Raw genomic sequence first — 137,886 nt, 5'->3', positions numbered from 1 at the left:
AGAAGACAGCAGCAACCTCTAGGCCTGGGGGAAACCTGCATTAGGGAGGAAATAGGCATTTCCTCCTCCCCTTAAGCTTTGAGTGTTGTTCTGTAGAAGGAAGAGAGTTGCCTTATTGCCCCAGGATGGGGTAGGGGAGCCCGGAGGCAGCGGTGCCTGAGCCTGGGACAGGGTTCTCCAGCCTGGAGGCCAAAGCTGTTGGTGGGACTCTTCCCTCCAGCCTCCCGCCTGGTCCCTGCAGGGGGCAGGGGACCCGTGCTGGGGCAGCAAACACTGCTGTAAAGCCTAAAGGTGTCCCCAGGGGCTGCTCCCAGCTCTGCCTGGGAGCTGCTGCTGTCAGATTCACCCACTAGCAAGCAATTCCTGGTCCAGGAGTGACAACTGCAGGGAGGAGAACAAGTCTGGGTGCCTAATATCAAGGTCTCCAACATCAGCTGAGCAGCGTTTATTTTAATGGGTTTTTTTGTTCTCCCCAGCAGTTTCCATTGTGCCCCAAAGCCATTTTCTGTCAGAGAAGGTGCAGGCATGTGCATGAGACACAGGTGTTTCTCTGTGTTGTAACTGGGAGCAAAGGCAGCTTTTCTTTTCATTCCAGCTGGAAAGGGAGCACAGAGCGTCAGCCCCAGGGAGGCAGCCCTGCTCCCTCGTCCTGGCTGTGGGTGTGAGCCCGTGCACGCTCCATCTCTGGAGGAAAGGCACTGAAGAAGAGCAGCCTGGGAGGGACCTCCCAGAGCCGGCTGGGGAGAGGGCTGGTCACCCCGCGGCCCATGGCGACTGCCAGGAGCAGCTCGGCGTGGCCAGTGGCCTCTGGGCACGGGCCTGCGGGCCTCCCCTGCGTTCTGTAGGCGGGCACCGGAGCGTCCCCAGGCCTGGGCGCCCTGTGTGGGAGCCATGCCTGGGGACAAGGCCCCGGGCGGTGGCACCCAGAGCTGCTGCACGCACACAGGACTGAGCTCTGCAGAGGCTGCTGGCACCGGGGGGATGTGGGAGGTGCGGGCTCGGGCCTGCTGGGGCCTCTGTGAGGGGCAAGCAGGGGCTGCCCCATGCCGGGCACAGCCGGGCACAGCCAGTCCCCGCCAGGCTCCACAGCATCGCCAGGGCTTTGTGATGCAGGCGGCGCACCGTGCCCAGAGGTCATTGTGATGCGGGTCCCCACGGTGACCCCGCGGGTATTTAAGGAGCCAGAGCCCTGGGGTGCCCACTCCCAGGAGAGCCACTCCCTCAGGAGGCAGCATCTCCCCTGGGTGACCATGGCCGGTCGTCGGCAGGCGCCGCCGAAGATGCCCACGCATGAGGAGGCAAACGCCCCCCCCCAGCCCAACAGCAGGCTGCCGGGCCTGCAGAACCGGCGCCAGGTGAGGAACGGGGCAGGAGGGGAGGCCGGTGGTGGGACGGGGCCACGCGGAGCTGCCTTGGTGCCAGGGCCGGGCTTGCCGCCACTGTGGGGGCCGCTGTGCCAAGGCAGCCGCCTCCAGTCCTTGACTTCTCCTCCTCCTGCCCGCAGATGGGCCACAGGCGGCCGCTGGCAGCGCCGCAGGACAGCCAGGGACAGGCTTTGTCCCCCCATAGGAACAAGCTGCCACCGCTCCCCTGCCCACAGAGCTCGCAGGCCGCTGGGAGCCGACGCGCACAGGTAGGGAGCCCGAGGGAGCCCGGGACAAACGTCTTCCCGAGTCCAGGCGCTGCCGACGGGCAGGCGGGAGCTGCAGGAGGGGATGGGAGGGCCCGGTCACATAGCAAGCTGAGCCCACCTAACCGTGCCTGCAGGCTGCCCGGGCATGCTGGGGATGCTCCCAGGAGTCACTGTGGGCCATGGCCGGAGCAGTGCGCTCCCCAGCCAGCTCTGGGAGCCGAGCGGCAACTCCCTGTGTGGCCGCGTGCTGCCCTGGGGGCTGGCAGGGGAGCCGGCACAGGGGCTTTTCCAGCTGGGACACGGGGGCACGGGCGAAGGGCCACAGTCACGCAGCCTCTCTCCTCGCCTTCTCTTGCAGACGGACAGCCCAGCGTGCAGGGTGGCAATGCCCTCCATCAGGGTGAGGCGGGAGGAGACAGCCCGTCTGCCAGCAAGGCAGGCAGCAGCACCACAGAAGGTGCACGCAGCTCGGGCACCAGGAGCTGCCAGCACTTGCTGCAAGCTCCCGCCTCTGCCAGCAGCAGCCTCTGCAGCTTCTGCCCAGGGCAGGGGAAAGGCCAGCAGCACTGCAACCAGCAGACACCGACAGCTTGTCCCATCTACTCGGGGCATCCCTGGTGAGCAGGGGAAAGCCACCAGTGTGCAGAGCAGGAGGCATGCCCCACTCAGCCCTGCAGCCAATGCCACAGCTGGGAAGGAGACAAAGAGGTACCTTTTGAGTACGGACCCGGACAAGGTTTTCACTGGGAGCCACCGACCCAGCCAGCAGACAGCGGCACAGTGGCACCGGGAACACAGGCTGGGTGCGGCGAAGACGGCAAGATCAGAGGAGGTCTGGGTGGCCCACAGTGGCAAGGCCCCTGCAGGTCAGCACGTGCCTGATCCTCATGCACGTAAAAGCACTGGTGCTGCTGGCAGGGTTTCTGTGCCAGCTTCCCTGGGCAGGAGGGATGTGGCTTCAGGGCAGCAGGGACAAGTGGAAGAGCGCGATCTCAAAACACAGGTGACGCTCACCAAAAACAAGTGCAAAGGCAAATCGCTGCCGGAGCACCACAAGGCTCTTCAGGAGCATGTGGCCATGCCGTCAGTGAAGACGGAGGATCAGAAAGCCCAGCACAGCAGGACAGGCAGTCATGCAAGCGCAGCGGCTCGTGTCCCCAAGAAGAACTGGGCAAGGGCAGCAAGGCCACAGAACAACCCAGGGTCCCTGCCAAAGGAAAAAGACTGGGGAGAAGACAGAGACAATGAGCTGCCCCAAGAAGAGGCTGGTCCCCAGGATGGGCCCTGCTGGCTGAGCAGTGTAGGCAGAGGGGCAGCAGCAGACGCAGCTGGCAACCTACAGAGCATTTCAGCTATGCAAGGGGAACCCGTGGAAGTTGAGCCAGCAGCTGCTGCCCTGGCCACACCTTCTGAGGAAGAGGGGCACTGCGCGCATCTAACTCGCATAGGAAAAGAGGTGGCAAAGGCACAGGAATCTCCTCTCCTCAGTGAGCAGCCCACAGCAGCCCAGGCAGAGAGCCAGGCGGCTGCCCCACACAGCCCCGCAGCCTACAACATGGCTCTGCAGGACACAGACCAGTGTAAAATGAGTGGGGTCCTGAACGAGGCTGTGGCAGCGATCCAGGGACTCGGTCAGCAACTGGCAGAACACTGGGACCCAGCACAAAACGTGCATGTGGTGATGGCACCAAGACCACCTTCAGCAACTCAGGACAGCGAGTCTTCCTTGCCTGGAAAGCCTCCAGGAGAGCCCAGCACAGCCTCTCTCGTGCAAGAGGAATGTGAGGATGGGGAACACATGGCTTCTGCCATGTCTGGAGAGCATCAAGGAGAGGCCAGCACAGCCTCTCTCGTGCAAGAGGAATGTGAGGATGGGGAACACATGGCTTCTGCCATGTCTGGAGACCATCAAGGAGAGGCCAGCACAGCCATTTTCTCCCCGGCAGCGCACGAGGAAGATCTGGCTTCATTGCTGCCTCAGATCTCTCTGGATGATGCTGCCGCACCCCACCTTGACCGAGCAGTAGAAGATGAAACAGATGCCACGGGGTCTCCCTTGTCCTGGGACTCTTGGCACCAGGTGAGCCGGGGGCACGTGACCAGCACTGAGCACCACGAGCTACTGCCGGCAGGTGCAGTGTCCAGGCCATGTGCAGCAGGGAGATGGCTGGTGCTGTCCGTGTCAGCCCGCTGACATCCCCTCCATCCCCTGCCTGTGCTCTTGCTCTCCCCATGCAAGTGGCCTCCCAGCACAGAGGTGACGCACAGACCTCCTCTGGCTGCAGGGACCATAAACCTAACCAACCTGACACACGGCATGTATAGTCTACCACTAAAGCATGTCCCTAAGCCCCTGTCTTTCCCCGGTACCCAATAACAGATACTTAGATCTCCTTTGGCTGTTAATGTTTTTATAGGATGCGCCAGGGTTCATGTCTGAGGAGGACAATTGGGAAGATGACGATGATAAAGAGCTGTCCCAAGATAAGAACATCATCTACCACACCATCTGGGTCAACCCCTCATTCCTGGAGTTCTTCCAGGACCCCCACGCTGTTCCCCAGGATGGACCCTGCTGGCTGAGCAGTGTAGGCAGAGGGGCAGCAGGAGACACAGCTAGAGACCTGCAGAGCATGTCCCCTGTCCCAGAGGAACCCATGGATGCTGAGCCAGCAGCTGTTTCCCTGGCAACCGCTCCTGAGGAAGAGGAGCACTGTGCACCTCTAACTCTCATAGGAAAAGAGGTGGCAAAGGCACAGGAATCTCCTCTCCTCAGTGAGCAGCCCGCAGCAGCCCAGGCAGAGAGCCAGGTGGCTGCTCCACACAGCCCCGCAGCCTGCGCCGCACCTCTGCAGGACACAGACCAGTGGGACGTGAGTGAGATCCTGCACAAGGCTGTGACTGCGATTCAGGGACCCAACAGGCAGCTGGTAGAACAGCGGGACCCAGCACAAACCATGCATGTGGTGACTGCAGCAACAACACCTGCAGCATCTCAGGACAGTGAGTCTTCCTTGCCTGGAGAGCATCAGAGAGAGCCCAACTCAGCCACTCTAGTGCAAGAGGAATGTGAGGATGGGGAACACATGGCTTCTGCCATGTCTGGAGAGCATCAAGGAGAGGCCAGCACAGCCTCTCTCGTGCAAGAGGAATGTAAGGATGGGGAACACATGGCTTCTGCCATGTCTGGAGACCATCAAGGAGAGGCCAGCACAGCCATTTTCTCCCCGGCAGCGCACGAGGAAGATCTGGCTTCATTGCTGTTTCTGATCTCTCTGGATGATGCTGCTGCACCCCACCTTGACCGAGCAGGGGAAGATACAAGAGGTTACATGGATTCTACCTTGTCTGCAGAGTCTTGGCACCAGGTGAGCCTGGAGTGCGTGTCCGGCACGGACCATCACAAGGTCCTGTAGGCACGTATAGTGTCCAGGGTGTGTGCGGCAGGGAGATGGCTGGTGCTGTCCGTGTCAGCCCGCTGACATCCCCTCCATCTCCTGCCTGTGCTCTTCTTCTCCCCATGCAAGTGGCCTCCCAGCACAGAGGTGACGCACAGCCCTCCTCTGGCTGCAGGGACCATAAACCTAACCAACCTGACACACAGCACTGCGTAGTCTACCACTAAAGCATGTCCCTAAGCCCCTGTGTTTCCCCCGGTAGCCAATAACGGATGCTTGGATCTCCTTTGGCTGTCAATGTTTTCATAGGAGCAGCCAGGGCACTCAGCCATAGAGGAGGACAAGCGGGAAGACGACGACGGTGGCAAAGAGCTGTGCCAAGGGGAAGGCATCGCCATCCACAGCCTTATGGCCCACCCCTCATGCCTGGAGCTGTTCCAGGACCCTCGTGGTGGTTTCCAGGAGGGGCAGCCAGCCCCTGAGCAGAGCGATAACACGTGGCCCTGCTCCAAGCCCAGGGATGAGCCCGAGGATGAGCCAGGTACATCCCCGAGTGTAGTGCTGGCCCGGCAAGGGAAGGCTTAGCCCAGCCGTCCCGGCAATGTGCACCCAGGCCAAAGCAGAAGGACTGCGTGCATGGGGGCTGGCCGTTCCCTGGCCACCACTCCCTGGGGAAAGCTCTCGGTGGCGGGGAGCAGGCAGGATCTTGCCCGGTACCTGCCCAGCCCCCTGCCTACACTTGTCTTCCTTCCACAGGCATGGCTGCCCTCCCGCATGCCCCAGCTCGACGGCGACGGCCCTCCCTCCTCCGCAGGGCACTCAGGGCTCTGCGCAAGGCTTTCTGCCCTACTTGCATCAGGCCACAGCAAGAGCAGCAGCGCCGTGCTGGCAAAGGGGTCCCCAGAGATGGCAGCTGGCCCTGATCCTGTGCGGTACCCAGAGGGTGTGGCACAGGGAGGCACGCGAGGCATGGGTGCATGGACGGCGCCCAGCACGTTCAGCTGCCATGAGGACATTGTGGTGCCAGACTCTGCTCCACCCTGGGCACATTCTGAGAGCAATAAAAGCTGAGCACGTTCCCCCAGTGGTTGCCTGTGCCTGGTCCATCCTGGGAGAAAGACATGTGCGGGCAAGGCCCATGCCGGCAGGCAGAGCTGGAGAGCCCCTGTGCTCCTTCTTCTCCATGCCAAGCAGAGCCCACGCCTTGGGCCTCTGCCCGTGCCTCTGGCGCTCCAGCTGCTGACCAGCTGGGGCCTCTGCTGCCCTTGCTCCCAGGGCCGGTTATTTGAGTCAGCCTCTGTCCTCAGGGTGTCCTGGCACTTGCTCGGGAGAGCCCTGGGCTGGTGCTGGCAGCAAGCCGGCACTCTGGCCGGAACTTGCCTCTAGCTGACTTCCAGGTGCCTCTCTGCCATTCAAACCGAGGACTTTGACCATTTCCTTTGCATCGTAAACTTGGTCTGGTTTAACTAATGCTTGCACCGCACCACCGCGCAGCACCTTGGTCTCACGAGGAACCTGCCCATGGCAGGGGGGCGTAGGAGCACCTACATGAGCCACTTGTTTTTAAAGCCCTCCGTTTTTAAGACCTGGTCCTGAGAGTAGCTGTTTTGGTGAGAAAAGCCAGACCTTCGGTGGTTTAGCTGTTGGCCAGACGTTTGGGGGCTCCGTCTGAGTTGGTTCTTGACATTTTGCCATATTAGCAGGGCAGCAGGACCATGCTACGAACGAAATGAGGTGCACAACAAACCTCTCAGAATAAACTGAAATAGGTTTTTACAGACGATTGAAACAGAAATAGGGAAGATTGGATAAAGATGGGGAGGAAGACTGATGAGGATACTTGAACATTGCTGCCTGAGGAAGCAAACCTCATAGTAAACTGTTACGTGTATGTGCATTTATGTCTCTGTCTCAGGCGTCTTTCCACTTGTGCATTTCCCTGACCTTTGGTTGTTCTTAGAAGAGAATCAGTTCTGGAGGAGAGTGCTTCAAACTTCTTTCTGTAACACTGGGACCCAGGAAGCGCCTCGGTGGCACCCCTAGCTGTGACGAGAAAAGGATTTTCCTTCCGTGGAGCCTTTCCTTCACTGTGGCTGTTTGGAACAGGAGGAGGCATGGGAGACCTTCCAGGGTGCCTGCTAGCTGAAATGATTCTAGCGTTCTGTGGGCAATATAGCCACACCTTTCTCTGTCCTCCTTTATGGAGAACATCTGGCATGAACCTTGGGTGGTAATGGGTGTCATTTTGATTCTCTTTTGAAACGTAATTTTTCACAGTTTAAACTCCAAAACGCTCTAGTGATTACACGCATGCATGCAGTTGGGCATCCTTTTCCTTCCCGGAGAGAAGCCTAGAAAAACCTCAAGCATGTGGTGTAGCTGAGAGTTGCAACGGGTAAGAAACTAGGCAAGGAAGCTCTTTCTGACATCAAGGACCAAGCGGGTTGACAGTTTCCCCCCTTCTGGCTTGGCACTGGAGTTTCAAACCGTGGCACCGCATGCCCGGCGGCACCATTTTCTGTGTTGGCTGCCTGAGGCAATGGAACAGCCGAATTCAGAGGGATCCTGTGCGCAGGGCTATGAGGCCTCCTGCCGGGCCTCGCCCCCCTCTCACAGTGCAGCCAGGAGCTGCTCTCAGGTGAGCGTCCCCTGTGCCTGACGGTCGGCATGAGGAACAGAGTTGGCTGCTTTGGGAAGAGCCCTGTCAGAGCGGCCATGGCCCAGAGGAGGTGACTTTTCGACGGAGGGGACCTGCAGGCTGTGCTGGGCCGTGGCGGGAGGCCCACCCGATGCCACACAAGCTGGGGCTCCCAGCAGCTGAGCCCTGGTGGCACTGGCTGTCCTGTCCTCCTCTCCCTCTGAGGGTGACCTCCAACAGCAGCAGCTGCAGAGATGCTTGGCAGAACCTGAGCGCCTTTCCCACCGCGATGGTAAAGAGCCAGCCCTCCTGGGGCCGGGGGGGCTGTTGGGGACAGACCGTGGGGCCGGGGGAGAGATTTCAGGGACGGACCGGGGGGTGGGGGGAAGGAGTCTCTAGCAGGCCTGGGGGGGCGGGGGGGGGGGGGGATGGATTTAGTGACGGACCGAGGGGTCGGGGGAGGCCTGTAGGTAGTGAGAGGGGGGTTCCAGGGAGGGTTTTAGGGGCTGCCGGGGGGCAGGGGAACGATTTTAGGGACAGAGTGGAGGGGGGGGCTGTGGGAAGGAGTGTAGGGCATGACCGGCAGGGGCTGGGGAGAAAGAGTGACGGGAGAAAGTGTGGGGTCGGGGGAAAGGAGTCTAGGAATGGCCGTGAGGGTCTGGGGGGAAGGGCTTTAGGGACAGGACGGGAGTGAGGGGAAGGATGTTAGGGCCAGGCTGGGGGCAAGTGGAATCACTGCAGGGCCCGACGGAGGGGGGTGGTTGGGGTGTTGAGGAAGGTTCTCAGGGTGGGATGGGGGTACAGGGGGAAGGTTGTGGGGGCAAAGGAGGGGGGTGGGGGAAGGATTGTAGAGATGGACTGCTGGGGTTGGGGGCACAGGGGAAATAGTTGGGGGACAGTCCGAGAGGCACGGGGGAGGATTTTAGAAATGAGCTGGGGTGCGGGGTGGGGGGTGGCTTGAGGGAAGAAATTGGGAATGGGATGGGGGCAATGGGGAGGCCCTTAGGCATGACTGGGGTGCTCGATGGAAGGATTTTAGGGACAGCCATGGTATGCAGGGGAAGGTTTTGATGGCACTGTATAGATAGCACTGTATATACCTTTCTGTCCAAGGAATCTGTTCAGGGAAGGTTGCTGGCTCAGCAACGGGACCAGATGTCTAAACTCCCCAGTTTCCAAGCTCTAATATCGTGTTTGGCTCTATGTGAGAGAAATCTAGGCACAAAGTTTAGCTAAGCTACCTCTCTAAAGTTGCTGGAAGTGATGAACAAAGGGATGACTGATCTGGGGAGTCAGCCTTGGGAAGGGCACGGAACAAAGAGCGGATGGGGAAAAGAACTTCATTCTCTGGAGTGATGCACAAAAAAGCCTCTGAGCGGGGAAGTTCTGGCCACAAGAGGAGACAAGTCGGTAGAGTGTGCGTGTGTGATGCCCTATGAGCGTGCAAGTACTCTGCTGTATGTAATGTGTACCCTCGAGTAACTTGGTGAGCGTGCTCAGAGGTGACACTCCCCCGTGCTCCCAGCGCTGTCATAAAGAATGCCTGCCTTCTGAAACTTCACATCAGGTCTGAGAGGGTTTTTCACCGTGACCGCCTTTACGGGATCATTTTCTGGTGACCCAGGTGAGACTCTGCTATTGAGCGTCGGTGGAGCTGTGAATCGCAGCAATTCCAGCCGGCACTGAGGGACTCTTGGGGAAGACCTCTGATTCCCGGACCAACGACTCCAAAGCAACGTTCCCCCGGTAAGATGTCAGGCATTCCTGGTGGTCTGGGATACCTGCCCCTAAGCAGAGGCAAAAGCCCTGCTGGGTTGGGTTATTGAGGGCTCTCCTGGAAACAATGTGTCTGGTAAAATTTCTGCCTGACGTACTCAAGTATATTAATGGGGTGTGTGTGTGTGTGTGTGTCTAGTAGAGTGTGCTCGGAACATCTGAAAATACTTCTATACATGTATATGATAAAGTGTTCAGGATGCTAAAAGAAAGTGGGCCCTGGTCAGTGTACACGGCCGTGGTATTTTACAGCAGTCTCCACTGGGATGTGTTTTGGGACACTGGGAAGAATTAAGGGGTAGTTCTGAGGGAAATGTAACTAAAAGCACCCTAGTGCAATACTGTACTCAGGGGTGGTCTCTGTAGAAACTGGGCGATGGGGGAAAATGGCAGTTTGCATTATTGTACGACGTTACCGCTGACGTTGTTTTGAAGGCAAGAAAGGAAAAGGGACAGAGTTTGATATGCTGATCTTTTTCCACTGTAAAGACCCATTCTGAATGGCAAAACCAGCGTGGTATAAATTTACCTCCCTGAGATCCTTTTCTCTTGGCTTTGGAAAAGGATAAGAAGAGGTTGTTGAAAAGGGTCTGCTCTGCTTGTAGTATCAGACAGAGGCGTTTAAAATTGTAATGACTACAAGAAAGAAGGAGGTTTAGAGGCGATGGTTTAGAGTTAATGGTTGGAGCCCAGCAGAGACGGGGAGAGAGTTCTGACGCTGATACTAGTGATATGAGCAGGGTAAGAGAAAGTGGTGGCAGGCGAGCTGACGAGGCTGGTGGCAGGGAAAGTGGCTGTGAAGAGGGAGAGCCCTTTAGTGGGGCAGAAGGTTTTAGCCCAGCCGCAGGGTGGGAGCGGGCCAAACCAGGGGAAGTGATACAGGCTCCCCTGCGCCAGGCTGTGGCAAATGAAGGACCCATTACGGTGACGGTCCTGTTTTCAATAACAGAGTTGAAGCATTGCAAAGCAACCGCAGGAAATTACCGAGACGACCCTGAGAAGGCGGCTGGTGTTTTTGAAATAATGATGGTTAAAACACAGGATGATCCAGAGTGTAAGGATATAGAGGCAATACTGCAGGTTTTGTTTGATAGTAGTGAGAAGGAGATGATTTGTCAAGCCGCTAGAATACATGTGGAAGCTGAGGTTAAAACAGGAACTGTGGAGCATCATTTCCCCTCTGTTGGTCCAAACTGGGACCTGCATGTTAACGGACCCAGGCAGCTTTGGACTCGGTATCAGAAAGGGATTCTATTTGGCATTCAAAATGCTGTGGCTAAGGCAATAACCATGTCCGAATGGTACGAGGCTAGGCACGATAGCCAAGAGCCCCCCCCAGATCTGCAGAACAGAATGAAGGAGGTAGCCCGCAACTCTACAAGTGCTGACCCTGAATCTTAAGAGGGATGAGATCAATCGGCCCCTCTATTGGTGAGCCAATCCTGGGATGGTATTAGAAGAAAGTTACAGAAGTTACAAGGAAGTGATTGCTCAAGGTAGGGGAAAGCTGTTGGATGTTGCTTGGATTGCAGCTCGTCATAGAGAGAGTCGAAAGGGAAGAGTAAATTGTTGCTTGTTGGCGGTATCAGAGTAAAATGGTAGGGTGAGGGCAAGGGCCTGAGGATGGGGCAGAGCCCCGAGGGGGGACTCCGGCCCAGCCCTCGGTTGGCTGATAATCAGTGTGCACAGTGCAGAAGGGATGGGCGTTCAGAAGAAGACCGTCTGCTTAAGGATTGGAGCCCCTCTGCCCCCTTGCTCCCAGTAAGCGAGGAATGAGGGGGAGCGGAGGAGTCTCTCCCCAGAGGAGCCTCTGGTGAAAGCGGAGCTGGGAAGTGAAGAAGTTGAGCTTTGGGTAGATCCTGGGGCTACTTCCTCTGTTCAGAAGACTTTAGAGGGGAACTAAGCAGTAAGGATATAAGCATTGCTGGTATGGCAGGGACCCATGAAACTTGGCCATTTTTGAAACCCTTAGCAATGAAGCTGGGAAAACAGTGGGTTCCTCATCAGTTTTTATATTAGCCAAGTCTTCCAAAAGCATTGTTTGGGGAGAGATCTACTCCAAAAAATTGGAAGCAGAAATCTGATTTTAAAAGGAGGAAATAGAAATCTTAATTCCAGAAACTGTTTGTGTCGAGAGGCAGCAGCTTTGTTATTACAGGCTATGCTGCCTTGAAAGGAGAAAGATACGCCCGGAGGTCAGAGATGCTGTGATTCCTATTGTACGAGCCGGAGAGGTTCCTGGAAAATCCCACAGGTCAAAACCTGTAAGGATTGACTTAAAGCCTGGATCATCCCCGCTGAGAATGAAACAGTGTCGCCTGAAGCTGGAAGCTAGGAATGGGTCGGTAGCGATAATTCAGAAATTCTTGAAGTACAACCTGTTGGTGGGGTGTGCGTTGAAATCCAACACCCCTGTTTTGCCAGTGAAAAAGGCCAAGGGTCAAGATTGCCGATCGGTGCAGGATTTAAGAGCAACAAATCACATACCTCAAGGTATTTATCCTGCAGTAGCACATCCATACAGACATGAAACCACCCTTACAGGGGAACAGGGATGGTGTACAGGTTTTGATGTGAAGGATGCCTTTTTCTGTGTTCCCCGGGGCACTGACAGTCAGAAGCCTTTTGTTTTTGAATGCGCAAACCCAGAAACGGGAAGGAAACTGCAATACACTTAGGCGGTTGTACCACAAGGCTTTCAAAATATCCCGACAATCTTTGGGAATCAGTTGGCAAAGCAGTTTGACATTTGGAGAACAGAAAATGATCAGGGAAGAGTTCTGCGATCATAGGATGATATTCTGGTTGCGGCAGGGACTTGGGAGCTGTGTCTTTCCCTGACGATAAGCCTTCTAAATGTCTTGGGAATTAGTGGATATGGAATTATCGAGGAGTCACTTCCACGTTTGGGGTTTGAAGTGCTGGAAGGCCAGAGACAGTTGCGATCCCAACAGAAGGAGGCTATTTGCTGCCTCGCGGAGCCTCAGACTCTCAAGGAACTACGAGGATTTCTCGGGGTGGTCGGATGGTGTCGGCTTTGGGGAGGCAATTGTGTTTTATTTGTGAAAGCTCAGTACGAGCTACTGAAAACCTCCTGCCATGGGTCTATCGGCGGGACAGAGGAGGGTAAAGCCACTTTCAAGCATCTGAAAAAAAGTGAGCTCTGGTGGAGGCCCCCACGTGGGGATTACCTGATGTGACAAAGACCTGTGCACTTCTTAAGCGTGAGGGAAAAGGTATTGCCTTTGGAGTTCTGGCACATTGTTTAGGGCCTCAGGGGCGGGCTGTAGCTTACTCCTGCAAAGAGCTGGATGAGGTGAGCTCAGGATGGCCTGGATGCCTTAAAGCAGGAGCAGCACCTGTGCTACTGATGCAGGAGGCCCCTAAGTTCACCATGGGGCAGAAGTCCATGTACCACCCGTGGTCGTCACGGCACTAGAAGAAAAAGGAGGACATTGGTTGGCCCCTAGCATAATGTTAAACTATCAAGTGTCATGTGGGGAGGGGGTCCTCCCATTTTGGGGTGGGGGTTCTGTTTCTGGGGCTCCGTTTCCTTGACAGTGCAGATCTGAGGGCTGCCCTGCTGCTAAGGACTTCCATCGAGGGGGAGCTTCTGCGTGATAACTGAGAATGACCTGCTGGAGGGTCCCCTTGGGGGGATCCTGATGTCCCAGGAGTGCTCTGTGGAGGGTCCTTCTGCTTCCAAGATGTCCCTAATGTCACTAGGGTGTCCCTGGGAGGGTCCTAATGTCCCCGGGAGTGTCCCTGGTGTCCCAGGGATGTCTCCAGGGATGTCCTAGTGTTCTCAGGTGGCCCTACAGGCATTCGGGTGTCCCAGTGTGTCCTGTGGGGGTCCTGGTGTCCCAGGGGGAGTTCCTAATGCCCCTGCAGTTTCCCTGGATGCAGGTCGTGTGTTTCCAGGGGGGTCCTGAATGTCCCAGTGTTGTCGCTGGGGTGGTCCTGGTATCCCCAGGCCATTCTAGATGTCCCAGTGGTGTGTCAGTGGGTCCTTGTGTATCACAATGTGTCCCTGGTGGGGGTCATTAATGTCACAGCGGTGTCCCTGGAGGCGTCCTGATGTCCCCAGTCCATTCTAGATGTCCCAGTGGTGTCTGTCAGGGGGTGCAATATGTCGTTCTGGGGGTCCTTGACATTCTAGTGGTTAAGGTTCTAGGGGAGTCCCTGATGTCCTAATGGTGTCCCGGGGGGTGTGTGTGTGGTGTCCTGGTGTCCCAGTGTGTCCCTGGGGCGTTGTGGGGTGTCCCTGGGGGTGGTCCTGGTGTCCCCAGGGAGGTGAGTGGGTAGGCTGTTATGTCCCGGGGCGGGGTTCCTGGGGAATTCCTAATGTCACGGGGGTGTCCCTGGAGGGGTCCTGATGTCCTAAAGGCTATTCTAATGATGTCCCAGTGGTGTCTCCCAGTATGTCCTTGTGTTGCAAGGTGTCCCTGTGGGGGTCCTTAATGTCCTTGTGGTGTCACTGGGGCAGTCGTGGTGTCCCTGATGTCCCAGGGATGTCTCCAGGTTTGTCCTTGTGTTCCCAGTATGTCCCTTGTGCGTTTCTGGTCCTGTGGGGGTCCTGGTGTCCTGGGAGGAGTCCTTAATGCCCCTACATTGTCCCTGGGGTAGGGCTGTGTTAAAGGGGGGTCCTTAATGTCCCAGTGCTGTCCCTGGAGGGGTCCTGGTGTCCCCGGGGAAGGTGAGGGGGTGGTCCCTGATGTCCCATCCTAATGTCACAGTGGTGTCCCTGGAGGGGTCCAGATATTACCAGGCCATTCTATATATCGCCGTGGTGTCTCCCCGTGTGTTCTTGTGTCCCAGTGTGTCCCGGTGGGTGTCTTTAATGTCCCAGTGACATCCCTTTGGGAGTCCTGGTGTCCCCCCGGAAGTCCCTAACATCATAATATTGTCCCTGCCTGTGTCCTGGTGTCCCCAGTGTGTCCCTGGAGAGTTCCTGTTTCCCTGGGGATGTCCTCGGTGACCACAACCTCTCCTGCCTGATCTCTGCCTGCCCTCACCCTCGCTGCACTCTGCGACCGAGACCTGCAGCCGCTGAAAAGCTCACCCTCACCCAGCCCGATGGCCAAGGCCGAGAAAGGTGAAGCGCTGCTGCTCCTCCCGCGGAGGATTCACAGCGGGCCTCTCTCACGGAGTCCCTCAGCAGCTCTCCTGCTCTTGCTTCGTGGTCAACCAGGAGCGAAAGCGTGCCCAGATCTAGTCTGAGAAAGCATTTGGCACGTGATAGAGTTTCGCTCTTCCCTGTGGTCAGCTATTGTGCCGTTTTCCTGGGCAGGGGTCCTGGTCACAGGACTCGGGACCTTTGCTACGGTCCAAGAGCGATTCCAAGGTGAGGAAGAGGTGTACGCGGTTTGAAGACCTGTCTCCCAGCTGGACGTTGGTGAGTTATCTCTGTGGAAGCTCGCGTTCCTCACAGAGGTTGTTCCTGGTGAGAAGGCAACGGCCGCCCTCCACTTTCCCGCGCCCTGTTTGGGACTGGGGTGCATGCTCTCTGCCCTTCAGAAAGGGCGCAGAGAAATGAGGATTTCAGAATTTCTCTGGAGAGAATTCCCTCCAAAGTTAGGCGGACAGCTTGAGCTCCTCCCAAACTAACCACTCCCCAAGAGCCGTTTCCGTAAACGACCTTTTCTCTGGCATTTTGTTTCTAATTTTACATAGAAATTCAGCCCGCTCTGCCAGTGACGATGTTCCTCCTCCTTGCAGAGGATGTCAAGATCGAGCCGCTGAACTACAGGTGGCTGTCACGAGCCACTTCCTTCCCATGGCACGTAGTGCAGAGCTGTGTGCAAGAGGCCATACGCTTGCACTCCTTCCAACTGAGGAACAGGCAGCGCCTCGCCTTTGCCTTCAAGGACATTGGCGTTCTGTCCTTCACCGACAACGTCCTGTGCATGCGATTCTATTGCGACTGCGTCACAGGGCTGGAGAGCAAGGCCAGCTGGATTGCGCTGCTCAGCACTGCGAGTTGCTCAGGCTTTGAGGGTGATGCAGTGACTTTGGGAAGCCTCTTGAAGGGTGAGCAACCCGATGGTCGTTGGGCAGCCTGCACGTGGCAGGCCAGTCCGACACCTTTCCACGTGCTCGCCCACGCTGAGTTCTCCATTGGAAAAGAAGTTTTATTCTGAGCTTCTGAGTTCTTGCCCTACAGAAAGGCTGGCAGCGTTACTGCGCAGTCTCAGTGTTTGCTGTGCAGCTTCTCCAGAGCAGAGCAAGGGCTCATGTTCACGGCGGAAGATTTGGAGGAGGGGTTTGGAAAAGTGGCTTCCTTTTGGAGCAGGAGACAGGTCTGCTTCCTTTGGGAGCCAAGAGCAAAGTGCCTTGGAAACCTTCTAGCAGCTCTGTGTCACTTTACAGAGGCTGAGGATGCCCGGTGCAGCCGTCTCCGCTGGAGCAACCAGCACTCGGGGGATGCAGGCTGCTCCTGCCCACGCCTTCCCCAGGTGAGTGCGTTTCCTCTGCAGCCCTCGACTGACCGAGCGGGCGGATTCCCAGCTCCTGATCAGGAGTGCGCCTTGCCGGGGCTCGGCGTTGCACGTTGAGTCTGGGAGGGGGCCTGACCTGAAGGGGCTGGTTTCTGGTTAACTTACGATGAGTTGGGGTTACACGTGTGTTCTCCTGGAGTGGCCGGGCAGCGTCACTGCGTTTCTCATGCCCAGCCTGCCCGTCACTCCCGTCAGAGAGAGCCATCTGCACACAGGGAGGGCTTTAAGCTACGCCGCCCGGTGTTGGGGGGAGATTGCTAATAAAACCCATGCATGGCTGCATGGCCACAAGGAAGAGAGGTGCCGTGCCTCACACGAGAGTCGTGAGGATTAGTGCTGGGAAGCTGCAAGAGGGTAGGGGTCACCCTTCTTCAAGCCTGTGTCATCATTTACTGCCCAGGTTTCGCTGTACGGTGGTCAGCAGAGCAGTGGCCAAGGCTTTGTCCGCCTGGGCCAAGAAGGCTGCAGCAAAGTCCAGGCTCAGACAAGGTATGGGAACAGGTCTCTGCTGCCCAGCTGAGGCCCTGCCCCGCGCTGGGTGACCACAGCTCCATCAAAAGGCACTCCCCAGGGGGCTGCTCTGCTGAGTTTCCTCCTTTGCCAGGTGCAGAGGCGCATCCTGGCAAGCTGCTGCAGAGACGGAGGAAGCTTTCCCTTGCTGCACTGCCAAGTCAGGGGCCAGGCACAAGACAGAAAGACTTGGGCAAGAAGACTTCTGAGAGGTGAGACCCTGGTGGGAAGGGATGAAAGGGATCCTGCACCCGTGGAGGAGAGACATCCCCTCCGGACACTCCGGCTGCAGGGACGCGGCAAGGTCCCTGACATGTGCCGCATGGCTCTTATGTGCTTGTTTCCCCTGTTGTGGGCCCCTCCCTGGGGAAGGTGGTGGATGCTGAGTGCACCCCACGTCCCTGTGGTTCCCTCACGCAAGAGCTGAGGTGCAGACCTCCCCCGTCCATCTGAGGGGGCTCAGGAAAGGCTCCCCGCTGCCAGCAGAGATGGCCCCACCTCGCGTGCTGCTTCTGCCAGCCTGGGGAGCTTTGGTGCCAGGCGAAAGTGGGAGAGCAAACTGCCCCGTGCTCATGCCGACTGCTCCCGGTGCCTCTTTGCAGTGCGCTCCCCCCACGTCCAGGCAGCTCCCCCAGGATGAAGGAGGCAGGCAGGCAGGAGCCGGCTTCTCCAGCCAAACCCACCTCTACACTCCCATCCTCAGACGACTGCCAGAAAGCGCTGCAGGTGCGTGCCTTGCTGTAGCTACCGTGCTGCTGGGGACTCGGCAGAAGCCTCTTTGTGCAGAGAGCCAGCCTGAAAGGACCCCTGGACGTGCGCTCCTTGTCAGCTGTCTGTCACCTCCTTCAGATCTTCCTTGCCCCCTGCATTGTCACAAAACACTTTCTCCTGGCCCAGGGGCTATGGGAGATGCCCAAGTCCTTTCTCGGCTGTTCACAGTGGAGGGCTTTGGTCGCAGCTGTGTTTGCCAGGAGCCTAGAATGACCCCAGAGCCCCCGATGTGTTAGGGGCAAAGCCCTGCCAACCGACCAGCTGAGGCAAGGGGCGGCAACACGGGTCAGACCCGAAGGACACCCGTTCCAGGCGCTGAGACTAATCCTGCCTTCTGCTGCCTTGCCATCCCCTCCAGGAGGTCTGGCAGCTGCCTGCAGAGTGGGAGCAAGTGAGGCCCAAGTGGCAAGAGCAGCTCGAGCAAGCAAAGGCAGAGTGGGCGGCGTGGGGAGCCTGGTCTGCGGGGAAGGACCGACAGCAACCCCAGGTACGGGCAGCGATTGACACCGCTGAGAGCAGCAGCGACCCTCTCCTTCGGGGCACCCAGGGCGGCAGGTCTCCAGAGCGGGGGAGCAGGACAGACATCCGGCTGCAGGGCAGGGGTTTGCCTGCTCAGGCTCGTGAGGGAGAGAGTGGCAGCAGGATGCAAGCGACAAAATCGGCCGTGATAAGAGGCACGCAGTGCTGGGTCTCCCGGCTGCCAGGTCCTGCTGCAGGCTCCTTTCAAGAGGTCCTCTGGGAAACAGCACCTGTGGTTGCCGTCTGCTTTGCTGAGAGCGTCTGCTCCTTGGCAGGCACTCGGCACTGGAGGCACTTGGACTCCCCACCCTCCAGCCCAGCCCAGGAGAAAGGCAGCCAAGGAGAGGTGGAGAAAGGCTCCAACCCCTCTCCCAGCCGAGCAGAAGACAGCAGCAACCTCTAGGCCTGGGGGAAACCTGCATTAGGGAGGAAATAGGCATTTCCTCCTCCCCTTAAGCTTTGAGTGTTGTTCTGTAGAAGGAAGAGAGTTGCCTTATTGCCCCAGGATGGGGTAGGGGAGCCCGGAGGCAGCGGTGCCTGAGCCTGGGACAGGGTTCTCCAGCCTGGAGGCCAAAGCTGTTGGTGGGACTCTTCCCTCCAGCCTCCCGCCTGGTCCCTGCAGGGGGCAGGGGACCCGTGCTGGGGCAGCAAACACTGCTGTAAAGCCTAAAGGTGTCCCCAGGGGCTGCTCCCAGCTCTGCCTGGGAGCTGCTGCTGTCAGATTCACCCACTAGCAAGCAATTCCTGGTCCAGGAGTGACAACTGCAGGGAGGAGAACAAGTCTGGGTGCCTAATATCAAGGTCTCCAACATCAGCTGAGCAGCGTTTATTTTAATGGGTTTTTTGTTCTCCCCAGCAGTTTCCATTGTGCCCCAAAGCCATTTTCTGTCAGAGAAGGTGCAGGCATGTGCATGAGACACAGGTGTTTCTCTGTGTTGTAACTGGGAGCAAAGGCAGCTTTTCTTTTCATTCCAGCTGGAAAGGGAGCACAGAGCGTCAGCCCCAGGGAGGCAGCCCTGCTCCCTCGTCCTGGCTGTGGGTGTGAGCCCGTGCACGCTCCATCTCTGGAGGAAAGGCACTGAAGAAGAGCAGCCTGGGAGGGACCTCCCAGAGCCGGCTGGGGAGAGGGCTGGTCACCCCGCGGCCCATGGCGACTGCCGGGAGCAGCTCGGCGTGGCCAGTGGCCTCTGGGCACGGGCCTGCGGGCCTCCCCTGCGTTCTGTAGGCGGGCACCGGAGCGTCCCCAGGCCTGGGCGCCCTGTGTGGGAGCCATGCCTGGGGACAAGGCCCCGGGCGGTGGCACCCAGAGCTGCTGCACGCACACAGGACTGAGCTCTGCAGAGGCTGCTGGCACCGGGGGGATGTGGGAGGTGCGGGCTCGGGCCTGCTGGGGCCTCTGTGAGGGGCAAGCAGGGGCTGCCCCACGCCGGGCACAGCCGGGCACAGCCAGTCCCCGCCAGGCTCCACAGCATCGCCAGGGCTTTGTGATGCAGGCGGCGCACCGTGCCCAGAGGTCATTGTGATGCGGGTCCCCACGGTGACCCCGCGGGTATTTAAGGAGCCAGAGCCCTGGGGTGCCCACTCCCAGGAGAGCCACTCCCTCAGGAGGCAGCATCTCCCCTGGGTGACCATGGCCGGTCGTCGGCAGGCGCCGCCGAAGATGCCCACGCATGAGGAGGCAAACGCCCCCCCCCAGCCCAACAGCAGGCTGCCGGGCCTGCAGACCCGGCACCAGCTGAGGGACGGGGCAGGACGAGGAGGCCGGTGGTGGGACGGGGCCACGCGGAGCTGCCTTGGTGCCAGGGCCGGGCTTGCCGCCACTGTGGGGGCCGCTGTGCCAAGGCAGCCGCCTCCAGTCCTTGACTTCTCCTCCTCCTGCCCGCAGATGGGCCACAGGCGGCCGCTGGCAGCGCCGCAGGACAGCCAGGGACAGGCTTTGTCCCCCCATAGGAACAAGCTGCCACCGCTCCCCTGCCCACAGAGCTCGCAGGCCGCTGGGAGCCGACGCGCACAGGTAGGGAGCCCGAGGGAGCCCGGGACAAAAGTCTTCCCGAGTCCAGGCGCTGCCGACGGGCAGGCGGGAGCTGCAGGAGGGGACGGGAGGGCCCGGTCACATAGCAAGCTGAGCCCACCTAACCGTGCCTGCAGGCTGCCCGGGCATGCTGGGGATGCTCCCAGGAGTCACTGTGGGCCATGGCCGGAGCAGTGCGCTCCCCAGCCAGCTCTGGGAGCCGAGCGGCAACTCCCTGTGTGGCCGCGTGCTGCCCTGGGGGCTGGCAGGGGAGCCGGCACAGGGGCTTTTCCAGCTGGGACACGGGGGCACGGGCGAAGGGCCACAGTCACGCAGCCTCTCTCCTCGCCTTCTCTTGCAGACGGACAGCCCGGCGTGCAGGGTGGCAATGCCCTCCATCAGGGTGAGGCGGGAGGAGACAGCCCGTCTGCCAGCAAGGCAGGCAGCAGCACCACAGAAGGTGCACGCAGCTCGGGCACCAGGAGCTGCCAGCACTTGCTGCAAGCTCCCGCCTCTGCCAGCAGCAGCCTCTGCAGCTTCTGCCCAGGGCAGGGGAAAGGCCAGCAGCACTGCAACCAGCAGACACCGACAGCTTGTCCCATCTACTCGGGGCATCCCTGGTGAGCAGGGGAAAGCCACCAGTGTGCAGAGCAGGAGGCATGCCCCACTCAGCCCTGCAGCCAATGCCACAGCTGGGAAGGAGACAAAGAGGTACCTTTTGAGTACGGACCCGGACAAGGTTTTCACTGGGAGCCACCGACCCAGCCAGCAGACAGCGGCACAGTGGCACCGGGAACACAGGCTGGGTGCGGCGAAGACGGCAAGATCAGAGGAGGTCTGGGTGGCCCACAGTGGCAAGGCCCCTGCAGGTCAGCACGTGCCTGATCCTCATGCACGTAAAAGCACTGGTGCTGCTGGCAGGGTTTCTGTGCCAGCTTCCCTGGGCAGGAGGGATGTGGCTTCAGGGCAGCAGGGACAAGTGGAAGAGCGCGATCTCAAAACACAGGTGACGCTCACCAAAAACAAGTGCAAAGGCAAATCGCTGCCGGAGCACCACAAGGCTCTTCAGGAGCATGTGGCCATGCCGTCAGTGAAGACGGAGGATCAGAAAGCCCAGCACAGCAGGACAGGCAGTCATGCAAGCGCAGCGGCTCGTGTCCCCAAGAAGAACTGGGCAAGGGCAGCAAGGCCACAGAACAACCCAGGGTCCCTGCCAAAGGAAAAAGACTGGGGAGAAGACAGAGACAATGAGCTGCCCCAAGAAGAGGCTGGTCCCCAGGATGGGCCCTGCTGGCTGAGCAGTGTAGGCAGAGGGGCAGCAGCAGATGCAGCTGGCAACCTACAGAGCATTTCAGCTATGCAAGGGGAACCCGTGGAAGTTGAGCCAGCAGCTGCTGCCCTGGCCACACCTTCTGAGGAAGAGGGGCACTGCGCGCATCTAACTCGCATAGGAAAAGAGGTGGCAAAGGCACAGGAATCTCCTCTCCTCAGTGAGCAGCCCACAGCAGCCCAGGCAGAGAGCCAGGCGGCTGCCCCACACAGCCCCGCAGCCTACAACATGGCTCTGCAGGACACAGACCAGTGTAAAATGAGTGGGGTCCTGAACGAGGCTGTGGCTGCGATCCAGGGACTCGGTCAGCAACTGGCAGAACACTGGGACCCAGCACAAAACGTGCATGTGGTGATGGCACCAAGACCACCTTCAGCAACTCAGGACAGCGAGTCTTCCTTGCCTGGAAAGCCTCCAGGAGAGCCCAGCACAGCCTCTCTCGTGCAAGAGGAATGTGAGGATGGGGAACACATGGCTTCTGCCATGTCTGGAGAGCATCAAGGAGAGGCCAGCACAGCCTCTCTCGTGCAAGAGGAATGTGAGGATGGGGAACACATGGCTTCTGCCATGTCTGGAGAGCATCAAGGAGAGGCCAGCACAGCCATTTTCTCCCCGGCAGCGCACGAGGAAGATCTGGCTTCATTGCTGTTTCTGATCTCTCTGGATGATGCTGCTGCACCCCACCTTGACCGAGCAGGGGAAGATACAAGAGGTTACATGGATTCTACCTTGTCTGCAGAGTCTTGGCACCAGGTGAGCCTGGAGTGCGTGTCCGGCACGGACCATCACAAGGTCCTGTAGGCACGTATAGTGTCCAGGGTGTGTGCGGCAGGGAGATGGCTGGTGCTGCCTGCTGCGGGCATTTCGGGCGAGCGGGAGTCAGATTCAAATACTCACAGAGTTCAAGATCTGATCCGTTTATTGTACAAACCAGGTAGACTTTTATAAGGCATTCTATAAGCGTGCAATAATGTGGTTGGCTATTTTACAAGCGTATAATAATATGATTGGTTAACAATTGTTTACTGGGAAGATTTCTGTTTTCTGCTTGTTCTGGCATGTAGGCTCCTTTCTGCGGTTTCCCAGCTCCTCTTATCACGTCCCGTTGGCCTTGCTTTTGAGCAAACATCTGCAATTTGCTCCTTTTTCTTCATCCCACTGTTCTGGCCGTAACCTCGTCTTATTTCTTCAGTATTTTTCCACTTGCTTCAGAGTTCAGTATAATCATTCAATACAGCAAGAGCCCCAACACCTCCCCCTTTCTTTTTAAATACAGCATTAATACTGCGTTCCACACAGCTCTGAAAACATTGTAAAAGGCAAGGCACTAAAAGTAACAAAAGAATAACAAACAACAATATAGACAGACCTTGTTTCAATAAATCCCTCAACCACCCTCAATTCTTGTTGAGGTAAATAAATTGATACATTTAAACGGTAAATCAACTGTTGCAAAAAATACATATTTTTAACAAGTGTAGTATTCCACCAGGTACAGTTATCACTAAAGCCAAAATTCGTGTCATTATACTTCTTATCTAACCAACCCCAATATGATTGATTTATAGCCATATAGTTTACTCCCAAAGGCTCAAAAGCTAGTTCAAAGCAGAAACGCATTTCTTGTAGGTGACATCTGAAGCACTTTTTTTCCTTTTTTTTTTTTTTTTTTCTTTTTTTTTCTTTTTTTTTCTCTTTTTTTTTTCTTTCTTTTTTTTTCTTTTTTCTTTCTTTTTTTTCTTTTTTCTTTCTTTTTTTTCTCTTTTTTTTCTTTCTTTTTTTTTTTCTTTTTTCTTTTTTTTTCTTTTTTTTTCCTTTCTTTTTTTTCTTTTTTCTTTCTTTTTTTTTCTTTTTTCTTTTTTTTTTTCTCTTTTTTTCTTTTTTTTTTTTCTTTTTTCTTTTTTTTTTTTTTCCTTTTTTTTTTCCTTTCTTTTTTTTTTTTTTTTTTTTGGGGGGGGGGGGAGGGGTTTGTAATCAAGTCCGTATTTTTCCTTGAGAAGCTTAAGCTGTTCCTCTTGTTTCAGGAGAATTTCCAACTCTGATTTGTCGAATAGGTCCGTATTTCCCAAATAAATCATACATTTCCTCCGCTGTGATTTTATACGGCAGGTTCCGAATATAAAGGATCCGATTGACCTCTGGGGGCAGCCAGATGTTAGCTCGCTTGGCCGCTTGCATCGCCATGGCGCCGATCGGAGCGGGGGGGGGGGTGGAGGGGGGGTGCCGCCTCGGAGAGAAACCGCGGCCGGGACGGGGCCTGCCGGGCCGCACGCCGCCGCTCGCCGCTTGTTCCTTTTCAGGACACCAGGGTGGTAATTGCGCGACCATACCCCGTACAGCTCGATACGTGCGAGCCAAAGTCTTTACCCCCTTAGTCCCAACTTGCACAGATTCCCATAAGTCCTCTCCTACTTTCTTCCATGTTTCATTATTATATATATCTTGCATAGAAGCAAGGTAACCACGGCGGCGACTCCAACATAGCAGATCAACTACTGCCTGCCGTGAGACTGGCGTTTCAGTTTTTTCTGCCAGTTTCATCAAACTGTCTACAGTTGCTTTTTCCACCACTGATGCAGTGATTCCCATCCTGCTTAAATTTCCTGACTCACCGGTCAGCCGTGCACGTTCCGCCTTTCTTCGGGCGCCCAGCTCTCTCTCCGCTGGCAGCAGGATCCTCGCCGGCTCCGCAGCTTGTAACACGATCCTTAATGAATCTTCCTGACTTTTAACCGATCCTGTCGACCCTCATCGGATCACGTCGGGGGTCACCAGATGCTGCGGGCATTTCGGGCGAGCGGGAGTCAGATTCAAATACTCACAGAGTTCAAGATCTGATCCGTTTATTGTACAAACCAGGTAGACTTTTATAAGGCATTCTATAAGCGTGCAATAATGTGGTTGGCTATTTTACAAGCGTATAATAATATGATTGGTTAACAATTGTTTACTGGGAAGATTTCTGTTTTCTGCTTGTTCTGGCATGTAGGCTCCTTTCTGCGGTTTCCCAGCTCCTCTTATCACGTCCCGTTGGCCTTGCTTTTGAGCAAACATCTGCAATTTGCTCCTTTTTCTTCATCCCACTGTTCTGGCCGTAACCTCGTCTTATTTCTTCAGTATTTTTCCACTTGCTTCAGAGTTCAGTATAATCATTCAATACAGCAAGAGCCCCAACAGCTGTCCGTGTCAGCCCGCTGACATCCCCTCCATCCCCTGCCTGTGCTCTTGCTCTCCACGTGCATGTGGCTTCCCAGCACAGAGGTGACGCACAGCCCTCCTCTGGCTGCAGGGACCATAAACCTAACCAACCTGACACACGGCACTGCGTAGTCTACCACTAAAGCATGTCCCTAAGCCCCTGTGTTTCCCCCGGTAGCCAATAACGGATGCTTGGATCTCCTTTGGCTGTTAATGTTTTCATAGGAGCAGCCAGGGCACTCAGCCATAGAGGAGGACAAGCGGGAAGACGACGACGGTGGCAAAGAGCTGTGCCAAGGGGAAGGCATCGCCATCCACAGCCTTATGGCCCACCCCTCATTCCTGGAGCTGTTCCAGGACCCCCGTGGTGGTTTCCAGGAGGGGCAGCCAGCCCCTGAGCAGAGCGATAACACGTGGCCCTGCTCCAAGCCCAGGGATGAGCCCGAGGATGAGCCAGGTACATCCCCGAGTGTAGCGCTGGCCCGGCAAGGGAAGGCTTAGCCCAGCCGTCCCGGCAATGTGCACCCAGGCCAAAGCAGAAGGACTGCGTGCATGGGGGCTGGCCGTTCCCTGGCCACCACTCCCTGGGGAAAGCTCTCGGTGGCGGGGAGCAGGCAGGATCTTGCCCGGTACCTGCCCAGCCCCCTGCCTACACTTGTCTTCCTTCCACAGGCATGGCTGCCCTCCCGCATGCCCCAGCTCGACGGCGACGGCCCTCCCTCCTCCGCAGGGCGCTCAGGGCTCTGCGCAAGGCTTTCTGCCCTTCTTGCATCAGGCCACAGCAAGAGCAGCAGCGCCGTGCTGGCAAAGGGGTCCCCAGAGATGGCAGCTGGCCCTGATCCTGTGCGGTACCCAGAGGGTGTGGCACAGGGAGGCACGCGAGGCATGGGTGCATGGACGGCGCCCAGCACGTTCAGCTGCCATGAGGACATTGTGGTGCCAGACTCTGCTCCACCCTGGGCACATTCTGAGAGCAATAAAAGCTGAGCACGTTCCCCCAGTGGTTGCCTGTGCCTGGTCCATCCTGGGAGAAAGACGTGTGCGGGCAAGGCCCATGCCGGCAGGCAGAGCTGGAGAGCCCCTGTGCTCCTTCTTCTCCATGCCAAGCAGAGCCCACGCCTTGGGCCTCTGCCCGTGCCTCTGGCGCTCCAGCTGCTGACCAGCTGGGGCCTCTGCTGCCCTTGCTCCCAGGGCCGGTTATTTGAGTCAGCCTCTGTCCTCAGGGTGTCCTGGCACTTGCTCGGGAGAGCCCTGGGCTGGTGCTGGCAGCAAGCCGGCACTCTGGCCGGAACTTGCCTCTAGCTGACTTCCAGGTGCCTCTCTGCCATTCAAACCGAGGACTTTGACCATTTTCTTTGCATCGTAAACTTGGTCTGGTTTAACTAATGCTTGCACCGCACCACCGCGCAGCACCTTGGTCTCACGAGGAACCTGCCCATGGCAGGGGGGCGTAGGAGCACCTACATGAGCCACTTGTTTTTAAAGCCCTCCGTTTTTAAGACCTGGTCCTGAGAGTAGCTGTTTTGGTGAGAAAAGCCAGACCTTCGGTGGTTTAGCTGTTGGCCAGACGTTTGGGGGCTCCGTCTGAGTTGGTTCTTGACATTTTGCCATATTAGCAGGGCAGCAGGACCATGCTACGAACGAAATGAGGTGCACAACAAACCTCTCAGAATAAACTGAAATAGGTTTTTACAGACGATTGAAACAGAAATAGGGAAGATTGGATAAAGATGGGGAGGAAGACTGATGAGGATACTTGAACATTGCTGCCTGAGGAAGCAAACCTCATAGTAAACTGTTACGTGTATGTGCATTTATGTCTCTGTCTCAGGCGTCTTTCCACTTGTGCATTTCCCTGACCTTTGGTTGTTCTTAGAAGAGAATCAGTTCTGGAGGAGAGTGCTTCAAACTTCTTTCTGTAACACTGGGACCCAGGAAGCGCCTCGGTGGCACCCCTAGCTGTGACGAGAAAAGGATTTTCCTTCCGTGGAGCCTTTCCTTCACTGTGGCTGTTTGGAACAGGAGGAGGCATGGGAGACCTTCCAGGGTGCCTGCTAGCTGAAATGATTCTAGCGTTCTGTGGGCAATATAGCCACACCTTTCTCTGTCCTCCTTTATGGAGAACATCTGGCATGAACCTTGGGTGGTAATGGGTGTCATTTTGATTCTCTTTTGAAATGTAATTTTTCACAGTTTAAACTCCAAAACGCTCTAGTGATTACACGCATGCATGCAGTTGGGCATCCTTTTCCTTCCCGGAGAGAAGCCTAGAAAAACCTCAAGCATGTGGTGTAGCTGAGAGTTGCAACGGGTAAGAAACTAGGCAAGGAAGCTCTTTCTGACATCAAGGACCAAGCGGGTTGACAGTTTCCCCCCTTCTGGCTTGGCACTGGAGTTTCAAACCGTGGCACCGCATGCCTTGCGGCACCATTTTCTGTGTTGGCTGCCTGAGGCAATGGAACAGCCGAATTCAGAGGGATCCTGTGCGCAGGGCTATGAGGCCTCCTGCCGGGCCTCGCCCCCCTCTCACAGTGCAGCCAGGAGCTGCTCTCAGGTGAGTGTCCCCTGTGCCTGACGGTCGGCATGAGGAACAGAGTTGGCTGCTTTGGGAAGAGCCCTGTCAGAGCGGCCATGGCCCAGAGGAGGTGACTTTTCGACGGAGGGGACCTGCAGGCTGTGCTGGGCCGTGGCGGGAGGCCCACCCGATGCCACACAAGCTGGGGCTCCCAGCAGCTGAGCCCTGGTGGCACTGGCTGTCCTGTCCTCCTCTCCCTCTGAGGGTGACCTCCAACAGCAGCAGCTGCAGAGATGCTTGGCAGAACCTGAGCGCCTTTCCCACCGCGATGGTAAAGAGCCAGCCCTCCTGGGGCCGGGGGGGCTGTTGGGGACAGACCGTGGGGCCGGGGGAGAGATTTCAGGGACGGACCGGGGGGTGGGGGGAAGGAGTCTCTAGCAGGCCTGGGGGGGCGGGGGGGGGGGGGGATGGATTTAGTGACGGACCGAGGGGTCGGGGGAGGCCTGTAGGTAGTGAGAGGGGGGTTCCAGGGAGGGTTTTAGGGGCTGCCGGGGGGCAGGGGAACGATTTTAGGGACAGAGTGGAGGGGGGGGCTGTGGGAAGGAGTGTAGGGCATGACCGGCAGGGGCTGGGGAGAAAGAGTGATGGGAGAAAGTGTGGGGTCGGGGGAAAGGAGTCTAGGAATGGCCGTGAGGGTCTGGGGGGAAGGGCTTTAGGGACAGGACGGGAGTGAGGGGAAGGATGTTAGGGCCAGGCTGGGGGCAAGTGGAATCACTGCAGGGCCCGACGGAGGGGGGTGGTTGGGGTGTTGAGGAAGGTTCTCAGGGTGGGATGGGGGTACAGGGGGAAGGTTGTGGGGGCAAAGGAGGGGGGTGGGGGAAGGATTGTAGAGATGGACTGCTGGGGTTGGGGGCACAGGGGAAATAGTTGGGGGACAGTCCGAGAGGCACGGGGGAGGATTTTAGAAATGAGCTGGGGTGCGGGGTGGGGGGTGGCTTGAGGGAAGAAATTGGGAATGGGATGGGGGCAATGGGGAGGCCCTTAGGCATGACTGGGGTGCTCGATGGAAGGATTTTAGGGACAGCCATGGTATGCAGGGGAAGGTTTTGATGGCACTGTATAGATAGCACTGTATATACCTTTCTGTCCAAGGAATCTGTTCAGGGAAGGTTGCTGGCTCAGCAACGGGACCAGATGTCTAAACTCCCCAGTTTCCAAGCTCTAATATCGTGTTTGGCTCTATGTGAGAGAAATCTAGGCACAAAGTTTAGCTAAGCTACCTCTCTAAAGTTGCTGGAAGTGATGAACAAAGGGATGACTGATCTGGGGAGTCAGCCTTGGGAAGGGCACGGAACAAAGAGCGGATGGGGAAAAGAACTTCATTCTCTGGAGTGATGCACAAAAAAGCCTCTGAGCGGGGAAGTTCTGGCCACAAGAGGAGACAAGTCGGTAGAGTGTGCGTGTGTGATGCCCTATGAGCGTGCAAGTACTCTGCTGTATGTAATGTGTACCCTCGAGTAACTTGGTGAGCGTGCTCAGAGGTGACACTCCCCCGTGCTCCCAGCGCTGTCATAAAGAATGCCTGCCTTCTGAAACTTCACATCAGGTCTGAGAGGGTTTTTCACCGTGACCGCCTTTACGGGATCATTTTCTGGTGACCCAGGTGAGACTCTGCTATTGAGCGTCGGTGGAGCTGTGAATCGCAGCAATTCCAGCCGGCACTGAGGGACTCTTGGGGAAGACCTCTGATTCCCGGACCAACGACTCCAAAGCAACGTTCCCCCGGTAAGATGTCAGGCATTCCTGGTGGTCTGGGATACCTGCCCCTAAGCAGAGGCAAAAGCCCTGCTGGGTTGGGTTATTGAGGGCTCTCCTGGAAACAATGTGTCTGGTAAAATTTCTGCCTGACGTACTCAAGTATATTAATGGGGGGTGTGTGTGTGTGTGTGTCTAGTAGAGTGCGCTCGGAACATCTGAAAATACTTCTATACATGTATATGATAAAGTGTTCAGGATGCTAAAAGAAAGTGGGCCCTGGTCAGTGTACACGGCCGTGGTATTTTACAGCAGTCTCCACTGGGATGTGTTTTGGGACACTGGGAAGAATTAAGGGGTAGTTCTGAGGGAAATGTAACTAAAAGCACCCTAGTGCAATACTGTACTCAGGGGTGGTCTCTGTAGAAACTGGGCGATGGGGGAAAATGGCAGTTTGCATTATTGTACGACGTTACCGCTGACGTTGTTTTGAAGGCAAGAAAGGAAAAGGGACAGAGTTTGATATGCTGATCTTTTTCCACTGTAAAGACCCATTCTGAATGGCAAAACCAGCGTGGTATAAATTTACCTCCCTGAGATCCTTTTCTCTTGGCTTTGGAAAAGGATAAGAAGAGGTTGTTGAAAAGGGTCTGCTCTGCTTGTAGTATCAGACAGAGGCGTTTAAAATTGTAATGACTACAAGAAAGAAGGAGGTTTAGAGGCGATGGTTTAGAGTTAATGGTTGGAGCCCAGCAGAGACGGGGAGAGAGTTCTGACGCTGATACTAGTGATATGAGCAGGGTAAGAGAAAGTGGTGGCAGGCGAGCTGACGAGGCTGGTGGCAGGGAAAGTGGCTGTGAAGAGGGAGAGCCCTTTAGTGGGGCAGAAGGTTTTAGCCCAGCCGCAGGGTGGGAGCGGGCCAAACCAGGGGAAGTGATACAGGCTCCCCTGCGCCAGGCTGTGGCAAATGAAGGACCCATTACGGTGACGGTCCTGTTTTCAATAACAGAGTTGAAGCATTGCAAAGCAACCGCAGGAAATTACCGAGACGACCCTGAGAAGGCGGCTGGTGTTTTTGAAATAATGATGGTTAAAACACAGGATGATCCAGAGTGTAAGGATATAGAGGCAATACTGCAGGTTTTGTTTGATAGTAGTGAGAAGGAGATGATTTGTCAAGCCGCTAGAATACATGTGGAAGCTGAGGTTAAAACAGGAACTGTGGAGCATCATTTCCCCTCTGTTGGTCCAAACTGGGACCTGCATGTTAACGGACCCAGGCAGCTTTGGACTCGGTATCAGAAAGGGATTCTATTTGGCATTCAAAATGCTGTGGCTAAGGCAATAACCATGTCCAAATGGTACGAGGCTAGGCACGATAGCCAAGAGCCCCCCCCAGATCTGCAGAACAGAATGAAGGAGGTAGCCCGCAACTCTACAAGTGCTGACCCTGAATCTTAAGAGGGATGAGATCAATCGGCCCCTCTATTGGTGAGCCAATCCTGGGATGGTATTAGAAGAAAGTTACAGAAGTTACAAGGAAGTGATTGCTCAAGGTAGGGGAAAGCTGTTGGATGTTGCTTGGATTGCAGCTCGTCATAGAGAGAGTCGAAAGGGAAGAGTAAATTGTTGCTTGTTGGCGGTATCAGAGTAAAATGGTAGGGTGAGGGCAAGGGCCTGAGGATGGGGCAGAGCCCCGAGGGGGGACTCCGGCCCAGCCCTCGGTTGGCTGATAATCAGTGTGCACAGTGCAGAAGGGATGGGCGTTCAGAAGAAGACCGTCTGCTTAAGGATTGGAGCCCCTCTGCCCCCTTGCTCCCAGTAAGCGAGGAATGAGGGGGAGCGGAGGAGTCTCTCCCCAGAGGAGCCTCTGGTGAAAGCGGAGCTGGGAAGTGAAGAAGTTGAGCTTTGGGTAGATCCTGGGGCTACTTCCTCTGTTCAGAAGACTTTAGAGGGGAACTAAGCAGTAAGGATATAAGCATTGCTGGTATGGCAGGGACCCATGAAACTTGGCCATTTTTGAAACCCTTAGCAATGAAGCTGGGAAAACAGTGGGTTCCTCATCAGTTTTTATATTAGCCAAGTCTTCCAAAAGCATTGTTTGGGGAGAGATCTACTCCAAAAAATTGGAAGCAGAAATCTGATTTTAAAAGGAGGAAATAGAAATCTTAATTCCAGAAACTGTTTGTGTCGAGAGGCAGCAGCTTTGTTATTACAGGCTATGCTGCCTTGAAAGGAGAAAGATACGCCCGGAGGTCAGAGATGCTGTGATTCCTATTGTACGAGCCGGAGAGGTTCCTGGAAAATCCCACAGGTCAAAACCTGTAAGGATTGACTTAAAGCCTGGATCATCCCCGCTGAGAATGAAACAGTGTCGCCTGAAGCTGGAAGCTAGGAATGGGTCGGTAGCGATAATTCAGAAATTCTTGAAGTACAACCTGTTGGTGGGGTGTGCGTTGAAATCCAACACCCCTGTTTTGCCAGTGAAAAAGGCCAAGGGTCAAGATTGCCGATCGGTGCAGGATTTAAGAGCAACAAATCACATACCTCAAGGTATTTATCCTGCAGTAGCACATCCATACAGACATGAAACCACCCTTACAGGGGAACAGGGATGGTGTACAGGTTTTGATGTGAAGGATGCCTTTTTCTGTGTTCCCCGGGGCACTGACAGTCAGAAGCCTTTTGTTTTTGAATGCGCAAACCCAGAAACGGGAAGGAAACTGCAATACACTTAGGCGGTTGTACCACAAGGCTTTCAAAATATCCCGACAATCTTTGGGAATCAGTTGGCAAAGCAGTTTGACATTTGGAGAACAGAAAATGATCAGGGAAGAGTTCTGCGATCATAGGATGATATTCTGGTTGCGGCAGGGACTTGGGAGCTGTGTCTTTCCCTGACGATAAGCCTTCTAAATGTCTTGGGAATTAGTGGATATGGAATTATCGAGGAGTCACTTCCACGTTTGGGGTTTGAAGTGCTGGAAGGCCAGAGACAGTTGCGATCCCAACAGAAGGAGGCTATTTGCTGCCTCACGGAGCCTCAGACTCTCAAGGAACTACGAGGATTTCTCGGGGTGGTCGGATGGTGTCGGCTTTGGGGAGGCAATTGTGTTTTATTTGTGAAAGCTCAGTACGAGCTACTGAAAACCTCCTGCCATGGGTCTATTGGCGGGACAGAGGAGGGTAAAGCCACTTTCAAGCATCTGAAAAAAAGTGAGCTCTGGTGGAGGCCCCCACGTGGGGATTACCTGATGTGACAAAGACCTGTGCACTTCTTAAGCGTGAGGGAAAAGGTATTGCCTTTGGAGTTCTGGCACATTGTTTAGGGCCTCAGGGGCGGGCTGTAGCTTACTCCTGCAAAGAGCTGGATGAGGTGAGCTCAGGATGGCCTGGATGCCTTAAAGCAGGAGCAGCACCTGTGCTACTGATGCAGGAGGCCCCTAAGTTCACCATGGGGCAGAAGTCCATGTACCACCCGTGGTCGTCACGGCACTAGAAGAAAAAGGAGGACATTGGTTGGCCCCTAGCATAATGTTAAACTATCAAGTGTCATGTGGGGAGGGGGTCCTCCCATTTTGGGGTGGGGGTTCTGTTTCTGGGGCTCCGTTTCCTTGACAGTGCAGATCTGAGGGCTGCCCTGCTGCTAAGGACTTCCATCGAGGGGGAGCTTCTGCGTGATAACTGAGAATGACCTGCTGGAGGGTCCCCTTGGGGGGATCCTGATGTCCCAGGAGTGCTCTGTGGAGGGTCCTTCTGCTTCCAAGATGTCCCTAATGTCACTAGGGTGTCCCTGGGAGGGTCCTAATGTCCCCGGGAGTGTCCCTGGTGTCCCAGGGATGTCTCCAGGGATGTCCTAGTGTTCTCAGGTGGCCCTACAGGCATTCGGGTGTCCCAGTGTGTCCTGTGGGGGTCCTGGTGTCCCAGGGGGAGTTCCTAATGCCCCTGCAGTTTCCCTGGATGCAGGTCGTGTGTTTCCAGGGGGGTCCTGAATGTCCCAGTGTTGTCGCTGGGGTGGTCCTGGTATCCCCAGGCCATTCTAGATGTCCCAGTGGTGTGTCAGTGGGTCCTTGTGTATCACAATGTGTCCCTGGTGGGGGTCATTAATGTCACAGCGGTGTCCCTGGAGGCGTCCTGATGTCCCCAGTCCATTCTAGATGTCCCAGTGGTGTCTGTCAGGGGGTGCAATATGTCGTTCTGGGGGTCCTTGACATTCTAGTGGTTAAGGTTCTAGGGGAGTCCCTGATGTCCTAATGGTGTCCCGGGGGGTGTGTGTGTGGTGTCCTGGTGTCCCAGTGTGTCCCTGGGGCGTTGTGGGGTGTCCCTGGGGGTGGTCCTGGTGTCCCCAGGGAGGTGAGTGGGTAGGCTGTTATGTCCCGGGGCGGGGTTCCTGGGGAATTCCTAATGTCACGGGGGTGTCCCTGGAGGGGTCCTGATGTCCTAAAGGCTATTCTAATGATGTCCCAGTGGTGTCTCCCAGTATGTCCTTGTGTTGCAAGGTGTCCCTGTGGGGGTCCTTAATGTCCTTGTGGTGTCACTGGGGCAGTCGTGGTGTCCCTGATGTCCCAGGGATGTCTCCAGGTTTGTCCTTGTGTTCCCAGTATGTCCCTTGTGCGTTTCTGGTCCTGTGGGGGTCCTGGTGTCCTGGGAGGAGTCCTTAATGCCCCTACATTGTCCCTGGGGTAGGGCTGTGTTAAAGGGGGGTCCTTAATGTCCCAGTGCTGTCCCTGGAGGGGTCCTGGTGTCCCCGGGGAAGGTGAGGGGGTGGTCCCTGATGTCCCATCCTAATGTCACAGTGGTGTCCCTGGAGGGGTCCAGATATTACCAGGCCATTCTATATATCGCCGTGGTGTCTCCCCGTGTGTTCTTGTGTCCCAGTGTGTCCCGGTGGGTGTCTTTAATGTCCCAGTGACATCCCTTTGGGAGTCCTGGTGTCCCCCCGGAAGTCCCTAACATCATAATATTGTCCCTGCCTGTGTCCTGGTGTCCCCAGTGTGTCCCTGGAGAGTTCCTGTTTCCCTGGGGATGTCCTCGGTGACCACAACCTCTCCTGCCTGATCTCTGCCTGCCCTCACCCTCGCTGCACTCTGCGACCGAGACCTGCAGCCGCTGAAAAGCTCACCCTCACCCAGCCCGATGGCCAAGGCCGAGAAAGGTGAAGCGCTGCTGCTCCTCCCGCGGAGGATTCACAGCGGGCCTCTCTCACGGAGTCCCTCAGCAGCTCTCCTGCTCTTGCTTCGTGGTCAACCAGGAGCGAAAGCGTGCCCAGATCTAGTCTGAGAAAGCATTTGGCACGTGATAGAGTTTCGCTCTTCCCTGTGGTCAGCTATTGTGCCGTTTTCCTGGGCAGGGGTCCTGGTCACAGGACTCGGGACCTTTGCTACGGTCCAAGAGCGATTCCAAGGTGAGGAAGAGGTGTACGCGGTTTGAAGACCTGTCTCCCAGCTGGACGTTGGTGAGTTATCTCTGTGGAAGCTCGCGTTCCTCACAGAGGTTGTTCCTGGTGAGAAGGCAACGGCCGCCCTCCACTTTCCCGCGCCCTGTTTGGGACTGGGGTGCATGCTCTCTGCCCTTCAGAAAGGGCGCAGAGAAATGAGGATTTCAGAATTTCTCTGGAGAGAATTCCCTCCAAAGTTAGGCGGACAGCTTGAGCTCCTCCCAAACTAACCACTCCCCAAGAGCCGTTTCCGTAAACGACCTTTTCTCTGGCATTTTGTTTCTAATTTTACATAGAAATTCAGCCCGCTCTGCCAGTGACGATGTTCCTCCTCCTTGCAGAGGATGTCAAGATCGAGCCGCTGAACTACAGGTGGCTGTCACGAGCCACTTCCTTCCCATGGCACGTGGTGCAGAGCTGTGTGCAAGAGGCCATACTCTTGCACTCCTTCCAACTGAGGAACAGGCAGCGCCTCGCCTTTGCCTTCAAGGACATTGGCGTTCTGTCCTTCACCGACAACGTCCTGTGCATGCGATTCTATTGCGACTGCGTCACAGGGCTGGAGAGCAAGGCCAGCTGGATTGCGCTGCTCAGCACTGCGAGTTGCTCAGGCTTTGAGGGTGATGCAGTGACTTTGGGAAGCCTCTTGAAGGGTGAGCAACCCGATGGTCGTTGGGCAGCCTGCACGTGGCAGGCCAGTCCGACACCTTTCCACGTGCTCGCCCACGCTGAGTTCTCCATTGGAAAAGAAGTTTTATTCTGAGCTTCTGAGTTCTTGCCCTACAGAAAGGCTGGCAGCGTTACTGCGCAGTCTCAGTGTTTGCTGTGCAGCTTCTCCAGAGCAGAGCAAGGGCTCATGTTCACGGCGGAAGATTTGGAGGAGGGGTTTGGAAAAGTGGCTTCCTTTTGGAGCAGGAGACAGGTCTGCTTCCTTTGGGAGCCAAGAGCAAAGTGCCTTGGAAACCTTCTAGCAGCTCTGTGTCACTTTACAGAGGCTGAGGATGCCCGGTGCAGCCGTCTCCGCTGGAGCAACCAGCACTCGGGGGATGCAGGCTGCTCCTGCCCACGCCTTCCCCAGGTGAGTGCGTTTCCTCTGCAGCCCTCGACTGACCGAGCGGGCGGATTCCCAGCTCCTGATCAGGAGTGCGCCTTGCCGGGGCTCGGCGTTGCACGTTGAGTCTGGGAGGGGGCCTGACCTGAAGGGGCTGGTTTCTGGTTAACTTACGATGAGTTGGGGTTACACGTGTGTTCTCCTGGAGTGGCCGGGCAGCGTCACTGCGTTTCTCATGCCCAGCCTGCCCGTCACTCCCGTCAGAGAGAGCCATCTGCACACAGGGAGGGCTTTAAGCTACGCCGCCCGGTGTTGGGGGGAGATTGCTAATAAAACCCATGCATGGCTGCATGGCCACAAGGAAGAGAGGTGCCGTGCCTCACACGAGAGTCGTGAGGATTAGTGCTGGGAAGCTGCAAGAGGGTAGGGGTCACCCTTCTTCAAGCCTGTGTCATCATTTACTGCCCAGGTTTCGCTGTACGGTGGTCAGCAGAGCAGTGGCCAAGGCTTTGTCCGCCTGGGCCAAGAAGGCTGCAGCAAAGTCCAGGCTCAGACAAGGTATGGGAACAGGTCTCTGCTGCCCAGCTGAGGCCCTGCCCCGCGCTGGGTGACCACAGCTCCATCAAAAGGCACTCCCCAGGGGGCTGCTCTGCTGAGTTTCCTCCTTTGCCAGGTGCAGAGGCGCATCCTGGCAAGCTGCTGCAGAGACGGAGGAAGCTTTCCCTTGCTGCACTGCCAAGTCAGGGGCCAGGCACAAGACAGAAAGACTTGGGCAAGAAGACTTCTGAGAGGTGAGACCCTGGTGGGAAGGGATGAAAGGGATCCTGCACCCGTGGAGGAGAGACATCCCCTCCGGACACTCCGGCTGCAGGGACGCGGCAAGGTCCCTGACATGTGCCGCATGGCTCTTATGTGCTTGTTTCCCCTGTTGTGGGCCCCTCCCTGGGGAAGGTGGCGGATGCTGAGTGCACCCCACGTCCCTGTGGTTCCCTCACGCAAGAGCTGAGGTGCAGTCCTCCCCCGTCCATCTGAGGGGGCTCAGGAAAGGCTCCCCGCTGCCAGCAGAGATGGCCCCACCTCGCGTGCTGCTTCTGCCAGCCTGGGGAGCTTTGGTGCCAGGCGAAAGTGGGAGAGCAAACTGCCCCGTGCTCATGCCGACTGCTCCCGGTGCCTCTTTGCAGTGCGCTCCCCCCACGTCCAGGCAGCTCCCCCAGGATGAAGGAGGCAGGCAGGCAGGAGCCGGCTTCTCCAGCCAAACCCACCTCTACACTCCCATCCTCAGACGACTGCCAGAAAGCGCTGCAGGTGCGTGCCTTGCTGTAGCTACCGTGCTGCTGGGGACTCGGCAGAAGCCTCTTTGTGCAGAGAGCCAGCCTGAAAGGACCCCTGGACGTGCGCTCCTTGTCAGCTGTCTGTCACCTCCTTCAGATCTTCCTTGCCCCCTGCATTGTCACAAAACACTTTCTCCTGGCCCAGGGGCTATGGGAGATGCCCAAGTCCTTTCTCGGCTGTTCACAGTGGAGGGCTTTGGTCGCAGCTGTGTTTGCCAGGAGCCTAGAATGACCCCAGAGCCCCCGATGTGTTAGGGGCAAAGCCCTGCCAACCGACCAGCTGAGGCAAGGGGCGGCAACACGGGTCAGACCCGAAGGACACCCGTTCCAGGCGCTGAGACTAATCCTGCCTTCTGCTGCCTTGCCATCCCCTCCAGGAGGTCTGGCAGCTGCCTGCAGAGTGGGAGCAAGTGAGGCCCAAGTGGCAAGAGCAGCTCGAGCAAGCAAAGGCAGAGTGGGCGGCGTGGGGAGCCTGGTCTGCGGGGAAGGACCGACAGCAACCCCAGGTACGGGCAGCGATTGACACCGCTGAGAGCAGCAGCGACCCTCTCCTTCGGGGCACCCAGGGCGGCAGGTCTCCAGAGCGGGGGAGCAGGACAGACATCCGGCTGCAGGGCAGGGGTTTGCCTGCTCAGGCTCGTGAGGGAGAGAGTGGCAGCAGGATGCAAGCGACAAAATCGGCCGTGATAAGAGGCACGCAGTGCTGGGTCTCCCGGCTGCCAGGTCCTGCTGCAGGCTCCTTTCAAGAGGTCCTCTGGGAAACAGCACCTGTGGTTGCCGTCTGCTTTGCTGAGAGCGTCTGCTCCTTGGCAGGCACTCGGCACTGGAGGCACTTGGACTCCCCACCCTCCAGCCCAGCCCAGGAGAAAGGCAGCCAAGGAGAGGTGGAGAAAGGCTCCAACCCCTCTCCCAGCCGAGCAGAAGACAGCAGCAACCTCTAGGCCTGGGGGAAACCTGCATTAGGGAGGAAATAGGCATTTCCTCCTCCCCTTAAGCTTTGAGTGTTGTTCTGTAGAAGGAAGAGAGTTGCCTTATTGCCCCAGGATGGGGTAGGGGAGCCCGGAGGCAGCGGTGCCTGAGCCTGGGACAGGGTTCTCCAGCCTGGAGGCCAAAGCTGTTGGTGGGACTCTTCCCTCCAGCCTCCCGCCTGGTCTCTGCAGGGGGCAGGGGACCCGTGCTGGGGCAGCAAACACTGCTGTAAAGCCTAAAGGTGTCCCCAGGGGCTGCTCCCAGCTCTGCCTGGGAGCTGCTGCTGTCAGATTCACCCACTAGCAAGCAATTCCTGGTCCAGGAGTGACAACTGCAGGGAGGAGAACAAGTCTGGGTGCCTAATATCAAGGTCTCCAACATCAGCTGAGCAGCGTTTATTTTAATGGGTTTTTTTGTTCTCCCCAGCAGTTTCCATTGTGCCCCAAAGCCATTTTCTGTCAGAGAAGGTGCAGGCATGTGCATGAGACACAGGTGTTTCTCTGTGTTGTAACTGGGAGCAAAGGCAGCTTTTCTTTTCATTCCAGCTGGAAAGGGAGCACAGAGCGTCAGCCCCAGGGAGGCAGCCCTGCTCCCTCGTCCTGGCTGTGGGTGTGAGCCCGTGCACGCTCCATCTCTGGAGGAAAGGCACTGAAGAAGAGCAGCCTGGGAGGGACCTCCCAGAGCCGGCTGGGGAGAGGGCTGGTCACCCCGCGGCCCATGGCGACTGCCGGGAGCAGCTCGGCGTGGCCAGTGGCCTCTGGGCACGGGCCTGCGGGCCTCCCCTGCGTTCTGTAGGCGGGCACCGGAGCGTCCCCAGGCCTGGGCGCCCTGTGTGGGAGCCATGCCTGGGGACAAGGCCCCGGGCGGTGGCACCCAGAGCTGCTGCACGCACACAGGACTGAGCTCTGCAGAGGCTGCTGGCACCGGGGGGATGTGGGAGGTGCGGGCTCGGGCCTGCTGGGGCCTCTGTGAGGGGCAAGCAGGGGCTGCCCCACGCCGGGCACAGCCGGGCACAGCCAGTCCCCGCCAGGCTCCACAGCATCGCCAGGGCTTTGTGATGCAGGCGGCGCACCGTGCCCAGAGGTCATTGTGATGCGGGTCCCCACGGTGACCCCGCGGGTATTTAAGGAGCCAGAGCCCTGGGGTGCCCACTCCCAGGAGAGCCACTCCCTCAGGAGGCAGCATCTCCCCTGGGTGACCATGGCCGGTCGTCGGCAGGCGCCGCCGAAGATGCCCACGCATGAGGAGGCAAACGCCCACCCCCGGCCCATCAGCAGGCTGCAAGGCCTGCAGACCCGGCACCAGCTGAGGGACGGGGCAGGACGAGGAGGCCGGTGGTGGGACGGGGCCACGCGGAGCTGCCTTGGTGCCAGGGCCGGGCTTGCCGCCACTGTGGGGGCCGCTGTGCCAAGGCAGCCGCCTCCCTTCCTTGACTTCTCCTCCTCCTGCCCGCAGATGGGCCACAGGCGGCCGCTGGCAGCGCCGCAGGACAGCCAGGGACAGGCTTTGTCCCCCCATAGGAACAAGCTGCCACCGCTCCCCTGCCCACAGAGCTCGCAGGCCGCTGGGAGCCGACGCGCACAGGTAGGGAGCCCGAGGGAGCCCGGGACAAAAGTCTTCCCGAGTCCAGGCGCTGCCGACGGGCAGGCGGGAGCTGCAGGAGGGGACGGGAGGGCCCGGTCACATAGCAAGCTGAGCCCACCTAACCGTGCCTGCAGGCTGCCCGGGCATGCTGGGGATGCTCCCAGGAGTCACTGTGGGCCATGGCCGGAGCAGTGCGCTCCCCAGCCAGCTCTGGGAGCCGAGCGGCAACTCCCTGTGTGGCCGCGTGCTGCCCTGGGGGCTGGCAGGGGAGCCGGCACAGGGGCTTTTCCAGCTGGGACACGGGGGCACGGGCGAAGGGCCACAGTCACGCAGCCTCTCTCCTCGCCTTCTCTTGCAGACGGACAGCCCGGCGTGCAGGGTGGCAATGCCCTCCATCAGGGTGAGGCGGGAGGAGACAGCCCGTCTGCCAGCAAGGCAGGCAGCAGCACCACAGAAGGTGCACGCAGCTCGGGCACCAGGAGCTGCCAGCACTTGCTGCAAGCTCCCGCCTCTGCCAGCAGCAGCCTCTGCAGCTTCTGCCCAGGGCAGGGGAAAGGCCAGCAGCACTGCAACCAGCAGACAGCGACAGCTTGTCCCATCTACTCGGGGCATCCCTGGTGAGCAGGGGAAAGCCACCAGTGTGCAGAGCAGGAGGCATGCCCCACACAGCCCTGCAGCCAATGCCACAGCTGGGAAGGAGACAAAGAGGTACCTTTTGAGTACGGACCCGGACAAGGTTTTCACTGGGAGCCACCGACCCAGCCAGCAGACAGCGGCACAGTGGCACCGGGAACACAGGCTGGGTGCGGCGAAGACGGCAAGATCAGAGGAGGTCTGGGTGGCCCACAGTGGCAAGGCCCCTGCAGGTCAGCACGTGCCTGATCCTCATGCACGTAAAAGCACTGGTGCTGCTGGCAGGGTTTCTGTGCCAGCTTCCCTGGGCAGGAGGGATGTGGCTTCAGGGCAGCAGGGGCAAGTGGAAGAGCGCGATCTCAAAACACAGGTGACGCTCACCAAAAACAAGTGCAAAGGCAAATCGCTGCCGGAGCACCACAAGGCTCTTCAGGAGCATGTGGCCATGCCGTCAGTGAAGACGGAGGATCAGAAAGCCCAGCACAGCAGGACAGGCAGTCATGCAAGCGCAGCGGCTCGTGTCCCCAAGAAGAACTGGGCAAGGGCAGCAAGGCCACGGAACAGCCCAGGGTCCCTGCCAAAGGAAAAAGACTGGGGAGAAGACAGAGACAATGAGCTGCCCCAAGAAGAGGCTGGTCCCCAGGATGGGCCCTGCTGGCTGAGCAGTGTAGGCAGAGGGGCAGCAGCAGACGCAGCTGGCAACCTACAGAGCATTTCAGCTATGCAAGGGGAACCCGTGGAAGTTGAGCCAGCAGCTGCTGCCCTGGCCACACCTTCTGAGGAAGAGGGGCACTGCGCGCATCTAACTCGCATAGGAAAAGAGGTGGCAAAGGCACAGGAATCTCCTCTCCTCAGTGAGCAGCCCACAGCAGCCCAGGCAGAGAGCCAGGCGGCTGCCCCACACAGCCCCGCAGCCTACAACATGGCTCTGCAGGACACAGACCAGTGTAAAATGAGTGGGGTCCTGAACGAGGCTGTGGCTGCGATCCAGGGACTCGGTCAGCAACTGGCAGAACACTGGGACCCAGCACAAAACGTGCATGTGGTGATGGCACCAAGACCACCTTCAGCAACTCAGGACAGCGAGTCTTCCTTGCCTGGAAAGCCTCCAGGAGAGCCCAGCACAGCCTCTCTCGTGCAAGAGGAATGTGAGGATGGGGAACACATGGCTTCTGCCATGTCTGGAGACCATCAAGGAGAGGCCAGCACAGCCATTTTCTCCCCAGCAGCGCACGAGGAAGATCTGGCTTCATTGCTGCCTCAGATCTCTCTGGATGATGCTGCCGCACCCCACCTTGACCGCGCAGTAGAAGATGAAACAGATGCCACGGGGTCTCCCTTGTCCTGGGACTCTTGGCACCAGGTGAGCCAGGGGCGCGTGGCCAGCACTGAGCACCACGAGCTACTGCCGGCAGGTGCAGTGTCCAGGCCATGTGCAGCAGGGAGATGGCTGGTGCTGTCCGTGTCAGCCCGCTGACATCCCCTCCATCCCCTGCCTGTGCTCTTGCTCTCCCCATGCAAGTGGCCTCCCAGCACAGAGGTGACGCACAGCCCTCCTCTGGCTGCAGGGACCATAAACCTAACCAACCTGACACACGGCATGTATAGTCTACCACTAAAGCATGTCCCTAAGCCCCTGTCTTTCCCCGGTACCCAATAACAGATACTTAGATCTCCTTTGGCTGTTAATGTTTTTATAGGATGCGCCAGGGTTCATGTCTGAGGAGGACAATTGGGAAGATGACGATGATAAAGAGCTGTCCCAAGATAAGAACATCATCTACCACACCATCTGGGTCAACCCCTCATTCCTGGAGTTCTTCCAGGACCCCCACGCTGTTCCCCAGGATGGACCCTGCTGGCTGAGCAGTGTAGGCAGAGGGGCAGCAGGAGACACAGCTAGAGACCTGCAGAGCATGTCCCCTGTCCCAGAGGAACCCATGGATGCTGAGCCAGCAGCTGTTTCCCTGGCAACCGCTCCTGAGGAAGAGGAGCACTGTGCACCTCTAACTCTCATAGGAAAAGAGGTGGCAAAGGCACAGGAATCTCCTCTCCTCAGTGAGCAGCCCACAGCAGCCCAGGCAGAGAGCCAGGCGGCTGCTCCACACAGCCCCGCAGCCTGCGCCGCACCTCTGCAGGACACAGACCAGTGGGACGTGAGTGAGATCCTGCACAAGGCTGTGACTGCGATTCAGGGACCCAACAGGCAGCTGGTAGAACAGCGGGACCCAGCACAAACCATGCATGTGGTGACTGCAGCAACAACACCTGCAGCATCTCAGGACAGTGAGTCTTCCTTGCCTGGAGAGCATCAGAGAGAGCCCAACTCAGCCACTCTAGTGCAAGAGGAATGTGAGGATGGGGAACACGTGGCTTCTGTCATGTCTGGAGAGCATCAAGGAGAGGCCAGCACAGCCTCTCTCGTGCAAGGGGAATGTGAGGATGGGGAACACATGGCTTCTGCCATGTCTGGAGAGCATCAAGGAGAGGCCAGCACAGCCATTTTCTCCCCGGCAGCGCACGAGGAAGATCTGGCTTCATTGCTGTTCCTGATCTCTCTGGATGCTGCTGCCATACCCCACCTTGACCGAGCAGGGGAAGATACAAGAGGTTACATGGATTCTACCTTGTCTGCAGAGTCTTGGCACCAGGTGAGCCTGGAGTGCGTGTCCGGCACGGACCATCACAAGGTCCTGTAGGCACGTATAGTGTCCAGGGTGTGTGCGGCAGGGAGATGGCTGGTGCTGTCCGTGTCAGCCCGCTGACATCCCCTCCATCTCCTGCCTGTGCTCTTCTTCTCCCCATGCAAGTGGCCTCCCAGCACAGAGGTGACGCACAGCCCTCCTCTGGCTGCAGGGACCATAAACCTAACCAACCTGACACACGGCACTGCGTAGTCTACCACTAAAGCATGTCCCTAAGCCCCTGTGTTTCCCCCGGTAGCCAATAACGGATGCTTGGATCTCCTTTGGCTGTTAATGTTTTTATAGGGGCAGCCAGGGCACTCAGCCATAGAGGAGGACAAGCGGGAAGATGACGAGAGTGGCAAAGAGCTGTGCCAAGGGGAAGGCATCGCCATCCACAGCCTTATGGCCCACCCCTCATGCCTGGAGCTGTTCCAGGACCCCCGTGGTGGTTTCCAGGAGGGGCAGCCAGCCCCTGAGCAGAGCGATAACACGTGGCCCTGCTCCAAGCCCAGGAATGAGCCCGAGGATGAGCCAGGTACATCCCCGAGTGTAGCGCTGGCCCGGCAAGGGAAGGCTTAGCCCAGCCGTCCCGGCAATGTGCACCCAGGCCAAAGCAGAAGGACTGCGTGCATGGGGGCTGGCCGTTCCCTGGCCACCACTCCCTGGGGAAAGCTCTCGGTGGCGGGGAGCAGGCAGGATCTTGCCCGGTACCTGCCCAGCCCCCTGCCTACACTTGTCTTCCTTCCACAGGCATGGCTGCCCTCCCGCATGCCCCAGCTCGATGGCGACGGCCCTCCCTCCTCCGCAGGGCGCTCAGGGCTCTGCGCAAGGCTTTCTGCCCTTCTTGCATCAGGCCACAGCAAGAGCAGCAGCGCCGTGCTGGCAAAGGGGTCCCCAGAGATGGCAGCTGGCCCTGATCCTGTGCGGTACCCAGAGGGTGTGGCACAGGGAGGCACGCGAGGCATGGGTGCATGGACGGCGCCCAACACGTTCAGCTGCCATGAGGACATTGTGGTGCCAGACTCTGCTCCACCCTGGGCACATTCTGAGAGCAATAAAAGCTGAGCACGTTCCCCCAGTGGTTGCCTGTGCCTGGTCCATCCTGGGAGAAAGACATGTGTGGGCAAGGCCCATGCCGGCAGGCAGAGCTGGAGAGCCCCTGTGCTCCTTCTTCTCCATGCCAAGCAGAGCCCACGCCTTGGGCCTCTGCCCGTGCCTCTGGCGCTCCAGCTGCTGACCAGCTGGGGCCTCTGCTGCCCTTGCTCCCAGGGCCGGTTATTTGAGTCAGCCTCTGTCCTCAGGGTGTCCTGGCACTTGCTCGGGAGAGCCCTGGGCTGGTGCTGGCAGCAAGCCGGCACTCTGGCCGGAACTTGCCTCTAGCTGACTTCCAGGTGCCTCTCTGCCATTCAAACCGAGGACTTTGACCATTTCCTTTGCATCGTAAACTTGGTCTGGTTTAACTAATGCTTGCACCGCACCACCGCGCAGCACCTTGGTCTCACGAGGAACCTGCCCATGGCAGGGGGGCGTAGGAGCACCTACATGAGCCACTTGTTTTTAAAGCCCTCCGTTTTTAAGACCTGGTCCTGAGAGTAGCTGTTTTGGTGAGAAAAGCCAGACCTTCGGTGGTTTAGCTGTTGGCCAGACGTTTGGGGGCTCCGTCTGAGTTGGTTCTTGACATTTTGCCATATTAGCAGGGCAGCAGGACCATGCTACGAACGAAATGAGGTGCACAACAAACCTCTCAGAATAAACTGAAATAGGTTTTTACAGACGATTGAAACAGAAATAGGGAAGATTGGATAAAGATGGGGAGGAAGACTGATGAGGATACTTGAACATTGCTGCCTGAGGAAGCAAACCTCATAGTAAACTGTTACGTGTATGTGCATTTATGTCTCTGTCTCAGGCGTCTTTCCACTTGTGCATTTCCCTGACCTTTGGTTGTTCTTAGAAGAGAATCAGTTCTGGAGGAGAGTGCTTCAAACTTCTTTCTGTAACACTGGGACCCAGGAAGCGCCTCGGTGGCACCCCTAGCTGTGACGAGAAAAGGATTTTCCTTCCGTGGAGCCTTTCCTTCACTGTGGCTGTTTGGAACAGGAGGAGGCATGGGAGACCTTCCAGGGTGCCTGCTAGCTGAAATGATTCTAGCGTTCTGTGGGCAATATAGCCACACCTTTCTCTGTCCTCCTTTATGGAGAACATCTGGCATGAACCTTGGGTGGTAATGGGTGTCATTTTGATTCTCTTTTGAAACGTAATTTTTCACAGTTTAAACTCCAAAACGCTCTAGTGATTACACGCATGCATGCAGTTGGGCATCCTTTTCCTTCCCGGAGAGAAGCCTAGAAAAACCTCAAGCATGTGGTGTAGCTGAGAGTTGCAACGGGTAAGAAACTAGGCAAGGAAGCTCTTTCTGACATCAAGGACCAAGCGGGTTGACAGTTTCCCCCCTTCTGGCTTGGCACTGGAGTTTCAAACCGTGGCACCGCATGCCCGGCAGCACCATTTTCTGTGTTGGCTGCCTGAGGCAATGGAACAGCCGAATTCAGAGGGATCCTGTGCGCAGGGCTATGAGGCCTCCTGCCGGGCCTCGCCCCCCTCTCACAGTGCAGCCAGGAGCTGCTCTCAGGTGAGCGTCCCCTGTGCCTGACGGTCGGCATGAGGAACAGAGTTGGCTGCTTTGGGAAGAGCCCTGTCAGAGCGGCCATGGCCCAGAGGAGGTGACTTTTCGACGGAGGGGACCTGCAGGCTGTGCTGGGCCGTGGCGGGAGGCCCACCCGATGCCACACAAGCTGGGGCTCCCAGCAGCTGAGCCCTGGTGGCACTGGCTGTCCTGTCCTCCTCTCCCTCTGAGGGTGACCTCCAACAGCAGCAGCTGCAGAGATGCTTGGCAGAACCTGAGCGCCTTTCCCACCGCGATGGTAAAGAGCCAGCCCTGCTGGGGCCGGGGGGGCTGTTGGGGACAGACCGTGGGGCCGGGGGAGAGATTTCAGGGACGGACCGGGGGGTGGGGGGAAGGAGTCTCTAGCAGGCCTGGGGGGGCGGGGGGGGGGGGGGGGATGGATTTAGTGACGGACCGAGGGGTCGGGGGAGGCCTGTAGGTAGTGAGAGGGGGGTTCCAGGGAGGGTTTTAGGGGCTGCCGGGGGGCAGGGGAACGATTTTAGGGACAGAGTGGAGGGGGGGGCTGTGGGAAGGAGTGTAGGGCATGACCGGCAGGGGCTGGGGAGAAAGAGTGACGGGAGAAAGTGTGGGGTCGGGGGAAAGGAGTCTAGGAATGGCCGTGAGGGTCTGGGGGGAAGGGCTTTAGGGACAGGACGGGAGTGAGGGGAAGGATGTTAGGGCCAGGCTGGGGGCAAGTGGAATCACTGCAGGGCCCGACGGAGGGGGGTGGTTGGGGTGTTGAGGAAGGTTCTCAGGGTGGGATGGGGGTACAGGGGGAAGGTTGTGGGGGCAAAGGAGGGGGGTGGGGGAAGGATTGTAGAGATGGACTGCTGGGGTTGGGGGCACAGGGGAAATAGTTGGGGGACAGTCCGAGAGGCACGGGGGAGGATTTTAGAAATGAGCTGGGGTGCAGGGTGGGGGGTGGCTTGAGGGAAGAAATTGGGAATGGGATGGGGGCAATGGGGAGGCCCTTAGGCATGACTGGGGTGCTCGATGGAAGGATTTTAGGGACAGCCATGGTATGCAGGGGAAGGTTTTGATGGCACTGTATAGATAGCACTGTATATACCTTTCTGTCCAAGGAATCTGTTCAGGGAAGGTTGCTGGCTCAGCAACGGGACCAGATGTCTAAACTCCCCAGTTTCCAAGCTCTAATATCGTGTTTGGCTCTATGTGAGAGAAATCTAGGCACAAAGTTTAGCTAAGCTACCTCTCTAAAGTTGCTGGAAGTGATGAACAAAGGGATGACTGATCTGGGGAGTCAGCCTTGGGAAGGGCACGGAACAAAGAGCGGATGGGGAAAAGAACTTCATTCTCTGGAGTGATGCACAAAAAAGCCTCTGAGCGGGGAAGTTCTGGCCACAAGAGGAGACAAGTCGGTAGAGTGTGCGTGTGTGATGCCCTATGAGCGTGCAAGTACTCTGCTGTATGTAATGTGTACCCTCGAGTAACTTGGTGAGCGTGCTCAGAGGTGACACTCCCCCGTGCTCCCAGCGCTGTCATAAAGAATGCCTGCCTTCTGAAACTTCACATCAGGTCTGAGAGGGTTTTTCACCGTGACCGCCTTTACGGGATCATTTTCTGGTGACCCAGGTGAGACTCTGCTATTGAGCGTCGGTGGAGCTGTGAATCGCAGCAATTCCAGCCGGCACTGAGGGACTCTTGGGGAAGACCTCTGATTCCCGGACCAACGACTCCAAAGCAACGTTCCCCCGGTAAGATGTCAGGCATTCCTGGTGGTCTGGGATACCTGCCCCTAAGCAGAGGCAAAAGCCCTGCTGGGTTGGGTTATTGAGGGCTCTCCTGGAAACAATGTGTCTGGTAAAATTTCTGCCTGACGTACTCAAGTATATTAATGGGGTGTGTGTGTGTGTGTGTGTCTAGTAGAGTGCGCTCGGAACATCTGAAAATACTTCTATACATGTATATGATAAAGTGTTCAGGATGCTAAAAGAAAGTGGGCCCTGGTCAGTGTACACGGCCGTGGTATTTTACAGCAGTCTCCACTGGGATGTGTTTTGGGACACTGGGAAGAATTAAGGGGTAGTTCTGAGGGAAATGTAACTAAAAGCACCCTAGTGCAATACTGTACTCAGGGGTGGTCTCTGTAGAAACTGGGCGATGGGGGAAAATGGCAGTTTGCATTATTGTACGACGTTACCGCTGATGTTGTTTTGAAGGCAAGAAAGGAAAAGGGACAGAGTTTGATATGCTGATCTTTTTCCACTGTAAAGACCCATTCTGAATGGCAAAACCAGCGTGGTATAAATTTACCTCCCTGAGATCCTTTTCTCTTGGCTTTGGAAAAGGATAAGAAGAGGTTGTTGAAAAGGGTCTGCTCTGCTTGTAGTATCAGACAGAGGCGTTTAAAATTGTAATGACTACAAGAAAGAAGGAGGTTTAGAGGCGATGGTTTAGAGTTAATGGTTGGAGCCCAGCAGAGACGGGGAGAGAGTTCTGACGCTGATACTAGTGATATGAGCAGGGTAAGAGAAAGTGGTGGCAGGCGAGCTGACGAGGCTGGTGGCAGGGAAAGTGGCTGTGAAGAGGGAGAGCCCTTTAGTGGGGCAGAAGGTTTTAGCCCAGCCGCAGGGTGGGAGCGGGCCAAACCAGGGGAAGTGATACAGGCTCCCCTGCGCCAGGCTGTGGCAAATGAAGGACCCATTACGGTGACGGTCCTGTTTTCAATAACAGAGTTGAAGCATTGCAAAGCAACCGCAGGAAATTACCGAGACGACCCTGAGAAGGCGGCTGGTGTTTTTGAAATAATGATGGTTAAAACACAGGATGATCCAGAGTGTAAGGATATAGAGGCAATACTGCAGGTTTTGTTTGATAGTAGTGAGAAGGAGATGATTTGTCAAGCCGCTAGAATACATGTGGAAGCTGAGGTTAAAACAGGAACTGTGGAGCATCATTTCCCCTCTGTTGGTCCAAACTGGGACCTGCATGTTAACGGACCCAGGCAGCTTTGGACTCGGTATCAGAAAGGGATTCTATTTGGCATTCAAAATGCTGTGGCTAAGGCAATAACCATGTCCGAATGGTACGAGGCTAGGCACGATAGCTAAGAGCCCCCCCCAGATCTGCAGAACAGAATGAAGGAGGTAGCCCGCAACTCTACAAGTGCTGACCCTGAATCTTAAGAGGGATGAGATCAATCGGCCCCTCTATTGGTGAGCCAATCCTGGGATGGTATTAGAAGAAAGTTACAGAAGTTACAAGGAAGTGATTGCTCAAGGTAGGGGAAAGCTGTTGGATGTTGCTTGGATTGCAGCTCGTCATAGAGAGAGTCGAAAGGGAAGAGTAAATTGTTGCTTGTTGGCGGTATCAGAGTAAAATGGTAGGGTGAGGGCAAGGGCCTGAGGATGGGGCAGAGCCCCGAGGGGGGACTCCGGCCCAGCCCTCGGTTGGCTGATAATCAGTGTGCACAGTGCAGAAGGGATGGGCGTTCAGAAGAAGACCGTCTGCTTAAGGATTGGAGCCCCTCTGCCCCCTTGCTCCCAGTAAGCGAGGAATGAGGGGGAGCGGAGGAGTCTCTCCCCAGAGGAGCCTCTGGTGAAAGCGGAGCTGGGAAGTGAAGAAGTTGAGCTTTGGGTAGATCCTGGGGCTACTTCCTCTGTTCAGAAGACTTTAGAGGGGAACTAAGCAGTAAGGATATAAGCATTGCTGGTATGGCAGGGACCCATGAAACTTGGCCATTTTTGAAACCCTTAGCAATGAAGCTGGGAAAACAGTGGGTTCCTCATCAGTTTTTATATTAGCCAAGTCTTCCAAAAGCATTGTTTGGGGAGAGATCTACTCCAAAAAATTGGAAGCAGAAATCTGATTTTAAAAGGAGGAAATAGAAATCTTAATTCCAGAAACTGTTTGTGTCGAGAGGCAGCAGCTTTGTTATTACAGGCTATGCTGCCTTGAAAGGAGAAAGATACGCCCGGAGGTCAGAGATGCTGTGATTCCTATTGTACGAGCCGGAGAGGTTCCTGGAAAATCCCACAGGTCAAAACCTGTAAGGATTGACTTAAAGCCTGGATCATCCCCGCTGAGAATGAAACAGTGTCGCCTGAAGCTGGAAGCTAGGAATGGGTCGGTAGCGATAATTCAGAAATTCTTGAAGTACAACCTGTTGGTGGGGTGTGCGTTGAAATCCAACACCCCTGTTTTGCCAGTGAAAAAGGCCAAGGGTCAAGATTGCCGATCGGTGCAGGATTTAAGAGCAACAAATCACATACCTCAAGGTATTTATCCTGCAGTAGCACATCCATACAGACATGAAACCACCCTTACAGGGGAACAGGGATGGTGTACAGGTTTTGATGTGAAGGATGCCTTTTTCTGTGTTCCCCGGGGCACTGACAGTCAGAAGCCTTTTGTTTTTGAATGCGCAAACCCAGAAACGGGAAGGAAACTGCAATACACTTAGGCGGTTGTACCACAAGGCTTTCAAAATATCCCGACAATCTTTGGGAATCAGTTGGCAAAGCAGTTTGACATTTGGAGAACAGAAAATGATCAGGGAAGAGTTCTGCGATCATAGGATGATATTCTGGTTGCGGCAGGGACTTGGGAGCTGTGTCTTTCCCTGACGATAAGCCTTCTAAATGTCTTGGGAATTAGTGGATATGGAATTATCGAGGAGTCACTTCCACGTTTGGGGTTTGAAGTGCTGGAAGGCCAGAGACAGTTGCGATCCCAACAGAAGGAGGCTATTTGCTGCCTCGCGGAGCCTCAGACTCTCAAGGAACTACGAGGATTTCTCGGGGTGGTCGGATGGTGTCGGCTTTGGGGAGGCAATTGTGTTTTATTTGTGAAAGCTCAGTACGAGCTACTGAAAACCTCCTGCCATGGGTCTATTGGCGGGACAGAGGAGGGTAAAGCCACTTTCAAGCATCTGAAAAAAAGTGAGCTCTGGTGGAGGCCCCCACGTGGGGATTACCTGATGTGACAAAGACCTGTGCACTTCTTAAGCGTGAGGGAAAAGGTATTGCCTTTGGAGTTCTGGCACATTGTTTAGGGCCTCAGGGGCGGGCTGTAGCTTACTCCTGCAAAGAGCTGGATGAGGTGAGCTCAGGATGGCCTGGATGCCTTAAAGCAGGAGCAGCACCTGTGCTGCTGATGCAGGAGGCCCCTAAGTTCACCATGGGGCAGAAGTCCATGTACCACCCGTGGTCGTCACGGCACTAGAAGAAAAAGGAGGACATTGGTTGGCCCCTAGCATAATGTTAAACTATCAAGTGTCATGTGGGGAGGGGGTCCTCCCATTTTGGGGTGGGGGTTCTGTTTCTGGGGCTCCGTTTCCTTGACAGTGCAGATCTGAGGGCTGCCCTGCTGCTAAGGACTTCCATCGAGGGGGAGCTTCTGCGTGATAACTGAGAATGACCTGCTGGAGGGTCCCCTTGGGGGGATCCTGATGTCCCAGGAGTGCTCTGTGGAGGGTCCTTCTGCTTCCAAGATGTCCCTAATGTCACTAGGGTGTCCCTGGGAGGGTCCTAATGTCCCCGGGAGTGTCCCTGGTGTCCCAGGGATGTCTCCAGGGATGTCCTAGTGTTCTCAGGTGGCCCTACAGGCATTCGGGTGTCCCAGTGTGTCCTGTGGGGGTCCTGGTGTCCCAGGGGGAGTTCCTAATGCCCCTGCAGTTTCCCTGGATGCAGGTCGTGTGTTTCCAGGGGGGTCCTGAATGTCCCAGTGTTGTCGCTGGGGTGGTCCTGGTATCCCCAGGCCATTCTAGATGTCCCAGTGGTGTGTCAGTGGGTCCTTGTGTATCACAATGTGTCCCTGGTGGGGGTCATTAATGTCACAGCGGTGTCCCTGGAGGCGTCCTGATGTCCCCAGTCCATTCTAGATGTCCCAGTGGTGTCTGTCAGGGGGTGCAATATGTCGTTCTGGGGGTCCTTGACATTCTAGTGGTTAAGGTTCTAGGGGAGTCCCTGATGTCCTAATGGTGTCCCGGGGGGTGTGTGTGTGGTGTCCTGGTGTCCCAGTGTGTCCCTGGGGCGTTGTGGGGTGTCCCTGGGGGTGGTCCTGGTGTCCCCAGGGAGGTGAGTGGGTAGGCTGTTATGTCCCGGGGCGGGGTTCCTGGGGAATTCCTAATGTCACGGGGGTGTCCCTGGAGGGGTCCTGATGTCCTAAAGGCTATTCTAATGATGTCCCAGTGGTGTCTCCCAGTATGTCCTTGTGTTGCAAGGTGTCCCTGTGGGGGTCCTTAATGTCCTTGTGGTGTCACTGGGGCAGTCGTGGTGTCCCTGATGTCCCAGGGATGTCTCCAGGTTTGTCCTTGTGTTCCCAGTATGTCCCTTGTGCGTTTCTGGTCCTGTGGGGGTCCTGGTGTCCTGGGAGGAGTCCTTAATGCCCCTACATTGTCCCTGGGGTAGGGCTGTGTTAAAGGGGGGTCCTTAATGTCCCAGTGCTGTCCCTGGAGGGGTCCTGGTGTCCCCGGGGAAGGTGAGGGGGTGGTCCCTGATGTCCCATCCTAATGTCACAGTGGTGTCCCTGGAGGGGTCCAGATATTACCAGGCCATTCTATATATCGCCGTGGTGTCTCCCCGTGTGTTCTTGTGTCCCAGTGTGTCCCGGTGGGTGTCTTTAATGTCCCAGTGACATCCCTTTGGGAGTCCTGGTGTCCCCCCGGAAGTCCCTAACATCATAATATTGTCCCTGCCTGTGTCCTGGTGTCCCCAGTGTGTCCCTGGAGAGTTCCTGTTTCCCTGGGGATGTCCTCGGTGACCACAACCTCTCCTGCCTGATCTCTGCCTGCCCTCACCCTCGCTGCACTCTGCGACCGAGACCTGCAGCCGCTGAAAAGCTCACCCTCACCCAGCCCGATGGCCAAGGCCGAGAAAGGTGAAGCGCTGCTGCTCCTCCCGCGGAGGATTCACAGCGGGCCTCTCTCACGGAGTCCCTCAGCAGCTCTCCTGCTCTTGCTTCGTGGTCAACCAGGAGCGAAAGCGTGCCCAGATCTAGTCTGAGAAAGCATTTGGCACGTGATAGAGTTTCGCTCTTCCCTGTGGTCAGCTATTGTGCCGTTTTCCTGGGCAGGGGTCCTGGTCACAGGACTCGGGACCTTTGCTACGGTCCAAGAGCGATTCCAAGGTGAGGAAGAGGTGTACGCGGTTTGAAGACCTGTCTCCCAGCTGGACGTTGGTGAGTTATCTCTGTGGAAGCTCGCGTTCCTCACAGAGGTTGTTCCTGGTGAGAAGGCAACGGCCGCCCTCCACTTTCCCGCGCCCTGTTTGGGACTGGGGTGCATGCTCTCTGCCCTTCAGAAAGGGCACAGAGAAATGAGGATTTCAGAATTTCTCTGGAGAGAATTCCCTCCAAAGTTAGGCGGACAGCTTGAGCTCCTCCCAAACTAACCACTCCCCAAGAGCCGTTTCCGTAAACGACCTTTTCTCTGGCATTTTGTTTCTAATTTTACATAGAAATTCAGCCCGCTCTGCCAGTGACGATGTTCCTCCTCCTTGCAGAGGATGTCAAGATCGAGCCGCTGAACTACAGGTGGCTGTCACGAGCCACTTCCTTCCCATGGCACGTGGTGCAGAGCTGTGTGCAAGAGGCCATACTCTTGCACTCCTTCCAACTGAGGAACAGGCAGCGCCTCGCCTTTGCCTTCAAGGACATTGGCGTTCTGTCCTTCACCGACAACGTCCTGTGCATGCGATTCTATTGCGACTGCGTCACAGGGCTGGAGAGCAAGGCCAGCTGGATTGCGCTGCTCAGCACTGCGAGTTGCTCAGGCTTTGAGGGTGATGCAGTGACTTTGGGAAGCCTCTTGAAGGGTGAGCAACCCGATGGTCGTTGGGCAGCCTGCACGTGGCAGGCCAGTCCGACACCTTTCCACGTGCTCGCCCACGCTGAGTTCTCCATTGGAAAAGAAGTTTTATTCTGAGCTTCTGAGTTCTTGCCCTACAGAAAGGCTGGCAGCGTTACTGCGCAGTCTCAGTGTTTGCTGTGCAGCTTCTCCAGAGCAGAGCAAGGGCTCATGTTCACGGCGGAAGATTTGGAGGAGGGGTTTGGAAAAGTGGCTTCCTTTTGGAGCAGGAGACAGGTCTGCTTCCTTTGGGAGCCAAGAGCAAAGTGCCTTGGAAACCTTCTAGCAGCTCTGTGTCACTTTACAGAGGCTGAGGATGCCCGGTGCAGCCGTCTCCGCTGGAGCAACCAGCACTCGGGGGATGCAGGCTGCTCCTGCCCACGCCTTCCCCAGGTGAGTGCGTTTCCTCTGCAGCCCTCGACTGACCGAGCGGGCGGATTCCCAGCTCCTGATCAGGAGTGCGCCTTGCCGGGGCTCGGCGTTGCACGTTGAGTCTGGGAGGGGGCCTGACCTGAAGGGGCTGGTTTCTGGTTAACTTACGATGAGTTGGGGTTACACGTGTGTTCTCCTGGAGTGGCCGGGCAGCGTCACTGCGTTTCTCATGCCCAGCCTGCCCGTCACTCCCGTCAGAGAGAGCCATCTGCACACAGGGAGGGCTTTAAGCTACGCCGCCCGGTGTTGGGGGGAGATTGCTAATAAAACCCATGCATGGCTGCATGGCCACAAGGAAGAGAGGTGCCGTGCCTCACACGAGAGTCGTGAGGATTAGTGCTGGGAAGCTGCAAGAGGGTAGGGGTCACCCTTCTTCAAGCCTGTGTCATCATTTACTGCCCAGGTTTCGCTGTACGGTGGTCAGCAGAGCAGTGGCCAAGGCTTTGTCCGCCTGGGCCAAGAAGGCTGCAGCAAAGTCCAGGCTCAGACAAGGTATGGGAACAGGTCTCTGCTGCCCAGCTGAGGCCCTGCCCCGCGCTGGGTGACCACAGCTCCATCAAAAGGCACTCCCCAGGGGGCTGCTCTGCTGAGTTTCCTCCTTTGCCAGGTGCAGAGGCGCATCCTGGCAAGCTGCTGCAGAGACGGAGGAAGCTTTCCCTTGCTGCACTGCCAAGTCAGGGGCCAGGCACAAGACAGAAAGACTTGGGCAAGAAGACTTCTGAGAGGTGAGACCCTGGTGGGAAGGGATGAAAGGGATCCTGCACCCGTGGAGGAGAGACATCCCCTCCGGACACTCCGGCTGCAGGGACGCGGCAAGGTCCCTGACATGTGCCGCATGGCTCTTATGTGCTTGTTTCCCCTGTTGTGGGCCCCTCCCTGGGGAAGGTGGCGGATGCTGAGTGCACCCCACGTCCCTGTGGTTCCCTCACGCAAGAGCTGAGGTGCAGTCCTCCCCCGTCCATCTGAGGGGGCTCAGGAAAGGCTCCCCGCTGCCAGCAGAGATGGCCCCACCTCGCGTGCTGCTTCTGCCAGCCTGGGGAGCTTTGGTGCCAGGCGAAAGTGGGAGAGCAAACTGCCCCGTGCTCATGCCGACTGCTCCCGGTGCCTCTTTGCAGTGCGCTCCCCCCACGTCCAGGCAGCTCCCCCAGGATGAAGGAGGCAGGCAGGCAGGAGCCGGCTTCTCCAGCCAAACCCACCTCTACACTCCCATCCTCAGACGACTGCCAGAAAGCGCTGCAGGTGCGTGCCTTGCTGTAGCTACCGTGCTGCTGGGGACTCGGCAGAAGCCTCTTTGTGCAGAGAGCCAGCCTGAAAGGACCCCTGGACGTGCGCTCCTTGTCAGCTGTCTGTCACCTCCTTCAGATCTTCCTTGCCCCCTGCATTGTCACAAAACACTTTCTCCTGGCCCAGGGGCTATGGGAGATGCCCAAGTCCTTTCTCGGCTGTTCACAGTGGAGGGCTTTGGTCGCAGCTGTGTTTGCCAGGAGCCTAGAATGACCCCAGAGCCCCCGATGTGTTAGGGGCAAAGCCCTGCCAACCGACCAGCTGAGGCAAGGGGCGGCAACACGGGTCAGACCCGAAGGACACCCGTTCCAGGCGCTGAGACTAATCCTGCCTTCTGCTGCCTTGCCATCCCCTCCAGGAGGTCTGGCAGCTGCCTGCAGAGTGGGAGCAAGTGAGGCCCAAGTGGCAAGAGCAGCTCGAGCAAGCAAAGGCAGAGTGGGCGGCGTGGGGAGCCTGGTCTGCGGGGAAGGACCGACAGCAACCCCAGGTACGGGCAGCGATTGACACCGCTGAGAGCAGCAGCGACCCTCTCCTTCGGGGCACCCAGGGCGGCAGGTCTCCAGAGTGGGGGAGCAGGACAGACATCCGGCTGCAGGGCAGGGGTTTGCCTGCTCAGGCTCGTGAGGGAGAGAGTGGCAGCAGGATGCAAGCGACAAAATCGGCCGTGATAAGAGGCACGCAGTGCTGGGTCTCCCGGCTGCCAGGTCCTGCTGCAGGCTCCTTTCAAGAGGTCCTCTGGGAAACAGCACCTGTGGTTGCCGTCTGCTTTGCTGAGAGCGTCTGCTCCTTGGCAGGCACTCGGCACTGGAGGCACTTGGACTCCCCACCCTCCAGCCCAGCCCAGGAGAAAGGCAGCCAAGGAGAGGTGGAGAAAGGCTCCAACCCCTCTCCCAGCCGAGCAGAAGACAGCAGCAACCTCTAGGCCTGGGGGAAACCTGCATTAGGGAGGAAATAGGCATTTCCTCCTCCCCTTAAGCTTTGAGTGTTGTTCTGTAGAAGGAAGAGAGTTGCCTTATTGCCCCAGGATGGGGTAGGGGAGCCCGGAGGCAGCGGTGCCTGAGCCTGGGACAGGGTTCTCCAGCCTGGAGGCCAAAGCTGTTGGTGGGACTCTTCCCTCCAGCCTCCCGCCTGGTCCCTGCAGGGGGCAGGGGACCCGTGCTGGGGCAGCAAACACTGCTGTAAAGCCTAAAGGTGTCCCCAGGGGCTGCTCCCAGCTCTGCCTGGGAGCTGCTGCTGTCAGATTCACCCACTAGCAAGCAATTCCTGGTCCAGGAGTGACAACTGCAGGGAGGAGAACAAGTCTGGGTGCCTAATATCAAGGTCTCCAACATCAGCTGAGCAGCGTTTATTTTAATGGGTTTTTTTGTTCTCCCCAGCAGTTTCCATTGTGCCCCAAAGCCATTTTCTGTCAGAGAAGGTGCAGGCATGTGCATGAGACACAGGTGTTTCTCTGTGTTGTAACTGGGAGCAAAGGCAGCTTTTCTTTTCATTCCAGCTGGAAAGGGAGCACAGAGCGTCAGCCCCAGGGAGGCAGCCCTGCTCCCTCGTCCTGGCTGTGGGTGTGAGCCCGTGCACGCTCCATCTCTGGAGGAAAGGCACTGAAGAAGAGCAGCCTGGGAGGGACCTCCCAGAGCCGGCTGGGGAGAGGGCTGGTCACCCCGCGGCCCATGGCGACTGCCGGGAGCAGCTCGGCGTGGCCAGTGGCCTCTGGGCACGGGCCTGCGGGCCTCCCCTGCGTTCTGTAGGCGGGCACCGGAGCGTCCCCAGGCCTGGGCGCCCTGTGTGGGAGCCATGCCTGGGGACAAGGCCCCGGGCGGTGGCACCCAGAGCTGCTGCACGCACACAGGACTGAGCTCTGCAGAGGCTGCTGGCACCGGGGGGATGTGGGAGGTGCGGGCTCGGGCCTGCTGGGGCCTCTGTGAGGGGCAAGCAGGGGCTGCCCCACGCCGGGCACAGCCGGGCACAGCCAGTCCCCGCCAGGCTCCACAGCATCGCCAGGGCTTTGTGATGCAGGCGGCGCACCGTGCCCAGAGGTCATTGTGATGCGGGTCCCCACGGTGACCCCGCGGGTATTTAAGGAGCCAGAGCCCTGGGGTGCCCACTCCCAGGAGAGCCACTCCCTCAGGAGGCAGCATCTCCCCTGGGTGACCATGGCCGGTCGTCGGCAGGCGCCGCCGAAGATGCCCACGCATGAGGAGGCAAACGCCCACCCCCGGCCCATCAGCAGGCTGCAAGGCCTGCAGACCCGGCACCAGCTGAGGGACGGGGCAGGACGAGGAGGCCGGTGGTGGGACGGGGCCACGCGGAGCTGCCTTGGTGCCAGGGCCGGGCTTGCCGCCACTGTGGGGGCCGCTGTGCCAAGGCAGCCGCCTCCCTTCCTTGACTTCTCCTCCTCCTGCCCGCAGATGGGCCACAGGCGGCCGCTGGCAGCGCCGCAGGACAGCCAGGGACAGGCTTTGTCCCCCCATAGGAACAAGCTGCCACCGCTCCCCTGCCCACAGAGCTCGCAGGCCGCTGGGAGCCGACGCGCACAGGTAGGGAGCCCGAGGGAGCCCGGGACAAACGTCTTCCCGAGTCCAGGCGCTGCCGACGGGCAGGCGGGAGCTGCAGGAGGGGACGGGAGGGCCCGGTCACATAGCAAGCTGAGCCCACCTAACCGTGCCTGCAGGCTGCCCGGGCATGCTGGGGATGCTCCCAGGAGTCACTGTGGGCCATGGCCGGAGCAGTGCGCTCCCCAGCCAGCTCTGGGAGCCGAGCGGCAACTCCCTGTGTGGCCGCGTGCTGCCCTGGGGGCTGGCAGGGGAGCCGGCACAGGGGCTTTTCCAGCTGGGACACGGGGGCACGGGCGAAGGGCCACAGTCACGCAGCCTCTCTCCTCGCCTTCTCTTGCAGACGGACAGCCCGGCGTGCAGGGTGGCAATGCCCTCCATCAGGGTGAGGCGGGAGGAGACAGCCCGTCTGCCAGCAAGGCAGGCAGCAGCACCACAGAAGGTGCACGCAGCTCGGGCACCAGGAGCTGCCAGCACTTGCTGCAAGCTCCCGCCTCTGCCAGCAGCAGCCTCTGCAGCTTCTGCCCAGGGCAGGGGAAAGGCCAGCAGCACTGCAACCAGCAGACACCGACAGCTTGTCCCATCTACTCGGGGCATCCCTGGTGAGCAGGGGAAAGCCACCAGTGTGCAGAGCAGGAGGCATGCCCCACTCAGCCCTGCAGCCAATGCCACAGCTGGGAAGGAGACAAAGAGGTACCTTTTGAGTACGGACCCGGACAAGGTTTTCACTGGGAGCCACCGACCCAGCCAGCAGACAGCGGCACAGTGGCACCGGGAACACAGGCTGGGTGCGGCGAAGACGGCAAGATCAGAGGAGGTCTGGGTGGCCCACAGTGGCAAGGCCCCTGCAGGTCAGCACGTGCCTGATCCTCATGCACGTAAAAGCACTGGTGCTGCTGGCAGGGTTTCTGTGCCAGCTTCCCTGGGCAGGAGGGATGTGGCTTCAGGGCAGCAGGGACAAGTGGAAGAGCGCGATCTCAAAACACAGGTGACGCTCACCAAAAACAAGTGCAAAGGCAAATCGCTGCCGGAGCACCACAAGGCTCTTCAGGAGCATGTGGCCATGCCGTCAGTGAAGACGGAGGATCAGAAAGCCCAGCACAGCAGGACAGGCAGTCATGCAAGCGCAGCGGCTCGTGTCCCCAAGAAGAACTGGGCAAGGGCAGCAAGGCCACAGAACAACCCAGGGTCCCTGCCAAAGGAAAAAGACTGGGGAGAAGACAGAGACAATGAGCTGCCCCAAGAAGAGGCTGGTCCCCAGGATGGGCCCTGCTGGCTGAGCAGTGTAGGCAGAGGGGCAGCAGCAGACGCAGCTGGCAACCTACAGAGCATTTCAGCTATGCAAGGGGAACCCGTGGAAGTTGAGCCAGCAGCTGCTGCCCTGGCCACACCTTCTGAGGAAGAGGGGCACTGCGCGCATCTAACTCGCATAGGAAAAGAGGTGGCAAAGGCACAGGAATCTCCTCTCCTCAGTGAGCAGCCCACAGCAGCCCAGGCAGAGAGCCAGGCGGCTGCCCCACACAGCCCCGCAGCCTACAACATGGCTCTGCAGGACACAGACCAGTGTAAAATGAGTGGGGTCCGGAACGAGGCTGTGGCTGCGATCCAGGGACTCGGTCAGCAACTGGCAGAACACTGGGACCCAGCACAAAACGTGCATGTGGTGATGGCACCAAGACCACCTTCAGCAACTCAGGACAGCGAGTCTTCCTTGCCTGGAAAGCCTCCAGGAGAGCCCAGCACAGCCTCTCTCGTGCAAGGGGAATGTGAGGATGGGGAACACATGGCTTCTGCCATGTCTGGAGAGCATCAAGGAGAGGCCAGCACAGCCTCTCTCGTGCAAGAGGAATGTGAGGATGGGGAACACATGGCTTCTGCCATGTCTGGAGAGCATCAAGGAGAGGCCAGCACAGCCATTTTCTCCCCGGCAGCGCACGAGGAAGATCTGGCTTCATTGCTGTTTCTGATCTCTCTGGATGATGCTGCCATACCCCACCTTGACCGAGCAGGGGAAGATACAAGAGGTTACATGGATTCTACCTTGTCTGCAGAGTCTTGGCACCAGGTGAGCCTGGAGTGCGTGTCCGGCACGGACCATCACAAGGTCCTGTAGGCACGTATAGTGTCCAGGGTGTGTGCGGCAGGGAGATGGCTGGTGCTGTCCGTGTCAGCCCCCTGACATCCCCTCCATCCCCTGCCTGTGCTCTTGCTCTCCACGTGCATGTGGCTTCCCAGCACAGAGGTGACGCACAGCCCTCCTCTGGCTGCAGGGACCATAAACCTAACCAACCTGACACACGGCACTGCGTAGTCTACCACTAAAGCATGTCCCTAAGCCCCTGTGTTTCCCCCGGTAGCCAATAACGGATGCTTGGATCTCCTTTGGCTGTTAATGTTTTCATAGGAGCAGCCAGGGCACTCAGCCATAGAGGAGGACAAGCGGGAAGATGATGACAGTGGCAAAGAGCTGTGCCAAGGGGAAGGCATCGCCATCCACAGCCTTATGGCCCACCCCTCATGCCTGGAGCTGTTCCAGGACCCTCGTGGTGGTTTCCAGGAGGGGCAGCCAGCCCCTGAGCAGAGCGATAACACGTGGCCCTGCTCCAAGCCCAGGGATGAGCCCGAGGATGAGCCAGGTACATCCCCGAGTGTAGCGCTGGCCCGGCAAGGGAAGGCTTAGCCCAGCCGTCCCGGCAATGTGCACCCCGGCCAAAGCAGAAGGACTGCGTGCATGGGGGCTGGCCGTTCCCTGGCCACCACTCCCTGGGGAAAGCTCTCGGTGGCGGGGAGCAGGCAGGATCTTGCCCGGTACCTGCCCAGCCCCCTGCCTACACTTGTCTTCCTTCCACAGGCATGGCTGCCCTCCCGCATGCCCCAGCTCGACGGCGACGGCCCTCCCTCCTCCGCAGGGCGCTCAGGGCTCTGCGCAAGGCTTTCTGCCCTTCTTGCATCAGGCCACAGCAAGAGCAGCAGCGCCGTGCTGGCAAAGGGGTCCCCAGAGATGGCAGCTGGCCCTGATCCTGTGCGGTACCCAGAGGGTGTGGCACAGGGAGGCACGCGAGGCATGGGTGCATGGACGGCGCCCAGCACGTTCAGCTGCCATGAGGACATTGTGGTGCCAGACTCTGCTCCACCCTGGGCACATTCTGAGAGCAATAAAAGCTGAGCACGTTCCCCCAGTGGTTGCCTGTGCCTGGTCCATCCTGGGAGAAAGACGTGTGCGGGCAAGGCCCATGCCGGCAGGCAGAGCTGGAGAGCCCCTGTGCTCCTTCTTCTCCATGCCAAGCAGAGCCCACGCCTTGGGCCTCTGCCCGTGCCTCTGGCGCTCCAGCTGCTGACCAGCTGGGGCCTCTGCTGCCCTTGCTCCCAGGGCCGGTTATTTGAGTCAGCCTCTGTCCTCAGGGTGTCCTGGCACTTGCTCGGGAGAGCCCTGGGCTGGTGCTGGCAGCAAGCCGGCACTCTGGCCGGAACTTGCCTCTAGCTGACTTCCAGGTGCCTCTCTGCCATTCAAACCGAGGACTTTGACCATTTTCTTTGCATCGTAAACTTGGTCTGGTTTAACTAATGCTTGCACCGCACCACCCTGCAGCACCTTGGTCTCACGAGGAACCTGCCCATGGCAGGGGGGCGTAGGAGCACCTACATGAGCCACTTGTTTTTAAAGCCCTCCGTTTTTAAGACCTGGTCCTGAGAGTAGCTGTTTTGGTGAGAAAAGCCAGACCTTCGGTGGTTTAGCTGTTGGCCAGACGTTTGGGGGCTCCGTCTGAGTTGGTTCTTGACATTTTGCCATATTAGCAGGGCAGCAGGACCATGCTACGAACGAAATGAGGTGCACAACAAACCTCTCAGAATAAACTGAAATAGGTTTTTACAGACGATTGAAACAGAAATAGGGAAGATTGGATAAAGATGGGGAGGAAGACTGATGAGGATACTTGAACATTGCTGCCTGAGGAAGCAAACCTCATAGTAAACTGTTACGTGTATGTGCATTTATGTCTCTGTCTCAGGCGTCTTTCCACTTGTGCATTTCCCTGACCTTTGGTTGTTCTTAGAAGAGAATCAGTTCTGGAGGAGAGTGCTTCAAACTTCTTTCTGTAACACTGGGACCCAGGAAGCGCCTCGGTGGCACCCCTAGCTGTGACGAGAAAAGGATTTTCCTTCCGTGGAGCCTTTCCTTCACTGTGGCTGTTTGGAACAGGAGGAGGCATGGGAGACCTTCCAGGGTGCCTGCTAGCTGAAATGATTCTAGCGTTCTGTGGGTAATATAGCCACACCTTTCTCTGTCCTCCTTTATGGAGAACATCTGGCATGAACCTTGGGTGGTAATGGGTGTCATTTTGATTCTCTTTTGAAACGTAATTTTTCACAGTTTAAACTCCAAAACGCTCTAGTGATTACACGCATGCATGCAGTTGGGCATCCTTTTCCTTCCCGGAGAGAAGCCTAGAAAAACCTCAAGCATGTGGTGTAGCTGAGAGTTGCAACGGGTAAGAAACTAGGCAAGGAAGCTCTTTCTGACATCAAGGACCAAGCGGGTTGACAGTTTCCCCCCTTCTGGCTTGGCACTGGAGTTTCAAACCGTGGCACCGCATGCCCGGCAGCACCATTTTCTGTGTTGGCTGCCTGAGGCAATGGAACAGCCGAATTCAGAGGGATCCTGTGCGCAGGGCTATGAGGCCTCCTGCCGGGCCTCGCCCCCCTCTCACAGTGCAGCCAGGAGCTGCTCTCAGGTGAGCGTCCCCTGTGCCTGACGGTCGGCATGAGGAACAGAGTTGGCTGCTTTGGGAAGAGCCCTGTCAGAGCGGCCATGGCCCAGAGGAGGTGACTTTTCGACGGAGGGGACCTGCAGGCTGTGCTGGGCCGTGGCGGGAGGCCCACCCGATGCCACACAAGCTGGGGCTCCCAGCAGCTGAGCCCTGGTGGCACTGGCTGTCCTGTCCTCCTCTCCCTCTGAGGGTGACCTCCAACAGCAGCAGCTGCAGAGATGCTTGGCAGAACCTGAGCGCCTTTCCCACCGCGATGGTAAAGAGCCAGCCCTGCTGGGGCCGGGGGGGCTGTTGGGGACAGACCGTGGGGCCGGGGGAGAGATTTCAGGGACGGACCGGGGGGTGGGGGGAAGGAGTCTCTAGCAGGCCTGGGGGGGCGGGGGGGGGGGGGGGGATGGATTTAGTGACGGACCGAGGGGTCGGGGGAGGCCTGTAGGTAGTGAGAGGGGGGTTCCAGGGAGGGTTTTAGGGGCTGCCGGGGGGCAGGGGAACGATTTTAGGGACAGAGTGGAGGGGGGGGCTGTGGGAAGGAGTGTAGGGCATGACCGGCAGGGGCTGGGGAGAAAGAGTGACGGGAGAAAGTGTGGGGTCGGGGGAAAGGAGTCTAGGAATGGCCGTGAGGGTCTGGGGGGAAGGGCTTTAGGGACAGGCCGGGAGTGAGGGGAAGGATGTTAGGGCCAGGCTGGGGGCAAGTGGAATCACTGCAGGGCCCGACGGAGGGGGGTGGTTGGGGTGTTGAGGAAGGTTCTCAGGGTGGGATGGGGGTACAGGGGGAAGGTTGTGGGGGCAAAGGAGGGGGGTGGGGGAAGGATTGTAGAGATGGACTGCTGGGGTTGGGGGCACAGGGGAAATAGTTGGGGGACAGTCCGAGAGGCACGGGGGAGGATTTTAGAAATGAGCTGGGGTGCGGGGTGGGGGGTGGCTTGAGGGAAGAAATTGGGAATGGGATGGGGGCAATGGGGAGGCCCTTAGGCATGACTGGGGTGCTCGATGGAAGGATTTTAGGGACAGCCATGGTATGCAGGGGAAGGTTTTGATGGCACTGTATAGATAGCACTGTATATACCTTTCTGTCCAAGGAATCTGTTCAGGGAAGGTTGCTGGCTCAGCAACGGGACCAGATGTCTAAACTCCCCAGTTTCCAAGCTCTAATATCGTGTTTGGCTCTATGTGAGAGAAATCTAGGCACAAAGTTTAGCTAAGCTACCTCTCTAAAGTTGCTGGAAGTGATGAACAAAGGGATGACTGATCTGGGGAGTCAGCCTTGGGAAGGGCACGGAACAAAGAGCGGATGGGGAAAAGAACTTCATTCTCTGGAGTGATGCACAAAAAAGCCTCTGAGCGGGGAAGTTCTGGCCACAAGAGGAGACAAGTCGGTAGAGTGTGCGTGTGTGATGCCCTATGAGCGTGCAAGTACTCTGCTGTATGTAATGTGTACCCTCGAGTAACTTGGTGAGCGTGCTCAGAGGTGACACTCCCCCGTGCTCCCAGCGCTGTCATAAAGAATGCCTGCCTTCTGAAACGTCACATCAGGTCTGAGAGGGTTTTTCACCGTGACCGCCTTTACGGGATCATTTTCTGGTGACCCAGGTGAGACTCTGCTATTGAGCGTCGGTGGAGCTGTGAATCGCAGCAATTCCAGCCGGCACTGAGGGACTCTTGGGGAAGACCTCTGATTCCCGGACCAACGACTCCAAAGCAACGTTCCCCCGGTAAGATGTCAGGCATTCCTGGTGGTCTGGGATACCTGCCCCTAAGCAGAGGCAAAAGCCCTGCTGGGTTGGGTTATTGAGGGCTCTCCTGGAAACAATGTGTCTGGTAAAATTTCTGCCTGACGTACTCAAGTATATTAATGGGGTGTGTGTGTGTGTGTGTGTCTAGTAGAGTGCGCTCGGAACATCTGAAAATACTTCTATACATGTATATGATAAAGTGTTCAGGATGCTAAAAGAAAGTGGGCCCTGGTCAGTGTACACGGCCATGGTATTTTACAGCAGTCTCCACTGGGATGTGTTTTGGGACACTGGGAAGAATTAAGGGGTAGTTCTGAGGGAAATGTAACTAAAAGCACCCTAGTGCAATACTGTACTCAGGGGTGGTCTCTGTAGAAACTGGGCGATGGGGGAAAATGGCAGTTTGCATTATTGTACGACGTTACCGCTGATGTTGTTTTGAAGGCAAGAAAGGAAAAGGGACAGAGTTTGATATGCTGATCTTTTTCCACTGTAAAGACCCATTCTGAATGGCAAAACCAGCGTGGTATAAATTTACCTCCCTGAGATCCTTTTCTCTTGGCTTTGGAAAAGGATAAGAAGAGGTTGTTGAAAAGGGTCTGCTCTGCTTGTAGTATCAGACAGAGGCGTTTAAAATTGTAATGACTACAAGAAAGAAGGAGGTTTAGAGGCGATGGTTTAGAGTTAATGGTTGGAGCCCAGCAGAGACGGGGAGAGAGTTCTGACGCTGATACTAGTGATATGAGCAGGGTAAGAGAAAGTGGTGGCAGGCGAGCTGACGAGGCTGGTGGCAGGGAAAGTGGCTGTGAAGAGGGAGAGCCCTTTAGTGGGGCAGAAGGTTTTAGCCCAGCCGCAGGGTGGGAGCGGGCCAAACCAGGGGAAGTGATACAGGCTCCCCTGCGCCAGGCTGTGGCAAATGAAGGACCCATTACGGTGACGGTCCTGTTTTCAATAACAGAGTTGAAGCATTGCAAAGCAACCGCAGGAAATTACCGAGACGACCCTGAGAAGGCGGCTGGTGTTTTTGAAATAATGATGGTTAAAACACAGGATGATCCAGAGTGTAAGGATATAGAGGCAATACTGCAGGTTTTGTTTGATAGTAGTGAGAAGGAGATGATTTGTCAAGCCGCTAGAATACATGTGGAAGCTGAGGTTAAAACAGGAACTGTGGAGCATCATTTCCCCTCTGTTGGTCCAAACTGGGACCTGCATGTTAACGGACCCAGGCAGCTTTGGACTCGGTATCAGAAAGGGATTCTATTTGGCATTCAAAATGCTGTGGCTAAGGCAATAACCATGTCCGAATGGTACGAGGCTAGGCACGATAGCCAAGAGCCCCCCCCAGATCTGCAGAACAGAATGAAGGAGGTAGCCCGCAACTCTACAAGTGCTGACCCTGAATCTTAAGAGGGATGAGATCAATCGGCCCCTCTATTGGTGAGCCAATCCTGGGATGGTATTAGAAGAAAGTTACAGAAGTTACAAGGAAGTGATTGCTCAAGGTAGGGGAAAGCTGTTGGATGTTGCTTGGATTGCAGCTCGTCATAGAGAGAGTCGAAAGGGAAGAGTAAATTGTTGCTTGTTGGCGGTATCAGAGTAAAATGGTAGGGTGAGGGCAAGGGCCTGAGGATGGGGCAGAGCCCCGAGGGGGGACTCCGGCCCAGCCCTCGGTTGGCTGATAATCAGTGTGCACAGTGCAGAAGGGATGGGCGTTCAGAAGAAGACCGTCTGCTTAAGGATTGGAGCCCCTCTGCCCCCTTGCTCCCAGTAAGCGAGGAATGAGGGGGAGCGGAGGAGTCTCTCCCCAGAGGAGCCTCTGGTGAAAGCGGAGCTGGGAAGTGAAGAAGTTGAGCTTTGGGTAGATCCTGGGGCTACTTCCTCTGTTCAGAAGACTTTAGAGGGGAACTAAGCAGTAAGGATATAAGCATTGCTGGTATGGCAGGGACCCATGAAACTTGGCCATTTTTGAAACCCTTAGCAATGAAGCTGGGAAAACAGTGGGTTCCTCATCAGTTTTTATATTAGCCAAGTCTTCCAAAAGCATTGTTTGGGGAGAGATCTACTCCAAAAAATTGGAAGCAGAAATCTGATTTTAAAAGGAGGAAATAGAAATCTTAATTCCAGAAACTGTTTGTGTCGAGAGGCAGCAGCTTTGTTATTACAGGCTATGCTGCCTTGAAAGGAGAAAGATACGCCCGGAGGTCAGAGATGCTGTGATTCCTATTGTACGAGCCGGAGAGGTTCCTGGAAAATCCCACAGGTCAAAACCTGTAAGGATTGACTTAAAGCCTGGATCATCCCCGCTGAGAATGAAACAGTGTCGCCTGAAGCTGGAAGCTAGGAATGGGTCGGTAGCGATAATTCAGAAATTCTTGAAGTACAACCTGTTGGTGGGGTGTGCGTTGAAATCCAACACCCCTGTTTTGCCAGTGAAAAAGGCCAAGGGTCAAGATTGCCGATCGGTGCAGGATTTAAGAGCAACAAATCACATACCTCAAGGTATTTATCCTGCAGTAGCACATCCATACAGACATGAAACCACCCTTACAGGGGAACAGGGATGGTGTACAGGTTTTGATGTGAAGGATGCCTTTTTCTGTGTTCCCCGGGGCACTGACAGTCAGAAGCCTTTTGTTTTTGAATGCGCAAACCCAGAAACGGGAAGGAAACTGCAATACACTTAGGCGGTTGTACCACAAGGCTTTCAAAATATCCCGACAATCTTTGGGAATCAGTTGGCAAAGCAGTTTGACATTTGGAGAACAGAAAATGATCAGGGAAGAGTTCTGCGATCATAGGATGATATTCTGGTTGCGGCAGGGACTTGGGAGCTGTGTCTTTCCCTGACGATAAGCCTTCTAAATGTCTTGGGAATTAGTGGATATGGAATTATCGAGGAGTCACTTCCACGTTTGGGGTTTGAAGTGCTGGAAGGCCAGAGACAGTTGCGATCCCAACAGAAGGAGGCTATTTGCTGCCTCGCGGAGCCTCAGACTCTCAAGGAACTACGAGGATTTCTCGGGGTGGTCGGATGGTGTCGGCTTTGGGGAGGCAATTGTGTTTTATTTGTGAAAGCTCAGTACGAGCTACTGAAAACCTCCTGCCATGGGTCTGTTGGCGGGACAGAGGAGGGTAAAGCCACTTTCAAGCATCTGAAAAAAAGTGAGCTCTGGTGGAGGCCCCCACGTGGGGATTACCTGATGTGACAAAGACCTGTGCACTTCTTAAGCGTGAGGGAAAAGGTATTGCCTTTGGAGTTCTGGCACATTGTTTAGGGCCTCAGGGGCGGGCTGTAGCTTACTCCTGCAAAGAGCTGGATGAGGTGAGCTCAGGATGGCCTGGATGCCTTAAAGCAGGAGCAGCACCTGTGCTGCTGATGCAGGAGGCCCCTAAGTTCACCATGGGGCAGAAGTCCATGTACCACCCGTGGTCGTCACGGCACTAGAAGAAAAAGGAGGACATTGGTTGGCCCCTAGCATAATGTTAAACTATCAAGTGTCATGTGGGGAGGGGGTCCTCCCATTTTGGGGTGGGGGTTCTGTTTCTGGGGCTCCGTTTCCTTGACAGTGCAGATCTGAGGGCTGCCCTGCTGCTAAGGACTTCCATCGAGGGGGAGCTTCTGCGTGATAACTGAGAATGACCTGCTGGAGGGTCCCCTTGGGGGGATCCTGATGTCCCAGGAGTGCTCTGTGGAGGGTCCTTCTGCTTCCAAGATGTCCCTAATGTCACTAGGGTGTCCCTGGGAGGGTCCTAATGTCCCCGGGAGTGTCCCTGGTGTCCCAGGGATGTCTCCAGGGATGTCCTAGTGTTCTCAGGTGGCCCTACAGGCATTCGGGTGTCCCAGTGTGTCCTGTGGGGGTCCTGGTGTCCCAGGGGGAGTTCCTAATGCCCCTGCAGTTTCCCTGGATGCAGGTCGTGTGTTTCCAGGGGGGTCCTGAATGTCCCAGTGTTGTCGCTGGGGTGGTCCTGGTATCCCCAGGCCATTCTAGATGTCCCAGTGGTGTGTCAGTGGGTCCTTGTGTATCACAATGTGTCCCTGGTGGGGGTCATTAATGTCACAGCGGTGTCCCTGGAGGCGTCCTGATGTCCCCAGTCCATTCTAGATGTCCCAGTGGTGTCTGTCAGGGGGTGCAATATGTCGTTCTGGGGGTCCTTGACATTCTAGTGGTTAAGGTTCTAGGGGAGTCCCTGATGTCCTAATGGTGTCCCGGGGGGTGTGTGTGTGGTGTCCTGGTGTCCCAGTGTGTCCCTGGGGCGTTGTGGGGTGTCCCTGGGGGTGGTCCTGGTGTCCCCAGGGAGGTGAGTGGGTAGGCTGTTATGTCCCGGGGCGGGGTTCCTGGGGAATTCCTAATGTCACGGGGGTGTCCCTGGAGGGGTCCTGATGTCCTAAAGGCTATTCTAATGATGTCCCAGTGGTGTCTCCCAGTATGTCCTTGTGTTGCAAGGTGTCCCTGTGGGGGTCCTTAATGTCCTTGTGGTGTCACTGGGGCAGTCGTGGTGTCCCTGATGTCCCAGGGATGTCTCCAGGTTTGTCCTTGTGTTCCCAGTATGTCCCTTGTGCGTTTCTGGTCCTGTGGGGGTCCTGGTGTCCTGGGAGGAGTCCTTAATGCCCCTACATTGTCCCTGGGGTAGGGCTGTGTTAAAGGGGGGTCCTTAATGTCCCAGTGCTGTCCCTGGAGGGGTCCTGGTGTCCCCGGGGAAGGTGAGGGGGTGGTCCCTGATGTCCCATCCTAATGTCACAGTGGTGTCCCTGGAGGGGTCCAGATATTACCAGGCCATTCTATATATCGCCGTGGTGTCTCCCCGTGTGTTCTTGTGTCCCAGTGTGTCCCGGTGGGTGTCTTTAATGTCCCAGTGACATCCCTTTGGGAGTCCTGGTGTCCCCCCGGAAGTCCCTAACATCATAATATTGTCCCTGCCTGTGTCCTGGTGTCCCCAGTGTGTCCCTGGAGAGTTCCTGTTTCCCTGGGGATGTCCTCGGTGACCACAACCTCTCCTGCCTGATCTCTGCCTGCCCTCACCCTCGCTGCACTCTGCGACCGAGACCTGCAGCCGCTGAAAAGCTCACCCTCACCCAGCCCGATGGCCAAGGCCGAGAATGGTGAAGCGCTGCTGCTCCTCCCGCGGAGGATTCACAGTGGGCCTCTCTCACGGAGTCCCTCAGCAGCTCTCCTGCTCTTGCTTCGTGGTCAACCAGGAGCGAAAGCGTGCCCAGATCTAGTCTGAGAAAGCATTTGGCACGTGATAGAGTTTCGCTCTTCCCTGTGGTCAGCTATTGTGCCGTTTTCCTGGGCAGGGGTCCTGGTCACAGGACTCGGGACCTTTGCTACGGTCCAAGAGCGATTCCAAGGTGAGGAAGAGGTGTACGCGGTTTGAAGACCTGTCTCCCAGCTGGACGTTGGTGAGTTATCTCTGTGGAAGCTCGCGTTCCTCACAGAGGTTGTTCCTGGTGAGAAGGCAACGGCCGCCCTCCACTTTCCCGCGCCCTGTTTGGGACTGGGGTGCATGCTCTCTGCCCTTCAGAAAGGGCGCAGAGAAATGAGGATTTCAGAATTTCTCTGGAGAGAATTCCCTCCAAAGTTAGGCGGACAGCTTGAGCTCCTCCCAAACTAACCACTCCCCAAGAGCCGTTTCCGTAAACGACCTTTTCTCTGGCATTTTGTTTCTAATTTTACATAGAAATTCAGCCCGCTCTGCCAGTGACGATGTTCCTCCTCCTTGCAGAGGATGTCAAGATCGAGCCGCTGAACTACAGGTGGCTGTCACGAGCCACTTCCTTCCCATGGCACGTGGTGCAGAGCTGTGTGCAAGAGGCCATACTCTTGCACTCCTTCCAACTGAGGAACAGGCAGCGCCTCGCCTTTGCCTTCAAGGACATTGGCGTTCTGTCCTTCACCGACAACGTCCTGTGCATGCGATTCTATTGCGACTGCGTCACAGGGCTGGAGAGCAAGGCCAGCTGGATTGCGCTGCTCAGCACTGCGAGTTGCTCAGGCTTTGAGGGTGATGCAGTGACTTTGGGAAGCCTCTTGAAGGGTGAGCAACCCGATGGTCGTTGGGCAGCCTGCACGTGGCAGGCCAGTCCGACACCTTTCCACGTGCTCGCCCACGCTGAGTTCTCCATTGGAAAAGAAGTTTTATTCTGAGCTTCTGAGTTCTTGCCCTACAGAAAGGCTGGCAGCGTTACTGCGCAGTCTCAGTGTTTGCTGTGCAGCTTCTCCAGAGCAGAGCAAGGGCTCATGTTCACGGCGGAAGATTTGGAGGAGGGGTTTGGAAAAGTGGCTTCCTTTTGGAGCAGGAGACAGGTCTGCTTCCTTTGGGAGCCAAGAGCAAAGTGCCTTGGAAACCTTCTAGCAGCTCTGTGTCACTTTACAGAGGCTGAGGATGCCCGGTGCAGCCGTCTCCGCTGGAGCAACCAGCACTCGGGGGATGCAGGCTGCTCCTGCCCACGCCTTCCCCAGGTGAGTGCATTTCCTCTGCAGCCCTCGACTGACCGAGCGGGCGGATTCCCAGCTCCTGATCAGGAGTGCGCCTTGCCGGGGCTCGGCGTTGCACGTTGAGTCTGGGAGGGGGCCTGACCTGAAGGGGCTGGTTTCTGGTTAACTTACGATGAGTTGGGGTTACACGTGTGTTCTCCTGGAGTGGCCGGGCAGCGTCACTGCGTTTCTCATGCCCAGCCTGCCCGTCACTCCCGTCAGAGAGAGCCATCTGCACACAGGGAGGGCTTTAAGCTACGCCGCCCGGTGTTGGGGGGAGATTGCTAATAAAACCCATGCATGGCTGCATGGCCACAAGGAAGAGAGGTGCCGTGCCTCACACGAGAGTCGTGAGGATTAGTGCTGGGAAGCTGCAAGAGGGTAGGGGTCACCCTTCTTCAAGCCTGTGTCATCATTTACTGCCCAGGTTTCGCTGTACGGTGGTCAGCAGAGCAGTGGCCAAGGCTTTGTCCGCCTGGGCCAAGAAGGCTGCAGCAAAGTCCAGGCTCAGACAAGGTATGGGAACAGGTCTCTGCTGCCCAGCTGAGGCCCTGCCCCGCGCTGGGTGACCACAGCTCCATCAAAAGGCACTCCCCAGGGGGCTGCTCTGCTGAGTTTCCTCCTTTGCCAGGTGCAGAGGCGCATCCTGGCAAGCTGCTGCAGAGACGGAGGAAGCTTTCCCTTGCTGCACTGCCAAGTCAGGGGCCAGGCACAAGACAGAAAGACTTGGGCAAGAAGACTTCTGAGAGGTGAGACCCTGGTGGGAAGGGATGAAAGGGATCCTGCACCCGTGGAGGCGAGACATCCCCTCCGGACACTCCGGCTGCAGGGACGCGGCAAGGTCCCTGACATGTGCCGCATGGCTCTTATGTGCTTGTTTCCCCTGTTGTGGGCCCCTCCCTGGGGAAGGTGGCGGATGCTGAGTGCACCCCACGTCCCTGTGGTTCCCTCACGCAAGAGCTGAGGTGCAGTCCTCCCCCGTCCATCTGAGGGGGCTCAGGAAAGGCTCCCCGCTGCCAGCAGAGATGGCCCCACCTCGCGTGCTGCTTCTGCCAGCCTGGGGAGCTTTGGTGCCAGGCGAAAGTGGGAGAGCAAACTGCCCCGTGCTCATGCCGACTGCTCCCGGTGCCTCTTTGCAGTGCGCTCCCCCCACGTCCAGGCAGCTCCCCCAGGATGAAGGAGGCAGGCAGGCAGGAGCCGGCTTCTCCAGCCAAACCCACCTCTACACTCCCATCCTCAGACGACTGCCAGAAAGCGCTGCAGGTGCGTGCCTTGCTGTAGCTACCGTGCTGCTGGGGACTCGGCAGAAGCCTCTTTGTGCAGAGAGCCAGCCTGAAAGGACCCCTGGACGTGCGCTCCTTGTCAGCTGTCTGTCACCTCCTTCAGATCTTCCTTGCCCCCTGCATTGTCACAAAACACTTTCTCCTGGCCCAGGGGCTATGGGAGATGCCCAAGTCCTTTCTCGGCTGTTCACAGTGGAGGGCTTTGGTCGCAGCTGTGTTTGCCAGGAGCCTAGAATGACCCCAGAGCCCCCGATGTGTTAGGGGCAAAGCCCTGCCAACCGACCAGCTGAGGCAAGGGGCGGCAACACGGGTCAGACCCGAAGGACACCCGTTCCAGGCGCTGAGACTAATCCTGCCTTCTGCTGCCTTGCCATCCCCTCCAGGAGGTCTGGCAGCTGCCTGCAGAGTGGGAGCAAGTGAGGCCCAAGTGGCAAGAGCAGCTCGAGCAAGCAAAGGCAGAGTGGGCGGCATGGGGAGCCTGGTCTGCGGGGAAGGACCGACAGCAACCCCAGGTACGGGCAGCGATTGACACCGCTGAGAGCAGCAGCGACCCTCTCCTTCGGGGCACCCAGGGCGGCAGGTCTCCAGAGCGGGGGAGCAGGACAGACATCCGGCTGCAGGGCAGGGGTTTGCCTGCTCAGGCTCGTGAGGGAGAGAGTGGCAGCAGGATGCAAGCGACAAAATCGGCCGTGATAAGAGGCACGCAGTGCTGGGTCTCCCGGCTGCCAGGTCCTGCTGCAGGCTCCTTTCAAGAGGTCCTCTGGGAAACAGCACCTGTGGTTGCCGTCTGCTTTGCTGAGAGCGTCTGCTCCTTGGCAGGCACTCGGCACTGGAGGCACTTGGACTCCCCACCCTCCAGCCCAGCCCAGGAGAAAGGCAGCCAAGGAGAGGTGGAGAAAGGCTCCAACCCCTCTCCCAGCCGAGCAGAAGACAGCAGCAACCTCTAGGCCTGGGGGAAACCTGCATTAGGGAGGAAATAGGCATTTCCTCCTCCCCTTAAGCTTTGAGTGTTGTTCTGTAGAAGGAAGAGAGTTGCCTTATTGCCCCAGGATGGGGTAGGGGAGCCCGGAGGCAGCGGTGCCTGAGCCTGGGACAGGGTTCTCCAGCCTGGAGGCCAAAGCTGTTGGTGGGACTCTTCCCTCCAGCCTCCCGCCTGGTCCCTGCAGGGGGCAGGGGACCCGTGCTGGGGCAGCAAACACTGCTGTAAAGCCTAAAGGTGTCCCCAGGGGCTGCTCCCAGCTCTGCCTGGGAGCTGCTGCTGTCAGATTCACCCACTAGCAAGCAATTCCTGGTCCAGGAGTGACAACTGCAGGGAGGAGAACAAGTCTGGGTGCCTAATATCAAGGTCTCCAACATCAGCTGAGCAGCGTTTATTTTAATGGGTTTTTTTGTTCTCCCCAGCAGTTTCCATTGTGCCCCAAAGCCATTTTCTGTCAGAGAAGGTGCAGGCATGTGCATGAGACACAGGTGTTTCTCTGTGTTGTAACTGGGAGCAAAGGCAGCTTTTCTTTTCATTCCAGCTGGAAAGGGAGCACAGAGCGTCAGCCCCAGGGAGGCAGCCCTGCTCCCTCGTCCTGGCTGTGGGTGTGAGCCCGTGCACGCTCCATCTCTGGAGGAAAGGCACTGAAGAAGAGCAGCCTGGGAGGGACCTCCCAGAGCCGGCTGGGGAGAGGGCTGGTCACCCCGCGGCCCATGGCGACTGCCGGGAGCAGCTCGGCGTGGCCAGTGGCCTCTGGGCACGGGCCTGCGGGCCTCCCCTGCGTTCTGTAGGCGGGCACCGGAGCGTCCCCAGGCCTGGGCGCCCTGTGTGGGAGCCATGCCTGGGGACAAGGCCCCGGGCGGTGGCACCCAGAGCTGCTGCACGCACACAGGACTGAGCTCTGCAGAGGCTGCTGGCACCGGGGGGATGTGGGAGGTGCGGGCTCGGGCCTGCTGGGGCCTCTGTGAGGGGCAAGCAGGGGCTGCCCCACGCCGGGCACAGCCGGGCACAGCCAGTCCCCGCCAGGCTCCACAGCATCGCCAGGGCTTTGTGATGCAGGCGGCGCACCGTGCCCAGAGGTCATTGTGATGCGGGTCCCCACGGTGACCCCGCGGGTATTTAAGGAGCCAGAGCCCTGGGGTGCCCACTCCCAGGAGAGCCACTCCCTCAGGAGGCAGCATCTCCCCTGGGTGACCATGGCCGGTCGTCGGCAGGCGCCGCCGAAGATGCCCACGCATGAGGAGGCAAACGCCCACCCCCGGCCCATCAGCAGGCTGCAAGGCCTGCAGACCCGGCACCAGCTGAGGGACGGGGCAGGACGAGGAGGCCGGTGGTGGGACGGGGCCACGCGGAGCTGCCTTGGTGCCAGGGCCGGGCTTGCCGCCACTGTGGGGGCCGCTGTGCCAAGGCAGCCGCCTCCAGTCCTTGACTTCTCCTCCTCCTGCCCGCAGATGGGCCACAGGCGGCCGCTGGCAGCGCCGCAGGACAGCCAGGGACAGGCTTTGTCCCCCCATAGGAACAAGCTGCCACCGCTCCCCTGCCCACAGAGCTCGCAGGCCGCTGGGAGCCGACGCGCACAGGTAGGGAGCCCGAGGGAGCCCGGGACAAACGTCTTCCCGAGTCCAGGCGCTGCCGACGGGCAGGCGGGAGCTGCAGGAGGGGACGGGAGGGCCCGGTCACATAGCAAGCTGAGCCCACCTAACCGTGCCTGCAGGCTGCCCGGGCATGCTGGGGATGCTCCCAGGAGTCACTGTGGGCCATGGCCGGAGCAGTGCGCTCCCCAGCCAGCTCTGGGAGCCGAGCGGCAACTCCCTGTGTGGCCGCGTGCTGCCCTGGGGGCTGGCAGGGGAGCCGGCACAGGGGCTTTTCCAGCTGGGACACGGGGGCACGGGCGAAGGGCCACAGTCACGCAGCCTCTCTCCTCGCCTTCTCTTGCAGACGGACAGCCCGGCGTGCAGGGTGGCAATGCCCTCCATCAGGGTGAGGCGGGAGGAGACAGCCCGTCTGCCAGCAAGGCAGGCAGCAGCACCACAGAAGGTGCACGCAGCTCGGGCACCAGGAGCTGCCAGCACTTGCTGCAAGCTCCCGCCTCTGCCAGCAGCAGCCTCTGCAGCTTCTGCCCAGGGCAGGGGAAAGGCCAGCAGCACTGCAACCAGCAGACACCGACAGCTTGTCCCATCTACTCGGGGCATCCCTGGTGAGCAGGGGAAAGCCACCAGTGTGCAGAGCAGGAGGCATGCCCCACTCAGCCCTGCAGCCAATGCCACAGCTGGGAAGGAGACAAAGAGGTACCTTTTGAGTACGGACCCGGACAAGGTTTTCACTGGGAGCCACCGACCCAGCCAGCAGACAGCGGCACAGTGGCACCGGGAACACAGGCTGGGTGCGGCGAAGACGGCAAGATCAGAGGAGGTCTGGGTGGCCCACAGTGGCAAGGCCCCTGCAGGTCAGCACGTGCCTGATCCTCATGCACGTAAAAGCACTGGTGCTGCTGGCAGGGTTTCTGTGCCAGCTTCCCTGGGCAGGAGGGATGTGGCTTCAGGGCAGCAGGGGCAAGTGGAAGAGCGCGATCTCAAAACACAGGTGACGCTCACCAAAAACAAGTGCAAAGGCAAATCGCTGCCGGAGCACCACAAGGCTCTTCAGGAGCATGTGGCCATGCCGTCAGTGAAGACGGAGGATCAGAAAGCCCAGCACAGCAGGACAGGCAGTCATGCAAGCGCAGCGGCTCGTGTCCCCAAGAAGAACTGGGCAAGGGCAGCAAGGCCACAGAACAACCCAGGGTCCCTGCCAAAGGAAAAAGACTGGGGAGAAGACAGAGACAATGAGCTGCCCCAAGAAGAGGCTGGTCCCCAGGATGGGCCCTGCTGGCTGAGCAGTGTAGGCAGAGGGGCAGCAGCAGACGCAGCTGGCAACCTACAGAGCATTTCAGCTATGCAAGGGGAACCCGTGGAAGTTGAGCCAGCAGCTGCTGCCCTGGCCACACCTTCTGAGGAAGAGGGGCACTGCGCGCATCTAACTCGCATAGGAAAAGAGGTGGCAAAGGCACAGGAATCTCCTCTCCTCAGTGAGCAGCCCACAGCAGCCCAGGCAGAGAGCCAGGCGGCTGCCCCACACAGCCCCGCAGCCTACAACATGGCTCTGCAGGACACAGACCAGTGTAAAATGAGTGGGGTCCGGAACGAGGCTGTGGCTGCGATCCAGGGACTCGGTCAGCAACTGGCAGAACACTGGGACCCAGCACAAAACGTGCATGTGGTGATGGCACCAAGACCACCTTCAGCAACTCAGGACAGCGAGTCTTCCTTGCCTGGAAAGCCTCCAGGAGAGCCCAGCACAGCCTCTCTCGTGCAAGGGGAATGTGAGGATGGGGAACACATGGCTTCTGCCATGTCTGGAGAGCATCAAGGAGAGGCCAGCACAGCCTCTCTCGTGCAAGAGGAATGTGAGGATGGGGAACACATGGCTTCTGCCATGTCTGGAGAGCATCAAGGAGAGGCCAGCACAGCCATTTTCTCCCCGGCAGCGCACGAGGAAGATCTGGCTTCATTGCTGTTTCTGATCTCTCTGGATGATGCTGCCATACCCCACCTTGACCGAGCAGGGGAAGATACAAGAGGTTACATGGATTCTACCTTGTCTGCAGAGTCTTGGCACCAGGTGAGCCTGGAGTGCGTGTCCGGCACGGACCATCACAAGGTCCTGTAGGCACGTATAGTGTCCAGGGTGTGTGCGGCAGGGAGATGGCTGGTGCTGTCCGTGTCAGCCCCCTGACATCCCCTCCATCCCCTGCCTGTGCTCTTGCTCTCCACGTGCATGTGGCTTCCCAGCACAGAGGTGACGCACAGCCCTCCTCTGGCTGCAGGGACCATAAACCTAACCAACCTGACACACGGCACTGCGTAGTCTACCACTAAAGCATGTCCCTAAGCCCCTGTGTTTCCCCCGGTAGCCAATAACGGATGCTTGGATCTCCTTTGGCTGTTAATGTTTTCATAGGAGCAGCCAGGGCACTCAGCCATAGAGGAGGACAAGCGGGAAGATGATGACAGTGGCAAAGAGCTGTGCCAAGGGGAAGGCATCGCCATCCACAGCCTTATGGCCCACCCCTCATGCCTGGAGCTGTTCCAGGACCCTCGTGGTGGTTTCCAGGAGGGGCAGCCAGCCCCTGAGCAGAGCGATAACACGTGGCCCTGCTCCAAGCCCAGGGATGAGCCCGAGGATGAGCCAGGTACATCCCCGAGTGTAGCGCTGGCCCGGCAAGGGAAGGCTTAGCCCAGCCGTCCCGGCAATGTGCACCCAGGCCAAAGCAGAAGGACTGCGTGCATGGGGGCTGGCCGTTCCCTGGCCACCACTCCCTGGGGAAAGCTCTCGGTGGCGGGGAGCAGGCAGGATCTTGCCCGGTACCTGCCCAGCCCCCTGCCTACACTTGTCTTCCTTCCACAGGCATGGCTGCCCTCCCGCATGCCCCAGCTCGACGGCGACGGCCCTCCCTCCTCCGCAGGGCGCTCAGGGCTCTGCGCAAGGCTTTCTGCCCTTCTTGCATCAGGCCACAGCAAGAGCAGCAGCGCCGTGCTGGCAAAGGGGTCCCCAGAGATGGCAGCTGGCCCTGATCCTGTGCGGTACCCAGAGGGTGTGGCACAGGGAGGCACGCGAGGCATGGGTGCATGGACGGCGCCCAGCACGTTCAGCTGCCATGAGGACATTGTGGTGCCAGACTCTGCTCCACCCTGGGCACATTCTGAGAGCAATAAAAGCTGAGCACGTTCCCCCAGTGGTTGCCTGTGCCTGGTCCATCCTGGGAGAAAGACGTGTGCGGGCAAGGCCCATGCCGGCAGGCAGAGCTGGAGAGCCCCTGTGCTCCTTCTTCTCCATGCCAAGCAGAGCCCACGCCTTGGGCCTCTGCCCGTGCCTCTGGCGCTCCAGCTGCTGACCAGCTGGGGCCTCTGCTGCCCTTGCTCCCAGGGCCGGTTATTTGAGTCAGCCTCTGTCCTCAGGGTGTCCTGGCACTTGCTCGGGAGAGCCCTGGGCTGGTGCTGGCAGCAAGCCGGCACTCTGGCCGGAACTTGCCTCTAGCTGACTTCCAGGTGCCTCTCTGCCATTCAAACCGAGGACTTTGACCATTTTCTTTGCATCGTAAACTTGGTCTGGTTTAACTAATGCTTGCACCGCACCACCCTGCAGCACCTTGGTCTCACGAGGAACCTGCCCATGGCAGGGGGGCGTAGGAGCACCTACATGAGCCACTTGTTTTTAAAGCCCTCCGTTTTTAAGACCTGGTCCTGAGAGTAGCTGTTTTGGTGAGAAAAGCCAGACCTTCGGTGGTTTAGCTGTTGGCCAGACGTTTGGGGGCTCCGTCTGAGTTGGTTCTTGACATTTTGCCATATTAGCAGGGCAGCAGGACCATGCTACGAACGAAATGAGGTGCACAACAAACCTCTCAGAATAAACTGAAATAGGTTTTTACAGACGATTGAAACAGAAATAGGGAAGATTGGATAAAGATGGGGAGGAAGACTGATGAGGATACTTGAACATTGCTGCCTGAGGAAGCAAACCTCATAGTAAACTGTTACGTGTATGTGCATTTATGTCTCTGTCTCAGGCGTCTTTCCACTTGTGCATTTCCCTGACCTTTGGTTGTTCTTAGAAGAGAATCAGTTCTGGAGGAGAGTGCTTCAAACTTCTTTCTGTAACACTGGGACCCAGGAAGCGCCTCGGTGGCACCCCTAGCTGTGACGAGAAAAGGATTTTCCTTCCGTGGAGCCTTTCCTTCACTGTGGCTGTTTGGAACAGGAGGAGGCATGGGAGACCTTCCAGGGTGCCTGCTAGCTGAAATGATTCTAGCGTTCTGTGGGCAATATAGCCACACCTTTCTCTGTCCTCCTTTATGGAGAACATCTGGCATGAACCTTGGGTGGTAATGGGTGTCATTTTGATTCTCTTTTGAAACGTAATTTTTCACAGTTTAAACTCCAAAACGCTCTAGTGATTACACGCATGCATGCAGTTGGGCATCCTTTTCCTTCCCGGAGAGAAGCCTAGAAAAACCTCAAGCATGTGGTGTAGCTGAGAGTTGCAACGGGTAAGAAACTAGGCAAGGAAGCTCTTTCTGACATCAAGGACCAAGCGGGTTGACAGTTTCCCCCCTTCTGGCTTGGCACTGGAGTTTCAAACCGTGGCACCGCATGCCCGGCAGCACCATTTTCTGTGTTGGCTGCCTGAGGCAATGGAACAGCCGAATTCAGAGGGATCCTGTGCGCAGGGCTATGAGGCCTCCTGCCGGGCCTCGCCCCCCTCTCACAGTGCAGCCAGGAGCTGCTCTCAGGTGAGCGTCCCCTGTGCCTGACGGTCGGCATGAGGAACAGAGTTGGCTGCTTTGGGAAGAGCCCTGTCAGAGCGGCCATGGCCCAGAGGAGGTGACTTTTCGACGGAGGGGACCTGCAGGCTGTGCTGGGCCGTGGCGGGAGGCCCACCCGATGCCACACAAGCTGGGGCTCCCAGCAGCTGAGCCCTGGTGGCACTGGCTGTCCTGTCCTCCTCTCCCTCTGAGGGTGACCTCCAACAGCAGCAGCTGCAGAGATGCTTGGCAGAACCTGAGCGCCTTTCCCACCGCGATGGTAAAGAGCCAGCCCTGCTGGGGCCGGGGGGGCTGTTGGGGACAGACCGTGGGGCCGGGGGAGAGATTTCAGGGACGGACCGGGGGGTGGGGGGAAGGAGTCTCTAGCAGGCCTGGGGGGGCGGGGGGGGGGGGGGGGGATGGATTTAGTGACGGACCGAGGGGTCGGGGGAGGCCTGTAGGTAGTGAGAGGGGGGTTCCAGGGAGGGTTTTAGGGGCTGCCGGGGGGCAGGGGAACGATTTTAGGGACAGAGTGGAGGGGGGGGCTGTGGGAAGGAGTGTAGGGCATGACCGGCAGGGGCTGGGGAGAAAGAGTGATGGGAGAAAGTGTGGGGTCGGGGGAAAGGAGTCTAGGAATGGCCGTGAGGGTCTGGGGGGAAGGGCTTTAGGGACAGGACGGGAGTGAGGGGAAGGATGTTAGGGCCAGGCTGGGGGCAAGTGGAATCACTGCAGGGCCCGACGGAGGGGGGTGGTTGGGGTGTTGAGGAAGGTTCTCAGGGTGGGATGGGGGTACAGGGGGAAGGTTGTGGGGGCAAAGGAGGGGGGTGGGGGAAGGATTGTAGAGATGGACTGCTGGGGTTGGGGGCACAGGGGAAATAGTTGGGGGACAGTCCGAGAGGCACGGGGGAGGATTTTAGAAATGAGCTGGGGTGCGGGGTGGGGGGTGGCTTGAGGGAAGAAATTGGGAATGGGATGGGGGCAATGGGGAGGCCCTTAGGCATGACTGGGGTGCTCGATGGAAGGATTTTAGGGACAGCCATGGTATGCAGGGGAAGGTTTTGATGGCACTGTATAGATAGCACTGTATATACCTTTCTGTCCAAGGAATCTGTTCAGGGAAGGTTGCTGGCTCAGCAACGGGACCAGATGTCTAAACTCCCCAGTTTCCAAGCTCTAATATCGTGTTTGGCTCTATGTGAGAGAAATCTAGGCACAAAGTTTAGCTAAGCTACCTCTCTAAAGTTGCTGGAAGTGATGAACAAAGGGATGACTGATCTGGGGAGTCAGCCTTGGGAAGGGCACGGAACAAAGAGCGGATGGGGAAAAGAACTTCATTCTCTGGAGTGATGCACAAAAAAGCCTCTGAGCGGGGAAGTTCTGGCCACAAGAGGAGACAAGTCGGTAGAGTGTGCGTGTGTGATGCCCTATGAGCGTGCAAGTACTCTGCTGTATGTAATGTGTACCCTCGAGTAACTTGGTGAGCGTGCTCAGAGGTGACACTCCCCCGTGCTCCCAGCGCTGTCATAAAGAATGCCTGCCTTCTGAAACTTCACATCAGGTCTGAGAGGGTTTTTCACCGTGACCGCCTTTACGGGATCATTTTCTGGTGACCCAGGTGAGACTCTGCTATTGAGCGTCGGTGGAGCTGTGAATCGCAGCAATTCCAGCCGGCACTGAGGGACTCTTGGGGAAGACCTCTGATTCCCGGACCAACGACTCCAAAGCAACGTTCCCCCGGTAAGATGTCAGGCATTCCTGGTGGTCTGGGATACCTGCCCCTAAGCAGAGGCAAAAGCCCTGCTGGGTTGGGTTATTGAGGGCTCTCCTGGAAACAATGTGTCTGGTAAAATTTCTGCCTGACGTACTCAAGTATATTAATGGGGTGTGTGTGTGTGTGTGTGTCTAGTAGAGTGCGCTCGGAACATCTGAAAATACTTCTATACATGTATATGATAAAGTGTTCAGGATGCTAAAAGAAAGTGGGCCCTGGTCAGTGTACACGGCCGTGGTATTTTACAGCAGTCTCCACTGGGATGTGTTTTGGGACACTGGGAAGAATTAAGGGGTAGTTCTGAGGGAAATGTAACTAAAAGCACCCTAGTGCAATACTGTACTCAGGGGTGGTCTCTGTAGAAACTGGGCGATGGGGGAAAATGGCAGTTTGCATTATTGTACGACGTTACCGCTGATGTTGTTTTGAAGGCAAGAAAGGAAAAGGGACAGAGTTTGATATGCTGATCTTTTTCCACTGTAAAGACCCATTCTGAATGGCAAAACCAGCGTGGTATAAATTTACCTCCCTGAGATCCTTTTCTCTTGGCTTTGGAAAAGGATAAGAAGAGGTTGTTGAAAAGGGTCTGCTCTGCTTGTAGTATCAGACAGAGGCGTTTAAAATTGTAATGACTACAAGAAAGAAGGAGGTTTAGAGGCGATGGTTTAGAGTTAATGGTTGGAGCCCAGCAGAGACGGGGAGAGAGTTCTGACGCTGATACTAGTGATATGAGCAGGGTAAGAGAAAGTGGTGGCAGGCGAGCTGACGAGGCTGGTGGCAGGGAAAGTGGCTGTGAAGAGGGAGAGCCCTTTAGTGGGGCAGAAGGTTTTAGCCCAGCCGCAGGGTGGGAGCGGGCCAAACCAGGGGAAGTGATACAGGCTCCCCTGCGCCAGGCTGTGGCAAATGAAGGACCCATTACGGTGACGGTCCTGTTTTCAATAACAGAGTTGAAGCATTGCAAAGCAACCGCAGGAAATTACCGAGACGACCCTGAGAAGGCGGCTGGTGTTTTTGAAATAATGATGGTTAAAACACAGGATGATCCAGAGTGTAAGGATATAGAGGCAATACTGCAGGTTTTGTTTGATAGTAGTGAGAAGGAGATGATTTGTCAAGCCGCTAGAATACATGTGGAAGCTGAGGTTAAAACAGGAACTGTGGAGCATCATTTCCCCTCTGTTGGTCCAAACTGGGACCTGCATGTTAACGGACCCAGGCAGCTTTGGACTCGGTATCAGAAAGGGATTCTATTTGGCATTCAAAATGCTGTGGCTAAGGCAATAACCATGTCCGAATGGTACGAGGCTAGGCACGATAGCCAAGAGCCCCCCCCAGATCTGCAGAACAGAATGAAGGAGGTAGCCCGCAACTCTACAAGTGCTGACCCTGAATCTTAAGAGGGATGAGATCAATCGGCCCCTCTATTGGTGAGCCAATCCTGGGATGGTATTAGAAGAAAGTTACAGAAGTTACAAGGAAGTGATTGCTCAAGGTAGGGGAAAGCTGTTGGATGTTGCTTGGATTGCAGCTCGTCATAGAGAGAGTCGAAAGGGAAGAGTAAATTGTTGCTTGTTGGCGGTATCAGAGTAAAATGGTAGGGTGAGGGCAAGGGCCTGAGGATGGGGCAGAGCCCCGAGGGGGGACTCCGGCCCAGCCCTCGGTTGGCTGATAATCAGTGTGCACAGTGCAGAAGGGATGGGCGTTCAGAAGAAGACCGTCTGCTTAAGGATTGGAGCCCCTCTGCCCCCTTGCTCCCAGTAAGCGAGGAATGAGGGGGAGCGGAGGAGTCTCTCCCCAGAGGAGCCTCTGGTGAAAGCGGAGCTGGGAAGTGAAGAAGTTGAGCTTTGGGTAGATCCTGGGGCTACTTCCTCTGTTCAGAAGACTTTAGAGGGGAACTAAGCAGTAAGGATATAAGCATTGCTGGTATGGCAGGGACCCATGAAACTTGGCCATTTTTGAAACCCTTAGCAATGAAGCTGGGAAAACAGTGGGTTCCTCATCAGTTTTTATATTAGCCAAGTCTTCCAAAAGCATTGTTTGGGGAGAGATCTACTCCAAAAAATTGGAAGCAGAAATCTGATTTTAAAAGGAGGAAATAGAAATCTTAATTCCAGAAACTGTTTGTGTCGAGAGGCAGCAGCTTTGTTATTACAGGCTATGCTGCCTTGAAAGGAGAAAGATAGGCCCGGAGGTCAGAGATGCTGTGATTCCTATTGTACGAGCCGGAGAGGTTCCTGGAAAATCCCACAGGTCAAAACCTGTAAGGATTGACTTAAAGCCTGGATCATCCCCGCTGAGAATGAAACAGTGTCGCCTGAAGCTGGAAGCTAGGAATGGGTCGGTAGCGATAATTCAGAAATTCTTGAAGTACAACCTGTTGGTGGGGTGTGCGTTGAAATCCAACACCCCTGTTTTGCCAGTGAAAAAGGCCAAGGGTCAAGATTGCCGATCGGTGCAGGATTTAAGAGCAACAAATCACATACCTCAAGGTATTTATCCTGCAGTAGCACATCCATACAGACATGAAACCACCCTTACAGGGGAACAGGGATGGTGTACAGGTTTTGATGTGAAGGATGCCTTTTTCTGTGTTCCCCGGGGCACTGACAGTCAGAAGCCTTTTGTTTTTGAATGCGCAAACCCAGAAACGGGAAGGAAACTGCAATACACTTAGGCGGTTGTACCACAAGGCTTTCAAAATATCCCGACAATCTTTGGGAATCAGTTGGCAAAGCAGTTTGACATTTGGAGAACAGAAAATGATCAGGGAAGAGTTCTGCGATCATAGGATGATATTCTGGTTGCGGCAGGGACTTGGGAGCTGTGTCTTTCCCTGACGATAAGCCTTCTAAATGTCTTGGGAATTAGTGGATATGGAATTATCGAGGAGTCACTTCCACGTTTGGGGTTTGAAGTGCTGGAAGGCCAGAGACAGTTGCGATCCCAACAGAAGGAGGCTATTTGCTGCCTCGCGGAGCCTCAGACTCTCAAGGAACTACGAGGATTTCTCGGGGTGGTCGGATGGTGTCGGCTTTGGGGAGGCAATTGTGTTTTATTTGTGAAAGCTCAGTACGAGCTACTGAAAACCTCCTGCCATGGGTCTATTGGCGGGACAGAGGAGGGTAAAGCCACTTTCAAGCATCTGAAAAAAAGTGAGCTCTGGTGGAGGCCCCCACGTGGGGATTACCTGATGTGACAAAGACCTGTGCACTTCTTAAGCGTGAGGGAAAAGGTATTGCCTTTGGAGTTCTGGCACATTGTTTAGGGCCTCAGGGGCGGGCTGTAGCTTACTCCTGCAAAGAGCTGGATGAGGTGAGCTCAGGATGGCCTGGATGCCTTAAAGCAGGAGCAGCACCTGTGCTGCTGATGCAGGAGGCCCCTAAGTTCACCATGGGGCAGAAGTCCATGTACCACCCGTGGTCGTCACGGCACTAGAAGAAAAAGGAGGACATTGGTTGGCCCCTAGCATAATGTTAAACTATCAAGTGTCATGTGGGGAGGGGGTCCTCCCATTTTGGGGTGGGGGTTCTGTTTCTGGGGCTCCGTTTCCTTGACAGTGCAGATCTGAGGGCTGCCCTGCTGCTAAGGACTTCCATCGAGGGGGAGCTTCTGCGTGATAACTGAGAATGACCTGCTGGAGGGTCCCCTTGGGGGGATCCTGATGTCCCAGGAGTGCTCTGTGGAGGGTCCTTCTGCTTCCAAGATGTCCCTAATGTCACTAGGGTGTCCCTGGGAGGGTCCTAATGTCCCCGGGAGTGTCCCTGGTGTCCCAGGGATGTCTCCAGGGATGTCCTAGTGTTCTCAGGTGGCCCTACAGGCATTCGGGTGTCCCAGTGTGTCCTGTGGGGGTCCTGGTGTCCCAGGGGGAGTTCCTAATGCCCCTGCAGTTTCCCTGGATGCAGGTCGTGTGTTTCCAGGGGGGTCCTGAATGTCCCAGTGTTGTCGCTGGGGTGGTCCTGGTATCCCCAGGCCATTCTAGATGTCCCAGTGGTGTGTCAGTGGGTCCTTGTGTATCACAATGTGTCCCTGGTGGGGGTCATTAATGTCACAGCGGTGTCCCTGGAGGCGTCCTGATGTCCCCAGTCCATTCTAGATGTCCCAGTGGTGTCTGTCAGGGGGTGCAATATGTCGTTCTGGGGGTCCTTGACATTCTAGTGGTTAAGGTTCTAGGGGAGTCCCTGATGTCCTAATGGTGTCCCGGGGGGTGTGTGTGTGGTGTCCTGGTGTCCCAGTGTGTCCCTGGGGCGTTGTGGGGTGTCCCTGGGGGTGGTCCTGGTGTCCCCAGGGAGGTGAGTGGGTAGGCTGTTATGTCCCGGGGCGGGGTTCCTGGGGAATTCCTAATGTCACAGGGGTGTCCCTGGAGGGGTCCTGATGTCCTAAAGGCTATTCTAATGATGTCCCAGTGGTGTCTCCCAGTATGTCCTTGTGTTGCAAGGTGTCCCTGTGGGGGTCCTTAATGTCCTTGTGGTGTCACTGGGGCAGTCGTGGTGTCCCTGATGTCCCAGGGATGTCTCCAGGTTTGTCCTTGTGTTCCCAGTATGTCCCTTGTGCGTTTCTGGTCCTGTGGGGGTCCTGGTGTCCTGGGAGGAGTCCTTAATGCCCCTACATTGTCCCTGGGGTAGGGCTGTGTTAAAGGGGGGTCCTTAATGTCCCAGTGCTGTCCCTGGAGGGGTCCTGGTGTCCCCGGGGAAGGTGAGGGGGTGGTCCCTGATGTCCCATCCTAATGTCACAGTGGTGTCCCTGGAGGGGTCCAGATATTACCAGGCCATTCTATATATCGCCGTGGTGTCTCCCCGTGTGTTCTTGTGTCCCAGTGTGTCCCGGTGGGTGTCTTTAATGTCCCAGTGACATCCCTTTGGGAGTCCTGGTGTCCCCCCGGAAGTCCCTAACATCATAATATTGTCCCTGCCTGTGTCCTGGTGTCCCCAGTGTGTCCCTGGAGAGTTCCTGTTTCCCTGGGGATGTCCTCGGTGACCACAACCTCTCCTGCCTGATCTCTGCCTGCCCTCACCCTCGCTGCACTCTGCGACCGAGACCTGCAGCCGCTGAAAAGCTCACCCTCACCCAGCCCGATGGCCAAGGCCGAGAAAGGTGAAGCGCTGCTGCTCCTCCCGCGGAGGATTCACAGCGGGCCTCTCTCACGGAGTCCCTCAGCAGCTCTCCTGCTCTTGCTTCGTGGTCAACCAGGAGCGAAAGCGTGCCCAGATCTAGTCTGAGAAAGCATTTGGCACGTGATAGAGTTTCGCTCTTCCCTGTGGTCAGCTATTGTGCCGTTTTCCTGGGCAGGGGTCCTGGTCACAGGACTCGGGACCTTTGCTACGGTCCAAGAGCGATTCCAAGGTGAGGAAGAGGTGTACGCGGTTTGAAGACCTGTCTCCCAGCTGGACGTTGGTGAGTTATCTCTGTGGAAGCTCGCGTTCCTCACAGAGGTTGTTCCTGGTGAGAAGGCAACGGCCGCCCTCCACTTTCCCGCGCCCTGTTTGGGACTGGGGTGCATGCTCTCTGCCCTTCAGAAAGGGCGCAGAGAAATGAGGATTTCAGAATTTCTCTGGAGAGAATTCCCTCCAAAGTTAGGCGGACAGCTTGAGCTCCTCCCAAACTAACCACTCCCCAAGAGCCGTTTCCGTAAACGACCTTTTCTCTGGCATTTTGTTTCTAATTTTACATAGAAATTCAGCCCGCTCTGCCAGTGACGATGTTCCTCCTCCTTGCAGAGGATGTCAAGATCGAGCCGCTGAACTACAGGTGGCTGTCACGAGCCACTTCCTTCCCATGGCACGTGGTGCAGAGCTGTGTGCAAGAGGCCATACTCTTGCACTCCTTCCAACTGAGGAACAGGCAGCGCCTCGCCTTTGCCTTCAAGGACATTGGCGTTCTGTCCTTCACCGACAACGTCCTGTGCATGCGATTCTATTGCGACTGCGTCACAGGGCTGGAGAGCAAGGCCAGCTGGATTGCGCTGCTCAGCACTGCGAGTTGCTCAGGCTTTGAGGGTGATGCAGTGACTTTGGGAAGCCTCTTGAAGGGTGAGCAACCCGATGGTCGTTGGGCAGCCTGCACGTGGCAGGCCAGTCCGACACCTTTCCACGTGCTCGCCCACGCTGAGTTCTCCATTGGAAAAGAAGTTTTATTCTGAGCTTCTGAGTTCTTGCCCTACAGAAAGGCTGGCAGCGTTACTGCGCAGTCTCAGTGTTTGCTGTGCAGCTTCTCCAGAGCAGAGCAAGGGCTCATGTTCACGGCGGAAGATTTGGAGGAGGGGTTTGGAAAAGTGGCTTCCTTTTGGAGCAGGAGACAGGTCTGCTTCCTTTGGGAGCCAAGAGCAAAGTGCCTTGGAAACCTTCTAGCAGCTCTGTGTCACTTTACAGAGGCTGAGGATGCCCGGTGCAGCCGTCTCCGCTGGAGCAACCAGCACTCGGGGGATGCAGGCTGCTCCTGCCCACGCCTTCCCCAGGTGAGTGCGTTTCCTCTGCAGCCCTCGACTGACCGAGCGGGCGGATTCCCAGCTCCTGATCAGGAGTGCGCCTTGCCGGGGCTCGGCGTTGCACGTTGAGTCTGGGAGGGGGCCTGACCTGAAGGGGCTGGTTTCTGGTTAACTTACGATGAGTTGGGGTTACACGTGTGTTCTCCTGGAGTGGCCGGGCAGCGTCACTGCGTTTCTCATGCCCAGCCTGCCCGTCACTCCCGTCAGAGAGAGCCATCTGCACACAGGGAGGGCTTTAAGCTACGCCGCCCGGTGTTGGGGGGAGATTGCTAATAAAACCCATGCATGGCTGCATGGCCACAAGGAAGAGAGGTGCCGTGCCTCACACGAGAGTCGTGAGGATTAGTGCTGGGAAGCTGCAAGAGGGTAGGGGTCACCCTTCTTCAAGCCTGTGTCATCATTTACTGCCCAGGTTTCGCTGTACGGTGGTCAGCAGAGCAGTGGCCAAGGCTTTGTCCGCCTGGGCCAAGAAGGCTGCAGCAAAGTCCAGGCTCAGACAAGGTATGGGAACAGGTCTCTGCTGCCCAGCTGAGGCCCTGCCCCGCGCTGGGTGACCACAGCTCCATCAAAAGGCACTCCCCAGGGGGCTGCTCTGCTGAGTTTCCTCCTTTGCCAGGTGCAGAGGCGCATCCTGGCAAGCTGCTGCAGAGACGGAGGAAGCTTTCCCTTGCTGCACTGCCAAGTCAGGGGCCAGGCACAAGACAGAAAGACTTGGGCAAGAAGACTTCTGAGAGGTGAGACCCTGGTGGGAAGGGATGAAAGGGATCCTGCACCCGTGGAGGCGAGACATCCCCTCCGGACACTCCGGCTGCAGGGACGCGGCAAGGTCCCTGACATGTGCCGCATGGCTCTTATGTGCTTGTTTCCCCTGTTGTGGGCCCCTCCCTGGGGAAGGTGGCGGATGCTGAGTGCACCCCACGTCCCTGTGGTTCCCTCACGCAAGAGCTGAGGTGCAGTCCTCCCCCGTCCATCTGAGGGGGCTCAGGAAAGGCTCCCCGCTGCCAGCAGAGATGGCCCCACCTCGCGTGCTGCTTCTGCCAGCCTGGGGAGCTTTGGTGCCAGGCGAAAGTGGGAGAGCAAACTGCCCCGTGCTCATGCCGACTGCTCCCGGTGCCTCTTTGCAGTGCGCTCCCCCCACGTCCAGGCAGCTCCCCCAGGATGAAGGAGGCAGGCAGGCAGGAGCCGGCTTCTCCAGCCAAACCCACCTCTACACTCCCATCCTCAGACGACTGCCAGAAAGCGCTGCAGGTGCGTGCCTTGCTGTAGCTACCGTGCTGCTGGGGACTCGGCAGAAGCCTCTTTGTGCAGAGAGCCAGCCTGAAAGGACCCCTGGACGTGCGCTCCTTGTCAGCTGTCTGTCACCTCCTTCAGATCTTCCTTGCCCCCTGCATTGTCACAAAACACTTTCTCCTGGCCCAGGGGCTATGGGAGATGCCCAAGTCCTTTCTCGGCTGTTCACAGTGGAGGGCTTTGGTCGCAGCTGTGTTTGCCAGGAGCCTAGAATGACCCCAGAGCCCCCGATGTGTTAGGGGCAAAGCCCTGCCAACCGACCAGCTGAGGCAAGGGGCGGCAACACGGGTCAGACCCGAAGGACACCCGTTCCAGGCGCTGAGACTAATCCTGCCTTCTGCTGCCTTGCCATCCCCTCCAGGAGGTCTGGCAGCTGCCTGCAGAGTGGGAGCAAGTGAGGCCCAAGTGGCAAGAGCAGCTCGAGCAAGCAAAGGCAGAGTGGGCGGCGTGGGGAGCCTGGTCTGCGGGGAAGGACCGACAGCAACCCCAGGTACGGGCAGCGATTGACACCGCTGAGAGCAGCAGCGACCCTCTCCTTCGGGGCACCCAGGGCGGCAGGTCTCCAGAGCGGGGGAGCAGGACAGACATCCGGCTGCAGGGCAGGGGTTTGCCTGCTCAGGCTCGTGAGGGAGAGAGTGGCAGCAGGATGCAAGCGACAAAATCGGCCGTGATAAGAGGCACGCAGTGCTGGGTCTCCCGGCTGCCAGGTCCTGCTGCAGGCTCCTTTCAAGAGGTCCTCTGGGAAACAGCACCTGTGGTTGCCGTCTGCTTTGCTGAGAGCGTCTGCTCCTTGGCAGGCACTCGGCACTGGAGGCACTTGGACTCCCCACCCTCCAGCCCAGCCCAGGAGAAAGGCAGCCAAGGAGAGGTGGAGAAAGGCTCCAACCCCTCTCCCAGCCGAGCAGAAGACAGCAGCAACCTCTAGGCCTGGGGGAAACCTGCATTAGGGAGGAAATAGGCATTTCCTCCTCCCCTTAAGCTTTGAGTGTTGTTCTGTAGAAGGAAGAGAGTTGCCTTATTGCCCCAGGATGGGGTAGGGGAGCCCGGAGGCAGCGGTGCCTGAGCCTGGGACAGGGTTCTCCAGCCTGGAGGCCAAAGCTGTTGGTGGGACTCTTCCCTCCAGCCTCCCGCCTGGTCCCTGCAGGGGGCAGGGGACCCGTGCTGGGGCAGCAAACACTGCTGTAAAGCCTAAAGGTGTCCCCAGGGGCTGCTCCCAGCTCTGCCTGGGAGCTGCTGCTGTCAGATTCACCCACTAGCAAGCAATTCCTGGTCCAGGAGTGACAACTGCAGGGAGGAGAACAAGTCTGGGTGCCTAATATCAAGGTCTCCAACATCAGCTGAGCAGCGTTTATTTTAATGGGTTTTTTTGTTCTCCCCAGCAGTTTCCATTGTGCCCCAAAGCCATTTTCTGTCAGAGAAGGTGCAGGCATGTGCATGAGACACAGGTGTTTCTCTGTGTTGTAACTGGGAGCAAAGGCAGCTTTTCTTTTCATTCCAGCTGGAAAGGGAGCACAGAGCGTCAGCCCCAGGGAGGCAGCCCTGCTCCCTCGTCCTGGCTGTGGGTGTGAGCCCGTGCACGCTCCATCTCTGGAGGAAAGGCACTGAAGAAGAGCAGCCTGGGAGGGACCTCCCAGAGCCGGCTGGGGAGAGGGCTGGTCACCCCGCGGCCCATGGCGACTGCCGGGAGCAGCTCGGCGTGGCCAGTGGCCTCTGGGCACGGGCCTGCGGGCCTCCCCTGCGTTCTGTAGGCGGGCACCGGAGCGTCCCCAGGCCTGGGCGCCCTGTGTGGGAGCCATGCCTGGGGACAAGGCCCCGGGCGGTGGCACCCAGAGCTGCTGCACGCACACAGGACTGAGCTCTGCAGAGGCTGCTGGCACCGGGGGGATGTGGGAGGTGCGGGCTCGGGCCTGCTGGGGCCTCTGTGAGGGGCAAGCAGGGGCTGCCCCACGCCGGGCACAGCCGGGCACAGCCAGTCCCCGCCAGGCTCCACAGCATCGCCAGGGCTTTGTGATGCAGGCGGCGCACCGTGCCCAGAGGTCATTGTGATGCGGGTCCCCACGGTGACCCCGCGGGTATTTAAGGAGCCAGAGCCCTGGGGTGCCCACTCCCAGGAGAGCCACTCCCTCAGGAGGCAGCATCTCCCCTGGGTGACCATGGCCGGTCGTCGGCAGGCGCCGCCGAAGATGCCCACGCATGAGGAGGCAAACGCCCACCCCCGGCCTATCAGCAGGCTGCAAGGCCTGCAGACCCGGCACCAGCTGAGGGACGGGGCAGGACGAGGAGGCCGGTGGTGGGACGGGGCCACGCGGAGCTGCCTTGGTGCCAGGGCCGGGCTTGCCGCCACTGTGGGGGCCGCTGTGCCAAGGCAGCCGCCTCCCTTCCTTGACTTCTCCTCCTCCTGCCCGCAGATGGGCCACAGGCGGCCGCTGGCAGCGCCGCAGGACAGCCAGGGACAGGCTTTGTCCCCCCATAGGAACAAGCTGCCACCGCTCCCCTGCCCACAGAGCTCGCAGGCCGCTGGGAGCCGACGCGCACAGGTAGGGAGCCCGAGGGAGCCCGGGACAAACGTCTTCCCGAGTCCAGGCGCTGCCGACGGGCAGGCGGGAGCTGCAGGAGGGGACGGGAGGGCCCGGTCACATAGCAAGCTGAGCCCACCTAACCGTGCCTGCAGGCTGCCCGGGCATGCTGGGGATGCTCCCAGGAGTCACTGTGGGCCATGGCCGGAGCAGTGCGCTCCCCAGCCAGCTCTGGGAGCCGAGCGGCAACTCCCTGTGTGGCCGCGTGCTGCCCTGGGGGCTGGCAGGGGAGCCGGCACAGGGGCTTTTCCAGCTGGGACACGGGGGCACGGGCGAAGGGCCACAGTCACGCAGCCTCTCTCCTCGCCTTCTCTTGCAGACGGACAGCCCGGCGTGCAGGGTGGCAATGCCCTCCGTCAGGGTGAGGCGGGAGGAGACAGCCCGTCTGCCAGCAAGGCAGGCAGCAGCACCACAGAAGGTGCACGCAGCTCGGGCACCAGGAGCTGCCAGCACTTGCTGCAAGCTCCCGCCTCTGCCAGCAGCAGCCTCTGCAGCTTCTGCCCAGGGCAGGGGAAAGGCCAGCAGCACTGCAACCAGCAGACACCGACAGCTTGTCCCATCTACTCGGGGCATCCCTGGTGAGCAGGGGAAAGCCACCAGTGTGCAGAGCAGGAGGCATGCCCCACTCAGCCCTGCAGCCAATGCCACAGCTGGGAAGGAGACAAAGAGGTACCTTTTGAGTACGGACCCGGACAAGGTTTTCACTGGGAGCCACCGACCCAGCCAGCAGACAGCGGCACAGTGGCACCGGGAACACAGGCTGGGTGCGGCGAAGACGGCAAGATCAGAGGAGGTCTGGGTGGCCCACAGTGGCAAGGCCCCTGCAGGTCAGCACGTGCCTGATCCTCATGCACGTAAAAGCACTGGTGCTGCTGGCAGGGTTTCTGTGCCAGCTTCCCTGGGCAGGAGGGATGTGGCTTCAGGGCAGCAGGGACAAGTGGAAGAGCGCGATCTCAAAACACAGGTGACGCTCACCAAAAACAAGTGCAAAGGCAAATCGCTGCCGGAGCACCACAAGGCTCTTCAGGAGCATGTGGCCATGCCGTCAGTGAAGACGGAGGATCAGAAAGCCCAGCACAGCAGGACAGGCAGTCATGCAAGCGCAGCGGCTCGTGTCCCCAAGAAGAACTGGGCAAGGGCAGCAAGGCCACAGAACAACCCAGGGTCCCTGCCAAAGGAAAAAGACTGGGGAGAAGACAGAGACAATGAGCTGCCCCAAGAAGAGGCTGGTCCCCAGGATGGGCCCTGCTGGCTGAGCAGTGTAGGCAGAGGGGCAGCAGCAGACGCAGCTGGCAACCTACAGAGCATTTCAGCTATGCAAGGGGAACCCGTGGAAGTTGAGCCAGCAGCTGCTGCCCTGGCCACACCTTCTGAGGAAGAGGGGCACTGCGCGCATCTAACTCGCATAGGAAAAGAGGTGGCAAAGGCACAGGAATCTCCTCTCCTCAGTGAGCAGCCCACAGCAGCCCAGGCAGAGAGCCAGGCGGCTGCCCCACACAGCCCCGCAGCCTACAACATGGCTCTGCAGGACACAGACCAGTGTAAAATGAGTGGGGTCCGGAACGAGGCTGTGGCTGCGATCCAGGGACTCGGTCAGCAACTGGCAGAACACTGGGACCCAGCACAAAACGTGCATGTGGTGATGGCACCAAGACCACCTTCAGCAACTCAGGACAGCGAGTCTTCCTTGCCTGGAAAGCCTCCAGGAGAGCCCAGCACAGCCTCTCTCGTGCAAGGGGAATGTGAGGATGGGGAACACATGGCTTCTGCCATGTCTGGAGAGCATCAAGGAGAGGCCAGCACAGCCTCTCTCGTGCAAGAGGAATGTGAGGATGGGGAACACATGGCTTCTGCCATGTCTGGAGAGCATCAAGGAGAGGCCAGCACAGCCATTTTCTCCCCGGCAGCGCATGAGGAAGATCTGGCTTCATTGCTGTTTCTGATCTCTCTGGATGATGCTGCCATACCCCACCTTGACCGAGCAGGGGAAGATACAAGAGGTTACATGGATTCTACCTTGTCTGCAGAGTCTTGGCACCAGGTGAGCCTGGAGTGCGTGTCCGGCACGGACCATCACAAGGTCCTGTAGGCACGTATAGTGTCCAGGGTGTGTGCGGCAGGGAGATGGCTGGTGCTGTCCGTGTCAGCCCCCTGACATCCCCTCCATCCCCTGCCTGTGCTCTTGCTCTCCACGTGCATGTGGCTTCCCAGCACAGAGGTGACGCACAGCCCTCCTCTGGCTGCAGGGACCATAAACCTAACCAACCTGACACACGGCACTGCGTAGTCTACCACTAAAGCATGTCCCTAAGCCCCTGTGTTTCCCCCGGTAGCCAATAACGGATGCTTGGATCTCCTTTGGCTGTTAATGTTTTCATAGGAGCAGCCAGGGCACTCAGCCATAGAGGAGGACAAGCGGGAAGATGATGACAGTGGCAAAGAGCTGTGCCAAGGGGAAGGCATCGCCATCCACAGCCTTATGGCCCACCCCTCATTCCTGGAGCTGTTCCAGGACCCCCGTGGTGGTTTCCAGGAGGGGCAGCCAGCCCCTGAGCAGAGCGATAACACGTGGCCCTGCTCCAAGCCCAGGGATGAGCCCGAGGATGAGCCAGGTACATCCCCGAGTGTAGCGCTGGCCCGGCAAGGGAAGGCTTAGCCCAGCCGTCCCGGCAATGTGCACCCAGGCCAAAGCAGAAGGACTGCGTGCATGGGGGCTGGCCGTTCCCTGGCCACCACTCCCTGGGGAAAGCTCTCGGTGGCGGGGAGCAGGCAGGATCTTGCCCGGTACCTGCCCAGCCCCCTGCCTACACTTGTCTTCCTTCCACAGGCATGGCTGCCCTCCCGCATGCCCCAGCTCGACGGCGACGGCCCTCCCTCCTCCGCAGGGCGCTCAGGGCTCTGCGCAAGGCTTTCTGCCCTTCTTGCATCAGGCCACAGCAAGAGCAGCAGCGCCGTGCTGGCAAAGGGGTCCCCAGAGATGGCAGCTGGCCCTGATCCTGTGCGGTACCCAGAGGGTGTGGCACAGGGAGGCACGCGAGGCATGGGTGCATGGACGGCGCCCAGCACGTTCAGCTGCCATGAGGACATTGTGGTGCCAGACTCTGCTCCACCCTGGGCACATTCTGAGAGCAATAAAAGCTGAGCACGTTCCCCCAGTGGTTGCCTGTGCCTGGTCCATCCTGGGAGAAAGACGTGTGCGGGCAAGGCCCATGCCGGCAGGCAGAGCTGGAGAGCCCCTGTGCTCCTTCTTCTCCATGCCAAGCAGAGCCCACGCCTTGGGCCTCTGCCCGTGCCTCTGGCGCTCCAGCTGCTGACCAGCTGGGGCCTCTGCTGCCCTTGCTCCCAGGGCCGGTTATTTGAGTCAGCCTCTGTCCTCAGGGTGTCCTGGCACTTGCTCGGGAGAGCCCTGGGCTGGTGCTGGCAGCAAGCCGGCACTCTGGCCGGAACTTGCCTCTAGCTGACTTCCAGGTGCCTCTCTGCCATTCAAACCGAGGACTTTGACCATTTTCTTTGCATCGTAAACTTGGTCTGGTTTAACTAATGCTTGCACCGCACCACCGCGCAGCACCTTGGTCTCACGAGGAACCTGCCCATGGCAGGGGGGCGTAGGAGCACCTACATGAGCCACTTGTTTTTAAAGCCCTCCGTTTTTAAGACCTGGTCCTGAGAGTAGCTGTTTTGGTGAGAAAAGCCAGACCTTCGGTGGTTTAGCTGTTGGCCAGATGTTTGGGGGCTCCGTCTGAGTTGGTTCTTGACATTTTGCCATATTAGCAGGGCAGCAGGACCATGCTACGAACGAAATGAGGTGCACAACAAACCTCTCAGAATAAACTGAAATAGGTTTTTACAGACGATTGAAACAGAAATAGGGAAGATTGGATAAAGATGGGGAGGAAGACTGATGAGGATACTTGAACATTGCTGCCTGAGGAAGCAAACCTCATAGTAAACTGTTACGTGTATGTGCATTTATGTCTCTGTCTCAGGCGTCTTTCCACTTGTGCATTTCCCTGACCTTTGGTTGTTCTTAGAAGAGAATCAGTTCTGGAGGAGAGTGCTTCAAACTTCTTTCTGTAACACTGGGACCCAGGAAGCGCCTCGGTGGCACCCCTAGCTGTGACGAGAAAAGGATTTTCCTTCCGTGGAGCCTTTCCTTCACTGTGGCTGTTTGGAACAGGAGGAGGCATGGGAGACCTTCCAGGGTGCCTGCTAGCTGAAATGATTCTAGCGTTCTGTGGGCAATATAGCCACACCTTTCTCTGTCCTCCTTTATGGAGAACATCTGGCATGAACCTTGGGTGGTAATGGGTGTCATTTTGATTCTCTTTTGAAACGTAATTTTTCACAGTTTAAACTCCAAAACGCTCTAGTGATTACACGCATGCATGCAGTTGGGCATCCTTTTCCTTCCCGGAGAGAAGCCTAGAAAAACCTCAAGCATGTGGTGTAGCTGAGAGTTGCAACGGGTAAGAAACTAGGCAAGGAAGCCTTTTCTGACATCAAGGACCAAGCGGGTTGACAGTTTCCCCCCTTCTGGCTTGGCACTGGAGTTTCAAACCGTGGCACCGCATGCCCGGCAGCACCATTTTCTGTGTTGGCTGCCTGAGGCAATGGAACAGCCGAATTCAGAGGGATCCTGTGCGCAGGGCTATGAGGCCTCCTGCCGGGCCTCGCCCCCCTCTCACAGTGCAGCCAGGAGCTGCTCTCAGGTGAGCGTCCCCTGTGCCTGACGGTCGGCATGAGGAACAGAGTTGGCTGCTTTGGGAAGAGCCCTGTCAGAGCGGCCATGGCCCAGAGGAGGTGACTTTTCGACGGAGGGGACCTGCAGGCTGTGCTGGGCCGTGGCGGGAGGCCCACCCGATGCCACACAAGCTGGGGCTCCCAGCAGCTGAGCCCTGGTGGCACTGGCTGTCCTGTCCTCCTCTCCCTCTGAGGGTGACCTCCAACAGCAGCAGCTGCAGAGATGCTTGGCAGAACCTGAGCGCCTTTCCCACCGCGATGGTAAAGAGCCAGCCCTGCTGGGGCCGGGGGGGCTGTTGGGGACAGACCGTGGGGCCAGGGGAGAGATTTCAGGGACGGACCGGGGGGTGGGGGGAAGGAGTCTCTAGCAGGCCTGGGGGGGCGGGGGGGGGGGGGGGGATGGATTTAGTGACGGACCGAGGGGTCGGGGGAGGCCTGTAGGTAGTGAGAGGGGGGTTCCAGGGAGGGTTTTAGGGGCTGCCGGGGGGCAGGGGAACGATTTTAGGGACAGAGTGGAGGGGGGGGCTGTGGGAAGGAGTGTAGGGCATGACCGGCAGGGGCTGGGGAGAAAGAGTGATGGGAGAAAGTGTGGGGTCGGGGGAAAGGAGTCTAGGAATGGCCGTGAGGGTCTGGGGGGAAGGGCTTTAGGGACAGGACGGGAGTGAGGGGAAGGATGTTAGGGCCAGGCTGGGGGCAAGTGGAATCACTGCAGGGCCCGACGGAGGGGGGTGGTTGGGGTGTTGAGGAAGGTTCTCAGGGTGGGATGGGGGTACAGGGGGAAGGTTGTGGGGGCAAAGGAGGGGGGTGGGGGAAGGATTGTAGAGATGGACTGCTGGGGTTGGGGGCACAGGGGAAATAGTTGGGGGACAGTCCGAGAGGCACGGGGGAGGATTTTAGAAATGAGCTGGGGTGCGGGGTGGGGGGTGGCTTGAGGGAAGAAATTGGGAATGGGATGGGGGCAATGGGGAGGCCCTTAGGCATGACTGGGGTGCTCGATGGAAGGATTTTAGGGACAGCCATGGTATGCAGGGGAAGGTTTTGATGGCACTGTATAGATAGCACTGTATATACCTTTCTGTCCAAGGAATCTGTTCAGGGAAGGTTGCTGGCTCAGCAACGGGACCAGATGTCTAAACTCCCCAGTTTCCAAGCTCTAATATCGTGTTTGGCTCTATGTGAGAGAAATCTAGGCACAAAGTTTAGCTAAGCTACCTCTCTAAAGTTGCTGGAAGTGATGAACAAAGGGATGACTGATCTGGGGAGTCAGCCTTGGGAAGGGCACGGAACAAAGAGCGGATGGGGAAAAGAACTTCATTCTCTGGAGTGATGCACAAAAAAGCCTCTGAGCGGGGAAGTTCTGGCCACAAGAGGAGACAAGTCGGTAGAGTGTGCGTGTGTGATGCCCTATGAGCGTGCAAGTACTCTGCTGTATGTAATGTGTACCCTCGAGTAACTTGGTGAGCGTGCTCAGAGGTGACACTCCCCCGTGCTCCCAGCGCTGTCATAAAGAATGCCTGCCTTCTGAAACTTCACATCAGGTCTGAGAGGGTTTTTCACCGTGACCGCCTTTACGGGATCATTTTCTGGTGACCCAGGTGAGACTCTGCTATTGAGCGTCGGTGGAGCTGTGAATCGCAGCAATTCCAGCTTCTTGGTCAACCAGGAGCGAAAGCGTGCCCAGATCTAGTCTGAGAAAGCATTTGGCACGTGATAGAGTTTCGCTCTTCCCTGTGGTCAGCCTTTGTGCCGTTTTCCTGGGCAGGGGTCCTGGTCACAGGACTCAGGACCTTTGCTACGGTCCAAGAGCGATTCCAAGGTGAGGAAGAGGTGTACGCGGTTTGAAGACCTGTCTTCCAGCTGGACGTTGGTGAGTTATCTCTGCGGAAGCTCGCGTTCCTCACAGAGGTTATTCCTGGTGAGAAGGCAACTTCACATGGCTACCAGGGCACAGCGAGAACCACAAACAGAAATCCTTCCTGGCACCTTCTCTGGTGGAGCTGTGCATGGGTGGTGCCGTGGAGCATTTTGGCTGCGGCCGAGTGCAAATGTCAGCTTCTCCCCATTTCACCCCAGAAAGTAGGTAGCACAACTGTTGTGGTGTGCTTCACATGGCTACCAGGGCAAAGTGAGAACCACAAACAGAAGTGTCCTGGGGCCTGGTTGTGGGCCACAAGTTCCTCTGGGGGGGCCCGTGGTGCTCGTTGGTGCCGGAGGGGGGGGCACAGGGGCCTCTGGGGAGGCTTGGAGGGGCCATAGAGTCTTCCCTGCCCCTAGGAAGGCATAGGGGCCTCGGGGGGCGGCACAGGTGCCTGGGGGGGCTTGGGAGGGATAGGGGGCTCTGGGGGGGGGGCACAGGAGCCTCTGGGGGTTTTGGGGAGCCCATGGGGGTCTGGGGAGGCATAGGGGCCTTAGTGAGGGGGCCTGGGGGCTTCTGGGGCCTCTGGGGGGGCCATAAGGCTATTTGAGGGCCTGGGGGGGCATAAGGGCCTCTGGAGGGACTTGGCGGGCAGGTGGGGGGTACAGGGGCCTCTTGGGGGGGCAGTAGTGTTGCTGGGAAGGGACTTAGGTCCTTTAGGTGAGCTGGGGGGTGCAGTGACTATGCAGGGGCCTTGGCAGCGGCTGGGGGGCTGGTTGGAGGGCACAAGGTCCTCTGGGGGGCTTGGGGGGCATCTGGCGTGGATGGGAGGCACAGGGGCCTCGTGGGGGAGCCCATGGGGGGGCCATGGGGCTGGGGGGGCCATAGGGCAGCTGTGCCCCCAGCCCGTTCCTCTATACTCCCAGTTCCTGCTGGTGGGTCCACAGAGGGCCCAGGTCGAGCCCCCTCCCCAGGTAAGGGGGGGCCCAGGACGGCGGACACGGTAAGGGGGCCGGGGGCGGCACTGACACACACCCCCTGTTATAAATTGAGACCATAACGGATCATAATCCAATTAAAATTTTATTAATTATAGCAAGTAGAATATGAGCAAAACCAGCGCTGGACGACAGGGGAGTCTACGCTCCGCCAACTGCCGTCCTGAGCAGTTCAAACAGTCCCTTTTTATACATCTTTACTCCCGTGTTCATGAGGTAGTGGAGGTACTCTGCGCATGCTTCAGTTGTTGTTAGGGGGTCGTTTTCTGCCTTCTGGTGGTCGTTGAGGCCGAAGTAAGAAGTCTTCCTCCTTTGTCCCATAGTTGACCCCTCACTCATATGTCCTTATATGGGGTAGTTTGTCCTGTTTCTGTCGGTTCCTGGACATCTGGTGGTTATCTTATCTTGCACAAGCGGTATCTTGTGGCTGTTTATATCTTTTGCTGTCTGACCTTTACATTGGGCCTAACATAAATCTTTATAAACAATACCCTAGTGCATAGTTTCTCACACTGTCTGACCTTTACATTGGGCTTAACATAAATCTTAATAAACAATACCCTAGTCCATAGTTTCTCACACACCCCAAGCCCCCCCCCCGGCACCGCTGTCCCGGGCGGGGGGGGTGGGGGGGGGGGCGTGCGAGCGATCCCCCCCCCGGTGCCTCCCCAGCAGCAAACAGCCCGGGGGGGCTGCCCCACCCCCCTGGAGCAGGCAAGTGGTGAGGGGGCGGGGGGGACAGGATGGGGGCTATAGGGGTTAGGAGGGGCTGCAGGGGCTATGAGGGAGCAAACCGGGGCTGTAAAGGCTGAGGGGGCAGGGGGGCGGGGGTGCACGGGGGCGCGGGGGGGGCAGGTGGTCGGAGGAGGCAGGGGGGCGGGGGACACGGGGGGGGGGCAGGTGGGCGGTGCGGGGGGGGCGCACGGAGTGAGCGGGGGGGGCTCTCCGGGCAGGCACAGTTTTGGGGAGGGATGGGGGTGCGGGTGTGGGCAGAGGGGGGCCGGGAGGGGCAGGGGGCTGGAGGGGCAAGACAGGGGCTATAGCGGGGGGGGAGGGCGGCAGGGCCCACAGGGGCAACCCCCCCCGGGGCCGTGGGCATGCCCGTGGCCGGCGGCGGGCCCGGCCCGGCCCCGGAAGGCGGGTTTAATTTCCGGCCACGCGGCGCCCCGGCGCGGCTGCGGCGGTGCGGGGCTTCCCCGGGAGCCTGGAAGGCTTTCGGGCCGGGCCGTGCGGCGGCGCGCTGGGTGAGCGGGCGGGCCCGGGCCTCCCCGTCGGGCAGCGGCCGGCCGGGGGGGACGTGGCGGGCCGGCGCTCGGCCGCGGCAGGGAGCGCCTGGTGCCGGCGGCGGGCGGGCTGAGGCGGGAGGACGGCCCGGGCGCGGCGGGGCTGCCGGCGGTTCTCGTCTCCCCGGCAGTGGCGGTGCTCAGCGGGCTGCTCACGGTGCTGCCTTTTTTTCACTCGGAGCTGCGCCGCTGCCTCAGCGAGGAGGCGAGGAGCGGCGGCGGGGCCCGGGAGGGGGGTCGGCCCGCGGCGCCCTGCCGCCCCCCCGCCGCCTCCGGGTGCCCGGGCAGCCGCCGCAGCCGCCGCAGCTCTGCGCGGGGCTTTGTCTTTCCCCCAGCCGCCGGCCGGGGCCGTGGCAGCGGGCTGGGGCCGCAGGGGCTGCCCTGGGGCCTGCGGTAACGCTGGCGCAGGGGGGCGGCTCAGGAGCCTCTTCAGCCCCTGCGAGCGGGCACGACGAAAAAGAAAGCCGGCGGCGGAAATTCCGCCCCGCCCCCGCGGCTGCTGTCTTTCTGTACAAAGTATTACAAAGGGCAAGCGCGAGGAATTGCTGGTGCCTCGTGGTTACGCAGCCGGGCCTGCTGGGCGCTTGAACCAGCGCGTCCAGTCAGGTAGCGTTATTTTTCTAGTTTGTAAATGAACCTGAGGTTTCAACCCCCTTACATTTCTGGACGGCAGTGTACTTGGTCAGAGAGCTCAGTCGCACTGCCAGAGCTGGCACAGAGTTCCCTTGGGACTCCAGACTTGACTGTCTTGTTGACAGGCTCGAGAGCCTGCTTTGGAAGTCACTTGGCAAGGCACAGCTTCGCCGTGGTTTTGGTACTTGAATTCTGACTGTAGTGCCACTGCCACATGTTAGCCTTTCTCCAGAAGTTACAAAAGCCTTCACGTTTTCACTTTTTAAAAAAACTGAACAGGCAGTATAAATAAAGGAAGCAAGCTGAACTGTAAAATAAAAATCAGTGAAGCTATCAAGGAACTATGTGTACCCTCTAGAACAGGGGTCCTGAAACTTTTTTAAACAGGGCGCTGGCGTGCAGATGAAGTGGCAGGCAGATTCTGCGGCTGCTTGGTTCCCCCCCAACCCCTGGCGGGGGCGGGGGGGGGATGTTTCTGCAAATACCGGGGGCCGGACTGAGGACCCTGGGGGGCTGTATCTGGCCTGCGGGCCGTAGTTTGAGGACTCCTGCTCTAGAAATTCCGCTAGCTAACATACCAATGGGTGAGATTTGTGCATTTTTCTTGGTGGAAAAGTATTTCTGCCCTGTGAGCCCTGAGGATGGCTCTGATAGCAGGGAGAGGCAGTTTCTATCACTGTGCAGAAGGGTGAAGCTTCTGCTTTCCTGGCTGGGTTTGGTAGTGCTGTCAATGGTGATTGTGTGGTTCTACCAAGATCAGTCATTTGAAATGTTGCCACTTGTTATGTATAATTGGTGGCTCTGGTCTGGTGGGAAGCTAGATCTGCCCTTCATGCTGTGTGAGGCCATCAAGACCATGTGTCAGACTGGTTATGCCTTTACTGGTGGCTATAGACAAATAGAAGATCAGAGGGCAAGTGCTGCTCCTCACATTCACTCTTTCCACCTTTTTGCAGGCTCCATGAGAGAGCACCTAGATGTGTTTGAAGCGTCTGGGAATGAAGGAGACATGGCTTTGCCACCTCCGTCAGGATCTCGGAAGGGGAAAATAGCAAGAGAAGCTACCAAAGCCCCAGCAGAATTGGGACAGGGGAGATGGGAGCCCTCAGTAGGGTTGGACATCTGGGAATTGTGTGCCAGACAAGTACAGAATAAATGCTACATGTGAAGCAAAGACACCGTAAGGTGAGGAGTGTGTGAAGGGCGTGTTTGTATGAGAAAGAGCAGTCTGAAGGCACAAAAGGAAAATTGGTGGAACACAGGGATAAAATAAATGAAAACATAAAGCAAAAGCAAGAAAACAAAAGTAGTAGGTAATGTTTATTTGGAGAGGAGCGTGTGTGTGTGTAAATCCCAAGCCTTAGGAAGAGCCTGAAACGTCTCTAAAAAAACACCCCCAAAAAGGGCAGGCCGGGGGGAGAAAAAAAAGAGACTGATCTAGGAGAAACATGTACGAACAGGGAAAGAACCTGGAAAGGGCATGAGGTTTAACGAAACTTTGAGTTGCCACTAGCAGCAGGGATGTCCACTGTTAGCCTGTACAAATGTGTGATCTAGTAGTGACACGGCCTCTCCTCTTTCTCCTCTCGGTCCCTGTGCTCCCCTAATACATCTGCCTAGTCTGGGCTCTGGTCCTGCCCCATCGCCAGGGTGTTTGTGCTGTGGCCAGGCTGAAGGGTCCTTGGGTTCTATTGTGCTTGTGGCGGTTCGCTGCAGTACAAATAATGGATATAAGCTAATTATTAATGTAAGCTATGTTGTCGTAGGGAGGCTGAGTGGAAGAGGAAATTCACTTATAAAGGTTTTCAAAGGAAGGATTTACCAAAGAGCTTTCTCTGTTGATGTGTTCTGTACCTTGGAAATGGAGACTGACTGTTAAAGAAAACCTCGAGTAAAACAAGAATAAAAGAAAAACAACTGAGAGGTTACTGTGCCATGTGCACACTACTGCCAAACAAAGAACTTCAGACTTGATGACAGAGCTGTATATAAGCTTGCATGATGAAATCTGAAGCTGGATAAACACAGCTTGGTTTTCATTTATAGTTTAGTGCCCGTAATCTGTCCAGCATCATAAAGATCTTAAAGGTGAGCCAAGTTTTACGAGACCTTGGGTGAGTTATAGTTTCTGATGGAAACCATGCAAAAAAAGATGCCAAAGCAGACAAAAGTTAGGGTTCTGACTGTGTTATGCTTCAAGTTTCAGAATTAAAGTCTAAGCTCAAAGTAAAATAAAACTGGGGCACTTCTGGCCAACAGAAGAAAAAGTTAACTGGAGCTGCTGCCTGCTTGCTGCTTTGTTTTGGGTTTTTTTTTCTTTTTTTGTTTGTTGTTGTTGTTGTGACAATCTGTAGTCTGCCTTTGTGGGTTTTTTTGTACTTCCCACGTTGTCAGAAATGAAAATGGAATACAGATTCTGTTCTGCCTTTTATTTTCTTGTTGACAAACATCTGGAGACTCAGCTTCTATAATAACTAAGCCTTAGCAAGTAGGTCTTGCTCTGCAGTGTCTCTTGGGAGTGGTTATGTTACTGCTGGCTCTGCTCTAGAGGAGGAAGACGGCTCAGCTTGTGTTTTCCCGTTGCAGGTGTTGTCCTGGAGAAGGCCATGCATAAGTGCATTCTGAAGCCGTTGAAGAGCCATATTGAAGCGATGTTGAAAGAGTTTCATACTGCAGATGGTTCTTGGAAACAACCGAAGGAAAACCTTCAGGTGGTGCGGCAGAGGAATCCTCAGGAACTGGGCGTGTTTGTTCCAACACCAGACTACGTGGATGTTGAAAGTTTGTGACCCCGCAGAAAATGTATTCGCCTGAAAAGAAAGTCATACTGCTGCTGAGAGTTTGCAAATTGATTTATACTGTTATGGAGAATAACTCAGGTGTGGTGCTTCTTGTGGTTCAAGGTCATTGTTTTTCTAAACCTGGGGTTGTGTTTTGGTGGAGGAAATGAGACCACCTGATTCTGCAGCTTTGTCTCCTTCGCCTGGAGCTCTTGTAGCATCTCCTTGCCCTTTTGAGAGGGATTCTTCCTCTCTGCTTCCTTCCTGATCTCTCTGCATCTGGCAGCCCATCTTACACATTCAGTGTGAAGCAGAGTTGTGAAGCAGATTAAACACCCCCCCCCCCCAGCCACCAGCTTTGCTTGAGTGTAGGCATTTGAATTTGGCTGTCAGAAAGGCTGTCCTGTAAGCCTAGAATTTGACACTGGTTCTAAATTAGTATTTTCCTGGAAATCGTAATAAAGGATACACCCAGTATCTAGCTGCAGTAATTCAGCAGTGTGTGTGCAATATGACAATTACAAGGGCTCTGTGTCAATGGCTGGGGGAAAGCAGCCCCTGATCCAGTGTTTTGGGTTTGCTGTGCCTCTGAATGTTCTTGTTGGACAATTTCTTTGTGTTTTTGCAAGAGAAATAACATCTATTTCTACACTGTAGCAGGAGTCCCAAAGTGACCTTGAAACCTAGATGGTGAAATGGAACCACAGACCAGTTAAGACCCGCTTGATTAGTCAGCGGCACAGTTAAAACGCTGTGCTGGACAGTATGAATTCATAGGTGCAGCTCTGTTGCCTGATGTCTTATCATACACTGCTGTGGTAGGTCACGAGCTAAGGTGAAGCAATGCTGGTGGTAGTGGAAGATTTTTTTTCTCTAAGAAAGTATAAGCTGCTGCAGGTGGTTGGCAGTTTTCTTTCGAGCGCTGAATCTGCAGCTGGGCTCTGTGCCGATCAGGATGCTTGCTTTCTTTTGAGATTTGAGGTGAATGGTGAAAGCTTGAGGCTGTAAAAGACCCCCAAGCACTTTGGCAAGATTTGGGCAGGAGCTTAGACCTGGTTTATTTCTGTGCAAAATCCTGCATTTTAAAATGGATATAGGAATCTTTGCCCAAAGTGATGTAAACTTTGTTTTTTTCTCCATACTGTATTATCACATTGAGTAAGGTATTCCCAACATGCAAAAGAAAAGTAGAGAGGCTTCTGGTGAACCATTGTACTGAGGGGCTTGGGCTAAGATGCAGCAAATTGGGTTGTCTTGCTTTGTCGTGTAAAGTTTTAAAACGTGGCGTCGAGCCAGCACCTGTTTCCAGTACCTGCTTTGTCCTGTAATGCCACTGCCACATGTTAGCCTTTCTCCAGAAGTTATAAAAGCAGAATGAGCGTTAAGAATCTGATTACCCTTTAACTAAATTAAAAAAGAAATTGCGGGATGAAGTGACTGGAAGTCCTTCAGGTATGTTACTGCCGTGCATGTTATCCGCCTGTCTAGCGATCTTTCCTGCCTCTTGTTCAGTTGTGGTAATTCCTTTGGGTAATGCGTTGGGCTCTAAATGTAGTGCATCTTGACTTCCTCCTGACCCCCCGAGATGTTATCGGTCTTTGCCTTCCTCACATTTCACAGGGCGTGGGAAGGCCAGAGAGGCTGGAATCCTTGGCTGTTGTGTGTGGAGAAGCTGTCAGCCTTCTAAGAGAACATGTAGCCAGCAAGCGCATCGTGGTGCTTCGGTACCGAGCCGATATGACAGACCTCAATGTTTTTTGTGAAAAGAGATCACAAGGAAATGTGCTGATGTTGAAGGGGGAGAGGTGGCGGGGGAAGAGGTAGGAGGCAACTTTCAACCAATTTTAGGCTTAACTCCTGTGTTCCTGAACATGGTTCTGGGCTTTGAGGGGTTTGCTTTTGGCTTTTTGCCTTAAGCGCGTCTACCTTTCAGGGTAACGCTTTCTTGGAAGTTGGAAACGGTCCTTCTGGGACACCAAACCAAACCCCGTACCTGGGAGGGCCATTTAGCGTGCGGCACCTTGCGTTTTACTCCGTCGGTCACTTGGCCCTAGCCGTACACGCTCTCCCAGTTTGGCACGTTCTTACCCTGCTGGCTGAAAGATTCTGTCTTTTCATTTCCTCGGCTTGTCACAGGCCATAACACTTGTGTGTTCATAGACCGCTTTCCTTGCTCGCTGCTTTCAGATTTGAGCGTCGATGCCACGGATGTAACAGGAAAACAGCAGCAGGACGTAGAGCACAAGCCGTTTAAACAATGCTTGGATAAAGCTGCCAATCGTGTGACTCCAGAAGCCGACAGACACGGTAAGATGCTATTCTGCCATTCTTGGACGGATGCTCTCACAGCCTTTCCATCACTGTATGCCTGCTACGATATTCATGGGAACAAGGGACGGCTGAATTCACAGCGTTTTAAACACCACAAACTCTTGAAGAGTTTATAGGACACAAATGTATTACACTGGCAGATCAGACAAGCTCCTCTGTGTGTGTGTGCATATATATTATACTCGGTACTTTTGCGAGGCAAGTCTTTGCCCGGTCCCTCTGAAATTGGGACAAGGACTCATCGATGCATTTCAGGAGCAAAGCTGCTGAGTGAACGGGCTTTTCCTACTAGAAATCAAGCAGCTGGTCTGGCAAAACTTGACTTTGGTTGCATCTTTAAATCCTAGGAGGCCGACAGTGGGACGAGCTGGTTAGAGGAAAGAGCCTCTCTCCAGGGAAGGCTCCGCTGACTTGACCTTTAAGCCTAAACTTGCGTCTTCCTGCGTTTGCTTTGTGTGTGTTAATGGATACCTGATTCATAGATTTCAGTTGATGGATCAGTTACAAGTTGGAGTAAGTGGTCCTTGGCTACATAAACCTCTCCTCTGCATTTTTTTACATGTTACGACTTACTGTTGTACTTCAGTACAAACTGGGAACGATTCTGGTAGTGTTGCAGTCAAACAGTAATGCTGTCCTGACTTTGCAGTCTGCGTGTCTTCAGAACCTTTGGTCACTGTAGAGTATGAGCAAGTGCCTCTTGCTTGCTTGCTTGCAGCTGGTACGTGGGATAACACTGCCAGTCCTGATGTGAGAGGAGAGTTCTGGGAACAGTGCGTGCGTTGGGATATGAAGTCAGTACCATCAGATCTGGATTTTCCAACACCTGTACAAGATGCGTGAGAGGTCCCAGACCACTGAATTTGCCAGAGGGGCTAGCAGGTCCATTGAGCCTTGCGTCTTAATTCTGATTTCCTGAGCTGTGGCTTGGTTGGAGTGGCAAGATGGTGAGTGGGAAACACTTCAGATCTCTTTCATCAAGGTGAGCTAAGTGTTGTCTTCTAGCTCCTACGGTACTGGCTTGAGTAGTGTTCCCAGTTGTCAGTACTGCATGTTGTACCTGCGTGAGCACCTGATCTTCTGTGTCTGCCCACCAGTGCTGAAATACCTCTTCCTAGGCATCCGCCTTAACGCAGCCTCTCCCTCCACTCTCACCCACATATACATTTTTGGTCAGGCATCCCAGGGTGGAGGAACTGTCTTCTGTTAACTAGACTCGTAACTCCTTTGCTGAAGTGCCCTCGTGTGTTCCATCCTTTGATGCCCCACTACTCTACCGAGGAAAGTGCAGGCTTCTTTCAGACCTCGTTCCCTGCTTCTCCCAAGGTGTGTGCCACGTTGTCACGTGAAGGGGGGGGGGGGGGGAGCAGCAGTATGCAATCCTCTCAACCCAAGGTGTTTGATCTGTCTGTTAGTGCCCCAGGAAAGCTGAGACCCTTGTTCCCGACCAGTCTGTCAGACCCTTCACTGAAAAGTCCCACTGGATCGAAGGGCAAATCGACTGACTTGTTCAGGGTGGCACACTAGCAGCATTAGGGGGACCCCTCAGCGGGTCTTCCCACTTTGTTTGAATGTGTTACCCGCTGCCGGCAACTGCCAGCGCCCACAAAGGACTCGCACCAACAGTTCACGGAATAACACTCCTTATTAATAGGAAATCGTGACAATTTAAGGTTTGTGATTGCCAGTGATAGGGCCTGTCTGCAAAACCAAGCTTTGAATTACATACAACTACATACAACTGAATTCTAATCGCTAATAACAGCTAGCATGAGTTAGTTATTTAGCATGCACAAAACAGAGCTCTTACCCGATAGGTGTCCCTACGGGGGAGAAGACAGGTTCAGCCCATCGACGGATCCCAGAAGTTCCGATGGAGTCTTCCCTAATTTCTCCCTTCATCTGTCCACTTCTTATACTTCATAGTACATTGCATATTCATTTTCATACACAGGATTAGTTACAAGTTTCTGGCTTCTAATACAAATTAGTACGTATCCCCAGATAGCACTGCTGAAGTTCTCTGCTAACTACGCATGCTCCTCAGGCGGGGTTTTGCCCTCCTTTGGTGGGGCTGTTTGAGTTGGAGGTTGTGATCTCCCGCTAAGAATAAGGCAATTATCTTTGTCTTATTTTCAACTAATTTTCTGTTGATGTCAGTGGATTGCAACACTTTATCATCCCGTTTCCTCTCGTAGCCAGAACTTTCCTCACTTGAAGGTTTCTTTCTGCATAACTTAGGTAATGGCATTGTTTTCACTGCCTGTTCTTTGTTTCTCATCCTCCCCAAGGCTGACTACCTTGGTGAGAAGTCCCTGCATAACAACTGTAGAGAGTGAGTCCGCTTGACCTAGCTTTGTGAACACTGAATCAGAGTTGGGTAACCGAGGAGTTTAGACAATCCCCCCGCCCCCCCCCTTTGGACTCGTTTCAGTTCAGGACCGGTCCATTTTCATCACATCTAGGCAGAGCTTGAGTGACTTTGGTCATGCATATTGTTGTTACTAACTGGTGGTGTGTGCCCAGCGAGGTGTAGTAGTACCTTGGAGGCAGGCAGCTTTGAGGTGGAGGTGTGCGTTAGTATTACAATGGGATTATTTCAGCTGAGGAAAGTAATTTCACCATAACGGTTGGCTCAGCCACAGACATCTCCTGGATTCTTCGTGTGCCAGCTGGTGTGCAGCTTATCGGCTGTGTGGTGCCACCTGGTTCCCTTTCCTGCAGGGAGCACGACGGCCTGGCCGTGGTGTCTCCACTCCGCACCGTCCTCCGTCACCACTATCCGCGTGCGCTGAGCTGCCAGGAGGTGTTGCTTAGGGCACTGTGGTGATACGGATTCTGTGCATGCCAACCATCCTGAAGGCCATAGCTGTATTTTACCCTAAAAAAGCTTTCCGTAATACTACGCTTCTGTTAGGACGCAATTTTGTCAAATTCCCGCCCCTCAAGGTGATTTTCCCACACACCTGCAGGCAGCAGGACTAATGTCATCTCCTTTTGCCTGCTTGGGCTCGGGCTAAAATCCCTTCCCTGACTATTCTTCAGCTTTTACAGCCTTTGAGCCTTCCCTTGGGCCTGGTTGATAGCCCTTTGCCATTTCACCCTGTTCACAGCCAGCGTGAGTCTAGGTACCGACTATCTCAAAGAACTTCAGTTACACGATAAACCTGCTTTTTTGTAAATTAAGTCTAGCATTTTAATTTCAAAGGGAACTATGGGAACTCCTGTCCGCATGGTGACCTAGCATAAGCAATGATGGAAAGGTGCATCAGATGTGACCTCCGTGTCAGCTCAGTGTGCCTCAGACAGACTGCATTTGGCACTCCGTGGCATGCTGCGCAGCTCCAGAAATTCATGCTAGGGAAAAAATGGGCAAAAATAATAGTCATGTAGAAACATGAGTTAGGAAGAAATGCTATAAACTAGGTATTTCTGTTGACTGAGGCAGTTGATCTTGCTTGTGGATCTTTGGGGTGTGAACTTGATGCTGAACAACTCGTTTTTCATTTGACATGCCAGAATTATTTTAAAAGAGATAGAAGAGAAGCTTATGAAATAGAATAGGTTATTGAGTCTTCCTAAAATGCTCACAAGGATTATGTATAAAGCCAAAGTGAAGGATGATGGAATAAAATTCTGTGCTTTACAAGTAAATGCAGTACACTTAACTAGGACCCTGCACGGAGATCAGGTTTATTTCTGTTTTTAAAATCCAAAAGAAGTTTAGGAAGTCTTAGAGGTTAGTATTGTGGGAAATAAATGGCTCTTCCACAAAAAATTCCACGTCAGCAAGGCTCTTTGAACAATTCTTTTTGAAATCGGTTCTAACTACAGCCAGTTAGCAGTTTAATGTTGAAATGTATATTTGCTCTCCTATAAAGCAGTATTTCGTTTGCATTTCAGTGCTGTGAGTCTTGACAAATTTGGGAAGAGCCCGAGGGAAATTTTTCATCCTGAGATACAGAAGGTAGGAGGCGACTTCTTTTTTTTTGTTTGGTTGTGGCTTTTTATTCTTTTCTGGAAAAATAAGTCGTTAGGTGTAAATGCTAGTGGTTTGTTCCTTTCGGTAGCAGGATAGTAATGAGGAGTAGGGTTACAGTTACAAAATAAGCTGTCTTTATGGGTTGAACTGGCTACTTTGAAATTAAACAAATATACGAGTATGTTCCAGGGGGTTTTGTGCTGTCTTCAGTACCAGTGTGCTAAAGATATTGATTTGTTTACAGGATTTATTTGCTCTTGAAGAGCAAGAGGTAAATGTAAACTTTTCACTCCTAGCACTTACTTAGTGACTTATAACAACTTCAGTATCGATTGCTTATTGCAGTAAAAAAATGTGGTATTTCTGTGCAAATATGAGATGGAAAATCATTTAAAGCACCGGCATAATATATCCTATTAATAGATGAGCAACTTAGTGCTATCGTAAAATTCATAATCTGTGATCAAAAGTAAATTATTAGGTATCTGCTACTTGAGCATGCAATAGAGCTGGTATGAAGTGTATATTCCCGTGTGTAGGGCGTATACAAAAGATGTATAAAAAAGTCCTTAGAGGAAACATTGTTTTAGGTCTTTTGTTTGATTGTCTGTTTATCCTGTACTATTTGGTTTTATTTCTCAGGGACCTGTGAATTTTAAATTTGGAGTCCTTTATGCTAAGGGTGGGCAGCTTACAGATGATGAAATGTTCAGCGATGGTGAGTTTTTCACCTTTTTCTTGGCTGACGGTTGCATCAAATATTGAGCTTCACTGTGAGTACAAACAGTCACAGTCGTGACCCTCTTAGAATTCATCTTAGGAGCCTTGAAGATTTGTATATAAATCAAATTGTTATACTGGATAAACTGTTTCTTTTTCTCTAGTGTGCGTTCCCACAATTAAGTGGTGTGGAGCTGAAGGGGACTACAATGGAATGGTGATGGAGCCGTTTGGACCGAGTCTTGAAGATCTCTTCAGTTTTTGTTCAAGGAAATTTAGTCTCGAGACAGTCCTATTACTCGCTGACCAAATGGTAGGAACCTGCTTTGCTGATCTTGACGGTGCAGTGTGTTGGAATATTCAGATTCCTTGAGAGATCAGAACCAAATACGTTGTTTCTGTAATTTAGAGGTGAATAGGCCTGTTATCATGAAAGAAAAGACTCAACATTGGTTTTGTTTCTCTTAAATACAAAGTGCCCCATCTAAAGTGATTACAAAGTTTTAATTGATTTCTAAAAAGCAGACTTGCGCTGTTTGCAAACCGTCTGTTGCACTGCTCAAAGACAAAAGAAATTCGCCCGAGAAAGTTTTTGGAAACAAATGTAAAATAGACACGGGGAAAGAGCTGGAGAGGTTTATGTGTTGTCTGTCGAATTATGTTCTCTTTAATGCCCTTACATTTTGCAATAAAAAGTTTCATTACCTCTTTTATCGTTAAGACAATGTTGCTAGTGTTTTTATACGGAAAAAAGTGTATGCCTAGTCTCTCTCGAATGATTTATGGTGGTTGTTTTTTTTTTCCTCTTTATCTAGATTAGTTGAATTGAATACGTTCACTCTGAGAACTTCATCCACTGAGATGTGAAGCCAGACAACTTCTTAATGGGCCTTGGGAAGAAAGGCAATCTTGTCTACATAATAGACTCTGGGTTAGCGAAGAAGTAGCGAGACTCTCAAACTCACCAACATATCCCATATCGTGAAAATAAAAACTTAACAGGAGCCGCCTGTTATGCATCCATCAACACGCATCTTGGAATCAGCGAGCTGGAGAAAGCAATAAATAAAAACTTTAATTAAAAGTGTCGATGCACTTAATTTTAGCACAAGTAGATGTTGCTTTAATGAGGCATAGAGTATGATCCTTATTTATGGCACTTAACAGCGCAGTGTGCTTGGCCTCTTATCTCTTGATTGGGTGGGAATTGGTCCGACTGTAATTCTCAGGAATTAGCACCTTTTTTTTTTAATAATTGCAAGGGTGATAGGCTTTTTCTTGTACTGTTTATCGTGGGCATAGTAACTCAGCTATCCCTTGTTTTTCAAAGGTTTTTTATGACGGTCTTGTTGCACAGTCTTTTGTTTTTCCAGTACTCCTAATGAGTCCACTTTTTTATACTGTTGTAGAGCAATCTCACGGAGATGACTTGGAGTCCTTGGGCTATGTACTGATGTATTTTAACCTGGGCTCCCTCCCCTGGCAGGGACTGAAAGCAGCAACAAAGAGGCAGAAATAGGAACGTTATCGGTGAAAAGAAAATGTCTACACCTGTTGAGGTTTTGTGTAAAAGGATATTCTTGTAAGTTACTTTTCTGCGGCACTAGGCTTACGTGTTCATGGTTTAGTGGGATTTCTTTTTGCTTTACGCTGAATCCTACCAGTCTTTTTACTTGTGTGTGTGTGTGTCTCTCTCTTTTTTTTTTTTTTTTTTTTCCCCTTTTTCTTTTTTTCTGAATTCCCCCAACCCTGCCCATGGTTGGGCGTGTCTGTGATAGAGATACTGTGCCTTCAAGACTGGGATCTTTCTGTTCATAGACCGTTTCTAATTATCCTTTGTCTTAACTATTAGTAAACAATCCCTGAGGTGCCCTCAATTCAAAGGGTAGCTTAGTACATCTGATTTGCACTGTGTTGTGTGTGCATGCGTCGGTGTTGGCTGGATGACTCTTGACAGCAAACAGCATTTTGAGAAACTACCCATTTCTTCATATGGGTGGGTACTGTTTCTTGAATTAATTGGATTGCAGTCAGATGCACCTATTGCAGTTGTTTCACTTGAGAATTGTCATTCCAGGTTCACGTAGTTTGGCCTGTTGATGGTCAGCATCTGTGAGAGGTGTAAGAAACCCTCCTATATCCTAGCGTCGTGCTTCAAAGCTTTTCTGTTTCTCAGCTTGGTATTCACGCCACAGTAATAATGAGGTGGTTTTGAGCCCTGCAAAATGGTACTTAAATCGATTTTAAAACTTGTTAACGTTCGCTGCCGTCAGGGAATATTGATGATCTTTCACCAAGAGTGCTGCCCCTATTCTGTCCACGCTCTTGGCTTCAGCAGCTAGGTATGACAATGGGAACTATGGTTTCTGTCATGGTTGTGTGAAAACTTACTGGCTTCCATCTGTTTCAACTGTCCCTTCATAGGTGTTCCTTTACATTCATTAACGGTGTTTTTTCTCTGGGGTTAACAGGCAGGAAAGACTCATCAACTTTTCTTGTGCTCTTTGTTAGAATTTCTTTCTTAACGTAAATTACTAATATATAATTTCAGCCAGAAAGACTTGAGCTTGTTAGAGAAAATTTGCTTTTCATTTTCCCAGTTCTTGCTTACTCCGTAGCGGGCAAGATGGCTCAAATTGTTGCAAGTTTTCATAGCTTGTGCTCTTACTATCTTCATAACGTTAAAGTAATTCTTCCATAATCAAAACGCATCCTTAGATGTTAACCGGGTTACCAATTAAAGTCATGGTTTTCCCGTTATCTTTATACCTTGTTCTTGGTCAGGAAAACCTCAAGTATCTGGGTCATGGGGCAAGGTTATTAAGGAGAACTTTGATTGGCTAAGTGTAAGACTATAGAAAATCATTCATACCGCTTCTTACCAGGAGAACAGTAAAGAAGAGCAGCTGTTTGTCCATACCCGTTCCAAGTGTGTCAGTTTCCTTGGTAAGTCCTAAGTAAATACGCTGCTGCTGTTCCTGTTTCAGGAAGTGCTTAGACCATACTCCTGGTAGAAAGCAAAGTTTGCTATGCAGATCTACTGATGTCTTATGTTAAGGACTACGTTTTTTATTTATAACTTGATAAACCAGTTTTGTTATTTTATGTGGATGCCTTCATTTGCTAAGGCAATGCTGCATCTGCGATCCCCACCTTTCATAGTCTAGAGGAAGGGCTGCTGCCTGTTGAACTCTAGGCAATGGAGATTTGCAGAAGTTACTCAAAGAAATAATGAAAGCTGCTTACTTCTAGGTAGAGTTCTTAAAGATGACTCTGCATTTTTATCTGGTTTTTTTTTTTAAATGAGTTCAGATTAGTTCGGTCTGAAACTGAAAACTAAGGCTGGGAATGTAGCTAATAGGAATGAAAATTCCCTTATGGAAAATACATTCCTCCCAGAGAAATTTAGTACTCTCAGAAGAATGGTAATTGGTAAGGATAGCAAAGTGTCACGTCTATTCCCCACCTCCAAGGTACTGTCCACACAGTACCTAAACTTTTCTCATGAGAAAGGCTAGCGCTTTGTAACACTAAGTAGTAATGAGGGTTTATTGGAGTAACAGCTAGCAGGTCTACAAAATGGTTCATGAAACTTCAGCGTTTATAAGGAAATTACGTAAATTCGATGTCACGCGTTATTCAGTAGTTCTGATTGTATGGAAGCGAATGCAACAGCTACAAACCTGCAAGTTGCGAGATGTTTGAGAGTGATGAACGTTCAAGTTGAGCAGTCGGGTAAAGCCTATTCAAATAAAATGTGCGTTACTGCAGCACTCCAAAACCCCATTAGGATGATGAAGTGGAGCCCATGTCTCGTATGTGGGAACTGTATCTGTGGTAAGCGCTGGCTGAGGAGGCTTTAGGTGTAATGGTGGAGAGGTTGGTGTGATGTCATGACAAACGGGAGTAACTTCATCCTTGAATCTAGGTATGGTATAGTAATGAACAGCAATGGAGACATGATTTCATGTCGTTAATGAGACAGATGCTGGAATATTATGCTTAGTTCAGTTCTCAGAATCTTAAGTTCTTGGAAAACGGTATGTAACACAGAGAAGAGGCAGAAAAGTTGAGCTTGGGCAAACAGGTTGTACAATGTAAGAGTTTCAAATCAGCGTCTTTCTAGTTTGTCTGAAAGTTAGTTGGTGTCGTATTTTATAAATTGATTTTAACAGGAACTGACATTTATGCAAAAGACATGTGAAGAACCTATTGCTTAACACTAAAACCATTCACATTTTAAAAAAAGTGAAACTGAGGTCTCAGTGAAGGCAGTTAGCCACTGGAACAACTTCTAAAAGAAGTAGAATGTCTGTCCCCTTTGCTTTTGCATCAAAACTGGATTCATTTCTAGGTGGTGTATTCAGGTCTAAATTAAGCCTAAGTTACAGGTCTCTGAACTACAGCGCAGAGAAACCCTCCACAGACCGCATTCTCAAGCGAGAAATAAATGCACGTATGATTTTGTTACATATACAAACACATAACATTAGGCATTATATGTTGGTGATGTGGTAATGTGATGGCTATTTAACAATGATCCTTCCTCATCAGGAGAAACAGGATTTCTCTTGTTTGGAGATAGACACAGCTTTGAGGTCGACCCATTTCCTCAGCCAGCTTACATTTTTCTGGACTCTTCCACTTCAGCCATGGCAATTAATCTAAAAAGTAAGCATCATGTCTTTCCCTTTTCACATACACAAGTACAGTTTTTAAAAAACACGGAAACAACCAAAGCAAAGCCAGATACCGTTAATGATATTCACAGAGGAGGAATGTCTCACTTAGTCCTCAGAGCAGACTTTAGGCGACAGAAACAGCCAACAATCGCTACCAGTATTTATCCTAGCTAGTGCTAGCCAAGGGGGAACGCCACATTCTGTAAGAGTATCTGGTGATACCAAGGGCCTGCTAAATGGCTTTTTTGCTTCCTCCTTTCTGGATGAAATTCAGTCACCATAATTCAGGAAAACCTGCTCAGCTGTTTTTCTTTCTCAGCATTTGTTATCATTGATTCCATTCCTACAATAAACTTTGCAGCTTCTGTTAGATAGCTTGGCTGCAGTACCCCCTTCTTGGTCGCCAGGTGGCAGCAGGTCCCCACCAGCCCCGTGCTGAGCACTGGCCGGGCGAGCACTGGGCGGGATCTCGGCCCAGTTGACGCCACCGGCCGCCGGGAACGCTCGCTGCGGCGGCGGGGTGCCCTGCGCTCTGCCCTCTGCCCACTCGCAGCCCAGCCACTATTACCCGTTGCCTCCGGACTCAAAAGCACCCGCGTGGCTCGAGCGGCTAAATCCTTTGCATCTGGCAGCTTTACAGTTGGGTGGCTCTTTCTGTCCGCGCCCCCGGCCCACCAGGAGGGAGCAGCAGCAGCGTGGGGAACCCACGGCACAAGGTGCAGGGGGGGGCAGTGGGCGGTGAGGTCCTACGGATAAGCCCCAGCGATTGCTGTTGTTCCGGGAGACATTTAAATAGATGCGGGTACCGCTGGGTTTGCTTTAGTCACAACTCAGAGCCGGGCTGCCCCCCCAGCGAGTGGCAGAGAGCAAAGGGATACAGCACGGCTTAGATATGCTTCTCAAACCGTTAGTCAACGTCTGAAGTTTTTAGGAGTTTCCTTTGGTCCTGTCAGTTCTGCAAATCCATCACCTGACTGTCCCAGGTGATTCATCTCCTCAGTTCCAGGCTGCTCCTCAGATCTTGATCTTCTTTCTGCCTGCTTTAACTCACACACTCCTTCAAGCACACTTAGTCCTTGAACAAGCAATTACTATTCTCGTAGACAAATTTTTCCAAAAACAGGTACCTGAGTTTGAGAGCACCCGTGTACACAACTCGATCATCTGTTGTTTCTCTGTTCTCCCACTGACGTAACTGGGCTGGGCTTTAAACCAGCCTTGGATTATGGCTACACTAGGAACGAGGCCTGGTTCTGCCACTTAGCTGCTTCAGCACTTTACATTTCTGAATTCAAAATACTTTTTCTTTAACCGACAACACAGAACAAAATGCTAAACCTCCAGGTTTTACAACAAACAAAAAAACCCCAAACCCTAAACAGTGCCTCTGAACCCTTTCCCTTTCCATGCAACGGGTGGAAACTTCCTCAGTAAATGACAAGTGTCCATGACCACCCAAGTGATCTGTGCTTACTGAGCAGGAAAGCAAACAACAGCTTTTCAGCTCGCACATGTATCCAAATATATACCCAAAGAAACTCCGTCAGTGTCACTTGCAGAGAGCTCTGCCATCTTACAGCCTTACCTGTAGTGAGTGCCCCTCTAGGGAACTGCAGAGCTGTGGACTCTCAGATGTACTGGAGCACATCTCTTGCCTGCCTGAAACGTTCAGGAGGCTCTCGGATATCCAGGCAGCAGCAGAAAGCGTTCTGATTTTACGGCAAGGCTGACCACACTTGTGAGTTTTCTTTTGCATGCTCACACCTGCAAGCCAAACCAGAACAGCTGCACACACAGCAGAGCAGTTGCTCAGCACACCTACACCAACAGAGCTCTCCTAAAGCACACCTGGAGCCACTCATACCCCAAGTCAACATCTACAGCGGAACCTGGCCACAAGCTTTGACACAATGTCATTTTGGGGTCAAACTGATGCACACCAAAAAATTAGTAAAACGCACCTCCTTCTCTGCCACGTCAGGTATCGTGCTCCTTCAGTTGAGCTGTAGCTGTTACATTATTTCCCAAATGCAAAGCCAAACAGAGAAAATAGAACCACAGCCTGCTCCTTAAAAAGCAACTCTGCACAGGCAACCGTTCATTGTGTGTGACCCAGGGAAGATGTGACCACGGCCCTTCAAACTTTCGGGATGCCTAGGCGGGACTAAACGGTGCTTGTGAACACAGAACATGCCTGCTCGTTAAGACAGGCTGGTCAAGTTTACCACCAAAACTCTACATCAGCATTTGCCAACCCTGTCCAGCTTTGGGTCGCCAGAGCTGCACTCAGATCACTTGAAAGCGTCTCCCAGTAGCGGCCAGCACTAAGCTCAGAACTGTACCTCCCTGGCGCCTACATGGGGGAAAACTCAGACTGTGCCCCCTTCTCCTTAAGGTGCCTTAGAGCCTGTGACAGGAATTTCATCCACTGCTTGGAAAAGCTCCAAGGTTGCAGCTTAAGGGAACCAGAGTTCCCTGGGTCTCAGAGTCATTCCACAGCTAAAGTGGTGACAGACATCAGCTCTAGGTCAGATGATACATGCCAGCACTCACCACTGACCCAGGGTGGCAACCTGCTCCCATCCGCTACCTCCTGACCTAGGAAGCCCCTTAGGGAATTACAGCAGCAGTTCGCCAATGGAAAAGCCCCAACGGCACGACGCGGTGACTCAAAGATCTGAAATGGACCCCTTGCGCCTACAGAAACCGGTGCTAAAAACACAACAGGTGAGCGAGAGAACATTAACTGCCATGGCTGATACTAGAGCAAACCTCACTGGGCACTTAAGGAGAACAGCAAAACCAGAATAGCAGCAAAAGCCTGCATGCCCGGGACTGTAATAAAAGAAAACACCCTGCCTGGAGATTGTTACGAGCACAAGTAATACACGTCCTCTTCAGTTGCGATCCGAGTTAAGACAGACAACAAATATCGCAACACACCCGTATCGATTAGCTGCAACGGCTCGCCTCTCACCATGTCTGTTAAGGGTCGCAGGTTCTCCCGCTTGTCCCAGCTACGCTGGGCGCCAGTTGCGGTAGCTGGAGCCCAACTCAGGCAGCCTCACACGGGGCAGCCGCTGCTGCAGCACAAGCAAGCTATCAGGCTGCAACAAGGCTTTTACCCTCAGTCAGATTATGCTGTCTGTGCTGTTTCTCCTTACTCCAGAGGTCAGACCACACCCCTCCCCCACACTCCTCAGGGCTATTTAACTACTTCATGGGAACGAGCTACAGCTGCTCATCATCCACGTCCCTCAACCCACTGCCTTGGAGGCAAGGTCACAGCTGCATGTTATCAATGCTCATCAACCTTCTGCCTTCACTCCTCTGCACTCTTCTCCAAGAAATTCCAGGGAAGACAGTGACAGAAACCTGTGTTGGAACTAAGTGCCTGGTCAATGCCCCCACGTAACAGCATCCGTGACATCCAGACAGACTGTGAAGGGACAGATGGATCCAAGAATTAAATTAGGGAATGAGGGAAGTAAAAGGCACAGAGAAACAGAGACCTCTGAGTTCTGGAGAGTGTATTGTGATGTACCCAATTTCTGGTTTTGTGGCTCAGAAAGAACGGAGCCCAGGTTTTGTCGCAGCAGTTATATGGCTGCGAAGCGAAGGCGAGAGCCAGCAACAGAACTCCTTCCTGGCACCTTCTGTGTGGGAGCAGCGGCCAGGCGTTTTCAGTTTCGGAGCAGGGCTCCGTGAGAGTGACAAAGTGAGGGGACTGTTTTGTGGCCGAGAAGGAAAACCATGACACCACCATACAGGAAGCAATTCCATTTTAATAGTCTCCAGAGTGCCACGGTTCGAAAGGAAGAACAATAGGGTAAGAGCACGAATATGCAGCCAATACCGACAGAAGCAGCGTTGGGAAGCTTCTCAACGTTGCTTTTTGGTATTTCACGGGGAAAAACATTGAGCCTAATATTTCTCCTCTGTAGAGCTCTTGGGGGCTTTGGGGAGAAGGAAACTGACACTAGGTTGTCTGAGAATCACAGTTTACAGTTACTCATTGTCTTCTGGTCTCACAGGATGAGGCAGAGGTATAATTGATTTCTTCTCTGTATCTCTGCAAAGAGCTTTCCTCGTATCTATGGCAAAAGAAAACAATGCTATTATAAAAGACAGTCATTGCACAAAGCCACATTAAGTGACTTCTCTATTACATTAAGATCATTTTTCAAGAAGATTTCCTAGAATCCTAGAATATCTTGAGTTGCAAGTGACCCATAAGGATCATCAAGTCCAACTCCATGCTCCTTGCGGGACTACCTGAAACTAAACCGTATGACTGAAAGCACCATCCAGATGCTCCCTAAGCTCCTGACAGGTTTAGTGCCCTGACTGAACGCCCTTTCAGTGGGTAAGATCTTCCTAACGTCCAACCTGAACTTCCCCTGACGCAGCTTCATTCCGCTTCCTGCAATCAAGTCTCATAACTGATGTCCTCTTCAGCAGGAAAAGCTATCTAAAGCAGTATACAGAATCCCGTTCATCAACGACTATCTGAACTTGTACAGGCCCAGGAACCCTCAACACAAGAACCTTTCCATTCAACTTAAGGCACAACAACCACTTACCGTAAGCATCTTCATCTGGCTCTCCGCTGCTAGCAGAGTAGCGCTCCGATACTGTCCGGTACACACGGGAGCCGAGCTGCTTATACATATTTACTGCAACCCGATTTGATACGCTCACAAAGAGATCGACGAAAAATCCACCCTTTCTTTGGAAACATAAAACCAAAGAAAAACCACAGTAAGGAATAGCAGGTGAATGTATTGCTAAATAGCCCGTAACTTGTAATCCGACCAAGAGCAGGTCTGACGATGTCATATGCTAATCAAACACCTTTCACACGGCAGTAACAGGTGCACTCCTTTCCCAAGGGACAAATCCGGTCTAAATTCAGATTTTATTCTATTTTTGTCACATAACCATTCTTTTATACCAGCCCGTGGGTTCAAAATTATGAACAGAAAGAACAGGTCAAGCTAAGCACTCACACAGGTCTCATATACACATAAGAAATCTTTCATAAAAAAAAAAAAATACCTAAAAATCCACATTTTCAATTGCATTGGCTTAGGGACTGCCTCCTTCAATGTGTGTGGCAGGGGGCAGTGGCAGAACAGGTCACAAAGTTCAGTCACCTAACACAAGGCAGCCCTTCTCCTCACAAGGCAGATTCCTCAAAATGTGCAATTTTCCCATTTTACCGATTACAATGGGGTTGCCCTACCACCATGAGTTCAGGACATTTCCCTGTGGGTTCATTTGATGCTCAATTAAATTTTCAGCAAGTACAAGCAGCCAAGCATGACAAAAAGCAAGCTAAGGTACTGTCTGCCATACAGAATTGGTTCCAAGGCTGCCTGCAGGAACTGCAAAAAGCTCACGATCACTGAACAAGCACGCTGGAGACCCTACGGGAAAGTGTTGACCCTCCATGAAACTCTCTCGCTGTCAAGACAAGGACCTTTTTTTATACAGTATCTCTATTGGAATTCAGGCTACACCCTACTCATTCCGGAAAGTTAGCTTTCATAGAAACCCTGAGATCTTACGCCGCCACACGGTATTTTTAGTCTTGTTCTCTAATTACAGGGAATCCTCAGCGAATCAGAACACTACTTAAAGCAAGATTCTGGGTCTCTTCCATGCAAGTCAAATACCTAAGCCATGTCAGTTGAGAGGTTACTTTTAGAAGATTAAAGATAAGCATGGTACTCACTTTCCTGAAATTTCTCCCAGCAGTTCCATCAATTTAGCAGCCAAACCCAGCCGTTGAAATTCTGGTGCAACAGAGAGCGCAGTAACACGTCCAAGCCACTCTTCCCCAGCCACAGAGCCTTCCGCCTTACCCGGTACTGCGAACATACAGAGCATCAGAGCAGTAAGGAGCACCTTGGGAAGAATGCACCACACGCAGCCACACGACTTTACAAAAACCCAAGCAGTCTACAAACAAACATTGCAATGATTGTGGTAAAGGCTTAAGCAGCGACTCTACGCTATTAGTGATTCAGCAGCCACTAAGTTTCACTTTGATGCAGTATTACAGTTTTTTCTTCGTTAGTGTAAATAAATAAATGGATCTCCACAAATTCACTGTTTGAGGCGTGACTGCCAAATGCAAGTTTTAAGCAATTCTCTTGAGTCTTTAACTGAGTGGAATTCACGACCGAAGGAATGGAGGGCTAGAAGCCCAAAACCCACTCACCATCCCAGCAATTACTGAAGACCTTTCGTGACTATGGGGCAATAGAGCTTGGGAAGCTTTGCCAATGTGGCAAGAGAAAGCAAAGGCCCTGGAAACACTGGACGTTGAAGGAAAAATAAAAAATAAAAGCCGGGATGGGTATATGTGCTTCATAGTTCCTCTCCTTTCTACACAGAGCCAAGCTACTGTTAGCTCATTCATGAACATGCAGACTTCCACAGGGCACTCTTATAAACATCAGGCACGGCTAAATAAGCAGCTGATGCGGTGGGTACAGAGAAACCTTCCGTACAGCAAATGCTTTAAGCTTTACCGTTAAACACTTCATTTCCTGGGTCCCCACAAAGACTTCCGTTCTGTGCCCACCTTCCCAAACCCCCCAAAAGAAGGGGAATAAAAAGAACTGGAAGGAACAAATACATATATACACACACACACACGTGTAAAAACATGGCGAATCTCTGTAATTAAAAAAGTTAGGAAAGGATGCAATCATCCAAGTAATGAGGAGTTAACTGATCCGCTGCATCGGACAGTCTTGTCAAACTCATGCTGGTGAAACCGAGCTCATACCAGCCGGTTTACTGAAACACTTGTCTTAGCATACATATACTTGAATCAAAATGACATTCGGCTATAGGGTGAGTGCAAGAAAATACACTTTTGCATGCTACAGCAAGAGACCTGCAAAGGGCCACGGTATAATACGCTTCAAAAGAGTCTGTGGTACAAGAAATTCAGCCCCATGGGCTGTTGGCTCAAACACGCTGGTGGAACGCTCTGTATAACTGGCCATACGCACGGTTTACACAGGGTTTTGTACGCAATGCGCATGTTTAACTAGGTATTTATGGTTTAAGACTTGTTTTAGCTCCTAAGGCAGGCAACCAACAAAGATGTTTTCAAGAGTTAACAAGGAACAGAAATTAAAGGAGTTGCTGGTTTTCAGAAGCTGACTCATCATTGTTTTGAAAAATGGCACCATATGGATCACTGTTAACGCGCTTGTAGACAAAGCGAAAGACCTTGGGTTGCGGGCGGCTGTGCAACTGTCTTAATCTTCTGAGGGTAGGTACCTTCTGTCAGTTGCTGCCGGGTGTCATCAACAAAAAGAAACAGGCTGTATTCTTCTGGATCGTCCACTCCATAAACTTTTCAGCACAAAGCTGACATACATCTGCGGTAGTGATATAGGGTCTTACTAGTAAGGTCTTCCCTGTACATGCACCGTTAACTTCCTGGAATGCAACACGAAGGCAGTTCTGTAGAATGAGAAAACAGACATCAGAAACAAAACCTCCAAACCTCATCCTCTGAAAACAGGAAGCTCAGCAACAAAGAGCAAGCCTCTCTATGTTCTAGTTGTGAAACACGCACCAGTGATTACTGTACATTACAGCCACCTTGTGACTTGATGTTGGTGGTAAGACTGTGGCAGGCATAACAGAAATTCATAAGCTGACATCCTCCTTTCCTTGGCTCACATTCTAACCCTGCAATTACGAACAAACAGATAGCAGTCTTAAAGCCCCATTGAAAACGCCAGTGGTTTTAACGGGACTTGGTGTTTGGCCTTACTAGGAAACTAAATGCTGTGAAGCAAAATAAACATCAGAGGCAGCACACCCAAGAGATGATGCTGCAACTGCTGGGTCAATACTATTGAAGAGAAGCTTCAGACAATATGTTCATCAGAAGGAAAAAGAAAAAAACCCAACCCTCTGCCAGCAACACACAAGGGTGTTGATCCACAGGTTGCTGCACGATAAACCATTCACACTCTTTATGCTGCAGCATGCAAAAGGCAATCCATTTTCATGCAGGACATGATGGCAACTTGGTGTCTGAGCCTGATGTAACCAAATTTCATCTAACGGGGAGGCAGAAAGAAAATTTACTGTGCAACATTGAAGTAAATCCGTATGATCATGAGGCAAAAGCTGGATCTTTTTTCTCTGCTGAAATTCACACATGTGCACAACTGATAACATAGATGAATTCTAAACAAGCCCTACAAGGAAACGCAGTTCTACCTTTCAAAAAGTATTTAAAAAGTAAAATAGCAAGCAACTGGAAAAAAAACCACCCAACCACAAAACACTTTTGGACCCATGAGCAAAGCAGCCTGCCATCACGTGCTTTTTTGCAAAGAAACTAACTGCAATTAGAAACTAAAAGCAGTAAAATGAAAGGAGATGGAAAAAATGACAGTAAGAAAGACCTGTTTATTTACTGAGCTGGTACTTATGTTTGTACGCTGAATAAATTAAGCATGCTAAATCACAATGGCAAAAATGTACATTTCCTAAGAACAAGCTGTTAAAAGCTAAGACTGAGAAGAATGCTCATATGACTTCGGTTCCAAAGAGCACTCTGGGTTTTTAATAAACTTTTGATAGCTTGCAGACTGAAACACTGGAACTTTGCAACAGCTTTTAAACCATTAGGACTGAGCAGAACTAATCCATTTTTGTTAGCCGGTGTGAAGACAACTAAAATAAATACATAAAATCAAATCAGCTCTAAATAAGGCAAAGCACACTACAGTTTCAATTTCTAACGTAGTTAACACACAGAAGACTTGTTTTTCGATGCTTCTAGATGGACAGGATTGCTTCAAGGAGAGGCTGAAGTTTGTGCAAATGCCTGTAACTCATATAGTAAGTATCAAGATTCTTTATGCAGTATCAGCAAGTTGTATTTCATCATCATCAAAATACCGGATTTTTTGCTTTTCCATCCTTTTGAGGGAGGGAGGATGAAGGCCTTTCCAGGACCCAAGAGCTGGTGGTAAGGCTGTGAGACAGCACCACAGACATGTAGCAACCACATCCTGGTTCAATGTGGGAAAGATGAGCTGAGCTGAAGCTGTGTTACACATTCCTTGTAGGGAAGGTGCTTCGTTTCAGGACTGCAGATGTGGAGAAAGGAGATGGAAAACTGGCATTCTGGGCAGGCAGCAAAGTGCTTGAATTTGTGCCAAGCCTAGCCTGGAAGTGGAGCGACCTTACTGATTTGAGGCTCTCTTTCAAAGAGTCAACAAAGGAGCAGCCCTGGACACACCTGGTGCCAGCTCTTCCCGCGCTCCCCTGCATCTTCCAGCATCCAGCACAGCGTCCAGCTGTACAGGTAGCTTGGCTGAAGTTCAGTTGCTGAGGAAGAGAAGGTGAAACTGAATACAAGATCCTGCTGAAAAAAATCTTCTGTCATTTAGTCATCCAGCAGAAATACAAAGGTGATTAATTTTCCTATTAAGTGTAATATTTTGCTAGAAAGAACAAAGACTCAAGCTACTTGAATGTGACACCTAACTACAGGTAAGCAGAATATAAAATGGATCCCAGTAAGATGGACTAGCTTTGTGCACTGGCCACAGTTTCGAATTTCTGTTCGTCAGCTCTCCTCTTCCTAAGAGAGGCAAATTGTGGGAGACTGCTGCTTTTCCCAGCTCCTTCCTGTTCAGTGATGTGCCGTGGCTGTTTGCACGGACACTGATAAAGCAGAAGGAGCCGCAAGTGAAAGGTTTAATTACCTCCTGATGACCCCGTACCTTCATTTATCAAGCTCTTAGCTACATCATAACTTATTGACGGTTGTCGTTAGCCTCTCCAGCAACGTTGCACTGTGGTATGAACTGTAAACAACAGGACACAAAGGAGTAAATCCTTTCTTCTCGATTCCAACATCCTCCTTGCTTCAGTTCGCAAACTGATGCATCTGGACAGACAACAGCATGCCTATCTATGTAACAATCTTTTCCTACATGAAAGGCATGCAGGCTTGGTTTTAAAAGATAAAGTAATCCCGACTGTTTTGTTATTCTTCAGTTGGAGTTACTGCCCTACTCTGAAAGAGCAGCAAGAAATGGGAGGGGGGAGAAAAAAACCCACAAAACAAACCACAAACATGAAGACATCCACAGTATAGAACTCTACTCCTTGCTTAAACTTTTGAATTGTAGGCAAGCTTTTCTGCCAGGTCTCCCCTCTATTACCCATGGTAAGCCACCAATCGCTACTGGGGAGTTGGGCTGATTTATACCACTGGAAATCTGGGTTTGTTCTTTTTAACAGCAAAGCGTACAAAGCAGCTGAATCTAAAATACAATTTGGTCTGTCCTCGCTCCGCACGACTTAAATACAAAGGACAGTGGGAAAGCTCCATTATTTAGTGTTTCCTTTATACCATCATAACCACACTCTGTTATGAAGTGGAAAGACTTTGAAACAGAGGCAAATTTACCAGCCATCTTCTCAGCACTGCTTCACACCACTCGTGGCCCCAAGGAAATCATTATGAATCATACTTCTCAAATGGAGATTTCCAACAAAACAACCATCCCCTGGGGGGGGTTTCTCTTCAGCCTGAAGCTCTACCTGAAAATCATCAACTGAAGGCATTGTTCTGTTAGTTGTCCTCCTCTTGTGCCATTGCCGGAGAGTATCTCTAGCTTCTGAACTCAGCAGCTGGGCAGCCTGGTCTTCCTGGAAGTTCTTGATCAGCAAAAGTGCTCCATAAGCACCTATAGCCTCCTGGGAAGGACAGCAGGGGAAGAACAATTCAGAGTGGTCACAAACACCATGCCAGTTCCAACTGGTCACAGTCAAAAGTACAAATGATTTCTGGGTTTTTTTTAATAAACAGACGCACACGTACACGGAATTCACTGCATTCTATGGCCAAAATATTTATACGTAAAGAAAAACAGCTTACTGGCCTGCAAAATACTGGACGGTGTGTTCTCAGCTGCTAAGAGGCATGCAGTGGTTGCCTGGGCTCCATATTACCAAGGGGTGCAATAGTATCTACCTCTGGGTCCGCTAGCGCTGGGGGTGGCCGGTTATTTAAAGGACCAGTGCCACTCCTTTACTCCTGAGTGTTTTTACAAAGGTGGAACGTGAGTTTTCTTCCAAACAGTTTCCAAGCAGCAATTTGTTTTCTTCCTGAGCTTCAAGCGGGTATCAAACAAACACAGCTGTTTAAACGACATAAAAGACCATCTACCACTGTTCAGGAACTTAACAGTGACTCCCTTAGCGGCAACAAAGCAATGACCGAGCGTGTGATTTGTACCTGGAAGCATCCCAAAGGTTTTGCTTTTGTTTTTAAAAGGCAGGCTGTGTTTGTTCACCTAGGTCCAACACTACGTCCAACTAGTTCGGGAGGCAGCGTGTACGGCTCTCCAGACTTCACCTTTATTACATGAGTGGAGAACAAAGTACAGCCACAACAGAGTTGCCGATGTACAAAAGGAGCTGCAGGTCACAAAGGAAAAGGACTTTCAACAGGGGGCAACAGTCCTCAGCAACCAGGAGAAACAAAAGACAGGGTATCATTTATTTCTCTTGCTCTTTAAGTAAACTATTTGAGTGGGAGCGTTCAATCAAGAGGCAGCACGGTCTATTTGTGGAGTCATTCAGAGATGCAGTCTATGCTCACAGTAGTGCTTTCTGTATTACCAACAGCATCCTCTCGCTTTCAGCTCTGTGACGAGGTCAATACGTGGAAGACACGCAAGACCCACCAGACAAACTGGACAATACATTTACCTTTGAACCACACAACCCCAAAGCACTAAACAATTTTTCCTGCACCGTACAGTTTAACTAGTGCCACAGACAGGGCCAGCCAATAGATGAACGACTTTTGCTACATTAAAAATGACACGACTTAACAGCCCAGTAAATATTTCTGCCTTTCAAGCGTGTTAATGATCTCCAGCTTCACATCTCAAGTACTTTCTGTCCTAGGATTCCCGAACGATGCACTCTGCACACAAAGCAGGGAACAGACTAGTACTGAACCGGAGGAAACCCAACACAATTCTGTCATGCATATCGGCATGTAAAAGGATACAGCAATTTCAGCAACCCAAGAGATGGCAGAAATGGGACATATACACCTATACTTAAAACTCACAGCTGAGCTTGGTCACAAGAACCTTTGAAACTTCCTCATAAACTGATAGATTCTGGGGCCTACCAAGGGCTGGCAGAATACCTCTTTGTTAAAACCACCACCGTGAAAACAAAGGAGGGAGATTTCCTTGCCTCGAGCGGACTTCAGCCATCGTTCAAGAGTGCCTTAAGAAACATATTCCTAGGCCTCATAAAAATACTCTGTGAGAAGCAAGTATCGGGCATAAACCAGCATCATTAAGGGGGGCAACATTCTCAAAAGCACTTTCCCCAGAGGGGCAGAGAATTCCCCCAGAAGTTTTTACAAAGCACCTAACCCGGGTCCCACTCCAGGTCTCACCACTCAATTGAACGCTGCAGACCCATACATACTCTCGGGACATTTTCAGGCACAGGAGGATAACCACAGCTGGCACCTGCACAGCCTATGTTTGCTTGCTAAGTCAGGACGCCTCCTCCTTCTTGGCGGAAAACAACATACTCCCTCCTAAGGCAGTATATACGTCGGTAGATTCCCAGGTCACTTGGGGCTGTAACTCTGCAAGCTAACCAGCCTTCCCTTATTCTAAGGTGGAAATAATTAAGAGGTTCTCTTGTTACACTACCGACATCACCGACTACATGACTCCGTCAAAAGGGTTTCTACTCAAACGAGGTGAGGAAGAATCCCCCTTCCCCAGCCCTTCACACAGTTCTAATAGAAATAAGTTGATTACCTTCTCCATGCAGCAAAGATGGATCCAGCAATTCCACCACGTATTCAGTTTCAGTATCCAGCTCCAGCGTATCACCCTGGGCCAGCACGTATGTCAACACAGGCAAGAAGTCATCAGCTCCATACAGCCTCCCTGGGTCAAAGAGAACACAGGCAGCGATAGACAAATCACACCCTTTAACCAGTTTCGGTGTTCGAAAGGAAAGCGTTATTTCGCTGCCTTTACTGACCAGTACGTTTGTATTACTCTAGAGCCTCTTGTTACAGATGTGCAGCAAGGAGAACAGCATCTGACACTTGGTGGGCAGCGTCCAGCTTCATCCTGTACTTCTAACGAGCACAAATTGGATGATGCAGACCTTGAAGCACGCAAGGGAATTTAAAGACTGGGCTCACCTTGGTGTCAGCTCAACTGGTGAACTCACAAGAGGCAGCCATGCCAGTCTGGCCTGACCTCCACCCGCACTTCTGTCAGTGGCTAAGAGAAAATCAATGGGCATTTTCTTTATACATGCACGGATGACGTCCCCTTTCTGGAAGGATCCAGCCACAAGTACCAGTTCCTGAGTCCGAAACCCAGCAGAGAAGCCTGCATATAAAAGCCTATTAGATTTTACATGAAAACTCTGCACATTTCCTTCATGGAGCATCGTTAAAAACACCAGTGAGCAAAGCCTCACGTAACTCCCAACTAGCTGGTGAAGCATCATCGGTAACGACAGCACGCAACACACAGAGGCTCTGCTGTACCTAGGTCTGTATGTGTTCCTCTTACTTTTATCGCATTTAAACTTTCTCTTTAGAAAACGCTATGTGGCTAGATCTCTGGGGCTGGCCAAACTGTCCTCATTGCAGAAGCAGTGTGATGGTCACTTGAAACATCAAGATCGGGAGCCAATTTAAACTGTGGCGAAACTCCAGAGGACTGAAGGGCTGATACTGAAAGTCAGACCAGCTAAGACGTACCCTCCAGGTATTACACTGTTACCTGGCTGAGATTACAGGACAAAGCAGGTACTGGAAACAGGTGCTGGCTCGACGCCACGTTTTAAAACTTTACACGACAAAGCAAGACAACCCAATTTGCTGCATCTTAGCCCAAGCCCCTCAGTACAATGGTTCACCAGAAGCCTCTCAGTACTTTTCTTTTGCATGTTGGGAATACCTTACTCAATGTGATAATACAGTATGGAGAAAAAAACAAAGTTTACATCACTTTGGGCAAAGATTCCTATATCCATTTTAAAATGCAGGATTTTGCACAGAAATAAACCAGGTCTAAGCTCCTGCCCAAATCTTGCCAAAGTGCTTGGGGGTCTTTTACAGCCTCAAGCTTTCACCATTCACCTCAAATCTCAAAAGAAAGCAAGCATCCTGATCGGCACAGAGCCCAGCTGCAGATTCAGCGCTCGAAAGAAAACTGCCAACCACCTGCAGCAGCTTATACTTTCTTAGAGAAAAAAAATCTTCCACTACCACCAGCATTGCTTCACCTTAGCTCGTGACCTACCACAGCAGTGTATGATAAGACATCAGGCAACAGAGCTGCACCTATGAATTCATACTGTCCAGCACAGCGTTTTAACTGTGCCGCTGACTAATCAAGCGGGTCTTAACTGGTCTGTGGTTCCATTTCACCATCTAGGTTTCAAGGTCACTTTGGGACTCCTGCTACAGTGTAGAAATAGATGTTATTTCTCTTGCAAAAACACAAAGAAATTGTCCAACAAGAACATTCAGAGGCACAGCAAACCCAAAACACTGGATCAGGGGCTGCTTTCCCCCAGCCACTGACACAGAGCCCTTGTAATTGTCATATTGCACACACACTGCTGAATTACTGCAGCTAGATACTGGGTGTATCCTTTATTACGATTTCCAGGAAAATACTAATTTAGAACCAGTGTCAAATTCTAGGCTTACAGGACAGCCTTTCTGACAGCCAAATTCAAATGCCTACACTCAAGCAAAGCTGGTGGCTGGGGGGGGGGGTGTTTAATCTGCTTCACAACTCTGCTTCACACTGAATGTGTAAGATGGGCTGCCAGATGCAGAGAGATCAGGAAGGAAGCAGAGAGGAAGAATCCCTCTCAAAAGGGCAAGGAGATGCTACAAGAGCTCCAGGCGAAGGAGACAAAGCTGCAGAATCAGGTGGTCTCATTTCCTCCACCAAAACACAACCCCAGGTTTAGAAAAACAATGACCTTGAACCACAAGAAGCACCACACCTGAGTTATTCTCCATAACAGTATAAATCAATTTGCAAACTCTCAGCAGCAGTATGACTTTCTTTTCAGGCGAATACATTTTCTGCGGGGTCACAAACTTTCAACATCCACGTAGTCTGGTGTTGGAACAAACACGCCCAGTTCCTGAGGATTCCTCTGCCGCACCACCTGAAGGTTTTCCTTCGGTTGTTTCCAAGAACCATCTGCAGTATGAAACTCTTTCAACATCGCTTCAATATGGCTCTTCAACGGCTTCAGAATGCACTTATGCATGGCCTTCTCCAGGACAACACCTGCAACGGGAAAACACAAGCTGAGCCGTCTTCCTCCTCTAGAGCAGAGCCAGCAGTAACATAACCACTCCCAAGAGACACTGCAGAGCAAGACCTACTTGCTAAGGCTTAGTTATTATAGAAGCTGAGTCTCCAGATGTTTGTCAACAAGAAAATAAAAGGCAGAACAGAATCTGTATTCCATTTTCATTTCTGACAACGTGGGAAGTACAAAAAAACCCACAAAGGCAGACTACAGATTGTCACAACAACAACAACAAACAAAAAAAGAAAAAAAAACCCAAAACAAAGCAGCAAGCAGGCAGCAGCTCCAGTTAACTTTTTCTTCTGTTGGCCAGAAGTGCCCCAGTTTTATTTTACTTTGAGCTTAGACTTTAATTCTGAAACTTGAAGCATAACACAGTCAGAACCCTAACTTTTGTCTGCTTTGGCATCTTTTTTTGCATGGTTTCCATCAGAAACTATAACTCACCCAAGGTCTCGTAAAACTTGGCTCACCTTTAAGATCTTTATGATGCTGGACAGATTACGGGCACTAAACTATAAATGAAAACCAAGCTGTGTTTATCCAGCTTCAGATTTCATCATGCAAGCTTATATACAGCTCTGTCATCAAGTCTGAAGTTCTTTGTTTGGCAGTAGTGTGCACATGGCACAGTAACCTCTCAGTTGTTTTTCTTTTATTCTTGTTTTACTCGAGGTTTTCTTTAACAGTCAGTCTCCATTTCCAAGGTACAGAACACATCAACAGAGAAAGCTCTTTGGTAAATCCTTCCTTTGAAAACCTTTATAAGTGAATTTCCTCTTCCACTCAGCCTCCCTACGACAACATAGCTTACATTAATAATTAGCTTATATCCATTATTTGTACTGCAGCGAACCGCCACAAGCACAATAGAACCCAAGGACCCTTCAGCCTGGCCACAGCACAAACACCCTGGCGATGGGGCAGGACCAGAGCCCAGACTAGGCAGATGTATTAGGGGAGCACAGGGACCGAGAGGAGAAAGAGGAGAGGCCGTGTCACTACTAGATCACACATTTGTACAGGCTAACAGTGGACATCCCTGCTGCTAGTGGCAACTCAAAGTTTCGTTAAACCTCATGCCCTTTCCAGGTTCTTTCCCTGTTCGTACATGTTTCTCCTAGATCAGTCTCTTTTTTTTCTCCCCCCGGCCTGCCCTTTTTGGGGGTGTTTTTTTAGAGACGTTTCAGGCTCTTCCTAAGGCTTGGGATTTACACACACACACGCTCCTCTCCAAATAAACATTACCTACTACTTTTGTTTTCTTGCTTTTGCTTTATGTTTTCATTTATTTTATCCCTGTGTTCCACCAATTTTCCTTTTGTGCCTTCAGACTGCTCTTTCTCATACAAACACGCCCTTCACACACTCCTCACCTTACGGTGTCTTTGCTTCACATGTAGCATTTATTCTGTACTTGTCTGGCACACAATTCCCAGATGTCCAACCCTACTGAGGGCTCCCATCTCCCCTGTCCCAATTCTGCTGGGGCTTTGGTAGCTTCTCTTGCTATTTTCCCCTTCCGAGATCCTGACGGAGGTGGCAAAGCCATGTCTCCTTCATTCCCAGACGCTTCAAACACATCTAGGTGCTCTCTCATGGAGCCTGCAAAAAGGTGGAAAGAGTGAATGTGAGGAGCAGCACTTGCCCTCTGATCTTCTATTTGTCTATAGCCACCAGTAAAGGCATAACCAGTCTGACACATGGTCTTGATGGCCTCACACAGCATGAAGGGCAGATCTAGCTTCCCACCAGACCAGAGCCACCAATTATACATAACAAGTGGCAACATTTCAAATGACTGATCTTGGTAGAACCACACAATCACCATTGACAGCACTACCAAACCCAGCCAGGAAAGCAGAAGCTTCACCCTTCTGCACAGTGATAGAAACTGCCTCTCCCTGCTATCAGAGCCATCCTCAGGGCTCACAGGGCAGAAATACTTTTCCACCAAGAAAAATGCACAAATCTCACCCATTGGTATGTTAGCTAGCGGAATTTCTAGAGCAGGAGTCCTCAAACTACGGCCCGCAGGCCAGATACAGCCCCCCAGGGTCCTCAGTCCGGCCCCCGGTATTTGCAGAAACATCCCCCCCCGCCCCCGCCAGGGGTTGGGGGGGAACCAAGCAGCCGCAGAATCTGCCTGCCACTTCATCTGCACGCCAGCGCCCTGTTTAAAAAAGTTTCAGGACCCCTGTTCTAGAGGGTACACATAGTTCCTTGATAGCTTCACTGATTTTTATTTTACAGTTCAGCTTGCTTCCTTTATTTATACTGCCTGTTCAGTTTTTTTAAAAAGTGAAAACGTGAAGGCTTTTGTAACTTCTGGAGAAAGGCTAACATGTGGCAGTGGCACTACAGTCAGAATTCAAGTACCAAAACCACGGCGAAGCTGTGCCTTGCCAAGTGACTTCCAAAGCAGGCTCTCGAGCCTGTCAACAAGACAGTCAAGTCTGGAGTCCCAAGGGAACTCTGTGCCAGCTCTGGCAGTGCGACTGAGCTCTCTGACCAAGTACACTGCCGTCCAGAAATGTAAGGGGGTTGAAACCTCAGGTTCATTTACAAACTAGAAAAATAACGCTACCTGACTGGACGCGCTGGTTCAAGCGCCCAGCAGGCCCGGCTGCGTAACCACGAGGCACCAGCAATTCCTCGCGCTTGCCCTTTGTAATACTTTGTACAGAAAGACAGCAGCCGCGGGGGCGGGGCGGAATTTCCGCCGCCGGCTTTCTTTTTCGTCGTGCCCGCTCGCAGGGGCTGAAGAGGCTCCTGAGCCGCCCCCCTGCGCCAGCGTTACCGCAGGCCCCAGGGCAGCCCCTGCGGCCCCAGCCCGCTGCCACGGCCCCGGCCGGCGGCTGGGGGAAAGACAAAGCCCCGCGCAGAGCTGCGGCGGCTGCGGCGGCTGCCCGGGCACCCGGAGGCGGCGGGGGGGCGGCAGGGCGCCGCGGGCCGACCCCCCTCCCGGGCCCCGCCGCCGCTCCTCGCCTCCTCGCTGAGGCAGCGGCGCAGCTCCGAGTGAAAAAAAGGCAGCACCGTGAGCAGCCCGCTGAGCACCGCCACTGCCGGGGAGACGAGAACCGCCGGCAGCCCCGCCGCGCCCGGGCCGTCCTCCCGCCTCAGCCCGCCCGCCGCCGGCACCAGGCGCTCCCTGCCGCGGCCGAGCGCCGGCCCGCCACGTCCCCCCCGGCCGGCCGCTGCCCGACGGGGAGGCCCGGGCCCGCCCGCTCACCCAGCGCGCCGCCGCACGGCCCGGCCCGAAAGCCTTCCAGGCTCCCGGGGAAGCCCCGCACCGCCGCAGCCGCGCCGGGGCGCCGCGTGGCCGGAAATTAAACCCGCCTTCCGGGGCCGGGCCGGGCCCGCCGCCGGCCACGGGCATGCCCACGGCCCCGGGGGGGGTTGCCCCTGTGGGCCCTGCCGCCCTCCCCCCCCGCTATAGCCCCTGTCTTGCCCCTCCAGCCCCCTGCCCCTCCCGGCCCCCCTCTGCCCACACCCGCACCCCCATCCCTCCCCAAAACTGTGCCTGCCCGGAGAGCCCCCCCCCGCTCACTCCGTGCGCCCCCCCCGCACCGCCCACCTGCCCCCCCCCGTGTCCCCCGCCCCCCTGCCTCCTCCGACCACCTGCCCCCCCCGCGCCCCCGTGCACCCCCGCCCCCCTGCCCCCTCAGCCTTTACAGCCCCGGTTTGCTCCCTCATAGCCCCTGCAGCCCCTCCTAACCCCTATAGCCCCCATCCTGTCCCCCCCGCCCCCTCACCACTTGCCTGCTCCAGGGGGGTGGGGCAGCCCCCCCGGGCTGTTTGCTGCTGGGGAGGCACCGGGGGGGGGATCGCTCGCACGCCCCCCCCCCCACCCCCCCCGCCCGGGACAGCGGTGCCGGGGGGGGGGCTTGGGGTGTGTGAGAAACTATGGACTAGGGTATTGTTTATTAAGATTTATGTTAAGCCCAATGTAAAGGTCAGACAGTGTGAGAAACTATGCACTAGGGTATTGTTTATAAAGATTTATGTTAGGCCCAATGTAAAGGTCAGACAGCAAAAGATATAAACAGCCACAAGATACCGCTTGTGCAAGATAAGATAACCACCAGATGTCCAGGAACCGACAGAAACAGGACAAACTACCCCATATAAGGACATATGAGTGAGGGGTCAACTATGGGACAAAGGAGGAAGACTTCTTACTTCGGCCTCAACGACCACCAGAAGGCAGAAAACGACCCCCTAACAACAACTGAAGCATGCGCAGAGTACCTCCACTACCTCATGAACACGGGAGTAAAGATGTATAAAAAGGGACTGTTTGAACTGCTCAGGACGGCAGTTGGCGGAGCGTAGACTCCCCTGTCGTCCAGCGCTGGTTTTGCTCATATTCTACTTGCTATAATTAATAAAATTTTAATTGGATTATGATCCGTTATGGTCTCAATTTATAACAGGGGGTGTGTGTCAGTGCCGCCCCCGGCCCCCTTACCGTGTCCGCCGTCCTGGGCCCCCCCTTACCTGGGGAGGGGGCTCGACCTGGGCCCTCTGTGGACCCACCAGCAGGAACTGGGAGTATAGAGGAACGGGCTGGGGGCACAGCTGCCCTATGGCCCCCCCAGCCCCATGGCCCCCCCATGGGCTCCCCCACGAGGCCCCTGTGCCTCCCATCCACGCCAGATGCCCCCCAAGCCCCCCAGAGGACCTTGTGCCCTCCAACCAGCCCCCCAGCCGCTGCCAAGGCCCCTGCATAGTCACTGCACCCCCCAGCTCACCTAAAGGACCTAAGTCCCTTCCCAGCAACACTACTGCCCCCCCAAGAGGCCCCTGTACCCCCCACCTGCCCGCCAAGTCCCTCCAGAGGCCCTTATGCCCCCCCAGGCCCTCAAATAGCCTTATGGCCCCCCCAGAGGCCCCAGAAGCCCCCAGGCCCCCTCACTAAGGCCCCTATGCCTCCCCAGACCCCCATGGGCTCCCCAAAACCCCCAGAGGCTCCTGTGCCCCCCCCCCAGAGCCCCCTATCCCTCCCAAGCCCCCCCAGGCACCTGTGCCGCCCCCCGAGGCCCCTATGCCTTCCTAGGGGCAGGGAAGACTCTATGGCCCCTCCAAGCCTCCCCAGAGGCCCCTGTGCCCCCCCCTCCGGCACCAACGAGCACCACGGGCCCCCCCAGAGGAACTTGTGGCCCACAACCAGGCCCCAGGACACTTCTGTTTGTGGTTCTCACTTTGCCCTGGTAGCCATGTGAAGCACACCACAACAGTTGTGCTACCTACTTTCTGGGGTGAAATGGGGAGAAGCTGACATTTGCACTCGGCCGCAGCCAAAATGCTCCACGGCACCACCCATGCACAGCTCCACCAGAGAAGGTGCCAGGAAGGATTTCTGTTTGTGGTTCTCGCTGTGCCCTGGTAGCCATGTGAAGTTGCCTTCTCACCAGGAATAACCTCTGTGAGGAACGCGAGCTTCCGCAGAGATAACTCACCAACATCCAGCTGGAAGACAGGTCTTCAAACCGCGTACACCTCTTCCTCACCTTGGAATCGCTCTTGGACCGTAGCAAAGGTCCTGAGTCCTGTGACCAGGACCCCTGCCCAGGAAAACGGCACAAAGGCTGACCACAGGGAAGAGCGAAACTCTATCACGTGCCAAATGCTTTCTCAGACTAGATCTGGGCACGCTTTCGCTCCTGGTTGACCAAGAAGCTGGAATTGCTGCGATTCACAGCTCCACCGACGCTCAATAGCAGAGTCTCACCTGGGTCACCAGAAAATGATCCCGTAAAGGCGGTCACGGTGAAAAACCCTCTCAGACCTGATGTGACGTTTCAGAAGGCAGGCATTCTTTATGACAGCGCTGGGAGCACGGGGGAGTGTCACCTCTGAGCACGCTCACCAAGTTACTCGAGGGTACACATTACATACAGCAGAGTACTTGCACGCTCATAGGGCATCACACACGCACACTCTACCGACTTGTCTCCTCTTGTGGCCAGAACTTCCCCGCTCAGAGGCTTTTTTGTGCATCACTCCAGAGAATGAAGTTCTTTTCCCCATCCGCTCTTTGTTCCGTGCCCTTCCCAAGGCTGACTCCCCAGATCAGTCATCCCTTTGTTCATCACTTCCAGCAACTTTAGAGAGGTAGCTTAGCTAAACTTTGTGCCTAGATTTCTCTCACATAGAGCCAAACACGATATTAGAGCTTGGAAACTGGGGAGTTTAGACATCTGGTCCCGTTGCTGAGCCAGCAACCTTCCCTGAACAGATTCCTTGGACAGAAAGGTATATACAGTGCTATCTATACAGTGCCATCAAAACCTTCCCCTGCATACCATGGCTGTCCCTAAAATCCTTCCATCGAGCACCCCAGTCATGCCTAAGGGCCTCCCCATTGCCCCCATCCCATTCCCAATTTCTTCCCTCAAGCCACCCCCCACCCCGCACCCCAGCTCATTTCTAAAATCCTCCCCCGTGCCTCTCGGACTGTCCCCCAACTATTTCCCCTGTGCCCCCAACCCCAGCAGTCCATCTCTACAATCCTTCCCCCACCCCCCTCCTTTGCCCCCACAACCTTCCCCCTGTACCCCCATCCCACCCTGAGAACCTTCCTCAACACCCCAACCACCCCCCTCCGTCGGGCCCTGCAGTGATTCCACTTGCCCCCAGCCTGGCCCTAACATCCTTCCCCTCACTCCCGTCCTGTCCCTAAAGCCCTTCCCCCCAGACCCTCACGGCCATTCCTAGACTCCTTTCCCCCGACCCCACACTTTCTCCCATCACTCTTTCTCCCCAGCCCCTGCCGGTCATGCCCTACACTCCTTCCCACAGCCCCCCCCTCCACTCTGTCCCTAAAATCGTTCCCCTGCCCCCCGGCAGCCCCTAAAACCCTCCCTGGAACCCCCCTCTCACTACCTACAGGCCTCCCCCGACCCCTCGGTCCGTCACTAAATCCATCCCCCCCCCCCCCCCCCCCGCCCCCCCAGGCCTGCTAGAGACTCCTTCCCCCCACCCCCCGGTCCGTCCCTGAAATCTCTCCCCCGGCCCCACGGTCTGTCCCCAACAGCCCCCCCGGCCCCAGCAGGGCTGGCTCTTTACCATCGCGGTGGGAAAGGCGCTCAGGTTCTGCCAAGCATCTCTGCAGCTGCTGCTGTTGGAGGTCACCCTCAGAGGGAGAGGAGGACAGGACAGCCAGTGCCACCAGGGCTCAGCTGCTGGGAGCCCCAGCTTGTGTGGCATCGGGTGGGCCTCCCGCCACGGCCCAGCACAGCCTGCAGGTCCCCTCCGTCGAAAAGTCACCTCCTCTGGGCCATGGCCGCTCTGACAGGGCTCTTCCCAAAGCAGCCAACTCTGTTCCTCATGCCGACCGTCAGGCACAGGGGACGCTCACCTGAGAGCAGCTCCTGGCTGCACTGTGAGAGGGGGGCGAGGCCCGGCAGGAGGCCTCATAGCCCTGCGCACAGGATCCCTCTGAATTCAGCTGTTCCATTGCCTCAGGCAGCCAACACAGAAAATGGTGCCGCAAGGCATGCGGTGCCACGGTTTGAAACTCCAGTGCCAAGCCAGAAGGGGGGAAACTGTCAACCCGCTTGGTCCTTGATGTCAGAAAGAGCTTCCTTGCCTAGTTTCTTACCCGTTGCAACTCTCAGCTACACCACATGCTTGAGGTTTTTCTAGGCTTCTCTCCGGGAAGGAAAAGGATGCCCAACTGCATGCATGCGTGTAATCACTAGAGCGTTTTGGAGTTTAAACTGTGAAAAATTACGTTTCAAAAGAGAATCAAAATGACACCCATTACCACCCAAGGTTCATGCCAGATGTTC

The 137,886-nt window shown here is 54.9% G+C and overlaps 5 protein-coding genes, 1 non-coding gene and 1 pseudogene across 8 annotated transcripts; 5 read left to right on the top strand and 2 right to left on the bottom strand.

Moving 5' to 3' along the window:
- Positions 1-17,062: 17,062 nt before the first annotated feature.
- LOC129735678 (uncharacterized) lies at positions 17,063-18,297 on the top strand. The gene is made up of 2 exons (XM_055705749.1): positions 17,063-17,178; positions 17,582-18,297. The coding sequence occupies exons 1-2, from the start codon at positions 17,089-17,091 to the stop codon at positions 18,143-18,145; spliced, it is 654 nt and encodes a 217-aa protein (XP_055561724.1). The 5' UTR covers positions 17,063-17,088; the 3' UTR covers positions 18,146-18,297.
- A 17,931-nt stretch (positions 18,298-36,228) lies between these two features.
- On the top strand, positions 36,229-37,667 carry LOC129735673 (uncharacterized). The gene is made up of 2 exons (XM_055705668.1): positions 36,229-36,344; positions 36,748-37,667. The coding sequence occupies exons 1-2, from the start codon at positions 36,255-36,257 to the stop codon at positions 37,309-37,311; spliced, it is 654 nt and encodes a 217-aa protein (XP_055561643.1). The 5' UTR covers positions 36,229-36,254; the 3' UTR covers positions 37,312-37,667.
- Positions 37,668-71,108: 33,441 nt separating this feature from the next.
- On the top strand, positions 71,109-72,343 carry LOC129735694 (uncharacterized). The gene is made up of 2 exons (XM_055705832.1): positions 71,109-71,224; positions 71,628-72,343. Exons 1-2 carry the CDS (start codon positions 71,135-71,137, stop codon positions 72,189-72,191), a joined length of 654 nt encoding a protein of 217 aa, XP_055561807.1. The 5' UTR covers positions 71,109-71,134; the 3' UTR covers positions 72,192-72,343.
- Positions 72,344-87,947: 15,604 nt separating this feature from the next.
- LOC129735772 (uncharacterized) lies at positions 87,948-89,182 on the top strand. Its single transcript, XM_055706538.1, has 2 exons — positions 87,948-88,063; positions 88,467-89,182. The coding sequence occupies exons 1-2, from the start codon at positions 87,974-87,976 to the stop codon at positions 89,028-89,030; spliced, it is 654 nt and encodes a 217-aa protein (XP_055562513.1). The 5' UTR covers positions 87,948-87,973; the 3' UTR covers positions 89,031-89,182.
- Positions 89,183-99,391: 10,209 nt separating this feature from the next.
- LOC102055169 (casein kinase I-like) lies at positions 99,392-111,589 on the top strand (annotated as a pseudogene).
- Positions 111,590-117,161: 5,572 nt separating this feature from the next.
- LOC129735777 (small nucleolar RNA SNORD45) lies at positions 117,162-117,246 on the bottom strand. Its single transcript, XR_008731643.1, has one exon. It is a non-coding gene; the product is annotated as a small nucleolar RNA SNORD45 (small nucleolar RNA).
- A 1,377-nt stretch (positions 117,247-118,623) lies between these two features.
- On the bottom strand, positions 118,624-122,730 carry LOC129735714 (N-alpha-acetyltransferase 20-like). Of its 3 annotated transcripts, XM_055705998.1 has the most exons (4): positions 122,114-122,730; positions 120,423-120,558; positions 119,269-119,414; positions 118,624-118,779 (listed from the first exon to the last, which is right to left on the bottom strand). In XM_055705998.1, exons 1-4 carry the CDS (start codon positions 122,133-122,135, stop codon positions 118,694-118,696), a joined length of 390 nt encoding a protein of 129 aa, XP_055561973.1. In that variant the 5' UTR covers positions 122,136-122,730; the 3' UTR covers positions 118,624-118,693. The 3 variants fall into 3 exon arrangements, 1 of the variants encoding a protein (XP_055561973.1); XR_008731539.1 differs by lacking the exons at positions 118,624-118,779; positions 119,269-119,414 and having other exon boundaries at positions 120,422-120,558; positions 121,988-122,730; XR_008731540.1 differs by lacking the exons at positions 118,624-118,779; positions 119,269-119,414 and having other exon boundaries at positions 120,462-120,595; positions 121,988-122,730.
- Between the last annotated feature and the right edge of the window lie 15,156 nt (positions 122,731-137,886).

This window comes from Falco cherrug, chromosome 3 (assembly GCF_023634085.1).
Source record: "Falco cherrug isolate bFalChe1 chromosome 3, bFalChe1.pri, whole genome shotgun sequence".
Classification (NCBI taxonomy): Eukaryota; Metazoa; Chordata; class Aves; order Falconiformes; family Falconidae; genus Falco; species Falco cherrug.
This window is presented reverse-complemented; position numbering and strand designations above follow the sequence as displayed.

Excerpts from the sequence above, each read along its gene's own strand:
- LOC129735673 (XM_055705668.1), top strand. The coding sequence starts at position 36,255 with ATGAAGGAGGCAGGCAGGCAGGAGCCGGCTTCTCCAGCCAAACCCACC. Across the intron at positions 36,345-36,747 it reads ACTGCCAGAAAGCGCTGCAG|GAGGTCTGGCAGCTGCCTGC; the intron begins GTGCGTGCCTTG and ends CATCCCCTCCAG.
- LOC129735694 (XM_055705832.1), top strand. The coding sequence starts at position 71,135 with ATGAAGGAGGCAGGCAGGCAGGAGCCGGCTTCTCCAGCCAAACCCACC. Across the intron at positions 71,225-71,627 it reads ACTGCCAGAAAGCGCTGCAG|GAGGTCTGGCAGCTGCCTGC; the intron begins GTGCGTGCCTTG and ends CATCCCCTCCAG.
- LOC129735772 (XM_055706538.1), top strand. The coding sequence starts at position 87,974 with ATGAAGGAGGCAGGCAGGCAGGAGCCGGCTTCTCCAGCCAAACCCACC. Across the intron at positions 88,064-88,466 it reads ACTGCCAGAAAGCGCTGCAG|GAGGTCTGGCAGCTGCCTGC; the intron begins GTGCGTGCCTTG and ends CATCCCCTCCAG.
- LOC129735714 (XM_055705998.1), bottom strand. The coding sequence starts at position 122,135 with ATGTACAGGGAAGACCTTACTA. Across the intron at positions 120,559-122,113 it reads GTACAGGGAAGACCTTACTA|TACCGGGTAAGGCGGAAGGC; the intron begins GTAAGACCCTAT and ends GTATGTTCGCAG. Across the intron at positions 119,415-120,422 it reads CTGGGAGAAATTTCAGGAAA|AAAGGGTGGATTTTTCGTCG; the intron begins GTGAGTACCATG and ends ATGTTTCCAAAG.
- LOC129735678 (XM_055705749.1), top strand. The coding sequence starts at position 17,089 with ATGAAGGAGGCAGGCAGGCAGGAGCCGGCTTCTCCAGCCAAACCCACC. Across the intron at positions 17,179-17,581 it reads ACTGCCAGAAAGCGCTGCAG|GAGGTCTGGCAGCTGCCTGC; the intron begins GTGCGTGCCTTG and ends CATCCCCTCCAG.